At 40.9% G+C, this 144,179-nt stretch overlaps 1 protein-coding gene across 7 annotated transcripts; it reads right to left on the reverse strand.

The window, feature by feature from the left end:
* Positions 1–17,259: 17,259 nt before the first annotated feature.
* Positions 17,260–101,985, reverse strand: LOC140476196 (spermatogenesis-associated protein 7-like). Of its 7 annotated transcripts, none has more exons than XM_072568404.1 (11): positions 101,298–101,985; positions 67,256–67,348; positions 63,468–63,515; positions 60,909–61,033; positions 52,023–52,495; positions 41,674–41,734; positions 40,284–40,387; positions 34,929–34,982; positions 34,140–34,217; positions 29,771–29,828; positions 17,260–22,240 (listed from the first exon to the last, which is right to left on the reverse strand). In XM_072568404.1, the coding sequence occupies exons 1-11, from the start codon at positions 101,332–101,334 to the stop codon at positions 21,656–21,658; spliced, it is 1,716 nt and encodes a 571-aa protein (XP_072424505.1). In that variant the 5' UTR covers positions 101,335–101,985; the 3' UTR covers positions 17,260–21,655. The 7 variants fall into 7 exon arrangements, with proteins under 7 accessions (XP_072424505.1, XP_072424504.1, XP_072424506.1 ...); XM_072568403.1 differs by having other exon boundaries at positions 17,260–22,243; XM_072568405.1 differs by lacking the exon at positions 63,468–63,515 and having other exon boundaries at positions 17,260–22,243.
* Positions 101,986–144,179: the final 42,194 nt, after the last annotated feature.

Below are 144,179 nucleotides of genomic sequence, written 5' to 3' on the forward strand. Positions count from 1 at the left end.
CAAACAAATCATCTCTTACTCTTACAAACTCAAATGGATACAAGAGTCTAGATTAGAGTAGTGCTGGAAAAGATACTCGCCTAGCCAGTCAAACTTTTCTCATAAGCCAACTGTCCAGTCTAGATTTTAGTCTAGTAACCCTCCTCTAAAGTGCTTACGATGTGTTTATGTTCTTGCTTAAATAAGACTAATATTGTATAAGTACTCCAGATATGACTTCACCAATGCTCTGTGTAACTAAAGCATAACCTCATTTCTTTATTATTCAATTCCCTTACAATAAACGATAACATTCTATTTGCTTTCCTAATCACTTACTATTTTCTTTTTATTGGTGATTCACACACTAGGCCACCCAGATCACTCTAAATCTCAGAGTTATGGAATGTTATCTTTTCACTATTCTGTGTGTTTCTTTGCAACACTGGAACATAACCACATGCTTGAACCTTTTCTCCTATATTTATGCTGTGTCTGTTCTACTCAAATGAAAAACAAAAGAACTACAGATGCTGTAAATCAGAAACAAAACCAGAAGTCACTGGAAAAGCTCAGCAGGTCTGGCTGCATCTGTGAAGATAAATCAAAGTTAACGTTTCAAGCCCAGTGACCCTTCCTCAGAACTCCAGTTATGAACTCCGGACCCAAAACGTTAACTTTGATTTCTCTTCACAGATGCTGTCAGACCTGCTGAGCTATTCCAGCAACATTTGTTTTTGTTCTGCTCACATGCTTGACCACACATAACCTTAGTGAAGATTGATTCAACCGTTGTTTCTAAGCTATGTTGTTTCAAATCCTAACTAAGATCTATTAAACATTTATGTTAACAATTTATTTTCTTTCAAACATGACTGTGAGGTAGCAGAGAAAAAATAGTGAAACTTGCGGAATGCAGAAGGTCATTGAAATAACTCCACAAAGCTGGTACCCCGTCATCCAGTCACCCTTTATTTACATGTGGAAAGACCCTGACACTGATCCAGCAGCCTCAGAGCCAGAGTCTGACACTCCTGCTTTTTCTTTGTCAGCCAGGGCTACCTGATTAGACCAGATTAACAGCCTCAATCAGGGAACTCAATCTATGAGGTCTAACTGGCTGACCTCCTTACAATCACTACATCTCTCCCCCTCTGGGTATGAGGACATGGACCATTTCTTTTTCTTATGGCTCATCTTGGGGTGTTTTAGCACTAGGTCAGCTTGCTGTGACTCTGCCTTGGATACAAGCAGTATGTAACACATAGTAACTCATCTCTTGTGCTCAGGGTGTCTTGGAAGAAATTCATTCTCTTCGTCAGGCAGCAAATACATCAAGGTAGCAACATTCACCATGTCCATCTCAGATTCCAACATCTCTTCAATGCTTGGAGTGGGAGAATCCACCAGCCTTTCCAACTGTTCAGAGGAATCAGGCATGTTTTGCTCCCTCCTTGTTTGCAAGTTTGCAGCTTTCAAATGGTCCACATGCTTGTTCACAACCGTCGTACCTACCCTAACCTCATACGTCAGTAATCCTGACCTTGTGTTAACCATGTCTCTTACCCATGCAGGGCCATTCCCCTGGTTCCTGCACCAAACTTCATTCCCTGAAGTAAGCTTTCTCTCTCGCTTAGTGTAGCCTTGAGTCCAGCATTGGTGTTCCTTATGCCATTTGCCACCTCACCCACCCAAGCTTTCCAAGTAACAGCATGATGCCAGAAATGCTTACCCCAACTCAGAAGATGACTGTTGCAAGCAAATTTCTTCAGAAGTGTGCTTTGTTCTCGTTGCCATTGATATAAATTCACACAGAGGCTGGCACCCCGTCACCAAGTCACCCTTAATTTACATGTGGAAAGTCCTTAACACTGATCTAGCTCCCTCAGTCAGCTCTCAGAATGTCAGGATATCTGATGCTCTTGTTTTTATTTGTCAGCCAGGGTTCCCTGATTGGACCAGATTAACAGCCCCAACCAAGGAACTCATATTTTGAGGGGTCCACCTAGCTGACTTTGTCTCAGTCACTACAGTCATTAATCTGTTTGCGGCAATGTTGCACATTCTTATAGACCACTGATCTGGGCAGCAACCTTGGACCAGTCTGACATAATCTAGTGCTATGGTTACCCCGGAGTATCCCAGGGAAAAAAATAATGGTTCTTCTCTCCACCACCTCATCAAACAGGACCCCCAGGTCTTTAATGGCAAAATGGGGCGCGAATTTGTCTCTGTCAATAAAAAGCAACACACAGAAGGCCTATATTGTAGCATTAAATGGGTACAGAATGAGGTTTAGATGTGGTGCCCAAGTAGTGAATATCTGAAGGGTCTGGCATCAGCGAGTACTTGTGCTGGGCACAAGACTGCATGAGGATGGCATTATGGACGGAAGTTGTATACTTGATGATGTCAACAATGTCAACAACGAAATTCACCATGACTCATTAAGGGAAACCCTACATGAAATTTCCCAAATTGACACAGCCAAAATAAGGGAAAATGCAACCCTTGGTCACACAAGGCAGCAGAATCTTTTTGAACAGTGAAGTTTTCAACACAAACGATAAAAAGAATTTTTAAAAAATTGAGCTACTTACATATAGAACAGTTATAAAGATCTTTAAACACACAAAAGAACTTTCAACAAGTTTCCTGACAATATCCGTTAAGATATTCAAATCCATATAAATTAGTCATCTATATCAAATCTTTATGTTTAACAACTCATTCTCCCCAATTAGTGACCTGTGAACTATGGAATCTTCTTACATTCAAAGTGAGAATTTAAACTTCCTCAGCTTTTAACAAACTGCAGATTTCTAACCAAATATTTATATTCTGGAAGCTACAAACGCAACTCCTACTGAGATGACTGCTTTTCCTAAACTACTATTAAAAAAAATATTTTGTAGGAGAAAAAACAGACTCACTTTTGACTTGTGAGGTCATTTCTGTCCTGCCCTATAAACAATCAATCAATCTAAATTCAACTCAATCTCTGATTATCCAGATCTGAGAACAAGCTAATTGTCTCTATGTTTACCCCACCTATCACAAAACCCAGTGTAAACATCTTATTCCATTACTATTCCAGAGGTTTGCAGTCAACTGCTCTTTGACAATATTCTTCCAGAAGACTATCTGAATTAGTTTATTTAAAACGGTTTACAAAATAACCAACACGTGCTATTACTTTGAAATTCAAACTCCAAAAATGAAGTTAACATATGTAAAAATATATACCCTTCAACATTCTAGCTTTATCACTTTGAAATCTTCTTCTGTCCTCTTCATGACGTACTTTCCTACACGAATTAAAAGGCAAATTGGAGTCAATAATTAAAATAAATAATGCATAGACACAAATAGATTCTCCTCCTGCAGAATGTGGCAGATGAAAGACACTTCACATGTCTCTGCCGACTACATCTGCAGGAAGTGCACCCAACTCCAGCTTCTCAAAAACCGAGTAGGGAACTGGAGATGAAGCTGGATGAACTACGGATTATTCGGGAGGCTGAGGGGGAAATTGAGAGGATGTACAGGGAGGTGGTCACTCCCCAGACACAGGATAAGGCCAACTGGGTTACTGTCAGGGGGAGGAAAGGGAACCGACAGTCAGAGCAGGGATCCCCTGTGGCCATTCCCCTCAGCAATAATTTTGCAGGTTTGGATACTGCTGGTGGGGACAGCCTACCGGGGAAAGCCATAGTTGTCAGGTCTCTGGCACTGAGGCTCAGAAGGGAAGGGGGAAAATAGAATAGCACTAGTGGTCGGGGACTCAATAGTTAGATGGAGTGACAGGAAATTTTGTGGTCAGGAACAGGACTCCCGGAAGGTATGTTGCCTCCCTGGTGTCAGGGTCCAGGATGTCGCTGATCAGATTTACAAGATTCTGAAGGGGGAGGGTGAGCAGCCAAAAATCATGGTACATATTGGCACCAATGATATAGACAGGAAAGGGATTGAGGATCTGAAAAGTGACTACAGAGAGTTAGGTTGGAAGCTGAAGAGCAGGACGACTAGAGTAGTGATCTCAGGTTTGCTACTGGTTCCACGAGATGAGGAACAGTCAGCGAATGCAGCTTAACACGTGGCTGCGAGGCTGGTGCAGGAGGGAGGGTTTCAGATACCTAGACCGTTGGGATACCTTCTGGGGAAGGTGGGACCTGTACATGAACTGGAGGGGCACAAATGTCCTGGGTGAGAGATTTGCTCGTGTGATTTGAGAGGGTTTAAATTAGTTTGGCAGGGGGGTGGGAATCAGAGTCACATGTCTGAGTGGGGGTTCAGTTGCAGACAGGTCAGTGACAGGATACATTGAATCTATCAGGAAGGTTTCTCACGCGATGAAACAAATGGGTCAGTTAAAGTGTGTCTGCTTTAATGCAAGGAGTATCTGAAATAAGAGTGACGAACTTAGAGCATGGATCAGTACTTGGGGCTACAATGTTGTGGCCAAAACAGAGACGTGGGTTTCACAGGGACAGGAATGGTTGCTTGATGTTCCAGGATTTAGAACGTTTAAAAAGAATAGGGAGGGTAGAAAAAGAGGAGGGGGTGTAGCATTGCTAATCAAAGAGTGCATCACAGCTATAGAAACAAACGTTGTTGAGGAAGATTTGTCTACTGAGTCAGTATGGGTGGAAGTCAGGAACAGCAAGGGAACAGCCACCACATTGGGAGTTTTCTACAGACCACCTAGTAGTAGTAGAAATTGAAGATCTCATAGGTGAGCAGATTCTGGAAAAATGCACAAGTAGCAGGGTTGTTGTGGGTGATTTCAACTTTCCCGATATCGACTGGAACCTCCTAAATGCAGATGGTTTGGATGGAGCTGTTTTTGTCAGGTGTGTTCAGGAGGGTTTCCTTTCTCAGTATGTAGACAGACTGACGAGGGTAGAGGCCATTTTGGATTTGGTGCTTGGCAATGACCCAGGACAGGTGTCAGATCTCACGGTGGGAGAGCACTTTGGTGAAAGTGATCACAACTGCCTCACATTTAGCATAGCCTTGGAGAGTGAAAGGAGCAGTTACCTAAGGAAGATAATTAATTGGGGAATAGGAAATTATAATGCTATCAGACAGGAGTTGGGAAGTACAGACTGGGAGCAATTGTTCCATAGAAAGGGCACAGCAGACATGTGGAGACTATTTCACGAGCAGTTGCTGCGAGTGATGCACAAATTTGTTCCTCTGAGACAGGTAAGAAGGGGTATGATTAAGGAACCTTGGATGACGAGAACAGAGGAACTTCTCATCAAAAGGAAGAAGGCAGCGTACGTAAGGTGGAGGAAGCAAGGATCTAGCACAGCTTTTGAGGATTACAGGCTTGCTAGAAAGGCGCTCAGAAATGGACTGAGGAGAGCCAGGAGGTGGCACAAAAAAGGCTTGGCAAGAAGGATCAGGGAGAACCCCAAAGGCATTTGACTCATACGTGAGGAATAAGAGAATGATCAAGAAGAAGGTAGGGCCGATCAGGGATAGTGGAGGGAACTTGTGCGTGGAGTCTGAGCAGATAGTGGAAGCCCTAAATGAGCTATTTGCTTCGGTTTTCACCAAGAAAACGGAACTTGTTGTAAGTGAAAACTTAGAGGAGCTGGGATACAGTCTTGACCAGATCAAGATTGGTGAAGTTGATGTGTTAGAAAATTTGGAAAACATCAAGATTAATAAGTCCCCAGGGACAGACCAGATTTATCCTAGGCTGCTCCGGGAAGCGAGAAAGGAGGTTGCTAAGCCATTGGCGATGATATTTGTCTCCTCACTCTCCACAGGAGTTGTACTGGAGGATTGGAAGGAGGCAAATGTTGTTCCTCTTTTCAGGAAGGGTAATAGGGAAATCCCTGGCAATTACAAACCAGTCAGTCTCACGTCTGTGGTCAGCAAAGTTTTGGAAAGAATTCTGAGGGATGGGATTTATGACTATTTGGCAAAGCATAGTGTGATTAAAGCCAGTCAGCATGGCTTTGTGAGGGGCAGATCATGCCTCACAAATCTTATTGAGTTCTTTGAGGAGGTGTCAAGACACGTCGACGACGGTCAAGCAGTGGATATGGTGTCTATGGACTTCAGCAAGGCATTTGATAATGTTCCCCATGGTAGGCTCATTCATAAAGTCAGGAAGTATGGGATACAGGGAGATTTGGCTATCTGGGACAGTGTTGAGTGGGGTACCGCAGGGCTCTGTTCTTGGGCCTCTGCTCTTTGTAGTTTTTATAAATGACTTGGATGAGGAGGTTGAGGGGTGGGTTAGTAAATTTGCAGATGACACAAAGGTTGGAGGTGTCGTCGATAGTATAGAGGGCTACAGCAGGCTGCAGCGTGACATAGACAGGATGCAGAGCTGGGCTGAGAAATGGCAAATGGAGTTCAGCCTGGATAAATGCAAAGTGATACATTTTGGAAGGCCGAACTTGAATACTGAATATAGGATTAAAGACAGGATTCTTGGCAGTGCAGAGGAACAGAGGGATCTGGGTGTGCAAGTACATAGATCCCTCAAAGTTGCCACCCAAGTGGATAGGGCTGTTAAGAAAGCATATGGTGTTTTGGCTTTCATTAACAGGGGGATCAAGTTTAAGAGCCACGAGGTTTTGCTGCAGCTCTACAAGTCCCTGGTGAGACCACACTTGGCGTTCACCCTGTTCACCCTACTATAGGAAAGATACAGAGGCTTTAGAGAGGGTGCAAAGAAGGTTTACCAGGACTGGAGGGCTTGTCTTATGGAGAAAGGTTGAATAAGCTTGGACTTTTCTCTCTGGAGAGGAGGAGGAAGAGAGGAGACCTGATTGAGGTGTACAAAATTATGAGAAGAATAGATAGAGTCAATAGCCAGAGACATTTCCCCAGGGCAGGATTGACTGGTACGAGAAGCCATAGTTTGAAGATATTAGAAGGAAGTTGTAAAGGAGATATCAATGGTAGGTTCTTGATGCAGAGAGTTGTGAATGCATGGAATGCATTGCCAGCTGTGGTGGTGGAAGCAGAATCCTTGGGGACATTTAAGCGACTGCTAGACATGCACATGGATAGCAGTGAGTTGATGGGTGCATAGGTTAAGTTACTATATTTTACATTAGGATTAAATCTCGGCGCAACATCGTGGGCCAAAGGGCCTGTTCTGTGCTGTACTTTTCGATGTTCTATGTTAAAAAAGTGGCTCAGAACTCTACTAGGCCTCACTCTCCAACGGGAAGTCCTTGAAAACTCTTTCTTCACAAAGCATTTCAGCTCCTTTTCCGGATTTAGTTGGATCCTTATAGATGTATACGTTTGGATGATACATACGTGTTCTTTCTCACTTTAGAAAGTATGTAATAAAATACTGATTCCTATCATTTCAGTATGGAAATGTTTGGTCAGATATTGTACAATTTATTCAATTAGGTTGAAGTTTCAAGTAGATTTCAAAGTTTGAAGAAAGAATAGCCAACATAAGAAATATATATATATTTAATTACATAACTGTATTTATACACTGTCATATTCGATAATATCTTGACTGAAAGATCAAAAAATAATACTTAATGTTAGATTTAACAGTATCACCATTCATTATTGGGAAATTAGATAACTTGCCACCCTTGGATATACATCACAAGGGTTTGAATACAAAATAAGATATAATTTTTAAAAACTACATATAACAAACTTCAAACATCACTTGTTTGATTTCTGAAGAAATAATAAAAATGGATCACAAATCAAGGGTTTGATTAGTACTGTAAAACACATTTTTCATTTTTGTCACTTAAGGTCAGCATCGTACACTCTCAAGTTAATATTAAACTATCAGATTGACAAAAAATGTCTATTCTGAAAATCTGAAATAAAAATATAAAAACTGAAAATAGATCAGCATATTAAAATTAGAAAATACGATAAATCCCTATTATTTCTGCTTCAGATGTTGACAGTCCCCATTTCATGTTAAAAGGTAAACACTTGATGTTCCACTCAACCACCTCCATCACGACAGAACCAACCATCTTCTCTTGACACTCATGGTCATTATCATCTCTGAATTCACAAACTTCAATATTTTGAGGGTGAACAGAAACTAAATGGACCAGTCATTTAAATAATGTGGCAACAAAAGCATATCAGAGTCTGAACATTCTGTGAAGTGTAATTACTTCCTCACTCCTCAAAGCATGTTTACTATACACAAAACACAAAGTGGAAGCATGACAGAATACTTTCCACTTACCTGGATGAGTGCAGCTCTGATAACACTCAAGTAGACAACAACATCCAGGAGAAAGTGATTATGAAGGAGAGCCAGATCAGACTCAAAACAGTAACTGTTTCCCTCTCCACAGACGCTGTCATACCTGCTGCACACTCTATTTTTATTACATGACAATCTGCTTAATAGGCACCACACCACATCCACCAATGACTAGAATGCAGTGGGAGCAGTGTATAGTATCTAAAAGATCTACTGCAGCAACTAACTATGGTTCCTTTGACAATATCTTCCAAGTCTGTTACCTCTGCTACCTTGAAGGACGGGCAGCAGATGCATGGAATCATGATCATCTGCAAGTTCCCTTCAAAATCACATGCTGATGATCACATACTGATACGTATATTGATATGAGTTCCTTCGTTGTCGCTGGGGTAAAATCTGGAATATCCTTCCTAGAACACAGTGGATGCAATTATATCAGATTGATTACAGCGAATCAAAGCAGCAGCTCACCATCACAATCTCAACTACAATTAAGCATGGACAACAAACATGCTGAGCGACACTCACATCCTAGAAAGAAATGACAAAAACCTCACCACCTCAGAAGTGCATTTTGCTGTACCAATGCCAAATTTTGTACCTTCTGCATTGCCACAAAAAGTAAAGAATTGAAGAAAGATTTGTATATGTGCCCGTACTTGAGGAGCACAGTTGATATCGTAAACATAATATACTTATGATTGCTAGAGAGAGGTTTCCTCCCAAATGTATGGATTAGATTCAAATGCAGTCCCCCTATAATAAAACAATGTTACTAAAGTTTTATCTTTTTCTTTTCTTGATGTTTCTCGCTTTCAGGCAGATGACACAAAACTGGGAAGAATTGTAAATTGTGAGGTGAGCCATGCTCCAAAATGAAATTAGGAGAAAGTGAGGACTGCAGATGCTGGAGATCAGAGCTGAAAAATGTGTTGCTGGAAAAGCGCAGCAGGTCAGGCAGCATCCAAGGAGCAGGAGAATCGATATTTCGGGCATAAGTCCTTCTTCAGGAATGAGGAAGGTGTGCCAAGCAGGGTAAAATAAAAGGTAGGGAGGAGGAATTGGGGGAGGGGGCGCTAGGAATGCGATTGGTGGAAGGAGGTTAAGGTGAGGGTGATAGGCCGGAGAGGTCGGGAAGAAGATTGCAGGTCAAGAAGGCAATGCTGAGTCCGAGGGTTGGGACTGAGATAAGGTGGGGGGAGGGGAAATGAGGAAGCTGGAGAAATCTGCATTCATCCCTTGTGTTTGGAGGGATTCTTGGAGGAAGATGAGGCAAAAGAATTGGGAATATTGGATGGCGTTTTTACAGGGGGCAGGGTGGGAGGAGGTGTAATCTAGATAGCTGTGGGAGTCGGTCGGTTTATAGTAAATGTCCGTGTTGAGTCGGTCGCCCGAGATAGAAATGAAGAGGTCTAGGAAGGGGAGGGAGGAGTCTGAGGCGGTCCAGGTAAATTTGAGGTCTGGGTGGAAGATGTTAGTAAAGTTAATGAACTGTTCAACCTCCTCGTGGTAGCACGATGTAGCGCCGATACAGTCATCAATGTAGCGGAGGAAAAGGTGGGGGGTGGTGCCAGTGTAGCTGCGGAAGATGGACTGTTCCACATATCCGACGAAGAGGCTGGCATATCTGGGGCCCATGCGGGTGCCCCTGGCTACTCCTTTGGTTTGGAGGAAGTGGGAGGATTGGAAAGAGAAGTTGTTCAGAGTGAGGACCAGTTCAGTCAGTTGAAGGAGGGTGTCAGTGGAAGGGTACTGGTTGGTTCAGCGGGATAGGAAGAAGCAGAAGGCTTTGAGGCCTTCGTGATGGGGGATGGAGGTGTATAAGAACTGGATATCCATGGTGAAGTTAAGGCGTTGGGGGCTGGGGAAGTGAAAATAAGAACTGCCAAGTTGGTGGAGTAGACAGATGGATGGCAGATAAGGTCCAACGCAGAGAAGTGTGACATAATACACTTTGTTAGGAAGAACATTGAAAGATCTAGATGTATCTGTGTATAGATCATTGAAGGTGGCGGGATAGGTGGGACAGCATTTGATATATCATACAGTATCCTTGACTTTATTAATAGGTGTGTAGAGTACAAGAGAAAGGAGGTAAAGTTGAATTTGTATAAGACAGTTGTCAGACACCAGCTGGAGTATTGTGTATAGTTGTGGGCACAATATTATTGGAAAGATCTGAATGCATTGGAGAGAGAGCGGAAGAGATTTACAAGAATGGTTCCAGGAATGAGAAACTTCAGTTATGAGAATAGATTCAAGAAGTTGCAACTGTTCTACTTGGAGAGAAGACTGAGAGGAGATTTAGTAGAGGTTTTCAAAATCATTGAAGAGCTAGATAAAGTAGATAGGGTGAAATTGTTCCTGCTTGTAAAGGGAACAAGAACAAGAGGGCATAGATTTAAAGTGATGCACAATAGAAACAATGCAGTGTGAGAAAAATCTTTCCTACTCAACAAGTAGTTAAGATACAGAATGCACTTCAGCTAAGTGTGGTAGAGACAGGTTCAATTGAGGCATACAAGAGAGCATTGGATGATTATTTGATAGAAATAGTGCACAAGGGATATGTGGAAAAAGCAGGAGATTGATGGTTATTTGAAGAGCTGGTGCAAACATGATGGGCCAAATGGCATTCTTTTGTGCCGTAACAATGTTGATTCTTTTCAACTTTCAGAAAGATAGCTGAAATTGAGTCAAACAGAAACTGGAAAAAGACAACAACAATTTGTACATTCACCTGAATATCACTGTACAGTACGCCATTTGGCAGCGAGTTAGCCTCAGTGTTCCTTGCCCATAACCCTGTGCTTATTCCCTTTCAACTTTTTGAAAGTTAAGTGTAGGGGAGACGATGGCCTAGTGGTATTAACACTCGACTATTAATCCAGGAACCCAGAATAATGTTCTGGGGACCTGAGTTTGAATCCTGCCACAACAGATGGTGAAATTTTAATTCAATTTAAAAAGTCTGGAATTAAGGGTCAATTGATGACGATGAAACCATTGTCAGTTGTTGGAAAAAATCCATCTGGTTCACAGATGTCCTTTAGGGAAGGAAATCTGCCATCCTTATGTGACTCCAGAGCCACAGCAATGTGGTTGACTCTCAATTGCCCTCGGAAATAGCCTAGTAAGCCACTCAGTTGTGTCAATTGCTAGAAGTCACAACAAAGACATGAAACCAGACAGATCACCCAGCATCGACCTTGGAACCAGAAAAGACAATGACAAAAACACAAACAGTCCTGTCGACCATGCGAAGTCCTCCTTACCAACATCTGGGGGCTAGTGCTGAAATTAGGAAAGCTGTCTCACAGACTAGTCAAGCAACAGCCTGACATAGTCATTCTTACAGAATCATACCTTATAAATAATGCTTTAAACACCACCATTACCATCCCTGGATACGTCTGCCCCACTGGCAGGACAGACCCAGAAGGGGTGGCAGCATAGTGGTATACAGTCGGGATGGAGTTGTCTTGGGAGTCCTTGACATCGACTTTGGACTCTACGAAGTCTCATGGCTTCAGGTTAAATTTGGGCAAGGAAACCTCTTGCTGGTTACCATGTACCGTCCTCCATTGGCTGATGAATCAGTACTTCTCCATGGTGAACAACACCTGGATGAAGCACTGAAGGTGGCAAGGGCGCAAAATGTACTCTGGGTGGGGGATTTCAATAGCCACTCTCAAGAGTGCTTGGCAGCAGCATTACTAATCGAGTTGGTCAGGTCCTAAAGGATATAACTGCTAGACTGGGTCTGCGGCAGGTGGTGAAGGAACCAACAAGAGGAAAAAACATTCTTAACATCATCCTTACTAAACTGCCGACTGCAGAAGCATCTGTCCATGACCGTGTAGGTAAAAGTGATCACCGCACTGCCTTGTGGAGACAAAGTCCTGCTTTCACATTGAGAATAACCTCCATTGTGTTGTGTGGCACTATCACCATATGCTAAATGGGACCAGACTTCGAACAGGTTTAGCACCTCAAGACTGGGCATCCATGAGGCGCTGTGGGCTATGAGCAGCAGCAGAACTGTACTCCAGCACAATCTGCAAACTAAATGCTTAGCATGCCCCCCACCCCACACTCAACCATTACTATCAAGCTAGGGGATCAACCCTGGTTCAATGGAGGGTGCAGGAGGAGGTGTCAACCTTGTAAAGCTAACAGGGCTACTTGCATGCCAAATGGCATAAACAGCACACACCTTCAGTACTATTGCCAGAATGTTTTTAGATTAGATTACTTACAGTGTCGAAACAGGCCCTTCGGCCCAACAAATCCACACCGCCCCGCCGAAGCGCAACCCACCCATACCCCTTACCTAACACTACGGGCAATTTAGCATGGCCAATTCACCTAACCTGCACATTTTTGGACCTGCACATGTTGTTAGGGCTCATTGCCTTTGCAGTATCCAGTGCCTCCAGCTGTTTCTTCATATAGCTTGGAGTGAATTGAATTGGCTGGAGACTGGTATCTGTAAAGCTGGGGACCCTTGGAGGAGCCTGAGATGGATCATTCACTCGACACTTCTAACTGAAGATTGTTGTTAATGCATCAGCCTTATCTTTTGCACTGATGTGCTAGGCTCCTCCTTCATTGAAGATGGCGATATTTGTGGAGCCACCTCCTCCAGTGGAGTTGTTTAAATGTCCACCACCATTCACCATTGGATGTGGAAGAACTGCAGAGCTTAGATCTGATCCGTTGGTTGTGGGATTGCTTAGCTCCATCATTTGCTATTTATTCACTTGTCTGGATGGGTGCAGCTCCATCAACACTCAAGAAGCTTGACACCATCCAGGACAAAGCAATCCTTTTGATAGGCACCATATCAACAACCATTCAATCCCTCCACCATCGCTCAGTAGCAGCAGTGTGTACTATCTACAAGATGCACTACAGAAATTCCCCAAAGATCCTCAGACAGCACCTTCCAAACCCACAACCACTTGCAACTAGAAGGACAAGGGCAGCAAGTACTTGGGAACATCACCACCTGCAAGTTTCCCTCCAAATCACTCACCACCCTGACTTGAAAATATACCTCTGTTCTTTCAAAGTCGTTAGGTCAAAATGCTGGAACTCTCTCCTTACTGGCATTGTGGGTCAACCCGCAGAAGTGGAGGCAGCTCACCACCACCTTCCCAAGGACAAATAGGAATGGGCTATCAAGGCTAGCCAGCCAGAGATGCCCAAGTCCCCCAAATAAATAAAAAAAAAGCTACTATTGAATCTGCTTCCACCACGTTTTCATCCATTCCAGGTCATAACAACTTAGTGAATAAAAGGATTTCTCTTTATCTTTCCCCAACATTTTCATAATTGCAGTGTTTCTTTTTTCAAGAGATGTGAGAGGCTATGGCATTTATTGCTCATCTTTAATCACACTTGAGAAAGTGATGATGAGCCACATTCTTGAATTGCTGTAGCCCATTTGGCACAGGTGTACTCATAATGATGTTAGGATGACAGTTCCACACTTTTGACCCAGGGACACTAAACGAACAATTATATATTTCATATGGAAACAGGAATATAGAAATAAGAACATGCCATTCAGCCCATTGAGCCTTCCCTACCAAACAATTAAATTAAGACTGTTATAGTCATAGAGTCAAAGAGATATACTGCATGGAAATAGACCCTTCGGCCCCACTCGTCCATGCCGACCAGATATCCCAACTCAAACTAGTCCCACCTGCCAGCACCCAGCCTATATCCCTCCAGACCCTTCCTATTCATATACCCATCCAGATGCCTTTAAAATGTTGCAATTTTACTAGTCTCCATCACTTACTCTGGCAGCTCATTCCATACATGCACCACCCACTGCATGAAAATGTTGCCCCCTAGGTCTCTTTTATATTTTTCCCCTCTCACCCTAATCCTATGCCCTCTAGTTCTGGACTCACCCATCCCAGAGAAAAGACCTTGTCTATTTACCCTATCCATGTCCCTCATGATTTTATAAACCTCTATAAGGTCACCCTCAGCCTCCGACGCTCCAGGAAAAACAGCCCTAGCCTCTTCAACCTCTCCCTGTAGCTCAAAACCTCCAATCCTGGCAACATCTTTGTAAATCTTTTCTGAACCCTTTCAAGTTTCACAACTTCACTATAGGAAGGAGACCAGAACTGCATGCAATATTCCAAAAGTGGTCTAACTAATGTCCTGTACAGCTGTAGCATGTTCTTCTAACTCAATGCCATTTTCCTGCACTGTCTCCATGTCCCTTAATATCATTTGTCTCCAGAAATTCATTAATTTCTGTCATAAGCACAATCAATGATTATGCTCTCTGGGGTAGAGAATTCCAAAGATTCACCAGCCTCTAAATGAAGAAACTCCAATTCATCTCAGTCTTAAATGGCCTGTCCCTTATCCTGAGATTATATCACCTGATTCTAGAGTGCAGCCAGGGGAAACATCCTACCTATATACACCTTGTCATGCTCTAAGAATTTTACAAATTTCATTGAGGTCACCTCTCATTCTTTGAAACTCAAGGAAACACAGACCCGGTTTCTGCAATCTCTCCTCATATGACAAGCCCATCCAATCCAAGAATCAATCCGATGAATCTGCCTCTATGTCAAGTATATCCTTCCTTGTATTATGTGGCGCAATAGCAATGTCTGTTCCTCCGGGCAGAAGGTCAAGATTCAATTCCCACCTGACACAGATGTGTGTCATAACGTGTCCAATCACGTTGATTAAAATAATTATCCTTACCTAGATAGTGAGAGCAAAACTGCACACAATACTCCAGGTGTGGTCTCACCAAGGCACTATACAACTGCAACAAGAGATTTTTACTTTAGTACTCAAATTCTCTTGAAAGAATGCCAACGAATCTTTTGCCTTCGTAACTGCTCTAACCTTTAGTGACCCATAGACCAGGATACTCAGATCCCTTTGGACAGTTAGGTTAGGATGGTGTATGATTTGGAAGGATGTCGTAGGGGTGGGTTGGGGAACAATAATCTTACTGCACTTAAAATCCATCCATAGTCCTCCCTGTCACAGTACTCAATGTCCCACTGTATGAGGGACTCTATTAAACCGTCATTTGTGTGTGATACAAATGTTGACTGCTGACATTACTAAGCACCTGTTCCTGATATTTCCTAAACAAGTTCCTTGGAACTATGACCAATCGGTCTAACATTAGTAGAGATTATTGTCACTATAACCAAGGTGCTACAAAGGTGCACAGAAATTGAGAAGGAATATATGCACCCTGGAATCATACCAACCTCCAACAGTTGCCAAACATTCTCCAGGTCAAGATGTTGCAACTGAAGGTGCCCTCAGGATAGAAAGAAGGGATAGGAGACTCAGTGTATTGTCTTCGATGCAGTTTCTCTAGATGAGGTTCATTGCTGCCACAGACTGAGGATATCACAGGATGGTGTCACAGATCCATGGCAGCTGCTGAAGAGCTGGATGGCCACTCTGTCTTGATGGCATCAAGATGACAGCTGCACTAAATTTTTATGCAATTGGCTGCTTTATATGATCAACTGGGGACCTATGTAAGGTCGTTCAATCCTCAATATTTTTGCCAGAACAGTGGATAAAATGTCATAGTAGAGATTGCCAGTGAAAGAAGATTTTGTTAAAGAGGTACTTACGTGATAAAGATTAATACAGATAAAGAGGATTTGTGAAAAACATGTTGGATGCAAATAATTAATGTACATCAGAAGATTAATCATATATCCTGGAGTTTGATTGGTGTGAGGTTTGATGTTGGTGGTGATGGGGTGAAATGGAATGGATAAAATACAGGGAAAAACCCGCACAGCCTTCGTTAAGAGATTATGGATTGAATTTGAATTTTTAATAAAAGGGTGGGTTTGGTTGAATGGGGATTCAGGTTTCATGACTTGATTTCCTCATCGAAACCTGCCGATTCTGTCTTTACCCCAGAAACTTGGTTGGTAATTAACTTGATTCAGCAAAGTAGATTGCAACTTCACATATAATAAGGCTGTAAGCTACAAGTGTGAGGCCATGCTCAGTGCATCATGCAATAAACAGTTCTCAGTACAAATAGCATACAGTAACATTAAAAATATAGCACTTCGACAGCAGTGACATATTTGCCCATTATCCATAATATGAAAAAGAGCAGTTGTTCCTCATGTAGCAACATTTGTTGTAAAACCAACAGTTAACATAGTTGCTTACTTATTAAATAGCCACTTCCGATGAAAAGGAAGGCATTGATTAAGGGATGGATGACACAGTCACAGTTGGGTGTGTTTGTGGCAGTAGCAGCAAGTAAAATACATCTGACTGTTAGTCCATTGCTCACCCTGGTACCCAAAGTCACGGGAGGGGTTTGGAACTTAATCCTACTCCCTCCCTTACTTGAATTCAGCCACAAAGCTTTATGCAATTTCAAATATCATGCAGTATCATAAATATTAAATGATAGTGAGAGATTACAGAAATAGAGGTTGCATTCAATGGAAGTTAGTAGGTTAAGGTGTGATTTGATCAAAGATTTCAAAATATTAACAAGACAAAATATAACAGACACAGGAACAATTTCCAGTACTGCAGTTAGAGAATCTATCAGCATGGCAAATAGTCTAAAAGGTTAGAGCTAGACTTTTTGGGAATGAAATTGGAGAACAATTCTTCATGCTTAGGCTGGTAGAGGTTTAGATCCTGTGTTCTTATTTTCCTAAAATTGTGTAAGGTATGATTTGAATTTTTTAGAGACAAAAATAACTGAAATTGGCATTTAAATTTGCTTAACTATTCCTATACTGAGTAAGGTGCCTTGATCACTCCCTAGGAAATACAATGGTTCTTACAAACACTTTGAATGGTTTGTGAGGTGCATTCCACAAAACACAATGGCAGAAACAACTTATGGTATGTTATGGTTCGAGCTGATGGTACTAGTGGTCAAGTCAGAACCCAAAGTAAAACCAAATCAAATCTTTTGCTTTTGTTTAATTAATTAGCATGGCGATTAGTCACTGAAACATATTCACACTGGACTCCAGAGATTCTTTCACAACAGCACAGACGTTTATTACACAAAAGACAAAAGAACAAATGATATAAATATAGACGTTAGTTGAAATTATATTAAAACACGCAAAACAAATGTATTTCCAAACATGATGCAATATAGAGACTCAAAAAAATTACATCTCTATCTCAAATATAAGTTTCCACTGACTTATTATCGCTTCTTTGAAATGGACTGTGGAGACAATCTGATGAGACAGATTCCAAGTCTGCTAGGATGAACTTTTCAGAAATCTGAGAACCTAAACTTTCTCAGTTTCTAATAACCTGTAGATTTCTAACCAAACACTTCTAGTTCAGAAACTTCACAAATTAGCCCTTGCCTGAGGTAACTGGTTCCCTGATCTGCCCAGTACTCCTCCCACAGAGAAACTAAACTTGCTTCTGAACTCAACTCTGGTATTTTCTAAACTGAATTGAAAAGTTTGCTCTATCCTATATTCTTCTCAACTGAAAACAAAGCAAATGATCTCTAGCTAACACAAACCAACATGTTTCCATTAGTATCACAGGGGTCTGCAGTCATTACTTTTCTAACAAAGGCAGGTTTAGATCACTATTCTGAAAAGATTTTCTGACTTTTTAAAAAATCTGCATCTATTTTGAAACCAAATTCAAAAACTGCAATTAGTATATATAAATTACGCATTTTTATCACAAATGCCTTTGGCATACTAGACTATAATTCATGTTCTCTATCAGATGTTCCTACGAGATGTAATGTTTTGTGACCAGCAAAAACAGAATTTATAAAATCTAACATATTCTGGTACAAATAAGTTATAACTTTGAAGGGGCTCACTTTCAAGGTCGAAGCACATGAAAGGGTGCATTTTCCTCACTACTAAAACCTCTGACTTTACAAGTAATAGGTCAGGAAATCAATGAAATTATCTTTACAGGTTACTCCCAAAAAGAGTTAATTAAAAGTCAAGCCACAATTTGGTATTCAACGGGCTAAACTGAAGTTTTGCATGTATGGTGATTTTTACTTATAAAGACAGGAGAATTCTTTTAAGAATTCCAGGTTCACACATGTATCTTTATGACAGCAAAGGTAACAGCAAATTTTCACATACAAAAAAATTAAAACATTAATATAAAATTTGAATATGTTGATGCACAAAACTGAAATGCAGGTGATCAGGTTTACTTTATTTGAGATGCATATTTCCTATCATATTTTTGTCAAGAGATATTTATCATTATTTACTTTTGAGGAATTATATTGGTTATAAGTGTGTGAAGGACCAGTTCATAATTAAAAAGAGGAATGCCTACTTACTTCTTTTGAGATCTTAACTTAGAGAGAAACTATTATAAAAATAATTCAGCTGTCATCCAGCCTTCAAAGTCTGGAAATAGGATTAACATTATCATAACCAAGCATAAATATTTAATGAAATCTTATTCAGTTGTCATGTTGGGGCAGCATGGTGGCTTAGTGTTTAGCACTGCTGCCTCACAGCTCCAGGGACCTGGGTTTGAATTCCACCTAGGGTGACTGCTTGTTTGGAGTTTGCACATTCACCCAGTGTCTGTGTGGGTTTCCTCCAGATGCTCTGGTTTCCTCCCACAGTCCACTGGTTACAAAGGCACAACAATGTCTCTTCTTCCTCAGGCAGCTGTGGAAATTTGGCATGACAGCAAATACTCTTGCCAACCTTTATACTCTTGCCACCATTGAGAACATTCTGTCTGGATGTATCACTACCTGATATGACAACTGTACCATTCAAGATCGGAGACGGTTACAGAGAGTGCTGAACTCTGCCCGGACAATCACAAAGGCCAACCTCCCATCTATCGAATCCATCTACCAGGCCCACTGTCAAGGAAAGGCCACCAGCATTCTCAAAGATCCTTCCCACCCTGGCAATGTTTTTCTACAACCTCTACCATCAAGCAGAAGGTACAGAAGCCTGAACACACACACACACCAGCTGGTTTCGAAACAGTTTCTACCCTACTTTTGTTAGAATACTGAATGGACTCAAATTCTTAATATTCGCCTGTACCCATGTTTTTGTTTTTGCCGCTGCTTACCCATTTACTTATCTATGCTACTTAACTCTGTGATCTGCCTGTATTGCTCACAAGACAAAGCTTTTCATTGTACTTTGGTACACGTGACAATAAATTCAATTCAATTCATGTGTAGATTTGGTGGATTGGCCATGGTAAATTGCCCCAGAGTTTCCAGGGAAGTGCAAGCTATGTGGATTAGCTATGGGAAATGCATGGTTACAGGGGGATGGGCTACTCTTTGAAGGATCGGTGTGGACGATGGGCCGAATGGCCTGCGTTCACACTGTAGGGATTCTATGATGTCCTTGGATGTATTTTTCAGTGTGCAAAAAAGGAAAAAAGCAATGGTCATCCATCAAAACTTAACAGGTCTGATGTACAAGAATCAGATGAGTAAAGTATCTTTGTTTATTACAATAACAGGAAAGCAAACCTAAAACACCAGTGCAGTAATGTTCTATTTCTGACGTTAGCCTCTTTTGACTGATATTTCCAACTTATTTGTTGAATACAGACCACTTTTTGAACGGTACCCATTCTCAATAAGTACTAGATTGGTACTTCCCAAATACTTTAATATTAAAATAGTGAAAGTGTTCATCATATTTAGAGACTTAATATTTTGTGTTAAGGTCTAGAGATGTCTCATTCAGCATTAAAAGTGTTATTGCTTTAGTATCTTAGATTTTGATATTTTACATTTTCCTAGTATATGGCTTCATTGATCTGCTCAAGTTACAGGGGCCAACAAGTCATGTGAGAATACTACGGAAAATTTTCACGTTGGTACAAAATTAGAAAGTATTCCTCTTGTACAATGTAAACAATTTGGAGTATATTAAATTTGGGCAATATTAAAAAGGAATTACGTTGTTGAATTGCTGCATAATCAAAACTAAATACAACAAAATGCTTGTACAATTATTAACATCAATTAACAATTCCTTGTCACTCCTATTTTGATTCACAAATTTGAGTTTGCGACCTCCTAAAATAAATGCTCTCTGTAGAACTTCCTCCTCTGCAACATTAAAAACTTCGATCAGCTGTTATCATCAATGGAAAAGGTTCCCACTGGGATTTTTTAGGAAATCAGGGAATGATACAGTACAGAAGAAGGAGGCCATTCAGCCCATTGTGTCACACCAGTTCTTTCAAGGAACTCTCTAGTCAGTCCATACTCTTTACCCATATCCTGACAGTGTTGCTTTCTCATGTATTTATCCTATGCCCTTTGAATCCTACTACAGACTCAGCATCTATCACCCTTTCAAACTGTGCATTTCTAATTCCTAACTTCCGTACTTAGTGCATAGTAAACATTTATTTTGTCTCTGATTCTTTTGCTAATACTTTAAACTGTTCCATTTTACGACCTTTGAACAACTACAAACAGTTTGTCTTCATATAGCCTACCTAAACCAGACAAAATTTCTCCTTTCTCTGGTTTAAGGAATTTTTTGGCGTAAATTTAATCCCTTGGATCATTCCAGTAAATTTCTTCTCTACCCTTTCAAAACCTTACCAACTTTCCTGAAGTATAACATTGGGATGGAAATAGTATTCATGTTGTCATAGAAGAAACTCTACATGCTATTTGCTCCTAAGGTCGATTAAACCAAGAATTCTTCATCAAGAAATTGAGCAAAATAAAGGATTAATGGATACCAGTTGCTGTATGATTATCTCCCTTACTTGATTTAAGATTATAGGGAATTTCAGTCAAATGTATTCCCTTCTGAAAGAACAATAACTGGATTTGTAACAATTAACTTTCTATTATGACTGCATTGAAACAATTGTTTGACTTACCTCATTGTAAAGATTTGAAGTTAAATCTACTTAGTATACCAATATACTGTATCGCAGAATAGGACATTCTAGGTTTACATCTGGTTTCAGCAAGTCTGCATGACACAGTTGGAGATAATGAATGGCCTTCACATTCTTCTTGGCAGCTACTTATAGAGAAACAGTATTTGTAAAATTCTAATAAAAAATAAAACACAATCTGTGCAAGACTCAGGAAGATGTGAGAGGTAGCTTTTGTAATGCAGCAGTCACTTACAATGAACTTGGATTAACGACTCATTTAGTCAAGGTTAAAGTAATGCCTTAGTAACTGTAGTAAAATATATACTAGATCTCAGAAATGTAGCATAAAATATGCACAGTGCAGAGGAGCATTGATTTTTCAGGGAAAATACCCAAAAATGTTTCTGTTGCAAACCTTTGTTATAGTCAGTAACCGACTCAGCGACAAGTACAGGCTTACATCACAAAGATCAAGAATTCTGTTATGATCCATGAATGTTAGCTGTGTAATTGAGAGAATTGCAAGCACTACAAATTAATGCCATCATCAAAAGCTTTTTCTGAATCTTGACTTAATGTAGATCCACTTTGATCATATTCAAGTTCACAGCTTTCCTTAACGTCAACAGTATGAAGAGACACCACAAGATTATCAACCTCTGTCAAATCTGTTGTTCCATCAAGATCAGTGCAACAGTCGGTGGAATTGTATGGATGGTCCACAGACTGTAAATCATCAGGGTTTTCTTCACTATTTGAAAACAGGCAATGATCTTGTTCTGTGTGTAAAACATCCTGAATTTGCTCTCCATAAATTGCATCAAGATATGTGGTTCCAGCAATGCTACGGTCGTAACAAATACTTGCACTAGAATTCCCAAGCACTCTAAGATTCCATGATTCTTCATTTTCATTGTCAATTGAAAGGTTAACAATAGTACCAGTATCTTCCTTCCAATTCTGTGCAAACTTAGGATTTTCCAAAGAATCAGAGATTTTTAATTCTAACAGTTTAGTATTTGTTAATACTGGTTCACAACCACTGGTCTTCCAGTCTTTTTCTGGTTTAAAGCCCAAATCTTCTTTTAAAGCATCCAGCATATGACGTAATTTCTGCTGCAAAATTAAGACAAAGAAGTAGATTACCAATTTTAGTATTGAAAGATTTTAGATCTGTTTAATTTAGTAAAATAAACACATTAACACCTATATGAGGTGGGATTTTATTGGGATGGTGGTGGTCCTGACAAGCTAGAGTTAAAAAAAACAAAACAATTCCTAGCAATTTCTGCTTTTGAAGCTGGAGTTAACCCTGCCTCAGCTGTTTGGAAAGCACCAGTAACATTTTATATCCATTTTCCAGCTGAGTTGCTGTCAGATTCCTGACCTTCAAGAGCTGCAGGTCAATCAGAAGGCTAGCAGCTCTTCAGTCCTAGTTGTGTCGTTACAAGCAATGAAGCAAATGGAGTTTTAGGCCACTGTGCTCAGATAAAGAGGTCTCAGCAATGCTGTAGGATGTTTGGTGATGACAGGGAGTTGAGTTGCCATGGGGGCAGTATTTGCCACAGGAGATTTCTTGTGAGCCAGAAATCACAAATTAGGAGGCAATAGTCTTATTCCTAAACCCATAGGTAGGCTGCTAGATTTTAAAAGGCAGTTTACAAATGTGGCAGAGCACCCATCTGCCACAACAAAAATGCCAACAATGACAGGACAGATCCTTAAGTGGCCACAAACGCAATTGGTCACGAGGAAGGAATGCCATTCTTTATGTTCCATGCTGCTAACAGAATATTGGGGTAGCAGAAAATTAAGGAACATACAGACTTGCACCCTCTCCCAATTTTTGTGGTCTTTCCTCCCCCTATATTGCAGGTTTCATAAAAGTCAACCCACTGAATTAGCAGGTATAGGAATGTAATTAAGTGTGTTAAATGTTCCTTGACTAATTCCAGCAATTATAACTTCTAGATTATTACAAGATACTACTGGATGTAGGTTTGCTCGCTGAGCTGGAAGGTTCATTTCCAGATTTTTCATCACCCGAAATAACATCTTCAGTGCGCCTCCAGGCGAAGCACTGTTCATGATTCCTGCTTTCTATTTATATGTTTGGGTTTCTTTGGGTTGGTGATGTCATTTCCTGTAGTGATTTCATTACCTTTTTTTTCTCTGGGGTGGTAGATGGGGTCTAACTCGATGTGTTTGTAGATAGAGTTCCAGTTGGAATGCCATGCTTCTAGGAATTCTCATGCATGTCTCTGTTTGGCTTGACCTAGGATGGATGTGTTGTCCCAGTTGAAGTGGTGTCCTTCCTTATCTGAATGTAAGGATACTAGTGAGAGAGAGTCATGTCGTTTTATGACTAGTTGGTGTTCATGTATCCTGGTGGCTAGTTTTCTGCCTGTTTGTCCAATGTAGTGTTTGTTACAGTTCTTGCACGGTATTTTGTAAATGACATTAGTTTTGCTTGTTGTCTGTACAGGGTCATTCAAGTTCATTAGCTGCTGTTTTAGTGTGTTAGTGGATCTGTGGGTTACCATGATGCTAAGGGGTCCGAGTAGCATCTGGTAGGGTGATGAAACGTCTGGAAATGAACCTTCCAGCTCAGTGAGCAAACCTACATCCAGAACCTCAACCTGAGCTACAAATCTTCTCGAAACTTGACAAGATACTACTGCTCAGGAAGTAGCATTGTAATAAGTTAATTTTTCAATTTGTTTTCAAGAGGTATTACAAAGTGCTGTGAATAAACATCTTTATGAAAATTCAATCAAGAAAGTTTTTTTTAAAGAAAACAATTCTGAAGCTATAAAATTACATTCATATATTCAAAATGTAAGTTGGTTTCAATGTGGAGAAATAAAAAGAGAACACCATAAAACATCAGATACATGATCTTTGAATGTTGGCACTTGTAAGATATATGATGTAAATTTAGTTGTTGTAACAGCACGGTGGCTCAGTGGGTAGCACTGCTGCCTCTCAGCGCCAGGGACCCAAGCTCGATTCCACTCTCGGGCAACTGTCTGTGTGGAGATTGCATTTTCTCCCCATGTCCCCATTAGTTTCCTCTAGGTGGTCTTCTTTCCTCCCATAGTCCAACGATGTGCAGGTTAGGTGAATTGGCCATGTTAAGTTGCCCATAGAGTTCAGGGATATACAGACTACGTGGATTAGCCATGGGAAATACAGGGTTACAGGCATAGGGTAGGGAGATGGGTCTGGATAGGTGTGGACTCGATGGGCCGAATGGGCTGCTTCCACACAGTAGGGATTCTATGATAAACTTTGTCATTCAGTAATGGCTAAAGTTAGAAAAGTTTGCACCAGGGTTGGGTTACGTTAACAAATGAGCAATTGCATTGCATCAAATGTTTCATAGAATCAGCTTGGAACACTGACAAAATTCAAGCTTAACCTTAAGATCTGAATTTCCTTGATTTTTTGAACTAAAAATGGGAGTTAGGTCATTCTCATACCAGTCAAATAATGCAAATGCTCAGTAAATAAAAAAAGAACAAAGTAAAGCAATGGTATGACCAAAGTATATTGTGCATTGTGAAGAAATTATCTGATTTGCCCTCACATTCTGCTGTAAATGTAGTGATGGGCAATATTAACATTAGCTCCCTTAACATATGAACTAGATGTGGTTACAAAGCACTGAAAGATTTAAAAATTATTATTCCAGCTGTGGTATCTACACATATGTTGATATCACAGGCACTGCTGTGTCTAGGCTAGTACTGAGCAATCCAGTGACCAACAGTGTTGCATGTTTTCCTCGGCAGGAAAACATGCCCCCAGTGCAAAGGGGTCTGAGACCTTTATACCTTCTGGTCACATGTTATGATTGATATCAAGATCAAGTCTCTTAAAGGAATGTTCCATACTTGCTTGAGACGTGACCTTCTGTTATAAACAACTGATAGGGAATGCAGATGATTGGAAAACTGCTCATGTATATACCCTTCTTCAAAGTGTGAAGGAATCAAAAAAATGCGAACAAAAAGCCAGTTAGCTTAACATCCGGCATTGGGAAAATTATAAGGGATGCAATAGGTCTACATTTAGAAATACAAATTGTAATCAAGCAGAAGCAACATACCTGACAAATTTATTAGAACTCCTTGATGAAGTAACATGCAGGATAGATAAAGATGTAATATATTCAAAAGTCATTTGATAAAGTATTAGACAGAAAATTATTTAAGATAAGAAGGTATTGGAGGTCTTATATTGTCATGGATAAAGTACTTTTCAGAATGGAAACGTGTAAGTAGTAGAGTGCCTTAGGGATCAGTGCAGAGGCCACAAATATATGCAATATATACAGTAATGACTTCACACTGAAAGTGAACATAATGTATCCAAGTGTGTGGACAACATAAAAATAGGTTGGAAAGCAAGTAGTAAGGACGCCATAAAGAGTCTGCTGAGGAATTTAGACAGTGAGTGAGTGGGCAAAAGTCTGGCAGAGGAAATGTGGGAAAATGTGAGTTCATGCATTTGACAGGAAGAATAAAGAGGTGAATATTATTTAATGACGAAAGATTGCAGAAAACTGCAGCACATAGAGATTTGGTGTGTTCATACATGAATCATAAAATGCTAGTAAATACGTTTAGTAGGTAATAGGAAAGGCAAGTGGACTACTGGCTTTTATTTCAAAGGGAATTGAGCATAAAACGAGGAAGCTCTCGCTAAAATAAAAATCAGAATTGTGGATGCTGGAACTCTGAAACAAACAGATTGCTGGCAAAACTCAGCACATCTGACAGCATCTGTGGGGACAGTGGAGTTCACATCTTGGGTCCGGTGACTCTTCATCAAAATCTTACAAAAATTGTATAAGTATGGTTTTGATAAAGAGTCATCAGACCAAAGCTGTAAACTCCACTTTCTCCCCACAGATGGTGCCAGACCATACTTAGAATATTGTGAACAGTTTTGGTCCTTTTATCCAAAACAAAATTTATTGGTATCGGATGCAATCCAGAGAAGGATCATTAGATTGATTGTAGCTATGGGAGTTTTACTTATGAGGAGAGATTAAGTAGGCTGGATTTGGATGCAATGGAGTTTAGAAGAATGAGGGAAGATCTTAATAAAATACAGAAGGTTCTTAGGGACTTGACAAGGTAGAAGTGGAGAGGTTGTTTCTCCTTGAGGGACAGTCTAGGACCAGAGAGCATAATCTCAGATTAAGGGGTTGCCTGTTTAAAACAGATATGAGGAGAAATTTCTTTTTTCAGAAGGCAATCTGTGGAATTCAATATCGTATAGAGCTGGGAAAGTTAGTTTTTTAAAGTGTATTCAAGGCTGAGATGGACAGATTTTTAATCAGTATGGGTATCAAAGATTATGAGGACAAGTCAGATGTGGAGTCAAGGATCATCAGATCAACCATAATCTCACTGAATGACTCAATGGGCCTAACAGGTTATTTCTGCTCTGTCTCTTTTGGTCTTACGGTCCAGTACCTTTCTCTTTTCTAGATTTCTTCTTTCCTTAAACAGGACAAGCTTTTGATTTTGTGGGGATTGGTAGATTTTGTAATGAAATGTAATTATTAGCTACTTTGACATAGTGATACTTATTTCTCTAAATGGAAATACAGATAATTAAAAAAAGGGGTAGAAATTGGTTTCCTTTGCATCCTATCTTTGAGTTTCGAATGTACTCAAAGCACACCAGTTAAGCAGTGAGTGGCCTGTTACTGCTATTCCCAGGGATTGGTCTTAATACTAAAATTGCAGCACATAGTTTTCAGGTATTTAGTGTAAGTGTCTAAGGTAGTTACTAACATATTCAAAGAGCTCAAAGCCCATTCAAAAACAGCTTTTAGGTATTTTAGGCCTCTGGATTCTTCATTGGCAGCCAAATAAAGGTAAATCTTTTCTTTAAGAAATATCCAGCAGAATCAGGAGAACTCCCAACTTCATAGACATAAGAAAAATGCAACAAACATTACCCACTGCTATATACAGCTTTATTTTGACTTCACAAAAGCCTTTGACTCCAAACAGCAAAATCTTTGGAATATTTGCTTCAAATTTGGCTTTCAATAGTTTTTTTTTGCCATTCTCATCTTCTCCTTAATGTCTTGCAAGGCATGATCCTCACCAACAGGAACAGCACAGACCCGTCACAGTGAACTGAGCCTATTCTCCACAGTTTCTAAAAGTTAGAGGTGATCTCACTGAAACTTACAAAATTTGTACAGGGCTGAATAGAATAGATGTGTAATAAATCTTTCCCTTGGATGGTGAACCTAGAACTAGGTGTCCCACTTTAAAGATAAGGAAAGGCTATTTAAGATTGAGATGAGAAGGAATTTCTTCTGACGGGGCGGTGAACCTTTTGGAATTCTCTCCCTTAAAGACCTGTACAAGCCTAACCTTTGAGCATGCTCAAGGCAGAAATCAATAAGATTTCTGCATACTAATAACATTGAATAATTTCGGGATACAGAGGCTGAATGGATTACACCTGCTCCTATAACCTATGCTCTTTCTCAGAAAAAAATAAGAAAATGAACAAATTGCTGAGAAAACTATGGTCCTTTTTCAACTTACTCTCACAGCACAAAACCTCTCTATTGACCAACATCAATGATGAGATCTTGAAAAACAGACCATTTTCCATATATTGGGAGCTTCTTTTTAACAAAGGTGAATATGGTGAATATATACCCAGTAAATATATACCCTGTTTCTTCTCATATGACAACCCTGCCATCCCAGGAAACAGTCTGGAGAATCTTAGCTGCATTTCCTTTCCTTTCCTAGGTAGTACTACATACAATACTTCAGGTAGATGGAAAATAAATTCATTATCATCTCCAAAGTGCTCAGTCTTCAGCATTTGAGAGGTGTGAATTTCAAACTTTGAGACAGTCATCAAACCATAGAAAATAAATGTATGGTATATCCCACCATGGCTGATGGCATTGATCTCTAAGGTTACGGTTTACTCTGCACTCCTACATGGATAACTCAGGAGTATGAAAATTTCAGGAACGCAAATTTCAAAGGAATGAGAAATAAATTGACCGTAATAGTCTAGACTTAACTGTTAACTATAGAAAACTTTAGACAAACATTAGGATGTATTAAAAAAATGTTGTACCATTGCTACATACTAAGTATACGCTCCTAAAAAGCAAAGGGGACACTTGTAGTTCTGCAGCCATCATGGGCGGCACGGTGGCACAGTGGTTAGCACTGCTGCCTCACAGCGCCAGAGACCCGGGTTCAATTCCCGCCTCAGGCGACTGACTGTGTGGAGTTTGCACGTTCTCCCCGTGTCTGCGTGGGTTTCCTCCGGGTGCTCCGGTTTCCTCCCACACTCCAAAGATGTGCAGGTCAGGTGAATTGGCCATGCTAAATTGCCCGTAGTGTTAGGTAAGGGGTAGATGTAGATGTAGGGGTATGGGTGGGTTACGCTTCGGCGGGGCGGTGTGGACTTGTTGGGCCGAAGGGCCTGTTTCCACACTGTAAGTAATCTAATCTAATCTAATCATTAATAAATGAGGGAAGAGTCAGTAACAAGCTAAAATAACAATAAGTGTAAAAGAAAAGATGCGATCCAGTAGATTAGTGAAGCCATTAAAAAAACACAATGGAGGAGAAAATTAAGAAATAAGGTGCAGAAAAAGAACCAAACATAATTTGGTAACAAAGATAGCATGGTGGCTCAGCAGTGCTGCCTCAAAACACCAGGGACCCGAGTTTGATTCCACCCTCGAGCGACTGTTTGTGTGGAGTTTGCACGTTCTCCCCAAGTCTGCATGGGTTAGCCATGGGAAATGCAGGGTTACAGAGATCGGGTAGAGGAGGTAGATCTGGGTGAGATGCTCTTTGGAGGATTCAGTAGGCTGAATGACCTGTTTTTATATAGTAGGGATTATATGAATTCAGACTCTGGCCTTTCTAAATTCCCAGTCTAAATTGTGTGGAGACAGCCTAGGATAGTGCTCCTGGCACACATGTTCAAACCCCATCACAGTTGTTAAAACTTGAATTCATAGAACAATACAGCGATGTTGCGTCGACCTGTGAACTATTCTCAGCTCGTCCCCCTACACTATCCCCAAATCATCCAAGTGCTTATCTAAGGATTGTTTAAATCTCCCTAATGTGGCTGAGTTGACTACATTAGCAGGTAAGGCATTCCACGCTCTTACCACTCTCTGCGTAAAGAACCTGCCTCTGACATCTAACTTAAATCTATCAATTCATTAATTAAATCTGGAACTATCTGGGCATGGTGTAGAATCTTGCACTGAATAAAACAATGTTTTGCAGGCTTTGTAAAACCTCATACCACACATCACATGGAATTACCTCTTCCAGATCTCCTCCTAGACAGCTTGAATAGAATCAAGTTTTTTTAACTTGTAATGAAAACATAAGAGTTGAATAGCATGCTGACAAGTTGTCATGGATCACGTGTGTTTATTTCATTGAAATACAGTGAGTAACTAATAGCTTCTGTATCCTAGGACAGTCTTAATACTAATAGCTATAGAGGAGAAAGGAAAATAAACAAGCATATGAAATCTATAGTTTTTTTGCCCTTTTGATAAAACATCATTGTATGTTTTAAGAATGTTGACACCTGGAGGTATATACTCACTTCATTTAGTCGATGTCTATTTTCTTCAATGCGTCGTTCAAATATTCTTTCCAAAACACTGAATAAACAACGAAAACACCTTATGTTAATTAAGATCTGTGCTTTATCACCCCTGATTCAGTCTGAAATTATTAACAGCGTTTTAAGTTAAAAGGTGATTTTAACACCAAGTTTTATTTTAAAAATATTAAACTAGCTGAATTAGATGAAAAAAATCATTATTATCCTGTTTTAATATCAATGCTGAATTTTTTTCTTTATTCAATCACATGATATGGGTGTCGCTGGCAAGGCCATCCGTAATTGCCCAGAGGGCAGTTGCGAGTCAACCACATTGCTATAGGTCTGGAGTCACATGTATGCCAGACCAGGTTTCCTTCCCAACCGGATGGACTTTTCCTGACAACTGACAATGTCATGGTCATCATTAGGTGCTCAATTCCAGATTTTCATTGAATTCAAATTTCACCATGGCAGGATTCAAACCCAAGTTACCAAAACATTACCTGGGTCGCCTGATTAATAGTCTAGTGATAACATCACAAGGCCATTGCCTCCCCATTGTACACATTGGGACATTTTACAAGGAAGCTTCCAGAAATGCTATTGAAACAAAGCTACTTGTTATTAGTTTAGTGTTCATTTATCAATAGTGCAGTACTTTTCACTTGATTGATGTCAGAAATGCTGCAATTCATGAGAGTTGTTGTATCTCTTAGTCTTACTGCTACATTGGCATAGGCAATGTGGCTGGCTTCAAGTTAAAAGAATTCTATCACCAGGTATCCAAAGTGTCCATCTTATTCAGGCTATCTGCTTAGAAATTGAATTGTGGTCTTATGATTATTTTCCCTGTAAAATTTTACTGCTGTGTATAGCAGTCTTTCCAATACTTGGTACTTCAAATTTTTTTGTGTAGCTATGCATGTATAATACTTCTCATGAAACAAGTCTTGCATGGTAGCTTCCAGGCTTCTGCATGACTATGCTCATACACAGCTTAGCTAAGCCCTGCTTTTGATGCAACTTGGAGCACAATTCATGTTTTAGGCTTTAATCAGTTCCAGTAGCAATGGAAGAGAATAGGTCCTCTGAAGGCAAATACATTCTGGTTTTCCAGGAATCACAAAAATAATCTGGATTGCTGTCACTTAAGGAGCCTTGCCCTCCACCATCACAACAATCCAACCTCTTTTCTCATCCCTGTAACTTGCCTTCCAATTCTTGAAATGACAAACATAAATTACCTGGTTGTGTACCTATATCTTCCACTGTATTTAGCAATAAACTGAATCAGATGAACCTTGTTCACTATCAAATGTCTCAAATTTGTTATCTCCTCTTATGGCAGATACCCTTTATGTTTAAAAAAAATAGAATATTTGCTCCTTGTACTATTTTCCACATAGGCTATTTTATATATTTATCAACCTCTGCATGAACAGGTTATGCATCTACTTTACTGATGTCCTAGATCTTGTGTTAGTATTGTATATCTTTCTAGTAATTTATCAATTCCCTGCAATAACTCCAATACTTCAGTCGGATGTTCTCAGTTGCATTTTATCAAAATACAAATTCTGAGAATTGTTAAGCGTTTCCTCATGGTAGACATGACAATCCTACTTATTAACTTAATTATCCTTAGCCCTCCCTCTCAATGTCTCCTCCTGTAATACAGCACCTAAAATTGTACATTATACAATTTAGCTGACATTTCAATCCATACTGAGGAAGTGCTGCATAGTTAGTGTGTTTTTTCACCTTGGTTGTAAAATGGTCCTGTCAACTGAATGTTAAAGATGTCATTGCACTCATTTCAATCAATTTGAAGTATTATGATACATACAGAATGGGCTATGACATTCTTTTACACAGGAAGGGGAGATAATTGTGTTGTGGCGGTAACATTGGATTAGTATTCAAATAAAATTGAAATTGTAATGTAGTATCAGTAACAGTGACTATATCATCAATTATTGTAAAAGTCAGTCTATTCACTAATGCCCTTTACAGAATGAAAATGTTCTCTTTTTACCTGGTTTGGCCTATATGTAACTCTATATCCACATCGATGTGACTGACTGTTGACTGCCTAGCAAGCCATCAAATTCAAGAACAATTAGGGTTGGGCAATAAATGTTGGCTTTGCCACTAATATCTACGTTCAATGGTAGAATAAATTAAAAATAAGCTGTTAGACTGGACCTGAGGCATGTGGTGAATGAATAAACAAGAGGGGAATATACTTGCCCTTACCATCACCAACCTATCTGCTGAAGCCCCATCATCACATTGATGATACCCTCCATTGTGCTGTGTGGTACTAAGCTAAAGGTAAAATGCATAGGGCTGCTCTCTCACTAGAGAGAGACAATGGTGGTGGTTTAACCTGAGGGTTACCAGGCCTCAGACAAGGGGACTGGTTAATGGTAACCTCAGCTGGTACTGGAATCGAACCCAAGCTGTTGGTATCACTCTGTATCACAAACAAACCATCGAGCTAACTGAGCTAACCGAGCTAAATGGGATATATTGTGAACAGATCTCATAACTCAAGACTGGTCATCCATGAGAAGCTGTGGACCATCAGCATCAGCATTATTATACTTCAGTACAATCTGTAACCTGGAATTTGCCCCATTCTACCTTTACCATCAAGCCAAGAGATCAACACTGGTTTAATGAAGAATCCTGAAGCAGCACCAACCATTCTTAATAATGAGGAATCAGTCTGGTGATGCTACAACTCAGGACTACATACATATATAAAAGCATAAACAACAACTGATATATAGGGCTAAATGATTCCATATCATAGGATCAGATCCAAGCTATGCAATCATTCCACATCCAGTTGTAAGTGATGGTTGACAATTAAACAACTTACTGGAGAAGGAGGCTCCACAAATATTGCCATGCTTGATGACGGGGAGCCCAGCAGAAGTGCAAAAGATCAGGCTGACGCAGTTGCAACAATCTTCAGCCAGTAGTGCTGAGTGGATGATACAACTTGCTCTCCTCCTGAGGACCCCAGCATCACTGCATGATATCAAATGCTGAATGCACTGCACACTGTAAAGGCTAAGCCCTGACAACTTTTTAAAAAAAATATTCACTTGTGGGATGTGGATGTCGTTACCTGGTCATTTATTGCCCATCCCAACTGCTCTTGAGAAGGTAGTAGTGAGTGGCTTTCTTGAATTGCTATAGTCCCCAAGCTGTAGGTTGACCCACAATGCCCTCAGGGAGGGAATTCTAGATTTTTGACCGAGCGACAGAGAAGGAATAGCGATATACTTCCAGGTCAAGATGGTGAGTGACTTGGAGGGCATGTTGCAGGTGGTTGTGTTTCCTTGTATCTGCTGCCTTTGTCCTTCTAAATGGAAATGGTCATGATAAGAGTTGTCTAAGGATCTTTGGTGAATTTCTAAAGTGCATCTTGTGGTTTGTACACATTGCTACTACTGAGAGTGGAGGCTTAAGGATGTGGTGCCTGTCAAGTGGGCTGCTTTATCCTAAATGGTGCCAAGCATCTTGACTATCAACATCCTGGGGATTACCATTGACTAGAAACTCAACTGGATTTGCAGTATAAACATAGTAGCTTTCAGAGCAGGTCAGAAACTAGGAATACTGTGGCAAGTAACTCACCTCCTGACTCCAAAAAGCCTGTCGATCATCTACAAGGCACAAGTCAGGAGTGTGATGGAATACTTACATGGATGAGTGCAGCTCCAACAACACTCAAGAAGCTTTACATCATCTATGACAAAGCTACCAGTTTGATAAACACCACACCCACAAACATTCATTCCCTACATCATTAACACAAAGAAGCAGCAGAGTGTACTATCTACAAGATGCACCACACAACTCACTTAGGCTCCTTAGACAGCACCTTCCAAACCCCTGAGCACTGCCATCTAGAAGCACTAGGACAGCAGGTAAATAGGAACACCTCTCACAAATTCCTCTTCAAATCACTCATCATTCTGATAGAAATATATCACGTGCACTTCAGTGTCGCTGGGTTAAAATCCTGGAACTCCTTACCTAACAGCAATGTGGACATACCTGCATTGAATAAACAGCAGTTTTCAAGAAGGTGGCTCAACTCAAGGACAACCAGGGATGGGCAGTCAATGATGGCCCAACCAACGAAGCCCAAATTCTATGATGCATCTTATTTCTTTTATTTAGAGATCAAATGGAGCATCTAAATAAATGCAAATCTCTTCAAAATAGCTTTCAACTTAGTGACACTATCAATTTGAAACTACCTACGTTTACCTTTAAAATGATTTGAACCTACAGTGCTTTTGATAGAGAGTGAACCTACAAGCTAGCTAAATTATGATAGATTTACCTGTTTGAAAATAATCCTCGAGTCAATATTTCACTGGTAATATCAGAGATGAACTCAAGATACTTCAATTCCTCTTCTCTGCAGGGAAATGCATATGGCAGTAAGTAACCTGTAAGTACAATCTAGTATGACAGTTTTGGAAGACTAGAGGAACCAGTTAATTACTTATCATTCCAACTTACAAGATTTTGAGAGATTTCAAACTAAGGGGCTAGATACTGAGATCAGACATTATTATTTTTAGTATATTTCGCTCTGAATATTACCTATAAAATGTTAGATTAGATTACTTACAGTGTGGAAACAGGCCCTTGGCCCAACAAGTCCACCGAAGCGCAACCCACCCAGACCCATTCCCCTACATTTACCCCCTCACCTAACACTACGGGCAATTTAGCATGGCCAATTCACCTAACCTGCACATTTTTGGACCGAGGGAGGAAACCCACGCTGACACTGGGAGAATGTGCAAACTCCACACAATCAGTTGCCTGAGGCAGGAATTGAACCCGGGTCTCTGGCGCTGTGAGGCAGCAGTGCTAACCAATGTGCCACCGGTTTGCTAAAAAACTAGCACAGCTTTACAGTCCCAAAAAGTAGTGTCAACAACCCAAAGGAAAACAATGTAATTAATGCAGCATACATAGCAAGAACAACAAATATGAACGAAAAACAGAACTCTGACTATAACAGACAGAAAATCAGATGACTTCAAGAATTCTGAGAGTTCTCAGTTTGAATAACTTTGCCATTAATAACAACCATAATGAAATAAAGTACAGTACTTACTCAGCCTTAACTTTCTGCATAATTGATGACTTGATTTTATTTGAAGAAGATAACCTGAAAATAATTGGTTTGAATAGAAGATCATAGGGGTTACAATGTAAACAATGGATGTCAAAGTCAACCAAGCAACAAGCAAAATTTGATTACGCTTCTTGAAATATCTTGAATTGTAGCTGCTTGTGAAATTTCTTCATTCCATCACCATCAGTTCTCATTTAACTCATGTTTATTTTGCAAACCCACTCTTACAAGGTTTAAAGACTTAATATTGCAGATGTATACTTTCACCCAAGCAGTAATATCCACCATTGTACTTTACTGCATTCCTAGAAACAATCCTTTTGATCATGTGGAATAGAAATGACATTTTTTTCTATGGTGTTCCTGCACATTAAATTATCATTGCACAGAAGTTAAACCCAAACATTAGAGTTCTATACACAACACTAAAAAAAATCCTGCAACTTTTGCCTTTGCATACGAGTAAGCTAACACAATTTAGTGACGACTACTTGGAAATATTTCCAACTGCATCAGAAAACTGAGATTTGTTTTTATAATTATTGCTAGAGATTTATGAGCCATGTAATTCAAGATTTAATCAAAAAAACCATAAGACTTAGCATAAATATAGACATTTAGCCCCTCAAATTCTATGAGATTATGGCTGATCTAATAACCACAACTCCACTTTCCTATCTTTTCCCTATAATGCTCGATTTGCATACCGATTAAAAATCAGTCCATTTCAGAATTGAATAAATGTACTTAATGATCCAGTCTTGACAGCCCTATGTGGTAATGAATTCCACAGACTCCCCCTCTGAGAGAAAAAATTATCTTCATCTCTGTCTTAAGTGGGCAACCCCTTACTCTGAGATTATGCCATCTGGATTTAGACACTCCCTCAAGGGGAAATAACCTCTCCATATTTACGCTGTCATACTCCCTAAGAATTCCAGTTGCATCAATAAGGTCTCCTCTCATGCTTCTAAAATCCAATGAGTACAACTTCAGCCTACTCAATCTCCCCTAAGAAAATCCCTCCATACCTGGAATCAATCTAGTCAATCTTCTCTGGACTACCTCCAATATATCTTTCCTTAGACAAGTGGACCAAACTTTTTACAGTATTCCAGGTATGACATGAATAATGATTGATACAGTTTTATCAAGACTTTTCCCTATGAAATAAAGGTTAACACTCCATTTGCCTTCTCTATTACTTTGAACTTGGATGCAAGCTTTTTATAATTAATGTACAAGAACCTTTAAATCCCCCTGTGCCGCAGTTTTCTGCAGTCTTTCCACGCTTAAATAATATTTAACTTTTCTATTTTCCTGCCAAAATGCATGACCACACATTTTCCCACATTATATCCCACCTACCAAGTTTTGATCATTCACTTGACCTGTCTCTATCCCTCTGTAGAGCTTTCATCATTCTCACTATCTCTCTTCCCATGTATATCTCGGTATATCTGCAAACTTGGCGATAATACATTCACTCTGCCATTCAAACCATTAATAAGTACTGTAAATAATTATTGCCCCAGTAATGATACCTGGGGCATTAGTTCCAGGTTACCATCCTGAAAATGCCATCTTTACCTCAACTCTCTGTCTCCTATTAATTAGCTAATCCTTTATCCATGCTAATATACTACCCCCAACACGAGGGGCTCTTATTTTACTAAGTAGATTTATGTGAAGTACCTTATCAAATGTGTTTTGGAATCCAAATGAATTACATTTCTTGGTTCTCTTTATCTACTCAGTTTGTTACCTCCTCAAAGAACTGTAACAAATTTGTCAGGCATGACTTCCCCTTCCTGAAGCCATTCTGATCCTGCTCCGTCATATTTTGCATTCTAACCAATTTGCTATAATAGTCTTTATAATAGATTCTATCTTTTTGCCAATGACAAATGTTAGGCTAACTGACCTACAGATTCTTGTTTTTTTGTCAAGCTCCATTTTAGAACAAGAGTGTTAGGCGGACCTTCCATACTACTAGAGCTATTTAATAAAATAAGTAGAAGATAAATAATTAATTTGGATATGAAACCAAATAAGGGAAGAGGTATGTCATCGACAGATGGAAATTAATGTGCCTTAATCTTTTACTTAGAAATGGTGGTTTGTAACTAACATAGCTCTATTTATCAATTTGTTAATGCCATTGCCAAACTTCAGTCAATGTGTGTTCTTGTAAATATAATCACTAGTTTTAGCAATATTTTAAATTCCTAACAATATTGTAAATTCATTGTGATATTAAAATTCGAGAAAGCTTGATTGAAATATAAATATACCAGCCGGTCCAAGGCATGTGTTTCTATACAGTAGGCAGGCTGTAATTCCTATCTGGGAGGAACTATGCATTTATGTATCAAAAGGTCTTATTTTCAAAAGAATATTAACAAGAAAATTAAACGTGCAGATGAAATTCAACATAGCTAAAGAAACCTTGAGATGATGGACACAATGACTGATTACTTCCCATATTAAAGCATGTCACGTTCTTCGAAAATTTAACTTCTACGTACACCGAGTGATTTCTATTAGTTCACATGGTAACTGCCCATGTACTGTTTGCTTCAGAAAGTTGGCAGTCCATGATTATGATTGTGACAAAGCTATGGCTTTAAGGAGTGTGTTTTGCCCTATTTTTTAAAATGAAGTGTGATTGACTCAGAGGTTCCAAGCGTCTTGTTCCAAGCCAATAAAATAAACAGCTCGTGAGGTCTTGGGCTTTTTTCAAAAAGTTGGAAGAATAGAAGTGGCCTGAATGGGTGGGATCAAACTCCCACAATACCAGGATTTTTAGTTTAGCATTCAGCAGCAGTTGCTTGAGCCTTGAAGCTGGATGTAGAAGCTTTCTTTCCTCCCACTGTTACAACTAAAAGCTGTGATTCTCTTCCTAAATCTAGAATTCATATGAGACAATCTATTTTATTGACTTTGCCTTTGCCAAGGCTGTGCCTATGAAATGTTACTATATTGGAACAGTTAATGATTCGTTTATAATTTTAAGTATTTCGATGGAGTTACAGTTAAGCTAATTCTCTTCTTTTATTTTGTCTATATTTTAACTACAGTGTACGAATAAAGTGTTTTGCTCCAACCCTAGTAGTTTAACCAATTGAATTGCATCCAGAATGCAAAGCCTGGCACTTGTCTTTAAATTAAAAAAAAGTTAGAGTTTAGGCTCTCTCCTGGACATGTTTGGTGGGGGGGGGGGGGGGGGGTTGACTTGGTCCATAACAGTTGCAAATAGACTTCCACATGAGACTATCTTTCGTTGTTTACCTACAAATAGTCATGAAGTTGTTAATCACTGCTAAGTTAAAAGTTGTATACAACTTTGTACTAATGTCACATCTTTGCAGATTGCATTTTTCTTCTGCTCTTAATTATTTTTACTGTTCTACTCAATACCAACTTCAATTTTCTTGTCTAAATGCTCCTGTTCTTCTGATCATCCTGTTAGCATATTCTTGCAGTTTTGCACATTCCAGTGAACGATTTCCCTTTCTCCTGGCAATATTTGTACAGGTTAGACTTTTGCTTTGCCTAATTTTCAACTTGTTATTGATGCACATGGAATGTTGGTTTAATTGAGCTCTTGCACATACATTTATCGCACATGTTCAACAATATACCTTTAAATGTACTGCAGTTGTATTAAGCTAACATAATATTGATCAACTTTCCTCAATTTAGTTACTTTATTGGTTGCCTCATTCAATTAAATTTAATCCTTTTAGGTATACTTGGGTCCTGGTTTTGGATGTTCTTGTTTCCAAAATTATTTTTATGACTTTATTACTTTAATATCATTGTTCACTCAGCACAACTCTGACTTCCAGAACCTGCATGTTTTCTGAGTCTTTAAAAAAATGCATATTGAAATAAGAAAGCTGCAAGAGATACTACGCAAAGAAATAGTTAAGCTTTATATTCAGTAACACTGACACTAAACCATTTAGATTTTCCCAGTTTATCTTGGGTTGATTAAAATATTCCATTAAAATAACAGGCATTTCATATACTTTCATTACTTTTTAATTGATCAAACTCCCCAGCCTGCACTCCACTCCACTTCTTTGCTGACTGGGTGGTCAACAGAATAAACCTAGTGATAGCTTGGATTTTTTAGCATCTGATATCAAATTAGGGTAGTTAATTCTCAAGAAAATGAAGACTTTACAATTTCTAGCATTATTGACAACTTTAATCAGTTATGGTGATGTTTCTTTTTTCAATTGTGATATAGCCAGGTCTGAACATTAACAGTATTGTGGTTAAGCGAGGGGTTGAAAGATTATCAGGCTTGGCAAGAATGTGTATTTGAGTTAAATTAGCTCAGTTATGAAGTTAGTGAATTGTAGAGTAGGGTCAAAGGGTTGAATCACCTAATCCTGCTCCAAATTTTTTGTTTATACTTGCTACCAATCATGGATACTATGATTGGAACCTTATTTGAAATATGGCATGAACAGGGAAATTGTGCACTGGAGTCAAAGATGATGATAAATGCTAGCATAGGAAGAAGGATGAAGAGCTTTCAGCTAGGGACCTTATCCATCTAGAGAATTAGGATTTACAGGTAACAACTCTTACATTGCCACCTAAGCCAGTAGCACATGCATGTCATCTATACATTATGAAAGTGGTGCTCAGAGAATTCTGCCATCCCTTTAGGCCACAAGCTCAGTCTCAGAACACCCCAAGGAATCTAAAATGTAGAATTTTTATTTTGTGCTGTTGAAAGCATTTGATGATGGTTAGATTTTTAATGATATGGTTAAACATTACCATAATTTGTCCAATCATTTGCATATGCTCTCAGTAACCACATTTGCCAGCTATGATTCTGGACACCTTGGATGCTTGTTAGATTGAGAAAAGGGAAACAAAAACATAACTTTATGAATGGATTATTTTTGGACAGAAAAACTAATACATAATCAATGACCCAAAACACTGTTATGTGAACTCTAGGGAAAAGATCTGCTTTACGCGAAAGTGAGTACTGCTGGAAATTAGAGTCAAGAGTGTGGTGCTGTAAAAGCACACCAGGTCAGGCAGCATCCGAGGAGCAGGAAAATCTATGTTTCGGGCAAAAGCCCTTCATCAGGATCTGCTTTAGTCAAACATTTGGTGAGTGGTACTAATAATGACATTTATTTTGAAGTCGAGAAAGTTAGAGAGATAACTGAAACAGAAATGGAGAAGTAAAGGGAAAGAGAAAGAAATCAAAAACGGCAAATATGACAGCCTAGCCATAACAACAGGAAAGTATCAGAGAAAATATGTACAAGACATTTAGACTTTTATTTGTATACATACCTTTCTACATAGTAATCATAAGGGTGTTCAAAACTTTCTTGTAGCTCTTTGCAATGGGAATGGAGAGATAAAACATCCCTGTCCTCTCTCTCATCAGAGCGAATCTGTTTATTATAAACAGCCGACCAGAAAAACTTTATACACCTTATCGTTCTACTAAATATAACATGATATTTAAAATGTCACCATACTATTCTAATTGACCAGAACTCGATGAATTTACAACTAACATACATCAATATTAAAATTTACAATGATTATCATTTTTAAAATACTCATTCTGCAGATAGTGGCAACTTTTGGAAGGCCAATAGCTTGAAAAAATCATCCCTAGTTACCCTTGAAAAATGATATTGAGCCTTCTTCTCCAGCTATCACTGTACATAAGATGAAGATAATTCATCTGCTAGGTAGAGAAACCTAATGAGAATTAAGTAATGGCTATATATTTCCGAGTCAGGAGGACACTTGAGGGGAAACTTGGGACTGATGGTGTTTTCATGAACTTTTTGCTAGTGTCCTTCAGGTTATGGAAATTGCAGGTTTAGAAAGAGTTTTAAAAAACCTAGGTGAGTTGCTGTAGTGTATTCTGTACATAGTTGACACATAGGGGCTAGTGGTGGAAGAAGTCTACAGGTAAACTGATGGATGAGTTCCAAATCAGTGAAACTACTTTTCCCGTGAATAAAGTCTAGCTTCTTGAACATTGTTGTGCCTGCACCCATCCAGGAAAGAGAACAATATTTCACCATGCTCTTGACTTCTCTCTTGGAGGTGGTGGTAAGGTTTATGGATCTCAGGAAATGAACCATTGGTTCCAGGATTCTCAGTGGCTAACATACTAGTAGAGGCAAGATTTGATAGGAAATTCAGCAATATTAAACCACTGGAAATGATTGGGTAAACTTCACGTTGCACCTGTATGGAAATGACGACTAAAATCATGAATACTTCCAGATTCTTCAGCAATAAAGCCATGATACTGATGGAACTCACACCCTTTGTTGTAACCTGTGTATGCAGCTGTTTCTTTGGTGTTACATGAGGTTCATCAAAATTGCAATCTTTGATGATAAAGGGACCACAAGAAGTGATCACGAAGGATTATCTATCCTGAATTTATGTCTGAATACGATCCCAAGTGCTTCAGCTTCAGCTTTGGCAATCATACGTCACATTCCACAACTTATAGACATTAATTTACATTGTAATTTCTAAAACTAAAAATTTTAAAAGCATTTGGTCATATGAAGAACATTAATTTTATCATAGAATATGAATTATATTTTGTGTAAAGAATATTCAGTCTCTTTCATTACCACAATACAAAGATTAATCTTTTAGTATATTAGTTAAGATTGCCTACAGTAGAAGTGAATTATCACCTAACCTGTGATGAAGTAAACTGTGAACGATCCTTCTTGTTCTTCAGTGAAGGTGCATCTTGAGAGCTATAAATCATGAATATACATTTATGAAATATAGTTTTAATTCAACTGCTTGAATAACATGTTTCTAAGAAAAGGAAGAGAATGGTCCTTAATCCACACTTATAAAGTATTCATAATTTCTACAATTTTATATATTATATAAAATGTGCACAATAGTTTTACAGAATGAATTAAAACTCTTCAGTTGATCTTTGAAATTAAGATCTTAAAATCATTGTCACTAACTGACATGTTTCAAACTGAAGCTATGTCTAACAGACTTGCTTCAGATTACCTGCAGGCATAATCTTATATTTTAAACTCTAGGATACTTCAAGATTGCTGAAATTACCAATTAGAAACAAAGTTCAACAAAAGCATTTAGGCAGGAAACTAAAAGGAGTTATTTTGGTGAGATGGGTGATATGCTAATACCTTACAGGGATGAGAACAGTCAAACCTAAAAGAGAGCATGCATTCTGAGATACACAGTTAAGTTTGGAAATAAATGTCTAAAAGTTCCAAAATAGGGAATTCATGAGTTGATTGAGCAGTTGCTGTTAGGACTGTGTTTCAACATTAGTAATTTTGAAAAATGTAAATTTCTAAGCTAGTACAGGGAAAGAAAGAATCTATAGGCACAGGAGATTGAGCTGATTTGTGTACAGGGTGAAAAATTACTCCTTTAACTAATCTCCAGTTTATATAGTTAACTACACAAGAAATAGGATAAAATGCGTTCAACCAATTCAGAATAATAAAAGACTCCACGTATGGAGTCGGCTATTACGAGGGGGCATAGCTTTAAATTAAGGGGTGGTAGGTATAGGACAGATGTTAGGGGTAGATTCTTTACTCAGCGAGTCGTAAGTTCATGGAATGCCCTGCCAGTAGCAGTGGTGGACTCTCCCTCTTTATGGGCATTTAAACGGGCATTGGATAGGCATATGGAGGATAGTGGGCTAGTGTAGGTGAGGTGGGCTTGGATCGGCGCAACATCAAGGGCCAAAGGGCCTGTACTGCGCTGTATTTTTCTTCTATAAAGTGATTCTCTCAAATATTTAAGGTCAAGGCATGGCAGAACAAGTTGGCCAAGTGGAATGCTCATCCTGTGGCATTTGGGGAGACCTGGATGCTTCCCTTGATCAGAAGAGTCTATTTGCAGCAAGAATCACTAGCTGCACAAGCTTGAGCTTCAGTTTTCAAAGGTCAAGCACTAGTTACAGTCACCTGCTCATCCATGAAGCAGAGAATTACATGGATAGCATGTTCAGAGAGGTGGTCATACTGCAAGTTAGGGGCAAGCAGTAGATATGACTGCCAGGCAGTCCAAGAGAACTAGAAAGGTAGTAGAGGAGTCCCCAGAGCTCCAACTCACTAACCAGTTTTCCATTCCAGATATTGATGAGGATGATGGATCCTTGGAGAAGTGCAGAAACAGCCAACTCCATGGCATCACCAGTATTCCAGTTGTATGGGGGTGGGGGCTGAAAAGTGTGGAGGGACATTACTGATAGGGGATTCTTTAGTTACAGGACTGGGCAGGTTTTTTCTGCAGCCATCAAAGAGACTCCACAATAGCTTGTTGACTCCCTGATTCTAGGATTAAGATATCATAGATGGCTGCATGGCATTCTTCTGCAGGAGATCAAATGGCCAGAGGTTACGCTCCATTTTGATACAAATGACAGAAGTTAGAAAGATAATGTAATCCTGAAATTGGAATTTAGAAAACCAGGTAGAGAAATTAGAAAAAGTGACCTCTAAAATAGTAATTTTCAGATTATTCCCAGTGCCTCTTGCAAGTGACTACAGAAATAGGAAAATAATACGGGACTGGTAAGATGCTTGGGTTAGATTCATGGGACATTGTGATCTGGGTGTGCAAAGTGCTGGGAGAGGTACATAGCACTAAAATAGACAACAATAAGTTAATAGGATGAGTTGGAGTAAGGAGTACTCATTTCGAGTTGGAGTAATTAAAGCATCCCAAATCAGTGTTTTACTGCATGCATATGAATGCACACAGTCTTATTAATACAATTAGGGAGGTGCATGCACAGATTGTCTTGTGGAATTATGATGTATGGTGATAATAGAGACCTGGCTTAAGGAAAGGCAAGACTGCATGTTAAATATTCCTGCTAACCTGTTCAGACAAAATAGACAGGGACCAAAAAAATGAGGAGTGACATTTTCAGTTAAGGAGAACAGTGCAATACAGGAAAAAAAGAGCACATTCCCAAGGGATCAAGGACAGAATTGCTTACCTAGAGCTAAGGAATAAGGAAAGCGCAGTTACATTGCTAGGTGTAATCTACAGATCAACAGCTGGTGGGGAGGATATAGTGCAGTAAATCTACAAGGAAGTTAGAGCAAGGTGTTAACATCATAGAATAATAATAATGGAAATATTATTTATCCGTATAAGACTACGATAATCGTAGTGTGAAAGGCAATGAGGGAAAAGTGTTCCTAAACTGTATTCAGGAAAACTTTCTGCAGCAGTATGTGACCAATCCATAGCAAAAAAAGGAAATTTCAAAAGTCTTCTAAAAGCATAGTAATAGTATAAGGGTGTTAAAATGAGGAAAATGGCTAATTAGGAACCAAAACAGGAATTTACATATTGGGGCACGAGGCATGATGAGATGTTAAATTAGTAGTTTGCTACCTTTGCTAACAAGGCAGATTCAGCCCAGACCTTGGCGACAGGGGAGAAAACTCAGTCACTTGAACGGTTTAAATTTGAAAAAGGGATACTGAAAAAGCTGTTGATACGTAAACTTAATAAGGCACCAAGACTGGGTGAGATGGATATTGAAGAAAGTGAACAAACATTGCAGAGTCACTGGCTATAATCTTTACTCTTCCCTGAATTTGGGGCAGTGCTGGGAGATTGGAGATTTGCAAACATTACGCCCTTGTTCATTAAAAAAAAAGTTGTACAGAGAGGCCCATCAACTATAAACCTGTCAATTTAACTTTGGTGGTGGAGATACATCCAGAGACAATTATGTGACATAGAATTAATAGTCACACAGAAAAATCTGAGTTGATCCGGTAGTGTCAGAACAGATTTGCTAAGGGAAATTCGTGTCTAACTAACTTGAAGTTTTTTAAAGAGGTAACAGAGAGGATTGATGCGGGCAAGGCTGTTGATATGAAGAAGGCCAACAGGACATCTGACAGAGATTTTCAAAATCATGAACAGGCTGGATAGAGTAGATAGTCAGGGAACACAGTTTTAAAGTGTTTTGCAAAAGAAGCAAATGCAGGTGAGAAAAAAAACTTTTTTATACAGTGAGTGATTAGGGTCTGGGACATATTTTCTGGAAGCTTGGTGAAGCCTGGTTCAACTAAGTTATTCAAGAGGGCACTGGATGATTACTTAAATAGAAACAATGTGCAGAGTTACAGGGAAAAGGACAAAGATTAATATCAAGCAACTTCTCAATAACGGAGTCAGAAGGTTCGGGTTCATGGAGATGTGCCCAAACAAGCTGATCAAAACTATTCATTTCTAAAACCTCAAAGCACCTCTTCCACCATTTCATTATACACTGACATACAGACAACTTACAATATTTTATTATTCACAGGCAATATTCACACCCAAGGTGCATGTCAGAGGTCTTCCATCATGTGTGGTATCTCTCTCTCTCTCGCACATGCGCACAGAAAAGTATGCACATGTTCAACTTTCTTCTGTCACAACTCATTGGTTTTGTGTGCTGAAAATCAAGTCACACTACTTCTAGAGCCATCAGCAATCTGAAAAGATTTATTCAAAATATCCAAAGATGCCATTTACCTGACTGACAAACTCAGTTAAAAGTAAATACTCATCAGGTTTTTGTATTTGACAATAAAGTAACTATTTATTAAGTAAAAGGTAAAATTACTGTAGTTCTACAAACCATAGGCTGCTGTCTCATTAGAAAGATGACCGGAAGTGGTTTAACCTGAGGGTCATCTTGCTCAGGCTAGGGTAGAGACAGAGAAAGAAGGTCCTTCATGGTAACCTCAGCCGGTTTGGAAAATGAACCCATGCTGTTGGTCTCACTTTGTATTGCAAACCAGCTGTCCTGCCAATTAAGCTAACAAACATCCCCACTTATTATGAACAAATTGTCTTTACCCAATGGCAGAAAAGAAATACAAATTGATAACTTATAATTCTACAGCTTAAACTTTACCTTTTCTTAAATTCTCCCTTTACAAACTGACACACACAAAGAAAGCCAAGGACATTAAGACATAAGAATAAGGAACAGGGGTAGCTATTCAATACGATTATGGCTGATCCGCCCAAGGCCTCAACTTCTCAATTGTGCCAGCTCTTCAAAGATCTCAATTCCCCAATATTTAAAAAAATGTTTTTACCTCCTCTAAATACTTTCAGTGATCCAACCTAAATTACTCTCTGGGGTAGACAATACCAGACATTCACGACCATCTAGGAGAAGAAATTCCTTTGCATCTTAGTTACAGAATAAAGGGACACTTACGTAAAACTATGTTTCTTAATTTGATTTTCCCCCATAAATTGAAACGTGTCAACATTTGTCCTGTTAATCCCCCTGGATTGGGCAAGGTCAAAAATGACACGACACCAGGTTACAGTCCAACAGGTTTATTTGAAAACACAAGCTTTGGGAACTTTGCTCTTTCTTTAGGTGCTAGTCTGAAGAAGGAGCAAAGCTCCAAACCTTGTGTTTTCAAATAAATCTGTTGGACTATAAACTGGCATCGTGTGATTTTTAACCTCTCAACAAGGGAATTTATAGAGGAATAGGCAACAGTTGAATGTTACTGGAGACTTTTTTTTATACTTCCACTGAGGAAACAGACACACAAAGAGAGCTTTCTCTTTGCAGGCAAGGTATTTCTGCTGCACTGGCCTTACACATGCCATGGTTACCTGGGGAGATGCCAATCAAAATGTTGTTGTCAAGCAATTGTTTCCTAGTTCAGAATCTATTGGCTCTGTTTTGTTTGCGTTTGCTCTCTCAGTTCCAGAAAGAAGCAACATTATATACAGCTCACCATGTGCTCTAAGAAACATGACTTTTAAAACTAAAGCCATCTTTTTGTACAGTTTCCTTGGTTTAAAGCAGCATCTCCATTTTCTAGTCCACAGTCCAAAAATGAAAAGAAGAAAAATATGTAATTTTTATATTTTCTTTCAGGGCTAGTTAGCATCAGGACCAAACTGTAGAGGTCAGGCACACTACACTTCCATTGAAGAAGTATGATCAGAAGGGAAGTGGAAAACCCAGAGGCAGAACTAGAGAAATAAAGATACATGGTTCCTTCAGGTTTCTTACAGATGCACAATTATTTCTGATTCTAATCCACAAAGCTACATTTGTTCCCATGCTTCACATGCTCTCACCAGTTACGGCCGCCTATAGGTTTCAACCTTCAACTTCTAGCTTTATCATTATAAGCTCTCAGGAACAAAAAAATCCACTACACATACTTGGAATAAGAGCAAAATAAGCAATAGCCACCTTGTGCTCCCCAATTCGGAGAGTGAGGACAGCAAAAACAATGGATTATATAAGTAGCAACCAGTTTAGAAACTGGGACAATGCATAACTTACCAGCTAGATCAGAAAGAGTTTACAATGGTGGCATGGTGGCTCAGTGGTTAGCACTGCTGCCTCACAGCACCAGGGTTCCAGGTTCGATTCCAGCCTCAGGCAGACTGTCTATGTGGAGTTCACACATTCGCCTAGTGTCTGCATGGGTTTCCTCCGGGTGCTCTGGTTTCCTCCCACAGTCCAAAGATTGCATGCTAAATTGCCCATAGTGTTAGGTGCATTTGTCAGAGGTGTGGGTTACTCTTCGGAGGGTAAGTGTGGACTTGTTGGGCAATGAAAAGTTTACAAAGTTGCCACTTTTGGCAGCATCTTAGGGACAAAAGGTATCTCGGTATAAAACCTTAGGAATTCTTGATGATCTACAAGTGTTTGCACAAATGCTGCTTCTTGACGGTATAGATTGTTTTCCTCCAAGTTTAAATGAGAACTCATATAGGGCCATGAGCAAATAGCTCCCTGAGCATTGAAAATCCCACAATTCTGAAAAACCCCAATGCTCTCTGCCTCTTGTCTTCTCTGGAGATTCAGGTTTGAGATTCCTCAAAGGGTCAGAAATGCAGGTGCTCAGACAATCATGACAATAGTACATATGATCCATGGAAATTTCTAGTAATTGGCTCCGGTCAGGGATGGCGTGGTGGTGTGACATCAGGGCCAAACAACTGAGCCTGAAGATCGAAGGGGCCCACTCTTCTTGGGTTGGGTATCCGAGCTTCTGTAATTGGGTTGGGGATCGGGTCGGGAGCTGCACGGTGATTTCTGTGCATTAAATAGGAGCAAAACCATTATTGCACTCAAGATTTCACTTTGGCCACTTCAGAGGCTTTTTAAGCATCTAAAATATCTGGGCAAAACTGATATCAAAATATCATACTAGTGGTATTGAGATTAGGTGTATTTTGTGGCCAGGTAATAGAAAGTCTGGGTGCACAAAGAAGAAAAAAGTACCAATTTCCAGAACTAATATCTGCTCATCTAGGTGAACAAAAATGTCACCCAAATTACAATTTCCAACGAACCATGTCCACGCCCTTTGTGCATTTCAGTAGAAATTATCACTTCACAATTTGCAAAGGATCAGCAGGACAGCATGAGTTGGCTAGAGCTCTTTCTTTAGAAAAGACCAAACCAAATGATGCCCTGATAGAAATATTCTAAAATTACAGAAGAATATGATGTTTCCCCTTGTCAGTTAGACATCTTATTGCCATACGGATTGGACAAAGTGAATAACACAGACATACTTAAGACAAAGTTGGAATTAGCATATTAGGGAAAAAGGAATAGAAGGATTTGATAATGTGGTTAGATGAAGAAATGTGGAATGATATTGTTCTGGAGCATAAGCAAAGGCATGGATCTATTAGGCCAATTGACCTCTGCTGCAAATAATTTGTAAAAAAAGGAGTAATTTAAGCTGAAATATAATTCTAAATTAACGCAATACATAATTCAATTAAAATTAAAAAAAAGAAAATTCTTTAGAACTAAAACTTCAGTAACTAGATGTGCACAATATCTAAATCCAGTAAGACAATTTTTTAAAATGTTTGTGCTAACTTGAATACAAAGATATTGAGTACTGAATTTAAATATTTCTGGAGTTAATCAACCAAAGTATTGTTAAAAATAAAATCAGCATGAATTTATAATCTTTCTCTCAGTCCTTCATAGCTGTAAAATTGCATTTGAATTTATACTGAGGGGTATGACTTTTCACACACTCAGATGAACAACCATGGCCTGGAGTTTCTGAAGCCAGAGTCTTTTTTGTAGAGTAGATGGGAGTTTCACATTGGGACCCTATAGAAACTCCAGCATAGCAGACTCCAAGGGAGCAACCCAGGAAATTGAAGATACCACTGGGCAATTTCCCAATGGCTAAAACCCTCCAAAACTGAGTTTGAGAAGGGTTCCCCTGCAGTTAAGTAAATTTACTTAAGAAGGTAGATTATTAATAACTTAATCAAACGTTGTGAGAAGATTTGTAGCTCGGGTGCTCGTTGTTGTGGTTCTGTTCGACGAGCTGGGAATTTGTGTTGCAGACATTTTGTCCCCTGTCAAGGTGATATCCTCAGTGCTTGGGAGCCTCCTGTGATGCGCTTCTATGTTGTTTCCTCCGGCATTTATAGTGGTTTGATCTTTGCATTACAGCTTCTGCTATGAGTCCAGAGATGGGTGAGCCCATGGGTATGCCGTTGATTTGTTCATATATTTGGTTGTTGAATGTGAAGTGCGTTGTGAGGCACAGGTCCAGCAGTTTGAGTATGCAGTCTTCGTTGATAGGTTCCCCGTCTTGTTGTCTGTTCTGTATGTCCAGTAGGTTAGCTATTGTTTCTCTGGCAAGCGTTTTGTCGATAGAGGTGAACAGTGCCGTTACATCGAATGAGGCCATAGTTTCTTCCTTATCTATGTGTATATTTCTGATGGTGTCCAAGAATTCCTGTGTTGACTGCATAGAGTGTCTGGATCCGCTGATCAGGTGTTTCAGTTTCTGTTGTAGTTCTTTAGCCAGTTTGTGTGATGGTGTCCCTGGTAGCGATATGATGGGTCTGAGTGGGATGTCTGGTTTGTGCACTTTAGGTAGTCCGTAGAATCTGGGGGTGGTGTAGCTTTCAGGTTTCATTCTCTGTAGGTCAAACCTGGTTATCTGTCCATTTTTTTGCAGGTTCCTCAGTGTGTTGTTTATCAGATTGGCGAGCTGTGGGGTGGGGTCAAACTCCCTCTTTTGGTAGGTGTTGGTATCTGCAAGTAGTTGTTGCGCTTTCTGGATGTACTCTGCTTTGTCCAGGATGACCGTCATTCTGCCTTTGTCTGCTGGTAGTATGATTATGTTCTTATCATTTCTTAGTGGTTTTAGTGCTTCCCTCTCCTTGGTGTTAAGGTTGTGTGTTTGTCTTTTCCTTGTTATCAGGGGTACGATACTTTGTCTCACTGTTTGTTGTGTCTCTTCTGTCAGTCCATTGTTTCTGAGTGTGCATTCTAGTGCTGCTAGGAAGTCTGCTGTCTTGGCGTCCCTGTGGTTATAGTTGAGTCCCTTGGCCAGTATTGTTCCTTCCGTGTCTGTGAGCTGTCTGTGGGAGAGGTTTCTCACCCAGGTACCCTCTCTGTTGTGTGTTAGTTTGGCCATTTTTTCTTTTAGTGCTTCTTTTTGTAGTGTGTGGTCCTGTTCTGTCCCTTGGTGACGGCCTGTTCTATGTTCCGGGTCCATATGTGGCACTTAGGCAGTTGGCACAGGATTCCCATTTCCTGGCTTGTCTTAGCATCTCTCGCCCGTAGGTGTTCAAAGTTTGTGAGAAGATTTGTAGCTCGGGTGCTCATTGTTGTGGTTCTGTTCGCCGAGCTGGGAGTTTGTGTTGCAGACATTTCGTCCTCTGTCTAGGTGACAGCCTCAGTGCTTGGGAGCCTCCTGTGAAGCACTTCTGTGTTATTTCCTCCAGCATTTATAGTGGTTTGTTGCTATACCCTTTCCCCTCAGTCCTTCCAGTACCCCTTCCAGGACCTGAACCTCATGTCCTCCATTGTTGATGGACCTGCAAATCCCCACCTACCTCAATCCAATCTTCGCTCTGATCACGACACTGGATCTGACCCCGGCTTTCCCTGCACACAGACCCAATACCACCCCTTCTCCTGTAACCCAACCCAATAGTATCCCCGTTATCCTGGGGAGATGCCTGACTCAATATCCCCTATTCACCATGACCTAACCTAAAACTTCCATCGCATGCTATTGAACTGGCATCCTACTTGCACATACCTGGCATCATAACTACCTGGCACTCTATCCTCACGCTTATCTTATGTACTAACTTTTTCAAAAGAGCTGTCAAAGTAGTTGTCTGTGACGCTGGAGCTCTAAATCATAGATTACAGCAATTGATTGCATGAAAAAGGGAGCTTTGCTTGTCTTTGCATGGCTGTGCTTCACAATAAAGGATCTACCAGAATGAAAGTATGGCTCTGCATTCCTTAAGGGACTTTTCTCGCTGGAGTATAGGAGGCTGAGGAGTGACTTTACAGAGATTTATAAAATCATGACAGGCATACATTGGGTGAATAATCAAGGTCTTTTCTCCAGGGTAGGGAAGTCCAAAACGAGACGGCATAGGTTTAAAGTGAGAGGGGAAAGATTTAAAAGGGACCTGAGGGCAATGTTTTCACACAGAAATTGGTACATATATGGAACGAACTACCAGAGGAAGTGGTCAAGGAGAGTACAATTACAACATTTAAAAATTATTTGGACAGGTACATGAATAGGAAAGGTTTAGAGGGATATGGGGCAAATGCAGACAAATGAGATTAGTTCAGTCTGGGAAACCTGGTCAGAATGGACAAGTTGGACCGAAGAGTCTGTTTCTGTGCTCTATGACTCTATATGCCCTGACTAGAATCTCCTGTCAGAAATGAGAGACTCTTTTGTTTAATTAGAAAGGAGCATAGTGGCAATATGCATCTGATTGCCACTCCTTGGAAAATCCAGCCCTATATCTCAATGGAGAGCAGACTGTCAATTTTTGTTTGTTCTATTTAAAGATGCACTTTAGCTGAAAGTACTTCTCTCAAGAGAAGTCACCTCATTTATATCAGTATATTACAAATATAACTAAAATTTGGGCAGATAAAGTCATTGATATTCTACATAGCAATAATTCTGGAAACACAAAGCAAAAATACATTCTTGCAACTCAAAGTACCTGGTGAAATCAGTCTGTGTTTCCTGCGTCATGTGTTTCTTTTTTGAAAGTTTTTTCTTCTTCACAGGAGTATAATAATTGTAATGGATCAAGGAAGACTGTGCTTCTTTCTTTAGAATGCGAGGAGTGAATTGTTGCCCACCTGTAAAACAATGAGCATGTTTCTCCAAAATATCACCACTATATGTCTTCTGACGTGCATCCTGAAATAATTTGTAACAGTGTTGGCTATTTGCAAAGCTAGATGATGAACGGTAGAAAGATCTATAACATTGCCTGGGAGATATAGAAATCCTGGAGCTCAGATCTGAGTAGCAGCGACTGAAGCTTTTCTGAGTTGTTTCGTTATTAATGTCGGCAGCAGAAGTCAACACTGAAAATTTCCCTTTGGGAGTGATAAAAGTTTGCTCAGGAGTCATGGATCCATTTGCTAGCTGTCTGGGTTCCTTACTGTGTTCTAGCATGGAAGGATTCTGTTAACCAAAAATGAAAATGCAGTAAGTATGTAAAAATGTTATTTTTAAAGCATTGGAACAAGTCATCATACCAGAAACTATGTACAAATTCCTGATAAGGAGACACTGAAGAATAACGCTTTCTCATATACAGTTTTCCCTTAGAAAATGCATTCAGGAGAGATCACACATGAATGAGAGCATCTAAAAACCATTCATTCAAAAAGACAACATGCCAATAAAGTTTACTATGGGACAGGATTGCAGGATAATGTTTTCAGATGCCTGCACCACAAACATGAATTGAAGACTAAAGCTTCCAAAAATGACAAAGGAAATCAACCAGTTACACTTGGGTAGTAATTACTTAAGTAACTAGTTCATTAGGCACTAGCACTCATGAGACACCGAACAGATTTAATCAGAGAGCACCATGGGTATGTAAAACTTAATATCCACTGACAATGATTGAAAACCTTACCAAGAAAAATCTTTAATTGGAAAGGAATGCTTAATTAATGCCAAATGATTTAAATGTTGTGGTAGCTCAATAGTTTGAAAATTAAACAAGGTCAACCTGTACTATGTGGTGATAAGAGATGGAGACAACACTGATATCCTAAGTTTAAAGGAAAATTTCAGTCACTACTTATCAATGGTTTTTAGCAGGTATAAGAATCAGCATCATAGTTAACTCAAACATAAGGATTGTGGCCCATTACTCTGGCAACAGTAAAGGTCAACATTCCTTTATCTGAGGATTGATCTAGTTCTAACATCTGAAGGGCTTAGAACATTTAAATACTTCTTCAGCACTAGGTAACTTCAAAGAGCACAGTTTTAGCTAGTTACCTGATGTCCAGTCAAAAGTGCTCAAGACAAAAATGCAGTACTTTCAAAATAGTGTCAGAGGATTGAGGATTACCTTCCAGTGGTTTTGATATCAATTGTAACATTCTCAATGTCTGTAAACAAATTACTTATTGCTGAAGTTGTGGCAGGAAGAAATAGATACAGCAAACTTTGTTCTAACCGCCATGTTATCAAACAGCACTCTTAAAAAAATCAGCAAACATTATATACATTAAATACCGTGACCTACCATAATGTCTGAATATTTATGCTGTAAATTAAATATAGCAGTGATGTATATACTCGCTGAGTTACATTTCTATTACATTCTATGTGATTTTACATCAATTTTAGGAGATGTGTTGATGCTTTTAATTACATCTTTTGAGGGATCTTGATGTCTTGAAACTTCACTTCACTTGGTCAGGGTTTACTGCGAGAAAGTGAGGACTGCAGATGCTGGAGACCAGAGTTGAAAAGTGTGGTCTTGGAAAAGCGTAGCAGGCCAGGCAGCATCCAAGGAGCAGGAGAATCAACGTTTTGGACATAAGCCCTTTTTCAGGAATGAGGCTGGTGTGCCAAGCGGGCTGAGATAAAAGGTTGAGGGTGGGGGGGAATTTGGGGAGGGGTGCTGGGAATACGATAGGTGGAAGGAGGTGAGGGTGAGGGTGATAGGCTGGAGAGGTGAGGGGGCGGCGGTGGCGGAGAAGTCGGGAAGAAGATTGCAGGTCAAGAGGGCAGTGCTGAATCCGGGGAACGGGACTGAGATAAGGTGGGGGGAGGGGAAATGAGGAAGCTGGAGAAATCTACATTCATCCCATGTGGTTGGAGGGTTCCTAGGCGGAAGAAGGCGCTCTTCCTCCAGGCATTGTGTGGCCAGGATCTAGCGATGGAGGAGGCCAAGGATCTGCATGTCCTTGGCGGAGTGGGAAGGACAGTTAAAGTGTTCAGCCACGGGGTGGTTGGGTTGGTTGATGCGGGTGTCCCAGAGGTGTTCCCTGAAATGTTCCGCAAGTAGGCGGCCTGTCTCCCCAATGTACAGGAGATCACATCGGGTGCAGCGGATAAAGTAAATGATGTGTGTGGAGGTGCAGGTGAATTTACGACAGATACGGAAGGATCCATTGGGGCCTTGGAGGGAAGTGAGGGGGGAGGTGTGGGCGCAAGTTTTGCACTTCTTGCTGTTGCAGGGGTGGAGGTTGGGTTGGTGGGTTTACTGCAGTCAAGAGTGTGGTGCTGGAAAAGCACAGCAGATCAGGCAGCATCTGAGGAGCAGGATAGTCGACATTTTGGGCAAAAGCCCCTCATCAAGAATGAGGCTGTGAGCCAAGGGGGTGGTGGGATAAATGGGAGGAGGGTGGGGCTGGGGGTAAGGTAGCTGAGAGTGCGATAGGTAGATGGAGGTGGGGTAATGGTGATAGGTCACAGAGGGAAGGGTCGAGCTGATAGGTGGGAAGGAAGATGGGCAGGTAGAACAGGTCATGAGGGCGGTGCCGAGTTGGAAGGTTGCATCCATACCCCTCATGATTTTATAAACTTCTCTAAGGTCACTTCTCAGCCTCTGACACTCCAGGGAAAATAGCCCCAGCCTATTCAGCCTTTCACTATAGCTCAAACCCTACAACCCCGGCAACATCCTTGTAAATCTTACCTGCAACCTTTTAGGTTTAACAAATAAAATTTTCTAGGAATCTATGAGATCACCCTGTTATTCTTCTAAACTCCAATGAATATTGTCCTAACCGATCCTGTTCCTCTTCATACATCAGCCCTGCCATCTCACGAATCAATCTGACAAACCTTTCTTATACTCTGTTCACAGCCAGAAGATCTTTCCTCTGATAAGGTGACCAAATCTGCACACAATACTCCAGCTGTGGTTTCACCAAGGTACTGTACAATTGCAGCAAGATGTCCCTGCTTCTGTACTTGAATCCTTCATTATGAAAGCCAACATACTGTTTGCCTCCTTCACTACCTGCTGCACCTGCATGTTTACTTTCAATGACTGGCATTCAAAAACACACAGGTCTTGTTACACCACCCCTTTCCCTAGTCTATCATCATTCAGATAATTTGATTTCCTATTTTTCTACCAAAGTGTATAGCCTTATATTTATTCACATTATACTTCTTCTGACATTCATTTGCCCACTGATCCCTCTTGTCCAAATCACATGGAACCCTCTCTGCATCCTCCTCACAGTGCACCCTCTCACCCAGCTTTGTCATCTGCAAACTTGGTGATATTACATAGGCCAGCCATTGAGGGCTGTACTCAAATGGAGGATGGTGTTCATGCTCAGTAAATTGCCTCAGTGGAAAATGAGATGCTGTTTGTCCAGCTTGCCTTGTGCTTCACTGGAATATTTGCATGAGGGCAAGATGGTGCATTGAAATGGCAACAACTGAAAGGTCAGGGTTATTCTTACTGACAGAGAGTAGGTGGTCTGTAAAGCTGTTACTCAATCTGCAGTTGGTTTTACCACTTAATGAACAGCAAATACAGTAGGCTAGATTGAAAGTAGTACAACTAAATCAATGATTCACGTGGAAGGTGTGTTTTGGGCCTTAGACAGTGAAAATATAGGACAAGTGGTACACTTTCGGTGATTGCATGGGAAGATACCATAAGGAAGTGAAGAAGAGTTAGGGGTGATAGTGGAGTGGACCAGGATGTCTTGCAGAGAACAGTTCCTACAGAATACTAACAAGCAGGGGAAGATGAGTTTGGTGGCAGTATCTTGCTGGAGAATAAGTATCAAGGTTATTGCAGGAAGACAATGAATTTTTGTCTTCCCAGTATTGTGGAAATTGGAAGTCCTCCAAGATGGATGCTCTATTGGGTTTCTGGCAATAAAAGAGAATCAAGAAAAACAGTGCAGGAGTAGATCTGAATCCTGTCTAGATGAACGCACAGACTGGGTGTGAGAACAGGAAGAATGTAATTACATTTTAAATGGAACAAAACTTCAGATCTGCTGGATGATGCCAGAAGGGGTGCAGAAGGGATTCACCAGGATGTTACCTGGGTTGGAGCACTTTATTTGCGAAGTCAGGCTGAATAGGTTCAGACTGTTTTCTTTAGAGCAGAGAAGTCTTGTGGGGAGGGTGGAGCATGACACCTAACTGACATATAAAATTATGAGAGGCACGAGTGGCTGGATTGGAAGCTGCTTAGTTGACGGGTCAATAACAAAGATCCATAATTTTAATGTGAAGGGCAGTAGGCTCAGAGAGGATTTGAGGAAAATGTCCTTCACCCTGAGGGTGGTGGGAATCTTGAATGGATTACTTGGGAGGGTGGTATAAGTAGGAATCCTCATTACCTTTAAAAGGTACATGGATGAGCACTTGAAATGTCATAACATTCAAGGTTTTGGGTCAAGTGCTGTAAAGTATGACTACTGTAAGTACATCTGCACAGAGTTGATAGGCCGTTGGGCTATGCTGCATAAATCTATAAATCTATGACATTGTATATCATTCCCAATCACAGTTATTTTATAAGCTACCTCAGTTATTCTGTTCAATTTGGGCCGTTTGTGATTGTGCTCAGAGTATCACAGGATTCTGCCACGTTAAAGTAATAAAGCACAGAATATGATTCAGAATGTTGAACCTCCCTTGGAGTTACAGCAAGACGCTGGCACAATGGCCAAGTAGATTTGATTCCCATTTGGTTCAGTTCAAGAACACTGCTGAAAAATGAAGTACATTGCCTGAAAAAGAAAACTCACTGAATGTTTCAAGATTCCTACTTCTAAAAGAAAAAATCATTTTTATTGCTAATTGTAAATCCATTCTCAATTGCAGAACTTCCATATCACATCATAACACTGCTCCAACCAGCAAAGATCTTGCAGTGAATCTGAAACAACTATTAAATAACAACTTTTGCTCCAGAACAGATTTTTTAAAAATCACGTTCACTGCAAACAAATAACATTCAGTAGCTAGAAACATTAATTTTGCAGGATGTTTAAAAAAAATTGTTCATGGCATGAGCACTGGAAGGAAGGCTTGTATTTATTCCCAATTCTGAATTACAATTGGTTCTGAGATAATGCCATTGTTCTGTTCTTGTGCGATATTGTGTTATAAGAAAATCATGCAATAGCACGGCATTTAAGCTAATGGGGCTGGAATTGCATTATAGCGATTCAGTAAGAAAAGTTCATGTTCTGTAAATGACAGTTTAAATTCTTGAATCGCGTTAAAGCCAATTCACATTGAAGAAATATGCATTATAGCAGAACTGACTATACCTTCAAGAACGTGTTGGCGAACTGATTACTTCAACTGTTATAATGCATGCTGTGTAGATGTACCCAAAATGATATTAAAGAGTCGCAAGATTTTGAGCCAGTGACAATAAAGGAACAACAATATACTTCCAAGTCAGAATGGTTATGAGACTTGGAGGGAACTTGCAGATGATAGCATTCCTATGAACTGTTGTTCTTCCAGGCAATTAAAGTCAGAGGTTATGGAAGGCAATGCAGGACTGCACACTGCAGACAGGAACAGTGCAAACCATGGTATGCTGACGCTGGAGGGAGATGTGAATTTTTAAAGGTTGACGCTATTTTCCCTGGAGCGTCAGAGGCTGAGGGGTGACCTTACAGAGGTTTGTAAAATCATGAGGGGCATAGATAGGGTAAATAGATAAGGCCTTTTCACCGGGGTGGGGCAGTCAAAAACTAGAGGGCATAGGTTTAAGGTGACAGCCGGAAGATTTAAGGGGCAACATTTTCATGCAAAGTTTATATGTAATGAGTTGTCAGAGGAAGTAGTGGAGGCCTGGTACAATTACATTGAAAAGACATCTGGATGGGTTTACAAATAGAAAGGGTTTAAGAGGAATATGGGTCAAATACTGGCAAATGGGGCTAGATTTATTTAGCATATCTAGTTGGCATGGACGAGTTGGACCAAAGGGTCTGTTTTTGTGCTGTATATCTCTATTCTTATATGAGACTAGGCTGTTTTGTCCGAGATATTGCTGAACTTTTTACAGACGGTTGAATTTGCACTCAATCCAGCAACTAGATGATGTTCCATCACACTCCTGAGTTGCGCTTTATCGATACTTGAGGGGTTTTAGGGGGTCAGAAGGTGAATCATTTCCCATAGAACACCCAGCCTCTGACCTGCTGTTATTGCTATAGTATTTATGTGAATGGTGTAGGTCAGGTTTTGGTCAATGCTGACTACTCTACTATCCCAACCTCTCAAACTGTTGATGGTGGGGGAATTCAGTAATGAGAAGGTTGCTGTATATCATAGGAAAATAGTTGGACTTTAATTGCAGATGATCATTGTTTGGCATGTTGTAGTCTAAACGTTATTTGCCACTTGTCCAGGTCCTGAAGTATGCATGCATACACTTCATTTTCTGAGGAATTGTGAATAGAATCAAATACTATGCAATAATCAATGGATACCTCAAATTCTGACCTAATGTTAGGGGGAAGGTCATTGATAAAGGAGTTGAAGATGTTTGGGCCTAGGATACTGGCCTGACGAACAATGACATTTGTAAGACTGAAATGAATTGACCTCCAACTGGCATAAAATCTCATATTGTGCTATATAAAGTTCTTCCATGTGGCCAGCTTTCCCAAAGTTCAATTTTGCTGGCCTCTTATGCCATACCTGGTCGAATAGCAGTGAGTTGCATCTCAGTTCTGGAATTTTTTATTGCTCACTTTTGGACATTGTTCGGAGCTGAAAAGTCTTGGTGCAATGCAAGCAGAGCATTTGAGGGCAAGTAAGGAAGGACTGGCATTTACACCCATAAATCAAGCATGCCAACCCCACTGTGTCAATGTAAAACAGGGTGAGAGAGGTCAGGTCAGCCATCCAACATCATGCCAGTCTCCAAAATTATTGCAGTAGAGTGGGTGCAGAAATTGGCAGGCCATTTGTCATTTTAAAATTAGTTATTAACAAGATTGCTAATGATTTTTCACGTTCCACTTCATTTCTCGGGCATTGGATGTGAAGAACTTGGGAGTGTTTTACAGCAACTATGATGTAGTGGGAAGGTGGAGACAAAGAATGTATTGGAAAATTCTGATGGCAAAGGTAACAGCACATGTACGCTTTAAAAACTCACTTTCTCGCTTTCTGTGTGTTCAATGAAAAATAAAAACACAATCAAAGAGCATAAGGCCTTTAAAGCTGAGAATGACTTCCTGTTTGTGGCATGGATTGTCATTGTTAGCCATGATTATATTGAATGGCACAGCTGGTTTGAGGGTTATATGGTTCGTACAGTGTACTCCTGCTCCTATTTCTTATGGTTTAACATTCTGTAAGTGGAGAATGGATGCCTTCATCCTTGGTACCCTCCACAATCTGCACACCCTTGCTGTAAACTTGGTTCCTTTTCTCAGCCACTATCTTAGACTGAATGAAGTATTTACAAGCTTGGTCAATTTGGAGTTTTAAATTGCATGTCGTATCTATTACCAAAATAAATTACTTCGACTACACAACCTTGTTCATCTCAGCCCCTCTACTGCTAAACTTGTGCAAATCCAGAATTAATTTAAATAGCTTCTTCTTAACCTTTAACCTTCTTCAATGATAACTTACGTTTTCCTCAACAACTTAAACACAGAAAAAAGACAACAAACAACTACTGTGTTCATCAAACCTCAGATCGAGTCCTGTTTTCCTGAAATCAATTTTTCATTGAGGGCACGCAAAGCCTAAAATATGTGGCTATTAAAAATGGCAGTCGAGAGTGTGGTGCTGGAAATGCACACCTATCCTAGCTATCTTCCCCCCAGCCCCACCCCCCGCTCCCATTTATCTATTAGGCCCCCGGCCCACAAGCCTCATTCCTGATGAAGGGTTTATGCCCAAAATGTCAATTCTCCTGCTCCTTGGATGCTGCCTGTCCTGCTGTGCTTTTCCAGCACCACACTGTCGACTCTGATCTCCAGCACCTGCAGACCTCACTCGCCCTATCAAAAATGGCATTCAATTAACATCCTTCAAATACTTCCAAGACCTGCTCTACTCTAAGTATGCATCTTTTTCTAGTCGCTTATCTGCTCCCAAAAGTTTAACTCCTCTGAAACTAGCTTTAATGCATCCATCTCTACGCTGACTTCATTCCACCTCAAGGTCATGGCAATGAGAGTGTTTGTCTTACGTTCTGAAGGTTCCTCCCTCATCCATTCACTTTGAAGTCTCATCCTCCAATTTTAAAAGTATTCTTAAACCAAGTAAAACCATAAGTGGAGCTGAATATCATACCACCAGCACCAGAGTGTAGGAGGCTATGACACTTAGGCAGCTGGAGTTAAATAGCAGTATTGCAGAACTAGCAGGGATTGAAGAGATATGGTGGGATGAGGCTTTTGGACTATAGCACCACAGGCTATTTTAATTTTTACAAAATCTGTCTTCCAACTTCTAATTAAAAAATGCAAACAGATTTTGAGAGCTCAAGGAGAGTCAGTAATTGAATAAAGACTTTAAATTCTATAGTGATGTCTATTGAACCATAAGTAAAATGTTACATCTCTGAAGATGCATTCACATTTATCAAAAGTGAACATACCTGAATAGATTCTGTTACAGTTAACCTTCCACTGCTACCAGAGCTGGACCAAGATTCTGATCTTGTAGGAATGAATCCTTTTTTGTATTTAGTTTGTAGATTTTGCTTCTTCAGTTGGTCTTTATCTTAAGAACAAAAGAGCAATTTACCATCAGATTGGTGCTTTACTATATTTTCATATTCACTTCAAGATGTGAATTTAGAATAAGGTGTGAAGCACTAAGTCAGTCAAATTGCACTCCAACTTGCTTTTTCATTTTCTAGAGCGACTACCTATGTTTATCGGCATTAACTGTCCCAGTTATAGTATTGGTATGCCATCATATTTGTGCCAGTAAACAGAATTAAATCGGGCAGCCAAAATAAACAGGATTGGTTGGATGCTCTGGTTTTCTTTTGAAAGTCAAGATCTATATTAAATACAAAAGAGTAACTAGGGAGAGAATAGGGCCCCTTAAAGATCAGCAAAGCCACCTATGTGTGGAACCACAGCAGATAGGGGAGATACTAAACGAGTACTTTGCATCAGTGTTTACTGTGGAGAATGACATGGAAAGTAGAGAATATAGGGAAATAAATAGCAACATCTTGAAAAATGCCCATGTTACAGAGGAGGAGATGCTAGACATCTTAAAATACAAAAGGTGGATAAATCCCCAGGAACTGATCAGGGTACCCTAGAACTCTGTGGGAAGCCAAGAAAATGATTGCTGGGCCCCTTGCTGAGATATTTGCATCACAGATGGCCACAGATGAGGTGCCAGAAAACTGGAGGCTGGCTAATGTGGTGCCACTATTTAAGAAAGGTGGTAAAAAAAAACCATGGACTTATAGCCCAGTGAGCCTGACATCGGTGATGGGCAAGTTGTTGGAGGGAATCCTGAGGGGCAAGATTTACATGTATTTGGAAAGGCAAAGACTGATTAGGGATAGTCAACATGGCCTTGTGTGTGGGAAATCATTTCTCACTAGTTTAATTGAGCTTTTTCAGCAAGTAACAAAGAGAATTAATGAGGTCAAAGTGGTGGACGTGATCGATATGGTCTTCAGTAAGGTGTTTGACAAGGTTCCTCATGGCAAACTGGTTAGCAAGGTTAGATCACATGGAACACAGGCGGAACTACTCATTTGGATACAGAACTTGCTCGAAGGTAGAACGCACAGGGTGGTGGGGGAGGATTGTTTTTCAGACTGGAGGCCTGTGACCAGCAGTGTGCCACAAGGATCGGTGCTGGGTTCACTGCTTTTTGCCATTTATATAAATAATTTGGATATGAACATCAGTTCACATATGGTTAGTAAGGTTGCAGGTGACACCAAAATTAAAGGTATAGCACACAGCATAGAAGGTTACCTCAGAATATAACAGGACCTTGATCAGATGGGCCAATGAGTGGTGGATGAAGGTTAATTTAGAGAAATGTGAGATGCTGCATTTTGGAAAGGCAAATCAGGGCAGGACTTATTCACTTAATGGTAAGGTCCTGGGGAATGTTAATGAACAAAGACACCTTGGAATGCAGGTTCATAGTTCCTTGGAAGTAGAGACCCAGATAGACAGAATAGTGAAGAACACATTTGGTATGCTTGCCTTTATTGGTCAGTGCACTGAGTTTAGGAAGGATGTTGTGAAACTTGAAGGGGTTCAGGAAAGATTTACAAGTATGTTGCCAGGGTTGGACAGTTTGAGTTATCAAAAGAGGCTGAATAGGCTGGGGCTTTTCTCCCTGCAGCAGCGGAGGCTGAGGAGTGACCTAATAGAGGTTTATAAAATCATGAGGAGCATGGATAGGATAAATAGACAAGGTCATTTCCCTGGAGTGGGCGAGTCCAAAGCTAAACAGCATAGGTTTAAGGTGAGGAGGGAAAGATTTAAAAGGGACCTAAGAGGCAACTTTTGCACAAATTGGGTGGTGCGTGGATGAAATGAGCTGCCAGAAGAAGTTGTGAAGGCTGGTACAATTACAATATTTAAAAGGTATATGATTAAGAAGGGTTTAAGAGAGATATGGGCCAAATTCTGGCAAATGGGACTAGATTTATTTCGGATATCTGGTCAGCATGGACAAGTAGACCGAAAGGTTTGTTTCCGCGCTGTACATCTCTATATCCCTAAGTTATGCACAAAAGACAATTCCTGCACAAGTGAATTTGACAACAAATTCAAAAGAAATTTAAACATTGCTGACCAAGTGATATTGTCAGTGCAAGCGATCAATACTAGAAATTGGTCTTGGGAGTGGTGCAAATGAGCACTTTTATATATATTTTCTTAAATGGATTCTACTAATTGCACTACAGCTGAATATCTGATGCTGCATATAGGTGGGCAGATAGTTAGCTATCACTTTTTTTGTTGTATAACTAAAATCAAGTTTCAACACAATCTTGCTTAATGTTTTGCTATAAACTGCAACAGCATAACTTCTGCATATTCAAATTCCTAGAAAAAGTAGCCCAACATCTCTATCTTCCTCAAAATATTCAAACATTTCTAATTATCATAGATTCTATGCTATATGTTTCCCTGGCTTTACTTATTACAAATGAATTACTTACATTTTATGCTTAACAGCATGCTTTTTGGAACAGAACAATCCACTGAAGCTGAAAGGATAAAAAGTAGTTAACTTTTGAAAGGGATTGAATACTCTTTGAGAAGCAACATCTTAGAATTACACAGAGCCACCAAAAAAGATCATTTGCACAACTATTCTTTGTTGCCATTGATGCTTTATTTACATGAGCCTCCTTATTTAATTGGTGGCAGATTCTTTTATCCCACATGCGTTCATCTAGTTGCCCGTTCCCAAAGTAGTGATATCTGATTTGCTGAGTATTTCCAACTTTTTTTTATTTTGTATTTCCAGCATCAACATTATTTACTTTGAATTTGTGTGTAATTAGTGTTTTTCACAGATGCTACCAGATCTGCTGAGTTTCTCCAGCAATTTCTGTGTTTGTTTATTTTAATTCACTATCATTTCCATTCTGGGAATATTCTCTTTAAAGAAGAAGTTCTGCTCTTCTCGTACATAGCTTCAACAAAGCTCAGGAGAAGTTCAAGGGCTTCACCTTTTGATTAAATACTTCAGACCTTCCTGGATTCAATAATTTCAGAACCTGCCTCTCTAAGCATTACCAGTCCACAGGAATCTTATCAAACTGAAACATGCATTAACTGTGTATTAATTATGTGTAATTGTATATAAAGATAGCCAACATTAACTGGTGGTTCATCTGTGCTACTATAAATAGGAATGCACTGAAACTAAGGTTGTTGGGTGGAGAGGTGGATGGTTATAACGTTTGCCTCTACGAATAGAGTCATAGATATATATAGCAAGGAAACTTTGAAAAACATGTAGAGCTTAGGATCCACTTCCATCCTTCACCTGGCATTTTGAAGAACAACAACATTAACTTTGTTTCTTTATTTGCTGAACGCTACCACCTTCTCTTTAATATTTCGGATTTTCCACTAAATAGGAGTTCAAGCACCTTATCTGCCACAAAATATTGTGATGCTTGGAAGTATTCACTAATACCAGCAGAACATAATTTGGTCTCACTTAATTGCCAATAAAATTTCCTTTTAAATGTTGCAATTGACAAAATGGTTGGCAAAAATGCTCCTGTCATAATAACAACAGATTACAACTTCTGTGACTGCATTCTTGCATCTAAATGATAAGATGCAGTTAAGTATAAGTACAGAAACTGTATCTCCAAATCTGAATTCTGGGTTGGAGTCAAGTGAGACAACTCCTCCAATGGCATGGATGGTGCATCTTTATTGCATGAGTTTGAGATAGTCAATAAACCTTTGACTGTGTAACTAACCAACCTATTGGCTAGTTTAAAGATGATTACCAGCACGGAAGAAGAATTCATAAAAATATAGAAGATAGTAGCAGGATTAGGCTATTTGACTCCTTGAGCCTGCTCTGCCATTCAATATGATTGTACCTTCCTCCATATCTCTTGACTCCTTTAGGCACAAGAGCTACAGTTACCTCCCTACTGAAAACACAATTTTTCAGCATCAACCATTTTCTGTGATAGTGAATTCCACAGGTTCACTATTCTATGGTTGAAGATTTGTCTTCTCACCTCAGTCCTAAAAGGTTTAACACTTACTCTTAAACTACTATCGTCGACACTGGGCTCCCCCACCATCAGGAACATCTTTCCTGCAACTAACTGCCCAAACCTATTAGGATTTTATAGGTTTCTATGAGATTCCTCTCTCTTTCTTCTGAACTCCAGTGAATACAATCCTAACTGGGTCAACCTCTTCCTTAAACTTCAATTCTGTCATCCCAGGAATCAAATTGGTAAACCTTCACTGTACTCCCTAGATAGCAACAACATCCCTTCTCAGATAAGGAAACCATAGTGCACCCGATATTTCAGGAGTGGCCTCACCAATGTCCAGTATATTTGCAGCAAGACATCCCTGCTCCTGTACTTAAATCCTCTTGCTATGAAGGCCAACATACAACATTTCTTCTTAACTGCCTGCTGCACCTGGCACTTATAGAGTCATAGAGATGTACAGCACGGAAACAGACCCTTCAGTCCTACCCGTCCATACCGACCAGATATCTCAACCCAATCTAGTCCCACCTACCAGCACCCGGCCCATATCCCTGCAAACCCTTCCTATTTATATACGCATCCAGATGCCTTTTAAATTTTGCAAATGTACTTTCAGTCACTGGTGCACAAGGATACCCACGTTTTGTGAAACATACCCTCTCTCAATTTAAACTTAAACAGCCATTCAAATAATAATCTACCCTCTTATTTGTGTTACCAAAGTGGATAACCTCACAATTATCCACATTATACTGCATCTGCCAAGCATTTGCCCACTCATTAAACCTGTCCAAATCATGCTGCAACATCTCTGCATCCTCCTCACAGCTCAGTCTTCCAACCAGCTTTGTGTTTCCTGCAAATTTTCAGACATTGCATTTAGCTCCCTCACCTAAATCATTAACATAAGTTGTGAATAGCTGGAGTCCTAGCACCAATCTCTTATGCACCCCATGAGTCACTGCCTGCTATTCTGAAACAGATTTATTTCTACTCTTTGTTTCCTGTTTGCTGACCAATTTTCTACCCATCTCAAAACACTACCCCAATCCCATGCACTTTAACTTTACACTTACTCTCCTATGCTGGACTTTGTCAAAAGCCTTCTGAAAATTTAAATAAACCACATCCATTGGCTCCCTATGATCACCTCTACTAGTTACATTCCTGAAGAATTCCAGTAGATTATTCAAGCATTATTTCCCTTTTGTAAGTCTATACTAACGGTGCTTAATTCTACCACTGTATGCTAAGTGTTCTGCTATAAAATTCTTGATAATGGACTCAAGCATCTTCTATCAACATCAGACTCACTGGTCTATAATTCCATATTTTCTCTCTATCTACCTTTTTAAATAGTGGGGTTACATTAGCTATCCTCCAATTTATAGGAACCGTTCCACAGTCGAAAGGATCTTGGAAGAAGGCCACAAATTCATTCACTATTTCTAGGGCCACTTCCTTAAATACTATGGGATGTAGATCATCAGGCTCTGGGGATTTACAAACCCATCAATTTCTCCAATAAGATTTGCTTCAGCTCCTCTCTCTCACTAAACCCTGCGTTCCTCATCATTTCTGGTACATTATTTATGTCCTCATTTGTGAAGACTGAAGTGAAGCCAGAATTCAGTTCATCAGCTATTTCTTTGTTCGCTGTTGTAAATTATCCTGTTTCTCACCGTAAGGAATCTATATTAGTTTTCACCAATCTTCTTCTCTTTACAGACCTATAGAAACATTTACAGTGAGTTCTTATGTTCCCCACGAACTGACTGGCATACCTTATTTTCCCCTTCTTATTCAATCCTTTGGTCCTTCTTTACTAACTTCTAAACTTTTCCCTAATCCTCAGATTTATTGTTTTTTTTCTTGCCAATATGTCTGCCTCCTTTTTGCATCTAATACTATCTTTAACTTCCCTTGTAAGCCATGATTTGGCCACTTTACATGTTGTGGCTAATCAAACTGTTAATCATGCTGTGAATCCCTAAATCACTGCAAAGAGACCAAAGCAACAACTGCGACGGTAATCCCAAATATTATACAATTAAGATAACTTGTCCATTCCTCACAACAAGAAAATTACCTAATTCATTTTGCTTATACTAAATATTAGCAAAATTTTCTAAAAGACTGAAATGAAGTCAGAATTCAGTTCATCAGCCAAAGAAATTATAAGAATTCTAAGGGACTGAAACTCTTGATGGCCACATAGATATACAGAAAAGTACATCACACATTACCTTTGGCAGAGAGGATTCTATTGTAATGGGATGTCATATGATTCTGGGTTAGGTATGGGTCCATCAAATTCCTGGAATGACCTGCACTGTAAGCTGCAAGGACAAAGGTTGAATGCATTACACACAAAGACAAATAAGGGATGCTTTTAACATGAGGAATTATGATTACAAGGAAATTGGAGGCATCAACGATCAACATATCATTAAATATTAAATTTACATGAAGATTCATGACTAAGATTTTGTAGGTTTTCCATCCTAATTTCTTTCACAATAATAATTGTGTTTATATAGCAACTTTAATGTAGTAGAATGCCCAATGGCACTTCACAAGAGCAAGGTCAAATAACATTTCTCAGTGGTGATATTAAGGCAGACTAGCTGTCACGCAGGATGCATTTTGTTATTTTGAAGGAGGGGGTCAGTAGTTCCAAGCAGGTATTATATAAAAAAAAATCATCTCTGGTCCAGGAGGAGATAGATTTAAAAAGACATTAAGAGGCATTTATTTTACACAGAGAGTGGTTTGCATGTGGAATGAACTCCCTGAGGAAGTGGTAGATGTGGGTACAATTACACTGTTTAAAAGATATTTGGATGGATATACGAATAGGAAAGATTTGGAGAGATGTGGGCCCGGACTAGTTTGAGATTATGTTTGGCACGGACTTGTTGGACCAAAGGGTCTGTTTCCCTGCTGTGTGACTCTATGAAAAGCAGTTAAGCGATCAGTAGTATACTGAGAATAGAGTTTAGGAAACCAAGAGAATTAATTTGAAATTTGCTTGGCAGATTAGATGAATGGAGGAAAGTACCTGAGGCAGCTGAGCTACTGGCCCAATCTTAGTGACAAATAAGTCCTTTACTAGTTAGGGCTGATGATACAAGAGGTAAGACAAAAGAGATTTATGAAGATAGTTTATTGTGGAGAAGTTATAGCAAATGAGAGCAGAATCTAATAATTCTTTGCTTTGTCCAGCAAATGGCTAACATAACTCCCTAGACACTTCACAAATGGTATTATAGAACAAATATCGCACTAAACAATGAAAGTCAACATTAGAGATGTCCAAAGTCTCGGTCAAAGAGATGGGTTATAATGTACATCTTAAGGAAAGAAAGAGATACAGAGGTAAAGAGATTTACAGATAAGAGTTCCAGATCTTACAGCCTAGGTAATTGAAAGAATAGTTGTCAATGGTACAGTAATTAAAACTGGGATGCTTTAGAGGCCAAAATTAGTATGCATGTTAGAGGGGCTTGTAATTTTTTTTAAACATGAAAAGGGGCTGGAAGGGTGCTCTCTCAGATGCAAAAAAAAAGGATGAGAACTCTCCTATTGGATGCAGTAAAACATTGTGCAATCATTAAAAAACACACAGAATGGACCCATTTGGTCCATACTGTCTGTAATGGCTCTAAGTAAACTATTCAGTTAGTCTTATGTCCATGCTCTTTCTCATAACCCTGTTATTTTTTTCCAAGTATTTATGTAATTCCTTTCAGAAAATTATTCAATCTGCTACCATCACCTTATAGTCAGACAACTCCTGTTTGCCCTATATAAGAAGTAAAGTTTTCCTGTCTTCTCTGGTTTCTTTCCTAATTACCTGAAATATGTGTCCACTGATGACTGACCCTTCTGCGAATAGAAACAATTTCTTCAAACTTCCCCATCAAAACCCTCAGATTTTTAACTACTTCAATCAAATCTCCCCTTAACCTTCTCAATTCTAAAAAGAACTCTAGTCTATATCTAGTCTGTCATTCATCCACTGGTAACAAGTAATTCTCTAATAAGTTTCCTCTTATGCCTTGAAATCCTAACCAAAATATACAAAGTATTTTGTTTTAAATGAAAGAGCTGCATGACCCAAATACCTTTCACATTTTTACGATGTCCGAAAGTAGTTTACAGCCAATGAAGTACGTTTGAACTGTAGTTACTATTATGAGACATAATACTTCAGCTGTTGCCTGATAAGATAGTCACACATCTCTTAATCTTGTAAATTAACTGGGAGAGGAGAAAAGCTTGGTGCAATTTCTGTTCTGTAGAGAAAATATAACTAAATCAAGTAAAGTTTACAGCATACATGATGCTCTTGCTAAGAATTCAACTTCTCAGCACCCAGTTATTCAGCACTGCAAGTATTATTTTTCCTCCAAGTTGGTTACCTGGTATCCAACATTTTGCTTCTGAACAGGGGATAGTACAAGATCATAATGCACATACTTTACTACGTAAGCCATGTTGCCCTCCATTATGCTGAGAACACAGTGAGTGTACAGAAAGCATCCACCAAAGTATGCAGAATAACCAATTACTTGAGGCCAGAGCTGCCACTCTGGAACTGTGAAAGTTAATGTCTATGCTTAAAAAAAGTGTTCAGCAACTCATTGGTCTGATGCATTATTGCAGAAAATTTGGTGTTTTCCAAAGACTTTTAAAACTCCTTGTCTACAACGATTATATAAACATTACTTGCTTCATGGGTGCAACAGAATATGCTTCCTTTGTACTGCAGCGCAAATGAGCAGAGATGACACAAGGCAGGACAAGCTGCCAGGAGCAGGAAGAGCTGTAAGAGGAAGAAGAGCAGAAAGAAAAAAAAGGAAGAAGAGCTGAAAGAGAAATAAGAACTTGAAGAAGAAAAGGATAAATATCTGGACGAGAAAAAAGATGATAGTGTGAGGCTTGCATAAGACTAAGCTCTTGAGGATGAAGGAAGGCTATATTAGGTATGAAGTTAAAAATCGCACAACACCAGGTTATAGTCCAACAAGTTTAATTGGAAGCACACTAGCTTTCGGAGTGTCGCTCCTTCATCAGGTGGTCATCAGGTCCTTCATCAGCAATGCTCCGAAAGCTAGTGTGCTTCCAATTAAACGTGTTGAACTATAACCTGGTGTTGTGTGATTTTTAACTTTGTACACCCCAGTCCAACACCAGCATCTCCAAATCATGACTATATTAGGGATGAGTTATGATGAGTTGAGTTTATTTATTGGTGAGTGATCAATGTGGTGCATCGAGAAGTGAGTGATAGTAGTAGTGCAGTTGTTCAAAATTGGCTTTTGAAGTTACATTCATTGAACTTGCATACTCAGTCATAGAATCCTACAGTTCTATAGCACAGGCCCTTCAGCCGAAACTGATCCGTGCCAATCAAAATGTCCATCCACACTAATCCATTTCCCTACCCATAGCCTTCTAAACCTTTCCTATCCACGTATTTGTTCAAATGCCTTTTAAAAATTATTAATGTACCCGCCTCAACCACTTCCAATTGCGTACCACCCTCTGTGTAAAAAAAAAAGTTGCCCCTCAGCTTCCCTTTTCACCTTAAACTGAAACCCTCTAGTTTTCAATTCCCCAACTCTAGGGAAAAGAGTGCATTCACCTTATCTATGCCTCTCATGATCTTATACACTTGTATAAAGATTCCCCTCTCAGTCTACTACGCTGTAAAGAAAAAAGTCATAGCTCATCTAACCATTCCCTTTAATTCAGACTCGAGTCCTGGCAACATCCTTGTAAATTTCTTCTGCACTCTTTCCAATTTAATAACTTCGTTCCTATAGCAAGGTGACCAAAACTGAACACATACTCTTAAGTACAGCACAGTGGCTCAGTGGTTAGCACTGCTGCCTCACAGCACCAGGGACTTAGGTTCGATTTCTGCCTTGGGCGATTGTCTATATGGAGTTTGCACATTCTTCCAATGTCTGCGTGGGTTTCCTCCTACAATCCAAAGATGTGCAGGCCAGGTGAATTGGCCATGATAAATTGTCCATAGTGTTAGGTGCATTAGTCAGGGGTAAATATATGGTGGGTTACTCTTCAGAGGGTTGGTGTGAACTTGTTGGGTCGAAGGGCCAGTTCCCATACTGTACGGAATCTAATCTAAAACCAACGTCCAGTATAACTGCAAAATAACTTCTATACTCAATGCCCACACTGATGAAGGAGGTGTGCCAAAAGCCTTCTTCACTGCTGTCTACTTGTGTCTCCACTTTTAGGGAACTGTGCAGCTGAACTCCAAGGTCCCTCTCTTCCACTACACTCCTCCAGACCCTATCATTCACCATAAAACTCCTACCTTGATTTGACTTTCCAAAACACTGATATATTGTTGTGGTTCTGTTCGCCGAGCTGGGAATTTGTCTTGCAAACGTTTCGTCCCCTGTCTAGGTGACATCGTCAGTGCTTGGCAGCCTCCTGTGAAGCGCTTCTGTGCTGTTTCCTCCGGCATTTATAGTGGCCTGTCTCTGCCGCTTCCGGTTGTCAGTTCGAGCTGTCCACTGTAGTGGCCGGTATATTGGGTCCAGGTCGATGTGTTTGTTGATAGAGTCTGTGGATGAGTGCCATGCCTCTAGGAATTCCCTGGCTGTTCTCTGTTTGGCTTGCCCTATAATGGTAGTGTTGTCCCAGTCGAATTCATGTTGCTTGTCGTCTGTGTGTGTGGCTACTAAGGATAGCTGGTCGTGTCGTTTCGTAGCTAGTTGGTGTTCGTGTATACGGATCGTTAACTGTCTTCCTGTTTGTCCGATGTAGTGTTTTCTGCAGTCCTTGCATGGGATTTTGTACACTACATTAGTTTTGCTCATGTTGGGTATCGGGTCCTTTGTTCTGGTTAGTTGTTGTCTGAGCGTGGCTGTTGGTTTGTGTGCTGTTATGAGTCCTAGTGGTCACAGTAGTCTGGCTGTCAGTTCAGAAATGCTCCTGATGTATGGTAGTGTGGCTAGTCCTTTGGGTTGCGGCATGTCCTCGTTCCGTTGTCTCTCCCTTAGGCATCTGTTGATGAAATTGCGAGGGTATCCGTTTTTGGCGAATACTTTGTATAGGTGTTCCTCTTCCTCTTTTTGTAGTTCTGGTGTGCTGCAGTGTGTTGTGGCCCTTTTGAATAGTGTCCTGATGCAACTTCGTTTGTGTGTGTTGGGGTGGTTGCTTTCATAGTTTAGGACTTGGTCTGTGTGTGTGGCTTTCCTGTAAACCCAACACACACAAACGAAGTTGCATCAGGACACTATTCAAAAGGGCCACAACACACTGCAGCACACCAGAACTACAAAAAGAGGAAGAGGAACACCTATACAAAGTATTCGCCAAAAACGGATACCCTCGCAATTTCATCAACAGATGCCTAAGGGAGAGACAACGGAACGAGGACATGCCGCAACCCAAAGGACTAGCCACACTACCATACATCAGGAGCATTTCTGAACTGACAGCCAGACTACTGCGACCACTAGGACTCATAACAGCACACAAACCAACAGCCACGCTCAGACAACAACTCACCAGAACAAAGGACCCGATACCCAACATGAGCAAAACTAATGTAGTGTACAAAATCCCATGCAAGGACTGCAGAAAACACTACATCGGACAAACAGGAAGACAGTAACGATCCGTATACATGAACACCAACTAGCCACGAAACGACACGACCAGCTATCCTTAGTAGCCACACACACAGATGACAAGCAACATGAATTCTACTGGGACAACACTACCATTATAGGGCAAGCCAAACAGAGAACAGCCAGGGAATTCCTAGAGGCATGGCACTCATCCACAGACTCTATCAACAAACACATCGACCTGGACCCAATATACCGGCCACTACAGCGCACAGCTCAAACTGACAACCGGAAGCGGCAGAGACAGGCCACTATAAATGCCAGAGGAAACAGCACAGAAGCGCTTCACAGGAGGCTCCCAAGCACTGACGATGTCACCTAGACAGGGGACGAAACGTTTGCAAGACAAATTCCCAGCTCGGCGAACAGAACCACAATAACGAGCACCCGAGCTACAAATCTTCTACCAAACTTTGAACACTGATATATATTAAACTCTATTTGCCGTTTCTCGGCATACTTCCCCTGCTGCTGCAATTTCTGATAGCCTTTCTCGCTGTCCATGATACCGCCCTTTTTAGTGTCACTGCAAACTTACTAATTATGCCTTGTACATTCTCATCCAAATCATTGATACAAATAACAAACAGCAACAGGCTCAGCACTGACCCCTGTTGGACACAACTAGTCACAGGCCTACAATCTAACAAGCACCCACCTACAATTACCCTCTGCGTCCTACCATGAAGCCAATTGTGTTTCGCATTTGCCAGCTCTCCCTGGATTCCATACGATCTAACCTTTCAGAGCAGCCTACCATGTGGAAATTTATCAAAGGCCTTACTTAAGTCCGTACAGACTACACCTACCGCACTACCCTCATCAATCCTCCTGGTCACTTCATCAAACAACTCTAAAAAATTTGTGAGACATGACCTCCCATGCACAAAGTCAAACCATGGCTTTCCAAATGCATGTATATTTTATCCTTCAGAATCTTTTCAAGTAACTTACCTTGCACAGATATTAGGCTTACTGGTCTATAATTCCCAGGTTTTTCTTTGCAGCCTTTTTTGAATAAGGGCACATGAAATATCTCTGCACGTTTTATGGCACTGCATCCAAAGAACAAGCAAAATCACAGCAAGGAACAGGCCACTCAGCCCTCCAAGCCTGCACTGATTCAGATCCTCTATCTAACCCTATTGGCTATTTTCCAAGGATCTGTATCCCTCTGCTCCCTGCTCATTCATGTATCTGTATAGATACATCTTAAATGATGCTATCATGCCCGCCTCTACCAATTCCATTGGCACCCACCACCCTCTGAGTAAAGAACTTTCCAAGCATATCTCCCTTAAACGTTTCCCCTCTCACCTTGAATTTGTGACCCCTAGTAATTGAGACCCCACTCTGGGAAAAAGCTTCTTGCTATCCACCCTATCTATACCTTTCATGATTGAGGTTGACACAGTCAGATCCCCCTCAACTTCCATCTTTCTAATGAAACTAATCCTAATCTACTCAACCTCTCTTCATAGCTAGCGTCCTCCATACCAGGCAACATCCTGGTGAACCTCCTCCGCACCCTCTCCAAAGCATCCACATCCTTTTGGTAACATGGCAACCAGAACTGTAGGCAGTATTCCAAATGTGGCTAAACCAAAGTCCTATACAACTGTAACATGACCTGCCAACTCTTGTACTCAATACCCCGTCTGATGAAGGAAAGCATACCGCATGCCTTCTTGTCCACGCTATCGGCCTGCATTGCCACCTTCATGGTACAATGGACTTGAACACCCAGATCTCTCTGTACATCAATTTTCCCCAGGGCCATTCCATATAATTCACTCTTGAATTGGATCTTTCAAAATGCATCATCTCACATTTGCCCGGATGGAACTCCAGCTGCCATTTCTCTGCCCAACTCTCCAATCTATCTTATTTCTGCTGCATTCTCTGACAATCCCCTTCACTACCTGCTGCTCCACAAATCTTAGTGTCATCTGCAAATTTATTCGTCATGGCTATCTTTTGCCTTTGCAAAGTCTGAATCTTAAAAAAAAATACATTCATAGCTTCATCAACCAGAGCAGCATTTATCGCCCAGCTGTGGATGACCTTGAAATATTGATGGTGAGCTGTATTCATCAACTGTAGATAGTACATTCTGCTACTACTGTTCATTAATGGTAAGTAAATGTTTGTGCATATACTGCCAATTGAGATGGATACTTTGTCCTGGATGGTGTCAAGTTTGTTGAATTTTGTTACAGATAGACTCATCTTGGCAATTAGGAAGTCTTCCATCACACCTCTGACATGTACCTTGTAATTGAAAGAAGTTTTATTTTCTATTGTTCAATAGTTTAAGTCATCGTGAATATCTATTACTCAAAACATCAAAGCAGTTCGGTATGTTTACCATAAAGCCTGAAACAGCAGCAGTCCTTAAAGTCTACAATATAGCCTGCAAAAGAAAAAGCTCCTTTGTTTTCAACACTAATTTTGTTCAACATTTGTAAAATTATGCTGTACATTTTACTTAAGGGAATTACACCAAAGTGAGATTATCACATACTTTAGATATGTTTGTATCAGGTTTGGTTTTATGAATTTAAGAGTAAGAGGTTTTAAAAATTCAATCTTGAGATGTGAGTGTCTCTGGCAAAGCTAGCTTTTATTGCACATCCACTTGCCCTTGAGCCACTGGTGCTAATAAGCTGCCTTCTTGAACTGTTGTTTGCATACTCAGTGCTTTTAGGAAGGGACTTGCAGGTTTTTGAACAGCCGAATATCCCTTCAGGATAGTGTGGGGCTTGGAAGGAAACCTGCATGTTATGGTGTTCCCAATGACTGTCCTGCCTGTATCACGTGCACATGTGAGATGGGTATAAAAGGTTGTCATTGAGGACTGTGGGTCTGTACTTGACAAAGTTTAGATGGATGAAAGGAGATCACATTGAAACTTACAGAATACTGAGAGACCTGGATAGATATAACATGGAGAAGATGTTTCAACTAGTAGGATAGACCAGGACCCAAGGGTACAGCCTCAGAACAAAGTGACAATCCTTACAACTGAGATTAGGAATTTTGTCAGCCAGAGAGTGGCGAATCTATGGAATTCAAGGTTGGAAAATGGGTTTGAGAAACAATCAGCTGCATTGAATGATGGAGCAGACTCGAAGGGCTGAATGGCCCAATTCTCCTTCTATACTTTGTGGTTTTATGGGTGGTGGAGATAATGTTCAAGATGGTGGAAGAAATGCTAAACAATCAGGCTGTTTTGCCTTGTATGGGGAGACAGTTGGATTTTCCCTTGTTAGAGATGGTCATTGTCAGGCATTTATTAAATCAAGATCTGTGCGAAAAGGTTCAAGGTGGTGACACAAAAGTGAAGTCTTCAAATGTAAAGTTGACTGAACAATACACATGCCAAGAGGACAAATTAAGTATTGTTACAGCCCAGTGCAATGGGATAATTGAACATCGAAATTTGAGATCACTAACATTAAGGAAAATCTGCTCATGCTGGTTGAAGTAAATTGAAAGCTTAGACTACGAATCCTACATGTTGCATTGCCCATAATCGGCAGTGTTTGTAAATATTCAAATTCATGGGTGTTTTTACTGGTGGCAGTTGCTAGTTAAAAAAAAATATAAGTGCCAGATCTGCAGCATTTCATAGGCAACATTGACAGCATCAAGTAGATTGTGATCTTGAGCAGTTCATCAACTTCACAAACATCTTTCACCTTGACTCAAGTTCACCTGGACCATCTCAGACACCTCCCTCCCCTTCTTGGACCTCTCCATCTCCATTTCCATTTCTGGCGACCGACTCAACACAAACATCTACTTTAAACCCACAGACTCCCACAGCTACCTAGACTACAGCCCCTCCCACTCTGCCTCCTGTAAAAACTCTTAATCCCAATTCCTTCGGCACATCTACTCCCAGGAGGACGAATTCCACCATAAAACATTCCAGATGGCCTCCTTCTTCAAGGACTGCAACTTCCCTTCCCACATGGTCAATGATGTCCTTCTCCACCTCCTGCACCTCCACCCTTGAAACCCACCCCTCCAGGTGCAACAAGGAAAGAACCCACCCGCTCTTCACCTTCCACCCCACCAACCTCCGGATACAACGCATCATCCTCTGCCATTTCCGCCACCTACAAACAGACCCCACCACAGAGAGATATTTCCCTTCCCACCCTGATCTGCGTTCTGCACAGACCATTCCCACTGCAACTCTCTTGTTAGGTCCATGCCCCCACTAACTCTCCCTCCACTCCTGGCAACTTCCCTTGCCACTGCAAGATGTGTAAAGCCTGCACCCACATCTCCCCCCTCTCGTCCGTCCAAGGTCCCAAAAGATCCTTCCACATTCGACAGAAATTTTCCTGCACCTCCACACATGTCATCTACTGTGAAGTTGCTCTCGATGTGGTTGCCTCTACAGTGGGGAGACAGGATGCCAACTTATGGAACTTTTCACAGAACATCGCTGGGACACACGTACTAAACAACCCCACCGACCTGCAGCCAACTCTTCAACTCCCCCTCCCACTCTGTCAAGGTCATGCAAGTTCCATAGAATACAGGGAGAACTAGCCGTTTGGATACAGAACTGGCTTGAAGGCAGAAGACAGAGGGTAGTGGTGGAGGGTTGTTTTTCAGACTGGAGGTCTGTGACCAGTGGAGTGCTACAAGGATCAGTGCTGCGTCCACTATGTTTTGTCATTTATATAAATGATTTAGATGTGAGCATAAAAGGTAAAGTTAGTAAGTTTTCAGATGACACCAAAATTGGAGATGTAGTGGACGCCGAAGGTTACCCCAGATTATAATGGGATCTTGATCAGACGGGCCAATGGGCTGAAGAGTGACAGATGGAATCTAATTTAGATAAATGCGAAGTGCTGCATTTTGGAAAAGCAAATCTTAATAGGACTTAGACACTTAATGGTAAGGTCCTAGGGAGTGTTGCTGAACAAAGAGACCTTGGAGTGCAGGTTCATAGCTCCTTGAAAGTGGAGTCACAAGTAGATAGGATAGTGAAGAAGGTGTTTGTATGCTTTCCTTTATTGGTCAGAGTATTGAGTAAAGGAGTTGAGAGGTCATGTTGTGTTGTACAGGACATTAGTTGGGCCAGTTTTGGAATATTGTGTGCAACTCTGGTCTCCTTCCTATCGAAAGGATGTTGTGAAACTCGAAAAAGTTCAGAAAAGATTTACAAGAATGTTGCCACAGTTGGAGGATTTGAGGTTGAATAGGCTAGGGCTGTCTTCCCTGGAGCGTTGGAAGCTGAGGGGTGACCTTATAGAGGTTTACAAAATCATGAGGGACATGGATAGGATAAATAGTCAAAGTCTTTTCACTGGGGTGGGGGAGTTCAGAACTAGAGAGCATAGGTTTAGGGTAAGAGGTGAAAAATAAAAAAGAGACCTAAGGGGCAACTTTTTCACACAGAGGGTGATATGTGTATGGAATGAGCAGCCACAGGAAGTGGTAGAGGCCAGTACAATTGCAACATTTAAAAGGCATAGGAAGGGTTTGGAGGGATATGGGCCAGGTGCTTGCACGTGGGACGAGACTAGGTTGGGATATCTGTTCGGCATGGATGAGTTGGACCAAAGTCCTGGGCCTCCTCCACTGCCAAATTCTAGCCACCCAGTGCTTGGAGGAAGAACGCCTCATCTTCTGCCTTGGGATCCTCTAATCACACGGGATCAATGTTTATTTCACCAGTTTCCTAACCTCCCCTCCCTGACCTTATCCTAGATCCAACTCAGCACCATCCTCTTGAACTGTCCTACCTGTCCATCTTCCTCCCTACCTATCCCCTCCACCCTCTGCTCCGACCTGTGAGCGTCACCCTCCACCTTCATTTACCATCGCATTCCCGGTTACCTTCCTCCAGCCTCACCCCCTCCCATGATATCTCTCAGCCCCCTTACACCCGCCCCCAACTCCCCACATTCCTGACGAAGAGCTTATGCTCAAAATGTTGATTCTCCTACTCCTTGGATGCTGCCTGACCAGCCGTGCTTTTCCAGCACCGTACTTTTTGACTCTGATTTCCAGCATCTGTAGTCGTCGCTTTCTCCACAGTGAACCATATCACAACACTCATTGACTACAGAACGCAGATCAAAAGTAATGATCTCCTCACATGCACAGCATTCTGAACAACCGATAATCCCAGAGGTCCATTGTTCCTCAACAACTGAAGTGGATCAGCAAAAACACTAGTCATGTGAATTACGCTCACCAGAGAGGAAATATCACTCGAGTAATGAGCAAATAAAAAAAAGAGAAAGCAAACTACAATGCACATGTATATTATTAGGAAACTTGCACAATTTAAAGTCTATGATTACAATGCATGTGCAGAAACTAACAAAAATGGAATTGACCATTAAATTATTTTTTGTTAGAAATGATCATTTTCATTGTGACCATGGACATTGGGTCACTTGCATAACTTGTAGCTGCAAATATGTGCAGTCTGTTGAGGTGGGAGTCATTATCATTATTGTCACACTTGAAACAATGGCAAACAGTAGAAGTAGTAGTGCATATCTAACAAATCAGACCTAAGCTCTGCAGTCCTATCACATTCAGTTATGAACGATGATGAATAATTACTCAACATTCGGGGGAGGAAGCTCCACAAATATCCCCATCCTGAACAATAGTGCAAAACGTATGTGAAAAAGACAAAGGTGAATCATTTGCATCTATCGTCAGCCAGAGCTACCATGAGGACGATCCATCTTGGCCTTTTCCTAGGAAGGCCAGCATCACAGATGCCAGTTTTCCAGCAATTTAATTCACTTCCGATATCAAGAAATGGCTGAAGGCATTAGATACTGCAAAGGCGATGGGCCCTGACAACATTCTGTCTGCAGTACATAAGAGTGTGCTCCTGAACTAGCCATGTCACTGGCTAAAGTGCTGCATACTTGAACAATTATTCCACTATAATTAGCAGATATTAGTGTCGTAGCTCCACTGGATCAACTTGGCTACAGGACCAACTAATTCTGGAGCATGTTTTCTGGAGTTAAAGCTAAATTTTACAAGTGCCCAAGCCTACATCCTGGGCCAACAATGATGCCTCATTACAACATCTCTTACTTCATCTTTGTTACCAAGATTAAGTTTATCTGATATCTTTTACCAACACTACATCTGACAAACAACCCAAATTGTGCAGCTGTAATGATAGCAAGATAGTTATATTTGCAATTGTAAAGATTGTGAATGCTATCAGCAACTTTTGGCATCTGTACATAACCAATTAAAAGTAGAAATTGTCAATGATTCTTGTTGGAGCTGCCTGTTTTTAGAGCCACAAAATGGCCGGAATTTAAACGCCTGCTTCAATTGCATGTTTTTAAAGGGACACAAAAAATGGCTGGACTTTAAAAAAAGCTTGCTTCAGCAGAAGCAAAAACAAAACAATGGGCCTCTGAGGACGGAGTTATTCCAAGGCAAAAGAAAGCATTATCTGAATGGCAGGATTCCAAAGAATGCAAACAGAGCGATAAAGAGTCAAAACATCTTTGAAGACTTGCAACAAAATAAAATTGAAACTCAAACTTTGAAAAATTGCTACAATAAGTAATTAATTCTAGGCTCATTAAGGATGTTCTCAGCCATAATTACAGCAGCTAAATTAATCTTGCAGAAATTAGCTGGGTCTTTGAAATTATTTGCAATATTACTAAGTTCAAGTTAAAGATTCTTTAAAAAATTACAACACAATTATAAAACATTAAAGCAATGCCTAGCATATGTTGTCGGATTAGCTAAAAAATGTCAGCAATAGAAAAGGATTATAAAACTATTAAGAATATTACGAGTTTTTAATAACAGAATCAAGTTTTTTAATGGAATTTGATGAGATAGCCATTACAATGGACAACAAGAGTTCAAACAGTCCTTAGAGATAAGCAATGAGGGGCGTGAACAAGAAGAGGACAGTCAGTAACTTTGGGGTGAAATACAGAAAGACCCCAAGGCCTAGAGATTACAAAGTTTTTTTTCGGATGTTTAACAATTTAAGAACCTTGGGCTGTCCATACGAGTGTTCATCATTGACCAGGTGTTTTACAAGACTGGCCCTACAGAAGGGGACGATACAGTAACCACATTGTGTATGATCATTGTAATACAAAATGTATAAAAACACTGCTTTTTACTGTGAAATCAGAGTGTGTCATCTTCCAATCTGAACTGAAGATTAAGAAAACGATTGTGTTTTCACGTTGAAATCAGATTCGGGGAAGATCTTTTGACTCTGTCACTGCGTTAACCAGCTTTTGCTTGAATAAAAGTTCACTATGTACTTGTGTACTGTCTACCTCCCGAGCCTTTGTCCCCAGTTGGGGTAATTTCGCTCCTACAATTCTTTACATCGATAAAGTGAGGTGCTGAAGTCACTGGAGACAGAGATCTTTTTGAAATCATTATTTTCTCCATTTTATTGAAATACTGTCAGTAAAAATCTTTGTCATGATGGTTTTTAATGGCATAGTAAGGAGATGGTGAGGACTGCAGATGCTGGAGAATCAGAATATATAGAGTGTGGCGCTGAAAAAGCACAGCATCTGAGTAGCAGGGGAGTTGACGTTTCAGGCAGGACCCTTCATCAGGACTGGGGAAGGGGGAAGGGGACTGAGAAATAAATCGGAGGAGAAGGATGAGGCTGGGGGAAAGATAAGTGGGACAGCAATAGGTGAATGCAGGTAGGAAGTGAATTATGATAGGTCAGTGGGAAGGAAAGAGCGAATAGGTGGGAAGGAAAATGTCAGGTAAGTCAGGTCAAGAGGGTGGTGCCGACTCAGATGTTTGGATTTAGGATGGCGTAGAATGGTGGGGAGGTTTGGAAACTGGTGAATTCAATGTTAAGGCTGTATAGTTGTAGGATTCCGAGGCAGAATAAACCATACCTACTTACGAAGAGCCTCTCGCTTCCAGAAAACTGTACTTGTGGTAATTTCAATATTTTCTCACACAGTCAGTCACAGAGATGTACAGCATAGAAGCAGACCTCTCCATCCACTCGTCCATGACATCCAGATATCCTAAAAAAAAACCTAGCCCCATTTGCCAACATTTGGCCCATATCGCTCTAAACCCTTCCTAATAATACACCCATCCAGATGCCTTTTAAATATTGTAATTGCCCCAGCCTTTACCACTTTCTCTGGCAGCTCAGTCCATATACGCACCACCCTCTGCATGAAAAAGTTGCCCCTTAGGTCCCTTTTAAATCTTTCCCTTCTTATCTTAAAACTATGCCCTCTAGTTTCGTACTCCCAAACACCAAGGAAAATACCTTGTCTATTTACCCTACCCATGCCCTTCATGATTTTATAAACCTCTATAAGATCACCCTCAGTCTCCAACACTCCAGGGAAAACAGCCACAGCCTATTCAACCTCTCCCTGTAGCTCAAACCCTACAATCCTGACAACATCCTTGTAAATCTTTTCAGAACCCTTTCAAATTTCACAACATCCTTCCTAAAGCAGGGAGACCAGAATTGCATGCAGTATTCCAAAAGTGCCCTAACCAATGTCATGTACAGCCACAACATGATCACCAACTCCCGCACTCAGTGCACTGATCAATAAAGGAAAGCATACCAAACATCTTCACTATCTCATCTACCTAGAACTCCACTTCCAAGGAACTATGAACCTGTACTCCAAGGTCTTTGTTCAGCAACACTCCCCAGGATTTTACTATTAAGTGTATATGTCCTGCCCTGATTTGTCTTTCCAAAATGCAGCACCTCATATTTATACTCCATCTGCCACTCCTCAGCCTATTCAGCCATCTTATCAAGATTCCGTTGTAATCTGAGGTAACCTTCTTTGATGTCCAACATCTCCAATTTTGGTGTCAACTGCAAATGTACTAACCATACCTCTCATGATCACACCCAAATCATTTATATATATGATGAAAAGCAGTGGACCCAGCACCAATCCTTGTGCACCTCTGGTCACAAGCCTGCAGTCAGAAAAGCAACACTCCACAACCACCCTCTATCTTCTACCTATGAGCCAGTTTCTGCATCCAAATGGCTACCTTTTCTTATATTCCATGTGATCTAATCTTGCTAACCAGTCTGCCATGGGGAACCTTGTCAAACGCCTTACTGAAGACCACATAGATCACAATTAACATTCTGCTCTCATCAATCCTCTTCATTATTTCTTTAAAAAACTCAATTAAATTAGTGAGACATGATTTCTCACCCACAAAGCCATGTTGACTATCCATAATCAGTCCTTGCCTTTACAACTAGATATAAATCCTGTCCCTCAGGATTCCCTCCCACCACCGATGTCAGACTCACTGGTCTATAGTTCCTTGGATTTTCCGTACCACCTTTCTTAAATAGTGGCATCACGTTAGCCAACCTCCAGTCTTCTGGCACCTCACCTGTGACTATCGATGAAACAAATATCTCAGCAAAGGGCCCAGTAATCACTTCCCTAGCTTCTCTGATCGGATACACCTTTATGTCCTTTAAACTGCAGCATCTCCTCCTCTCTAATATAGATCTGTTTTCAATATGCTGCTATTTATTTCTCCACGTTCTATGTCTTCCATATCCTTCCCCACTGTAAACGCTGATGCAAAGTACTCGTTAGTATCTCCCCCATCTCCTGCAGGTCCGCATATAAGAGGCATTGCTGACCTTAAAGGCGCCCTATTCTCTCCCTAGTTACCCTTATGACCTTACAGTATTTAGAAACCCTTTGGATTTTCTTTAACCCCATTTGCCAAAGCTATCTCATGTCCCCTTTTTGCCCTCCTGATTTTCCTCTTAAGTAAACTCCTACTGTCTCTTCTCGGGATTCACTCAATTTCTACTGTCTATACCTGACATAGCCTTCCTTCTTTTTCTTGATCAAAATCTGAATTTCTCTAGTCTTCCAGCATTCCCTACACCTACCAGCCTTGCCCTTCACCCTAACAGGAACATGCTGTCTCTGGACTCTCGTTATCTCATTTTTGAAGGCTTCCCATTCTCCAGCCGTCCCTTTACCTGCAAACATCCACCCCCAATTAACTTTTGAAAGTTCTTGCCTAATACCGTCAAAATTGTCCTTCCTCCAACTTAGTATTTTAGCTTTTAGATCCAGTCTATCCTTCTCCATCACTATTTTAAAACTAACAGAATTATGGTCATTGGCACCAAAGTGCTTTCTCACTGGCATTTCAGTCACCTACCCTGCCTTATTTCCCAAGAGTAGGTCATGCTTTGCATCTTCTTTAGTAGGTACATGCACAATGGCAGTTCCAGTCTGTTTGCAAAATTAAAATCCCTTATCATAATCACCCTATCATTCTTAGAGCTAATTGAGATCTCCTTACAAATTAGTTTCTCAATTTGTGTGTGTGTGTGTGTGTGTGTGTGTGTGGTCTACAGTACAATCCCAATAAGATGATCATCCTTTCTTATTTCTCACTACCACCCAAATAACATCCCTGGATATATTCCTAGGAATATCCTCCCTAAGTACAGCCGTACCATTCACCCTAATCAAAAACACTACTCCCCGTCCTCTCTAGCTCCCCCATTCTATCCTTCCTATGGTATTTATGCTCTGGAGCATTAAGCTACCAGTTCTGTTCATCCCTGAGCCATATCAGTGTAATTGCTACAATATCCCAGTACCATATTCCCAACCATGCCCTGAATTCATCTGCCTTACCTGTGAGGTCTCTTGCATTGAGATTTTATCAGTTCTACCTCATTCTTTGCTTTGTTCCTGTCTACTTAAAATGTCTGACTTTTCCAACTATAACAGTATCAGACTTATCTCTTCCCTCAATGTCTCCCTGCTACCCCCACACACCCGGATTTCTTATATTCCCTCTTCAGAATTTCATCCTTTTCCTCTTCCTACGTTGTTAGCTCCAACGTGTACAAAGACCTCCTCTCTCCCTCTCCCCTTTGAGAATATTCAGTACCGTCTTCGAAATGTCCTTCATTCTGGCACCAAGGAGGCAAGACACCATCCTGGTATCTCGCTGTCGGCCACAGAAACGTCTGTCTGTTCTTCTGACTAGACAGGCCTGTATCACAATTGGTTGCTTGGAACCTAATAAACCCCTCATTACATTGCAGCCAGACTTGGTACCAGAAACCCGTTTCCCCTGAGAGTCCATCACCCCCTATATTTTCCAAAACAGCATACCTGTTGTTCGAGATGGGGATAGCATTGGAGACTTCTGCACAACCTGTCTCCCTCTCCTAGAGATAACTCATGTACCTGACTGTATCTTCAGTATATCTCCCTTCCTGCAATTGGCATCGATAACACCCCATAGCTCTTGTAAATTCCTCACTGCCTCTAATTGCTGCTCCAACTCATCCATGCAATTTGATAGGATTCGCAATGAAACACACTTCCTGCAGACAAAATGATCAGTAACATGGAAACTCTCTCTACTCTCCTATAACCGACAGGAAGAGCACATCACCCTACTAAAGGCCATCTTTGCACCTTAACAATCTGCAGACCCAGAAAGAGATATAGTATAAAAGGCAGTGATATTTCATCTATGCCTCTATCTCCCAAATCTTCCTTCTCTCAAACAATTATTTTTAAAAAGTGAAGGATAATCAGTGCATTATACTTCCTGGTTTGCTGTCCGTGTTTCACCATTTTTGGATGCTTAGAGGTCCTCTTGACTGAGGAGCAGACTCAAATTAACTTTGGAAAAAGTGAAATTCATGTCACTAAAATTGCTACATCTTTGACACCAGCTTTCTGTGAAGGTCAGTGGCAACTGCTATCCAAGCATATTTTCTACACCACTTTTAGAAGGAATCATGGTGATAGGTGTTAAAATCAAAAATAATGTTCCCCTCTCCTAAATGCTCTTTTTTGCACAATAGATACAAATCAAATTAAATCTAATATTTCCATGATTAACTAATTCGATTATAGAAGGAACATTGTGTAGATAAAATGGCATTCCAACGGTGATAACTGGTTGTCCAAAATTAATTTCTTGCAAATTTTTACTCTTGGAAAGTGTCATGTAATTTAAATCCATCATCATTAAATGAAATCATTTGAGAGATTCTAACTCCAAGTGATATAATCTAAACTTAATCACAACATGATTTGCTAAATCAAAGTGATGTTCCTTGTGAGCCTTCTGAACATCTTAGCACTGTGAGGAATATTGTTTTGATATAGTATTTTTAAAAACTGAATCTAATAGAATATTCAATAACAGTTATAATCACTGTTCACAAAGTCAACCTCACAATGATGCTATAAATCACCATTGTCGAATAAGTTTCTGCCACATTCCTTGCAGTAACTGCTGGGAATCCAGTGGAACCTACAAGAATGCAACACAAATACAATTGTGTCAATCATACCAATGTGAAAGAGGGTAATCACAAGGACTTTAAAGATTAAGGTTGGGGGCTGTTCAGAAGAGGTTAGTGAAGGTTCCGGAACAAGTAATAGGACAGAGAGTATAGCAGGGTCAGGAGTCTAATTTCAGGCAGAGTAGATAATGGGACAACTCTAAGAAGGGGAGCATTCTACAGAGAATTGAAGGTGTTGTACTTAAATGTCCGCAGCATACAAAACAAGATAAATGAACTTGTAGCACAGATTGAAATTGAAGGGTATGATGTTGTGGCCAACAGAGATGTGGCTGCCATAGAATCCGGACTGGGAACTAAATATCCAAGGATACACATCCTATCGAAAGGACGGGCAGACGGGCAAAAGTGGTAGCATTGCCTTGTTGGTAATAAATGACATTAATTCAATAGCACGAAGCAATATAGGTTGGAAGGCATGGAATCTGTGCAGGTAGAATTGTGAAATTGTGAAGGAAAAAAGACCCTGATGGGAGTTACGTATAGGCCTCCGAGCAGTAATTACGGTGTGGGGCAAAAAATAAATTGTGGATAGAAATGCATGTCAGAAAGGCAATGTTTGAATACAGGGAGAACTATACATTTGCATACTGAACAGGTTCGAAGGTAGAAGACAAAGGGTGGTGATGGAGTGTTGCCTTTCAGACTGGATGCCTATAACCAGTGGCAGTGCTGGGTCCATTGCTTTCCATCATCTATATAAATGATTTGGATGTGAACAATAGGAGGTATAACTAATAAGTTTGGAGATAACAACAAAATTAGTGTTGTAGTGAACAACAAAGAAGGCTACCTCAGAGTACAATGGTATCTTGTATAGATGGGCCAAGGAGTGGCAGAAGAAATTTAATTTAGATAACTATGAGGTGCTGCACTTTGGAAAGGCAATTCAGGGCAGGACTTATGCACTTAGTGGTAAGGTGCTAGGGAACGTTGCTGAACAAAGAGACCTCAGAGTACAAGTTCATAGCTCCTTGAAAGTGGAGTCGCAGATAGATAGGATAGTGAAGAAGGTTTGGTATGCTTTCTTTTATTGGTCAGAGTATGGAGTACAGGAGTTGGGAGGTCACGTTGCAGCTGTGCAAGACACTGGTTAGGCTATTTTTGGAATATTGCGTGCAATTCAGGTCTCCTTTCTATCGAATGTTGTGAAACTTGAAAGGGTTCAGAAATTATTTACAAGGATGTTGCCAGAATTGGATGATTTGAGCTATAGGGTGAGCCTGAACAGGCTGGAGCTGTTTTCCCTGGAGCGTCAGAGGCTGAGGAGTGACTTTATAGAGGTTTATAAAATCAGGAGGGGCATGGATAGAGTGAATAGATAAAATCTTTTCCTGGGGATGGGGGAGTCCAGAACTAGAGAGCATAGGCTTAGGGTGAGAGGAGAAAGATATAAAAGGGACCTAAAGTCAACATTTTCATGCAGAGGGTGGTGTGTGTATGAAATGAGCTACCAGAGGAAGTGGTGGAGGCTGGTACAATTGCAACATTTAAAAGGCATCTGGGATGGATATATGATCAGTGTTTTGCTCCCTGGAGCTCAAGATCCAGGAATGTTAATTTAATTTGCATTCTGGGAATCTAAGATGACTTTAAAAGAAAAATCCATTTGTAGGACAATGATGTTGGGCATTTTAGCTGAGCAAGGTTACCTAATGACCTTTTCCATATAGCTTAGACTAGTTCCTTGTTATGATGTACTGTTAAAAGGGAAGGCTATGTAGCCAAAGAAATTGACCATTCGGCCTGGCTTTATCAAAGTTCCCAATTCGATGTGCATGTTGCTTAATTAGTCAAGCGTACTCAGACCTGTCAATGAGTTTCTCTTCCTCTGCAAACTTTTACCATTTTATTGTTGCTTGCCTGAATTAAGGACATGTAGTGTTTTTGTAATTTTAACACCAATTTCTGTATAAAGACAGCTGGTTTGCGGCAATAAAGGGAGTAGCCTGAGAGAGCTCTTAGTGGTAAGAGCTGGCACCGCTACTCTGCTAATGGTTTTAGAACCTTAGCTCAAGCTTGGCTTATAGGTATCTATATTATAGTATAACATTTAAAGGTAACAATTTAAACTAAACTGTCAGTAAGAGTTTTATATTCCAGACTATCACAGAGTGCGATCACTGGGACGAACCAAGAGAGGCTTAAAGATAGAGTCCATTAGGGATTCTCTGAGCCATCTCAAATAGGTACTTTAACAATTTCGTGCTGTGAGCAGGATTCCAACAAGGGATAAGTGTGAGGGATACTGGAAAAGAGGAGCTTAGTCTAAAGATCGGACTTGAGACCAATGGGCCTACAAGGTAAGGTTATACCTTGGTTGCTCTCTGTCTGCATTTTTGTGTGCTGCTTCCCCCCATTTCACTTTCACGCACCCTGACAGAACCCCAAATTAGACCATTTAAATACGGACTAAAAATAGAGACCTCGTGAAGGTAAGAGACAACAGTAAGAATTTTGTGAAGGTATACAATAAATAGGATAAATATGGGTGTGACCCTAGGTAAGACAGAGGGCAAATGTCCCTTAACAGAGATAGTGAATATGTATCCTCATTATGTGAAACAATTAAAGGGAATATCAGGTGCAGCTGCCCGACAGAATAAGGACCGACCTCAGGGAGGCACACATGAACTAAATCTACTTCTGAAAGTTGAACAAGAGGTATGGAAAAAAGGTTGTGGGAGTAAAAAGAAAGAAATAATATATGTGGAAAAATATAGCTAAAGGAAAATGGGAAAAATTCATGCAGATATCATGGAGACAAACTGTATTAAAAGGGGTATCATTAACTGAGGAAGGATTTGAATTAGATTGGATAGACCTAAAACGCAAATGTGAAGCACATGATTTAGAAACAGAATTGGAGTTGGCCAAAGAAAAAAAATAGCAAAACATAAAGAAGGCAAAGAACCCACAACCTAATCTGAAATTTCAGGGGCCCCAAAGAAAAGGGAAACCAGTAAATAAAAATCAGGCAGCAGCTGTAGCCACACAGGACCAGACAGACAACAAGGACAACTCCTTCTATTCCAGCTATCCCAAAGACCCATTATTAGAGGACAATGATTCTCCTGCAAGTGAGGAATTTGAATCGGATTCAGAGGAGAAGATCTTTTATTATGCTCCCTTTCCTGTTAACTGACCTCTTCCAGTTCCCCAATAGGGACTTCCTCGAAACCCACCCATAGTACAACCAAAGCGAACACGCGCTACAAAACGAAAGCATCTGAACCTCCCCCCTTTCTATTCTGAGGACGAACGTGCCAACTAAGATTAAGGCATAAGGGAACCCGGAGAAAGCACCTTTGAGTGCCACTGCCCCACCACAAATGAGTCCTGAAGACATTGATGAATTACAATGAAAGTTTAGGGACCTTAATGTTAGTCCTCGCACTCACCCTGATATGAAATGGCCAAGGGGAAATGTCCTGCATAGAAGAATCCCTAATTCACTTGCCTAGAATCAGGGACAAAATCCATTTGTTAATCTTTAGCAACCTTGGAAGCCTCATGAATTCTCTATCATCATCAATAAGGCTCCAGACTATGGAAAAAAATCCCGAAGGATTTGTTAATTATATTAATAGGACTAAGGACATTTACAATGCAGCCTCCCAAGACTTGCTCCTGGAATATGCTCTTTCCCCAGAAAAATGGACTAAGCTCTTAGAAACTTTACAATGTAATAATCATATCCAACTCGCGCTTATGCATCCAGGTGAATCTAATAGGTCAGACTAGGTTATTACCTGCCTCCGACAAGCTGTGGGTCGTGCAATCGACGCGAGTAAAATCTTCACACTTAAACCTCGCTCAAGCGAAGGAGCTGAGGAGTTCCTTGTCTGCTTTAAAGACTGCTTTGGTGCTTACTCTGGTGAAAATCAGTACCCATAAGGACAATCACCCCAATTTAATGCCTTATTGTATGACCATCCTTCCTCACTAGGTACAGAAAGCTATTAAAACTCATAATATGCACTGTCAAGATGCCAAGTTTGAACAATTCAGCTGAGAAGTACGTTACTGCCGGGTACTTAGAATCCCTACAGTGTGGAAACAGGCCCTTTGGCCCAACAAGTCCACACCGACACTCCAAAGAGTAACCACCCAGATCTATTCCCTTACATCTCTACATTTCCCCTGACTCATGCACCTAACACTATAGGCAATTTAGCATGGCCAATCCACCTTACCTGCACATCTTTGGATTGTGGGAGGAAACCGGAGCACCCAGAGGAAACCCACGCAGACACGGGAGAATGTGCAAACTCCACACAGACGGTCGCCCGAGGCTGGGTCCCTGATGCTGTGAGGCCGCAGTGCTAACCACTGAGCCACCATGCCACCCCGAACTAAAGGATCTTGATAGTAAGGCCTCTACAGCTAAGGTCAAGACTGAATTTGCCCAAACTGCAAGGGCTAGACCTAAAATCAGAACTCCAACTAGACGTTCCTGTCGACAAGGCCAGTTAGGTTATTGAATGGAACCCTCATACTGTCATCCAGTATCTAGATTAGAGTGGTGCTGGAAAAGCACAGCAGGTCAGGCAACATCCGAGGAGCAGGAGAATCAACATTTCGGGCAAAAGCCTTTCGTCAGGAATGAAGGGCTTTTGCCCGAGACATCGATTTTCCTGCTCCTCGGATGCTGCCTGACCTGTTGCGCTTTTCCAGCACCACTCTAATCTAGACTCTGATTTCCAGCATCTGCAGTCCTTACTTCTGCTTGTCTTCCAGTATGGCAAAACAATAGGGCCGGTACTGTAAATCAACAACATCCTTATGGACCTTGGGGTCCTTCTCAATAGTCCATGATGCCTCTTACTCCCTATAAATCCTCTTACTATTCCTGTCCACCTCTCCCACCCCCTACAGCCCCCAAACAACTGTAATCAGCCAGGACATTGGTCCAAGAACTACCCTTCCTCAAGGCAGCCCTCTGTTGATCACCAGAATGGAAGAAGCCAGCAATCTTCTGATACCCCTCCCCAGGGACCCCAGCAGTTTGCCCCTCTTAGTGCACAGAACCCTTTCCGAACCTGACTCCCTGATGTAGGTCATCATCCTCCCTTGAATCTTCCCGTGGTTACCGCTAGCCCTGAGGATAAACCTATGCCAACCTTTAACATTAATGGTCGTGATACTGAATTCATGGTCAACATGGGAACCAGTTTCATCGCTTCCCACTAAGCTTGTAAATGACATTGACTTTCAAATCTCAGACAATGCTGAAGGCCCACAAGGTTTAGATGGTTTCTCTAATTTTTACGTAAATGCATGTCAGGATATGCGATTGTCACTTTGTTTCAAATGATAGAATCTTATTCCATCGATCCACCTTGTTCTGCCCAACAAGCTGAGCTCCTTGCTCTTATCCATGCCTGCATACTTGCTGAAGGGAAGTCAGCTAATATTTACACTGACTCTCACTACGCCCAAGGTTTTGGTCAATTCTGGCAACAGTGTGGCTTTCTTACCTAATCAGGAAAACCCCTATCCTCCATGCTGCCTGCGTTGCTAACCTCCTCTGTGCTAATCAACCTCCCTCTCAATTGGTAATTATCAAATGTTCCACTCACTCCTCTAATGCTTCTGATGTCACTAAAGGCAACCATGCTGCTGACGCAGCTGCTAAGAAGGTAGCTTTTGAACAAAGAGAAATGATCATTCAAATGACGAACAAGAAACCAAAGGTAGATCCTCCTTTTTCCTCTTCTGATACCCCGACCATGCCTGACCTAGCGCAAATATGGACCCATCGGGGGACGCCTCTGATGAGGAAAAGCAAGGGTGGATAAACATTGTTGTCATGTAATTAGTTATACTGGACTTTGAGTTACGCCGGTAGAACAGACATGTCTGTCAGATTTGCTTTTGCCTATTCTACATACGCCTACATATGCATGTAGGTAAGGAGGGAATGATGGACAGAATTCTCCAAACTTGGTGGAATCCCCACTAACAAGAAAAAGCAGAACAAGCTGCAACTTGCCTAACTTGTCAAAAACATAATTCCAGGAAAGGAGTAAAGTGTCCACCAGGTGCAACTCCCTTGCCAAGTGCACCTTCTGATACTATCCAGTTAGATTTTATAGAATTACCTAGATGCTATTGCTATAAGTATTGCTTAGTGATAACTGATGTATTTAGTAGATGGATTGAAGCTTATCCCTGTACTGACTGCACAGCAAAAACTACCTGTAAAATTCTAAGGGAAATTCTAGATTTGGAATACTAGTAATGGTCTCTTCCAATAATGGCCCCCACTTCTGTGCGAATCTCAGAGTCTGAATATGAATCAGAGATTCCATTGTCCCAAACATCCCCAAGCAGCAGAAATTGAAGAAAGAGCAAATCGTACTTTAAAAGGCCAGATAAGCAAGTTGGTAGAGGCAATGGGCCTTAATTGACTGCTAGTACTCTCAACTGCCCTTTTTAATTTGAGAACCATGACCCAAAGAAAACAGAATTCTCCGTGGCTGAACTAGTATATGGAAAGCCCCTAGGGACTCCCTGGCCTGCACCACTGATGGCCCATCATCTTGTTGAGGTGCATCTAATGGCAGAAAAAATCCACAGACACCTGATTAAGCTAACCAAAGTATTGCAGTCTTATCATCAATAGGTCAAAGAAGCCTTTTGGGTACCAGGGAAGAAAGAAGAAAGAGCTCCAACGTTTAAAGACATCAACCCTGGTGACTACATACTATCGAAAGACTTTAATAGGGAAAAAAATGGACCCTTGCTGGAAAGGTCCTTATCAAGTTCTTCTGACAACTGAAATTGCAATAAAAATAGAAGGACTTTGAACATGGGTCTACAAAGGATATTGCAAACTTGTATCACCCTCACAATCCTCGTATTAGTACGTGTGCAATCATCTGATGAAAACCCACGTACATGCGCCCAGATGCAATCTGCCCATCTGTAATATCTCTGAACTGGCTAAACCTCCAATGTTACTATATGAACGGAATTTGTGTCAATGCTAACGAATCAAATGGAGAAGCAACTAAGGTGGTATGTACGTTTGTTGGTATGAACAGTGTCACAGGAATTAATTTTATCGATCTAAACGATACTTCAGAGGATACCACATGCCGAAACAATGAGACCATCAGATGCCCATCAATGACTCTTCCCCTTACACTGACGACTATATCATCACCCACCACCATCACTATCACTGACGTCGTTACTACCACTCATGATAAGACAACCCTGATGACCACAAAACAGCAGAACAACACTCACTCCGCCAACCACTAGCTATTTTGCTACCCCTGTGATTCTGAACACTACCCTTGATACTATGAGAACACTAATGTGTCCCACTTGTCACCCCAATGCCACTTACAGAAACAAAACAAACAATTTAGGTGTAGAATGCCAATGTAATCACAGCTACACTGGCAATGGCATTGGTGCTTCGGGATGCTCTGATGACGAAGAATATATTATTTTCCCCACTGCTGCCCCTGAAGATAGAATTTGTCAACTCCATGAAACTTATACCAATACTGCTGAAAGCTATGAATGCAGCCGCCCAGCTGAAACTCATTTAAGCTATTCACATTGCACATCCGAACATCACTTTCGACATTACTGTCACCCTTACAACACATCAGTGCCAGTTGTCATGAGATGGCATGATTCCATAATTTCATCCACTCCATCATCCGAAAACTGTCACTTTGAAATGTTTGTCTGTTCCCCTCCCAAAAGGAACCATTCCAATTGCAGTATTGAACACATAGTGCCGAAATCAAGAAGGCTAAGGCATCTATTGCTCTGAGACAGTCAACCTATACCTTCTCAACAGAACCTTCTCCTACCTGACCTACACCTACTGGCAGAAATACCTTTATACAGCTTCTGCTATCAGAGCTACTGTAATTAGTAAGACAAGCTGAAAAGGTGAAGAAAGACCAAAAATACTATGCACCCCTAATCCTCCTTCTGTTGCAAATGGTTTCTTTATTCAAGCTAAACACTCCGATCTATGTGTCGACTGCTCACTCTTCCATCATTCTGATGCACAATGTATGAATAATACTCACCCACTTATGCAACCCCTCACCTGCGATGACAAAACCCATTCGGTAGAAAAAGCATGTCGCTGTGTAAAGTACACTAACAAACCTAAAGGATTCAACATTAACATTGGTCCACTGTTAGAATGGCGCATTGAAAGAACTTCCGGTACACATGACATGAGGCAAGTGAAGCAAGTACTGCTTAAAATTGTTATAAAAGACACTGGTCGTACTCCTACTCTCCATCCGCTAATACATTTGGATAAGCAAACTTTTGATAATACCCACTGTTTGCAAGATTCAGCCCTCGCTCTGAGTGCACTCATCATTCACTTGCAAAGGTGCACCCTCGGAACTCTGTTTAACTTTCACTGGCTATGTGAAAACAAGGCCTACCTATATTTACCCAAAGACTGGTATGGACGTTGTGCTTTTGTGCACACCTTATCACATTTTACCCTCCACCATAAAATAACTAAGTTCGATAATGAATGGAAAGCCCACCAATATGTGAATCGCTACGGATCAAAAATTAGAGGAAAAACAAAACAAGACTTGCATGACTTCTTCCATCAACAAGCCTGGTGGTCTAGGTTCAGGGGAGGTCTTATTCCTGGCCAGGGTGTTGAGATGACCCTAGATCAGATAGGTGACCTTGCATATGACGTTGAAAAACTTACCAACTCAACTGCCCATGTGTTGAAACTATTGAACAAAGAACTACAGGAGACCCGGATGATGACACTTCACAATCGATTAGTGCTAGATTTCCTCCTTGCTAAAGAAGGAAGCGCTTGCTCTGTCATTGGCCCACAATGTTGCACCTACATAAACGACTTCTCTAAAGACATTGTATAGGACACAGATGTCATCAATAAAATAGGTCAAGACACAGGGAAGATACATGCCCCACCATCATCCGATGTGGATGGATTCACTGTGTGGACAGTTCGTGTGGGATGCACTGATAATCCTTGGTCTCATCTGAGGAATGTACATTGTTGTCTGCTTATGCTTGAAATGGACCATGCATTGCTTTTCACCCAAGCTAAAGAAGAATCTTTTTGATCGACCAGTGTTCACTCCTGTACCTCCATGTGTGAACTTTTATGCCAAATCAGGTATCTTTCCGAAGAGGCGCCTGACTTGCTGAAAATACAAATGGACTGAATGGACTAATTGTACTTGTATATGCTGTATTGTTCTCAGGAAATGATAAATGGAGGGAATGAGAAAGCTGGTAGCCTTGCACATTGGCAAAGGAGATGCTGGAAAGCGTTTGACCAGAGGTGGGGGAGGGGGAGGGGGAGCATTTGTTCAGAAGAATTAAGGACATCTATTCTTAGTCTCAATGGACCAGTGTAAGAGTTTTATATTCCGGATGACCACAGACTATGATCGCCGGGACGAACCAAGAGAGGCTTACAGGCAGAGTCCATTAGGGATTCCCTGAGCCACCTCGAATATGTACTTTAACAACCCCAAGTCCTGTACTCAAAACTCCGACTAATAAAGGAAAGCATATCAAATGCCTTCTTCACTATTCTATCTACCTGGATTCTATTTTCAAGAAGCTATGAACCTGCACTCCAAAGTCTCTCTGTCCAGCAACAGTCCCTAGGACCTTACCATTAAATGTATAAGTCCTGCTCAGATTTGCTTTCCCAAAATCCCTAGCATTTATCTAAATTAAACTCCATTTGCCACTCCTCAGCCCATTGGCCCACCTGATCAAGATCCCATTGTAATCGGAGGTAACCTTCTTCACTGTCCACTACACCTCCAATTTTGGTGTCATCTGCAAATTTACTAACTATACATCCTATGCTCACATCCAAATCGTTTATATAAATGACGAAAAGTAGTGGACCCAGCACCGATCCTTGTGTCACTCCACTGGTCACAGGCATCCAGTCTGAAAAACAATCCTCCACCACCACCATCTGTCTTCTACCTTTGAGCCAGTTCTGTATCCAAATGACTAGTTCTCCCTGTATGCCATGAGATCTAACCTTGCTAACAGTCTCCCATGGGGAACCTTGTCGAATGCCTTACTGAAGTCCGTATACAGCAGGTCAACCACTCTGCCCTCATCAATCCTCTTTGTTACTTCTTCAAAAAACTCAATCAAGTTTGTAAGACATGATGTCCCATGCATAAAGCCATGTTGAATATCCCTAATTAGTCCTTGCCCTTCCAAATACATGTATATTCTGTCCCTCAGGATTCCCTCAAACAACTTGCCCACCACTGACGTCTGTAGTTTCCTGGCTTGTCCTTACCAACTTTCTTAAATAATGGTACCACATTAGCCAACCTCCAGTCTTCCAGCTCCACACCTGTGACTATCGATGATACAAATATCTCCACAAGGTGCCCAGCAATGACTTGTCTAGCTTCCTAGAGCTCTAGGGTACACCTGATCAGGTCCTGGGGATTTATCCACCTTTATGCATTTCAAGACATCCAGCACTTCATCCTCTGTAATATGGACATTTTTCAAAATGTCACCATCTATTTCCCCACATTCTATAGAGAGTCATAGAGAAGTACAGCATGGAACAGACTCTTCGGTCCAACCCATCCATGCCGACCACATATCCCAACCCAATCTAGTCCCACCTGCCAGCACCTGGCCCATATTCCTCCAAGCCCTTCCTATTCATATACCCATCCAAATGCATCTTAAATGTTGCAATTATACCAGCCTCCATCACTTCCTCTGGCAGCTCATTCCATACACATACTACCCTCTGCGTGAAAAAGTTGCCCCTTAGGTGTCTTTTATATCTTTCCCCTCTCACCCTAAACCTATGCCCTCTAGTTCTGAATTCCCAGACCCCAGGAAAAAAGACCTATCCATGCCCCTCATAATTTTGTAAACCTCCGCAAGGTCACCCCTCAGCCTCCAACACTCCAGGGAAAACAGCCCCAGCCTGTTCAGCCTCTCCCTATAGCTCAAATCCTCCAACCCTGGCAACATCCTTGTAAATCTTTTCTGCACCCTTTCATGTTTCACAACATCTTTCTGATAGGAAAGAGACCAGAATTGCATGCAATATTCCAACAGTGATCTAACCAATGCCCTGTACAGTCGCAACATGACCTCCCAACTCCTGTACTCTTTTTTTCTTTTTTTTTTCTTTTTTCTTTCTTTTTTTTTTTCCTGTACCCCCACACTACCGCCTAAGTGCGGTAGTGCTTATTTTGTCCCCAGCACCCATGGTGTGTGTGTGTGCAGGTGTGAGACACAGTGAGAGACACAAAGTGCATGAATCTTTATTCAATTTCCACCACCAGGAAGATAGGAAAAACACCCGAGTGGCCAGTGACAAGCACTGCCCTTCAAACCACAGGGCAATGCTGTGTGAACAAAAACAGTGAAGGGAAGGGTAGGGACTAAATCAAAATAGAGTTGGAGGGAGAAATGATGCACTCCACTCCCTGCGGCGCCCACCTCTCCCTGAACGACTCCAGGGTGTTGGTGGACACCGCGTGCTCCTTCTCCAAGGACACCCGGGCTCTAACGTAACCCCGGAAGAGGGGCAGGCAGTCGGCCCTAACGACCCCCTCCACGGCCCGCTGCCTGGACCTGTTGATGGCCAGTTTGGCCAGGCCCAGGAGCAGACCCACGAGGAGGTCCTCGGACCTGCCCTCCCTCCTCCGTACCGGGTGCCCGAAGATCAGGAGCGTTGGACTGAAGTGCAGCCAAAAGCAGAGGAGAAGGTTTCTGAGAAAATCAAAAAGGGAGTGCAAACGCCCACACCCAATACCAACTCCTGTACTCAATACTCTGACCAATAAAGGAAAGCATACCAAATGCCTTCTTCACTATCCTATCTACCTGCGACTCACTTTCAAGGAGGTTTGAACCTGCACTCCAAGGTCTCTTTGTTCAGCAACACTCCCTTGGACCTTACCATTAAGTGTATAAGTCCTGCTAAGATTTGCTTTCCCAAAATGCAGGACGTCACATTTATCTGAATTAAACTCCATCTGCCACTTCTCAGCCCAATGGCCCACCTGGTCAAGATCCTGAGGTAACCGTCTTCGCTGTCCACTACACCTCCAATTTTGGTGGCATCTGCAAACTTACTAACTGTACCTCTTATGCTCGCATCCAAATTATTTATGTAAATGACAAAAGGTAGAGGACCCAACACCGATCTTTGTGGCACTCCATTGGTCACAGGCCTCCAGTCTGAAAAACAACCCTCCACCACCACCCTCTGTCTTCTACCTTTGAGCCAGTTCTGTATCAAAATGGCTAGTTCGCCCTGCATTCCGTGAGATCTAACCTTGCTAATCAATGTCCCATGAGGAACCTTGTTGAACGCCTTACTGAAGTCCATATAGATCACATCTACAGCTCTGCCCTCATCAATCCTCTTTGTTACTTTCTCAAAAAACTCAATCAAGTTTGTGAGACATGATTTCCCATGCACAAAGCCATGTTGACTATCCCTAATCAGTCCTTGCCTTACAAATACATGTACATCCTGTCCTTCAGGATTCCCTCCAACAACTTGCCCACCACCGAGGTCAGGCTCACTGGTCTATAGTTCCCTGGCTTGTCCTTACCACCTTTCTTAAACTGTTCTCTAGCTTCCCACAGGGTACACCTGATCAGGTCCTGGGGATTTATCCACCTTTACCCTTTTCAAGACATCCAGCACTTCCTCTTCTGTAAGCTGGTCATTTTGCAAGATGTCATCATCTATTTCCCTCCAGTCTATATCTTCCATATCCTTTCCACAGTAAATACTGATGCAAAATACTCATTTAGTATCTCGCCAAATTTCTGTGGCTCCACATAAAGGTTGCCTTGCTGATCTTTGAGGGGCTCTATTCTCTCCCTAGTTACCCTTTTGTCCTTAATGTGTTTATGAAAACCCTTTGGATTCTCCCTAATTCTATTTGCCAAAGCTATCTCAAGTCCCCTTTTTGCCCTCCTGTTTTCCCTCTAAAGTATACTTCTACTTCCTTTATACTCTTCTAAGGATTCACTCGATTCTATCCTGTCAATACCTTACATAAGCTTCCTTCTTTTTCTTAACCAAACCCTCAATTTCTTTAGTCATCCAGCATTCCCTATACCTACCAGCCTTTCCTTTCACCCTGACAGGAATGTACTTTTTCTGAATTCTCGTTATCTCATTTCTGAAGGCTTCCCATTTTCGTGCCGTCCCTTTACTTGCGAACATCTGCGCCCAATCAGCTTTCTTGCCTAATACTGTCAAAATTGGCCTTTCTCCAATTTAGGACTTCAACTTTTCGATCTGGTCTATCCTTTCCCATCACTATTTAAAACTAATAGAATTATGGTTGCTGGCCCCAAAGTGCTCCCCCACTGACACCTCAGTCACCTGCCCTGCCTTATTTCCCAAGAGTAGGTCAAGGTTTGCACCTTCTCTAGTAGGTACATCCACATACTGAATCAGAAAATTGTCTTGTAGGCACTTGACTAATTCCTCTCCATTCTAAACCATTAACACTATGGCAGTCCCAGGCTATGTTTGGAAAGTTAAAATCCCCTACCATAATCACCCTATTATTCTTACAGATAGCTGAGATCTCCTTAGAAGTTTATTTCTCAATTTCCCTCTGACTATTAGGGGGTCTATAATACAATCCCAATAAGGTGATTATCCCTTCCTTATTTCTCAGTTCCACCAAATAACTTCCCTGAATGTATTTCTAGGAATATCCTCCCTAAATACAACTGTAATGCTATTTCTTATCAAAAACACCACTCCCCCTCCTCTTCTGCCTCCCTTTCTATCCTTGCTGTCGCATTTGTATCTTGCACCTTTAAGCTGCCAATCCCATGTTCCTAACCAAGCCCTGAATCCATCTGCCTTCCCTATACGGCCTTTTGCATTGAAATAAATGCAGTTTAATTTATCAGTCCTACCTTGATCTTTGCTTTGTCCCTGCCTGCCCTGACTGTTCAGAAAACAACATACACACTAAAGTTCCAGTTGAACTTTTCAGTAAACATATGATTGGTAACTTTTTCAAACAGTTTTTTTAAAATGTAGTGCTATCATTATGGGATCAACATTGTGTATTTACAGCCTAATAAATTAATACATCACATTAGGGGAAGTATCCTCAAAAATATTACTCTATTTGTATTGATTAAAGTATATGTATCAACAGATGTTTAGGGTCATTTATCTCAAGAATAAATTTTTCTAGGACTGCAGACATGAAACTTTCAGAACCTGGTTGGTTGACACAAGGTGCAGATTTTAGATAACAGTATAAGTGAAACCTACTCCAGTTTGGAGAGTACACAGCGCATAAGTGCACAGTAATGTCACAGCTGGACCTTTATGAATAAGACACAGATTGCAATCTTCTGCACGATTTGATGGTAATAGAGGTATTACTAGCCATTGCTGATACTTTCATAAGTATAATTTACACAGGCATTGTGACATCATCACACATTCTCATAATGCAAGAGCATTACTTCAGTGCTTTAAATCCAAAAAGAAAGTTTAAAATTTGAAGGTTTACTTTGTGTTAGTTAAAAAAACACTTGAAAGCAAATGATTTGTTTGTTCTGATTTTGTTTAAAAATACACTTATCCAACCAACCACATACACACATCTTATCGACTCTGAATATGTTACAATGCCATGCTAACAGTTCTAAGTATGTGATGACAAAGTTATTAAATTAAAATATATTTTGATTAAATTCAATATTTTGATTAGAAATACCAGAATTATTTTATTTTGAAAAGGTGGCATATGTTAAAATAATTTAAAAATACGAGGTGTTCACCGAGCGTCGTGGTCCTTCAACTTTTAAATCGCATCAATGTTTGGGTTGTAAAAATCCACTGTAGATTAGATAAATTTACCAGACATTAAAGATGTGTAAGCGAAAAGGGAAAAGTAGGGAGGAAGGAACAGCGATTCTCATGGCATTAAACCAGTTACAAGCCAAAATCCAAAGCAGAATTGCATGCATGTAATTCGAGAAGAAAACTGAAACATTTAAGATGAATGTTGAATGCTGTGTTGAGGGCAGATGTTTCTGTCTTGTGCCCATTTACACAGATGGAATAAAGTACAGTCTCAGTTTTCTCCATAATCGCCCGGTTTCAGATTAAAGCCTGACTCAGCACCACTCGCTGTCACCACACAAAGCTCAGCAGCCAGCACCTACCTTTCTTGTTGGCCATGTTAATAATGATCTTTCCCATGCTCTCTCTCGGGTATCACAGGGTCAGGTTTATTCTGAATTCTAGTGCGGGCACTGCCCAGGCCCATAACCGCCTCACCTCCGTCCAGCCGCCATTGCCGCCAACCCCAACCGCGATCATCAACCAATGGGCGAGCGGCGGGGCCCGGGGCCCCCGCGTCACCGTTACCTTGGAGACAGAGCCTCTTACGAAGGGGGAGGGGGAACAAGATGCAGTGAGGGAGTTGAGAGGCCGAAGGGGGCAGGGAGGGAAGAGAAAGGATGGAATCGGCGGATGGGAATAGGGGGCGGTGCAGAAGGAGTTTGGGGGAGAAAGGGTGGAGAGAGAGAGATGGAAGACAGTGGAAAGCAGAGAATGGGAAGAGAGAACAGGCGGGGGAGGGGAGAAGACAAACAGGGCGGTAACAGCGGTTAATGGGGGAGGGGAGAAGATAAGATGAGGAGGAAAGGCCTAGGGAGGAACCATGAAGAGAGAGAGGATTGGGGTAGAGAGGGGAGGCAAGGAGCGGACAGGGAAAGGGGGGACAGAGGAACAGAGAGACAGATGTGGGATAGGGGGGGTCAATGGAAAAATGAAAGAGGGAAGGGGAGAGAGGGGAGACTGGAAAAAAGAGGGAGGAGGACCAGAGGAGAACGGTGCGCTGGCTGGAAAGGTAGGGTCAGGAGGAAGGAGAGTGGCAAGAAGGAGGAGAGAGGGGGAAGAAGGGAGGGGTTGAGTGAATGAGGGAGAATAAGGAAGCAAAGGAGGGACCGAAGGAGTATAGTTAAAGGGACAATTGAGAGAGGGAGGAAAGAAAGGTAGAGAGGGAGCTGAAGTGAAAGATGAGCTCAGAAAGACAGTAAGTGGAAATGGAGGGTAAGGAATAAAGAGAGCTGGGTTATACAGGAGTATGGAAAGAGAGATGTTGAGAGAAGGAGAAGAAAGAAAGGACTGGATTAAGAGTTAAAAGAGAGAGGGGAGAAGAAGAGACAGAGAGAAGGAGGACAAGAAGGCAAGAGATGGAGGAGAGAAAGGCACACAGAGAAAAAGGAGAGGAAATAACAAATGAGATAAGAGCAAGAGTTAAGATAAGTGAGAAGAGAATTGAAACGGGGCCAGGAGAAGAGAGTAAAGAGACAAAACACAATGAAGAACATGAGTAAAATGAGAAACAGAGTGAAAAGCAGGAGAGAGGAATAAATAGTGGGAGAGAAGAAGAGACATAGAGCAGAGATGGAGAAAGAAGTAAGGGAGGAGAGAAGAAGGAGGAGGGAGAACACAGAGGAAGAAGGAGAGAGAAGAAAGACCACCAAAGAAGAAAATCCTTTTCACCCAGAGATTGATGGGAGGGAGGAGAGGCAAGGGAGATGGGCTCACTGCCTGGGAGGGTAAATGAGATGGGAAACCTTACAATCTTTAAAAAAATAGTTGGATGAACACCTGAAGTATCATAATATTCAGGGCTATCAGCCTCATGCAGAAGAGTGGGACTAATGTAGGCCCCTTCTGTCCTGTATAATTCTAAGAATCTACAAAGAAGAAAGATAGCAGAGAAAGAGTGAAATGAGAGAAGAATTGGAAGAGAGAGAGAAAGCAAGGGAATCAGAAAACATGGAGAGTGGGAGAAGGAAAGAAATGAGTGAAGAAGAGATGAAAGACAAATGAGGAAAGAGAAAGATGAGGAGAGTGCTTGTAGAGGCAGAGAGATGGAGGGAGGTGAAGAGGTGAAAGAGCGGAGAAAATAGAAAGGGAGAAGGAGACTAATATTAGAGAGAACAATGAGAAAAAGGACCTGTAAAAAAAGAGAAGGAACACAGAAGAAACAGAGAGGGGAAACAGTATAGTGAGAAGAAACAGGGAGATAACAGATAATGAGGAGAGAGATGTGAGAGAACAAACAGAGAAAGCAAGAAACAAGAAAAAAAGTGAGAAAAGATTGAAAAAGGAGAGAGGAAATAAGAGGAAGAAACAAGAGAGAAGCCAGAAGGAACAGTGAGAGTGAGCAATGAAAAAGGAGACAGTTGGAGATGAAACAAAGAGCAGAGAGCTGGAAGAGAACAGAGAAGAAGGTGCAGACATAGAAAGAGCAAGTAAAGAGATAGAGAGAAGAATCCGAAGAAAGAGAAGTGTGAGAAACAGAAGAATAGGAGAAAGAGAAGCGATAGATGAGAGAGAAGATTAAGAGTAAAGAAGAGAGAGAGATATGATAGAAGAGAGAGAGAGAACGTGACAGGGAATAGAAGAAGAGGCAATGAGAGGAGAGACTGAGAAAACAAAGTCAGTCAGAACAGAGAGTGGGAGATGAAGAGGAATGGAGTGTGGAAAGATGAAGAGAAGAGTCAATAACAAGAGGAAACAAAGTGGAAATTAGAGGAATGAAACAGAGAGAGAACAGGACGAGAGAACAAGAAGAGAGGGAGGAATGAGAGAGTAAAGGCGGAGGCAGAAGAAGAAGAGAGATAGATTGGAAGCAAAGGAAGACGTGAGAAAGCCCTTTCCAGAAGGCTGCACAGCTGAAAGCAAAATAAGACAAGAATCCATGGTGTTAAGGGTTAGGTGTTGGCATGGATAGAAAATTGGCTGACTGGCAGAAGGCTGAGAGTAGGAATAAAGGGGCCATTTTCTGGAGTTACACAGGGATCCGTATTGGCATCACAACTTTTCACGTTATACATTAATGATCTGGATGAAGGAACTGAGGGCATTATTGCTAAAAGATAGTTGGAGGGCTAGGTAATGTTGAGAAAGCAGGGAAGCTGCAGAAAGACTTGGGCAGGCTAGTAGAGTGGGCAACAAAGTGTCAGATGGAGTACAGTGTGGGCAAGTATGAGGTTATACACTGTAGAAAGAATATAGGTATAGCCAATTTTCTAAATATGGAAACACTTCAGAAATCTGAAGCATAAAGGGATTTGGGAATCCTGGTTTATCTTAAGGTTAACATGCAGGTTCAATTGGCAGTTAGGAAGGTAAATGTAATTTTAGCATTCATTTTGAGAGGACTAGAATACAAGAACAGAAATGTACTGTTGAAGCTACATAAGGCACAGGTAATGTGCCATTTGGAATATTGTGAGTACTTTTGGGCCAGAGGAACCCAAAACTTAAGGAAGGATGTGTTAGCATCAAAGGGGGTCCACAGTAAGTTTACAAGAAGGTGAACGGCTTGTCATTTGGGGAGGGGTTGATGACTGTGGGTCTGTACTCAGTGGTGTTTAGAAAGATGAGGAAGGATCTAATTGAACCTCACAGAATATAGAGAGACCTGGATAGAGTGGATGTGGAGAAGATGTTTTCACGAGTAGGAGAGACTAGGACACGAGCATGGCTTCAGTGAAACAACAATCCTTTAGAAATGATATAAGGAGGAATTTCTTCAGGCAGAGGGTGGTTAATCTGTGGAACTCATTGCCGCAGAGGGCTATGGAAGCCAAGTCATTGAGTGTACTGAAGACGGACGTAAATAGATTCTTGATTGGTGAGGGTTATGGGGAGAAGGCTGGAGAATGAGGTTGAGAAACATATCAGCAATGATTGAATGGGGGAGCAGACTTGATGGGCTGAATGGCATAATTCTGCCCCTATACCTTATGGAGAGAAGAGAAAGAAGAAAGATAAGTGATTTGCATGTGAACATAGGTATAATTAGTAAGTTTGCAGATGATACCAAAATTGGAGGTGTTGTGTACAGCAAAGAAGGTTACCTCAGAGTACAATGGGATCTTGATCAGATGGGCCAATGGGCCAAGAAATGGCAGATGGAGTTTAATTTAGATAAATGTGAGGTGCTGCATTTTGGAAAGGCAAATCAGGGCAGGACTTATACACTTAATGGTAAAGTCTTGGGGAGTATTGCTGAACAAAGCGACTTTGGAGCACAGGTTCATAGTTCCTTGAAAGTGAAGTCACAGGTGAATAGGATAGTGAAGAAGGCAATTGGTATGCTTTCCTTTATTGGTTAGAGTATTGAGTTTAGGACCTTGGGGGCCATGTTGCGGCTGTACAGGATATTGGTTAGGCCACTTTTGGCATATTGTGTGCAATTCTGATCTCCCTGCTATTGGAAGGGTGTTGTGAACCCTGAAAGGGTTCAGAAAAGACTTACAAGGATGTTGCCAAGGTTGGAGGATTTGAGCGATAGGGAGAGGCTGAATAGGCTCTGGCTGTTTTCTCTGAGCATCAGAGGCTGAAAGGTGACCTTATAGAAGTTTATAAAATCATGAGGGACAAGGTTTTTTTTCCCTGTGTGGGGGAATCCAGAACTAGAGGGGAAGGGTGAGAGGGGAAAGAAATAAAAGGGACTTAAAGGGCAACCTTTTCACATAGAGGGTGGTACGTGTATGGGATGAGCTGCCATAGGAAGTGATGGAGGCTGGTACAATTACAACATTTAAATGGCATCTGGATGGGTATCTAAACAGGAAGGGTATAGACTGGTATGATCCAAGTGCTGGCAAATGGGACTAGATTCGTTTAGGATATGTAGTTGGCATGGACGAGTTGGACCGTTTCTGTGCTGTACATCTTTATGAGTGAGGGGGTGAAGCAACAGAAAAAAAACAGAGAGAGAAGGAGAAAAAAGACAGAAGGAGGGATAGAAAAGGAGAGTGAAGGAGAGACAGAGAGGAAGAAGCAGGAAAGAGAAGATAATTAGGGACCAAGAGAGTGGCAGAGAGAAAGAGAAGAGTTGGAGGGAAAAGAGCAATGAAGCATGAAAGCAGCAAGAAGAGAAGTAGGGAGAATGAGAAGAATGAAAGAAGGTGATGAAGTGAAAGATGAAAGAGGAGAAACTGAGAAAACAAGCAGCAAAACAGAGAGAGAGAGAGAGAGACAACAAAGAGGGAGAAAGAAGAAACAATGATAGAACAAGAAGAAATAGGATAGAAGGAAGAGAGAAGGAAGAGAACAAGAAAAAAAAAGCAAGAGAGAACAGAAAGAGTGGGAAATTAAGCAAAGAGAAGAAAGAGGCACAACAGAGAGCATGAAGCATAAGTATGGGTCAGAAGCAAAGAGACAGAGCAGGGAAAGAGCAAGTGGGAGAGACGGGAGAGTCAGAGAGAGAAAAACAAAAGCTTGAGAGAAGGGAGAAGAGAGAGAACAAAAAGGCAGCAGCAGGAGAGTGAAGAATGAAAAAATGTGAGATAAGTAGAGAGAGAAGAAGAACTCAGACTAGAAAAGGGGAGAGAAGCGTAAGAAGAGACTGAGAGAAGAACAAGCAAATAGAAGAGAGTGAGGAGTTAGAGTTGAAAGAATGGGAAGCATAAGGGAAGAGCAAAAAGGAGACAACAGAAAGAGGGAGAAGCAGCAGAATGAAAGACAGAGAAAAAGTAGAAGATGGGACATGAGAATAAGAGAAAAGACAGGAGAAATAAAAAGAGGAGAACAGAGACTGAGAAAAGAGTAAGAAGGGAGTGAAGAAGCGGAGAAGAAAAAGATGAGAAAGAAGAGACATCAAGAAAAAAAGTGAGCAAAAGAGAGAAAACAAGGAAAGAGACTTGAGGTAGTGAGAATGACAAAAAAAGAGAGAACAAAAAGAAACAAACAAAGTGAGAGAAAGAGGAGTGAAATGAAGAAGGAAGAGGAAGAGAGAGAAGAGACAGAGTGAGAACAAAGAAACAGAAGAATCAATAACAAAAGGATACCGTTCTAAAGTGAAAGGAGAAGGTTTAGAGGGGGTTTGAGGAAAAACCTTTTCATCTGCAGAGTGGTGGGGGCCTGGACTGTGATACCTGAGTGAGTAGTTGAGGCAGGAAACCTGGAAAAATGAAGATTTAGAGGCAGAAAGAGACAGGGAACAGAAGAAGAGAATACAAGGAATACAAGAAAGAGATGAGGGAGGAGAGACAGGAAGAAAATACACAGAAAGCAAAGACAAGAAGAAGACGTGAGAAATGGAGAGTGTAGGAAGTAACAAAAGAGAGAGAGGCTTATAAGGTGAATGTGTGTATAGAAGAGGAAAAAAGAGGTAGATGGAAGAGTCAGAGAGTGGAGAGAAAGGCAAGGATGAAAGTCTGAGGTGAGGAGTGAAAAGAAAAAAATAACAGAAAGGGGAGGAAGCAGAAGAATGAGAATACGAGAAATGAAAGACAACAGAGTAAGAGAAAGAAGCAAATGGGGAGAGAGAAGGAGAACAGAGATAGAGATGTGAGAAAAAACACAAGACCCAACAAGAGAGAAAAGAAACAAGGAAGAAGGAACAAAGACAGAGACAGATAGGTGAAAAAGATGACAAAAGAAGGGAGAGCGGCAAAACTGAAAAACAGTGCAGAAGAGAGAAGAATAAGAGGTAGAAGAAAGGTATGCAGGTGGAGAGAAAAGAAACCATGAGAAAACATGAAGAAACAGGAGAGAAGTGGGTAGAGAAAGAGGAAACATAAGAGGAAGAGAGAATGAGGAAAGTGAATGAGAATAAAGATTTAGAAGAGTCAATAGCCAAGACTGCACAATTTTAAAGTGAAAGGCAGGAGATTTAGAAGGAATTTGGGGAAAAATCTTTTCGCCCAGAGCAGAGTGGATGCCAACACTGCACTGTTTGGGTGGTAGTTCAGGCAGAAAACCTCACAACTTTTAAGAAGAACGTAGATGAACACTTGGTGTCATAATATTCAAGACCAAGTGGAGGAACATGGGACCTCTTGTAGGTAATAATATATTTTTGGCAGTACAGACTTGATGAACTGAAATGTCTCTTTTGTACAGTATAATTCTAAGATTCTTTAGAGAAAAGAGATATTAGAGAGGTTGTAGTGACAGAGAAGAATCACAGGGAAGAGAGGAAAGAAGAAGAGACGGAGAGAAGGGAGATTGAGAGAAATGAGAAAGTGAAAAAAAATAGATATGGAGAATGAAGAGTGATGCAGGAAGAGACCGAAGAGGAAGAGAGAGTGAATAACAGAATAGATGAAGTGAGTGAGGGGGGAGAGAGAGAAGAGGAGTAAACAGGAGAGACAACAGAAAGATGGAGAAGCAGAAGAGTTAGAGAAAGAGAAGATATTTAGATTAGATTACTTACAGTGTGGAAACAGGCCCTTGGGCTCAATAAGTCCACACCGACCCACCAAAGCGCAACCCACCCAGACCCATTCCCCTACACTTAACACTATGGTCATTTTAGCATGGTCAATTCACCTAACCTGCACATTTTTGGACTGTGGGAGGAAGCCCACGCAGACACAGGGAGAATGGGCAAACTCCACACAGTCAGTTGCCTGAGGCAGGAATTGAACCCGGGTTTCTGGCGCTGTGAGGCAGCAGTGCTAGCCACCGTGCCGCCCAAGATATTAGATTACTTACAGTGTGGAAACAGGCCCTTTGGCCCAACAAGTCCACACCGACCCGCAACCCACCCATTCCCGTACATTTACCCCTTTACCTAACACTACAGGCAATTTAGTATGGCCAATTCACCTGACGTGCACATCTTTGGACTGTGGGAGGAAACCGGAGCACCCGGAGGAAACCCACGCAGACACGGGGAGAATGTGCAAACTCCACACAATCAGTCGGGAATTGAACCCAGGTTTCTGGCGCTGTGAGGCAGCAGTGCTAACCACTGTGCCACCGTGCCGCCCGTCATTGGGGACATTTAAGAGAACTCCTCGACATGCATATGGTCACAGAAATTTGGGGGAATCTGATTGAAGTTTATAAAATAATGAGAGGTGTAGATCCAGTTAATGGTAGTTGTCTTTTCCCTAGGTTGGGGATTTCAAGATGAGGGGGCACATTTTTAAGGTGAGAGGAGAAAGGCTTTAAAAACACATGAGGGCAAATCTTTTACACAGAGGGCGGTTTGCATGTGGATTGAATTTCCCGAGAAACTGATGGATGTGGGTAGAATTACAACATTTAAAAGACATTTGGATAAGTACATGAATAGGAAAGGTTTGGAGGGATTTAGGACTGGTTTAATTTGCGATTTGAAATATGAGAGAGAAGAATAAAAAAAACAAGAGGAGAAAAGATAAAAGGGAAAGAAGGATAACAGACAGATGTGAGAGAAGAAACAAGAAGGAGAAAGAGACAGAAGAAAGTAGTAAGAAAACAGACAACTAAAAAAAGAAAAAATGAGAGAAACAGCAGAAAGATGGAGAAGGAGAGAGAAGAAACACTGAGAGAACAAGAAGAAACAACAGAAATGTGAAAGATTTGATTTATTGTTGTCACATGTACCTAAGTATAAAGAAAAGTTTTGTGAGCAGTACGGGTAGATCAGAGATAACAAGGACGTATAGATCATAGGGTGCTTAGACAGAGAGAAGCATACACGGTTACAACTGGATACAAGGTGCACAAAAATAAGGTCAACATCAAATTTGAAATTAGAGTGGTCCATTCAGCAGTGCGATAACAGCAGGAAAGAAGCTGTTCTTGAATCTGTTGGTGCATGTGGTCAAGCTTCTATATCTTCTGCCTGACAGAAGAGATTGGAAGAGTATTACTGGGGTGGGAGTGATCTTTGATGATGTTGGCAGCCTTTCTGCAGCAACAAGAAGTGTAAATAGAGTCCATAGATGGAAGATTGGTGTCCGTGATAGCCTGGGCTGTGCAAACAACTTGCTGTAGTTTTTCACAGTCCTGGGCAGAGCAGTTGCCATACCAAGTCATTACGCACTCAGATAAGAATGCTTTATAAAGTTCATCTTTAAACGTTAGTGAGGATCCCCAAGGACAAGCCAAATTTCCTAAGCCTCCTGAGGAAGGCACACTGTGCCTTCTTGACTGTCACATCTACGTGGGAGGCCCATGACAGATTGTTGGTTATCGTCATTTGTAGCAACTTGATTCTCTGTACCCTTTCCACCTCAGTGCTATTGATGTAGTTAGGGGTGTGTCCTCCTCTTATTCCTGAAGTCAATGATCAGTTCTTTTGGGTTGCTGACATTGAGAGAGAGATTGTTATCATTGCATCACTACACCAGGCACTCTATCTCCTTCCTGCATTCTGATTTATCATTGTTTAAGATCTGGCCTGCATTGGGGGTATCAAGAGCAAACTTGTAGATGGCGTTCATATGAAATTTGGCTACACATTCATGGATGTACAGGGAGTGCAGTAAGGGGTTGAGTATGCATCATTGTGAGGTGCCATGGTTGAGGATTATTGTGGAGGAGGTGCTGTTGTCTGTTTTCACTGATTGTGGCCTGTGGGTCAGGAAACTCAGGATCCAGATGCAGAGGATGGAGCTGAGATGTAGGTCTCGGAGTTTTGAGATTAGTCTGGTAGAGATTATGGTGTTGAATGCCTGATGTAGGTGACCTTGTTGTCCAGATGTTCCAGGGATGAGTGTAGGACTAGTGAAATGGCATCCGCCGAGGAACTGTTTCACTGTTAGGCAAATTGCATGGGATCGAAACAGGCTGGGAGACTAGAGTTGATGTAGGCCATAACTAAGCTCTCAAAGCACTTCATGTTTATGGAGGTCAGAGCCACTGGGCAGTAGTCATACATTGCATAATACATGATGTAGGTGACCCAATTTGTGGTACTGGGATGATGGTAGTCTTCGTGAAGCAGGTGGGGCTTTGGCTTGTAGGAGGGAGAGTCTGAAGATATCAGTGAATACTTCCACCAGCTGGTCTGAACAAGGACTCCGTCTGGGCCTGGATAGGCTGGAACCTTTTTCACTGGAGCATAGGAAGTTGAGAGGCAATCTGATTGAAGTTTATAAAATAATGAGAGGTGTAGATCCAGTTAATGGTAGTTGTCTTTTCCCTAGGTTGGGGATTTCAAGATGAGGGGGCACATTTTTAAGGTGAGAGGAGAGAGGCTTTAAAAACACATGAGGGCAAATCTTTTACACAGAGGGCGGTTTGCATGTGGATTGAATTTCCCGAGAAACTGATGGATGTGGGTAGAATTACAACATTTAAAAGACATTTGGATAAGTACATGTATAGGAAAGGTTTGGAGAGATTTAGTACTGGTTTAATTTGCGATTATGTTCAGCATGGACTGGTTGGACTGAAGGATCTGTTTCTGTGCTGTACGACTGTAAGAAGACCAATCTGACGTCTGCAGTGGTGACAGAGGGAAGAGGTGCATCAGGGGCTGTCGGGGCAGGTGGCACCACACCATTGGCAGTCTGCTCGAACCAAGCATAGGAAGCATTGAGCGTATCAGAGAGGGATGTGTTTTTGTCTGCTATTTTGTTCTGCTTCATTTTGTATCCCATTATGTTATGTAGGCCTTGCCACAGACAGCAGTGTCTGTGTGATTAGTTTGGGCCTCTAGCTTGGTCCGGTACTGCCTCTTGGCATCTCTGATGGCCTTGTGGAGGTCATACCTGGATTTGCTCTTTAATCTGGGTCGTCCGCTTTGAATGCTGCATGCCTGGACTTTAGTTCAACCAAGGTTTCTGGGGATAAAAACATGATTTGGCTTCTTTGGCACGGTCCTCTACGCACTTACTAATGAAGTCCAGAATGGTGGTGGCATACTCGTCCAGGTTGTCCAGTGAATTCTTGAATATGGTCCAGTCCACCGATTCAAAACAGTCCCTACGAAGCTCTTCCATTGCTTCAGACTAGCATTGTACTAGTTTCTGAGAAGAATCTTCTCATTTCAACTTATGCTTGTAAGCTGTGAGGAGAAACATAGCGTTGTGATCTGATTTTCCAACCTGCAGGCAGGGTATAGAGTGGTCGATGTTTTTGATGGTTATGTATCGGTGGTCAAGGGTGTTTGGTTCTCTGGTAGGGCAGGAGACATATTGCTGATATTTTGGTAGCACCCTGTTGAGGTTGAGAGTGTGTTACTGGAAAAGCGCCGCAGGTCAGACAGCATTCAAGTAGCAGAAAAATCAACATTTCGGGCTGGAGCCCTTTATCAGGAATGAGGCTGGGAGCCTCAAGGGTGGAGAGATAAATGGAAGGGGGGGTGGGGGTAGTGGGGCTGGGGAGAAGGTAGTTGAGAGTGCAATAGGTGGATGGAGGTAATGATCATAGGTCAGAGAGGAGGGTGGAGCAGATAGGTGGGAAGGAAGATTGATAGGTGGGAAGGTCATGAGGGCGGTGCTGAGGCTGCAAGGTTGGAACTGGGTTAAGGTGGGGGGTGGGGAAATGAGGAAACTGGTGAAGTCCACATTGATGACCTGGGGTTGAAGGGTCCCAAGGCAGAAGATAAGGCGATTTTCCTCCAGGAGTTTGGCCATGTTGAAGTCTCCAGCCATGATGAATAGGACCTTGGAGAATTTCATCTCCAGAACATTTGTCGCACTGTAAGTTTCATCCAGTGTCTTCTTCACCTCTGCCTGGGATGGTGTGTAGACTGCTGTCAGGATGATGGAGGTGAACCTACACAGTAGGAAATAGGGTCGGCATTTCATTGTAAGATATTCTAGGTCCAGAGAGCAGTAGCTTGCCAGATTAGCCATGTCTGAGCGCCAGGAGGTGTTGATTAAGAGGCAGGATTCGAGGAGAAGAGGGAAGAAGCAAGCGAGAACAGAGAATATGGGAGATAATGGATGAGAGCATAGGAGATGAAGGAGAGAAGAGAGAGAGGCAAAACAAATGAGAGAAAAAGGAGATGAACAGAGAGAGGAGAAGCAAAAGGAGTGGAGAGAGAACAAATGAAGAAGGAGAGAAAGTGGAAGACAGAGTGCAGAGACAGAAAGAAGAATCAGATGGAGAATAAGAAGTAAGCACAAGAAGAGAAAACAGGAGGGATAAAATACAGGGGGAATCCGAAAAATGAAGGAAAGAGAAGATAAAGGTGAGCGAGGGGTAAGGGGAAATAAACAGACAACAGAGAGATGACAGAGACAGAAAGAGGGAGAAGTAGAAGGAGAGAACAGGAGAGACAGAATGAGAAAGAAAGTGGTAGCAAGAGAGTTGAAGGGACGAAAAGAAGAGTCAGTGCTTGAAAAAATGTAGCAAGAGAGGAGAGAAGATAGAAATGAGAAGCAGAATTATGAAAAAGTGAAAGGTGAGTAAAATAAAGGGAAAAAAGCTGAAAAGAAGAGAGAGAAGGACAGAGAGTGATGTGAGAGAAAGAGAGAAGAGAGGTAGAAGCAGGAAGATGGAAGAAGGAGACAGAAAGGGAAAGAGAGTGGTAAAGAGAAAGGGAAAGCGAGTAGCAGAAAGGAGCATGAGAGAAGACTGAAAAAGAGCAAGAACAATAAGAGGAGAAAGCAGAAGAATTAGACATGGCAAAGACATGAGAGAAGCTTACAAGAAACCAGATAAGAAAAGAAGAGAATGAGAGGGGAGAGAGAGCAAAGAAACAGAAGAGACAGGGTGAAGAAGAAGCGATAACAAGGAAGAGAAAACTGATGAGAGAGGGGAAACAGTGAGAAAGCAGGCACAGAGCAAAAGAAAGATGAGAGAGAGAGACAACAAAGAGGGAGAAGGGGAAGAAACAATGAGAGAACAAGAAGAAATAGGATAGAAGTGAGAGAAGAACAAGCAAGAGAGAACAGTGAGTTGGAAATGAAGAAGGAAACAAAAGAAGGAAGGAGGCAAATCAGAGAATAGATAGCCAGATGAAGGAGAATAGAGAGAGGGTGAAGCATAAAAATGAATCTGAAGCAAGGAGACAGAAAGAGCGAGTGGAAGAGAATGTGAAGAGACAAGAGGAGAGTCAGAGAAGAAGGAAGAGAAGCATGAGAGAAGATGAGAAAGGAGAGAGAACAGAAAGGAGGAGCAGTAGATGAATGCCAGAAAGACATGAGAGAAGAACAAGAAATGAGAGGGAGAAAGAAGGAGAACCGAGATAGAGATATAAGAGAAGAAGAAAAATGAGCAAGAAGGTAGAGAAGACATGGAAAAGGAGAGTGGGAGAGAGACAAAATGGACAGTGAGCAAAGAGGAGAAGAAAAATGAGAGACAACAAAGGTAGGGAGAACGAGAGAGGAGAAATAATGAGAGAATGGGACAAAACGGGAGAGAAATAAAAGTGAAGTAGAAGAGAGAAGCGAAGGAGGTGAGAGCATAGGAGATGGAGAAAAGAGAGGGAGGCAAAACAGATGAGAGAATAGGGAGCTGAACAGAGAGAGGTGAAGCAAAAGGAGGGAAGAAAGTGGAAGACAGAGTGCAGAGACAGAAAGAAGAGTCAGACGGAGAATAAGCAAGCACAAGGAGAGAAAACGGATAAAAAAAGAGGGGGAATCGGAAAAATGAAGGAAAGGAAGAAGTGAAAGGTGAGAGAAGAATGAGAAACTAGAAGGGAAGGAGAACAGAGATAGGGATGTGAGAGAAGAGAGAGAGAGAAGAAACGGTGACAGAGAAGAGAAACGAATATAAGTGAGTGAGATGAGAGAGGAGACAGAAAGCAAACAGGGAAAACAAAACTGAAGAAAAACACGTGTGAAAGAGGAGAAAGAAGAAGTGAGAGTAATCAATGGGAGATGAAGATGGAGAGAAAAGACAGAGGGAAACATAACAGAAAGATCAAACAAAGGGGGAAGCAGATGGGGAAGAGAGAGAGAGAGAGAGAGTGTGAAGAGCCAGGGAGAAAAAATAAAAAGGAGAGGAGAGTGAACAGAAAGAGGCAGAAGCAGAAAAATGAAAGAAGAAGTGAAAAGTTAAGAGAGAATAATAAAGAAAAAAGAGAGAAGAACAAAGAGAAGAAATAGAAGAAGGAAAAGAGACCAAATGAAGAAGAGATAACAAGGCAAACGAGAGAGAGAGGAGACAATAAGTAAACAGAAAGCAAAAGAAGAAAGGATAGATCAGAGAGAGGAAGAAGGAGAGAGTAGAAGAAATGAGAGAACAGAAAGAGACAGGAGAAAAGTATGAGAGCGAGAAGGCAAGAGAAGAAAAAGTGAGAGAACAGCAAGAATAGAGGGTAAAGGTTTGATTTATTATTATCACATGTATCAAGATACAATGAAAAGCATGCTATGCAAGGTCCATTCAAAGGTCTGACAACAGTGTGGAAGAAGCTATTCTTGAATCTGTTAATGTGTTTTTTTCAAACTTTTGTATTTTCGCCTGACAGCAGAGGGTAGAAGAGAATATAACTGGAATGGGAGGGGTATTTGATTATGTTGGCTGCTTTGCTGAAGCAGCGGGAAGTGTAAATGGAGTCAATGGAAGGAAGGCTGCACTGGGCTACATTCACAACTCTCTGTAGTTTCTTCCAGTCTTGGGCAGAGAAGATGCCATACCAAGCTGTGACGCATCTGGATTGGATGCTTTCTATGATACATCAATAAAAATTTGTAAGAGTCATTGTGGCCATGCTAAATTTCTTTAGCCTTCTGAGGAAGTTGAGGCACTAGTGTGCTTTCTTAACCATAGCATCAGTGTGGATGGATCAGGGCAGCTTGTGGGTGATCTTTATTCCTAGGAACCTGAAGATCTTGACCATCTACACCTCAACACCATTAATACAGGCAGGGATGTATTCTCCCACTCTGCTTCCTGAAGCCAATGACCAATACCGTCATTTTGTTGACATTGAGGGAGAGATTATTTTCTTTACACCAAGCCACTAAGCTCTCTATCTCTCTCCTGTACCCTGTCTCTTTGTCATTTAAGATCTGAACCACAACAGTGATATCATCAGCAAACTTGTAAATGGAGTTAGAACTGAATTTGGTCACACTGTTATGAGTATATAAGGAATATAGTAAGCAGCTAAGTGCATGGCCTTGTACAGCACTGATATTGAGGATTCTCGTGAAAGATATGTTATCACCTGTCCTTACTGATGAGTGAGAGAGGAAGGAGGAAAGGGAATAGGGATAATCTTGGGAATTACATAGCCAGTCAGTCTTATGTCAGTGGTAGGCAAAGTATTGGAGACAATTCTGAGAGACAGGATTTATGACTATTTGGAAAACTATAGTTTAATTAGAGATAGTCACATGGCTTTGTGAAGACAAGGTCATATTTCACAAACCTTATTGAATTATTTGGGGATATGACAAAACATGTTGATGAAGGTAAAGCAGTGGATGAGGTGTACATGGATTTAAACAAGGCGTTCGCTAAGGTTCCCCACGGTAGGCTCATTTGGAAAGTAAGGATGCATGGGTACAGGGAAATCTGGCTGTCTGGATACAGAATTGGCTGGCCCATAGAAGACAGAAGGTAGTGATAGATGGAAAGTATTCAATCTGAAGCTTGGTGATCAGTGGTGTTATGCAGGGATTGTTTCTGGGACCTCTGCTCTTTGTGATTTTATAAATGACTTGGATGAGGAAGTGGAAGGGTGGATTAGTAAGTTTGCCCATGATACAAAGTTTGGTGGAATTGTGGATGGTGTAGAGGGCTGTTGTAGGTTGCAACAGGACATTGACAGGATGCAGAGCTGGGCTGATAAGTGGCGGATGGAGTTCAACCTGGAAAAGTGTGAAGTCATTCACTTTGGAAGGTCGAATTTGAATGCAGGTTTAAAGGCAGGATTCTTGGTAATGTGGAGGAGCAGAGAGAGGAGTAGAGTCCATGTCCATAGATCCCCTCAAAGTAACCACCCAAGTTGATAAGGTTGTTAAGAAGGCATATGGTGTGTTGGTTTTCATTAGTGGGAGATTGAACACAAGGTTATGCTGCAGCTCTGTAGAGCCCTGGTTAGATCACACTTGGAACATTGTGTTCAGTTCTGGTTGCCTCATTATAAGAAAGATGTGGAAGCATTAGAGACAGTGCAGAGGAGATTTACCAGGATGCTGCCTGTACTCCAGGGCATGGCTTATGAAGAAAGGTTGAAGGAGCTAGAGCTTTTCTTATTGGAGCGAAGAAGGATGAGAGGTTACTTGATGGAGGTTATACAAGAGGCATAGAGAGGGTGGATAGCCAGAGCCTTTTTCCCATGACAGAAATGTCTATCACAAGGGAGCATAATTTTAAGGTAATTGGAGGAAGGTCCTTTACACAGAGTGGTGGGTACGTGGCAGTAGAGTCAGATATATTAGGGACATTTAAGTGACTCTTGGATAGGCATACGGAAGATAGTACAATGAAGGGTACATAGGTTAATCTGGTCTTAGAGCAGGATAAAAGGCTGACAACATTGAGAGCTGAAAGCCCTGTACTGTACTATGTTGAACTCTCTGAACAGCGAGAGCAAGAGATGGAGAAGAAGACTGATAACGTCAAAGATAGAGAGTGAAGAGACAATGAGAAGATTCAGAAAGCGAAGGGAGAGAACTCCTTGGGAGAAGTAGAGGGAGGGTGATGAAAGAGAGAGGAGGAGGTGGAGAAGAGAGAAACGAAGAGATAGAAGATACTGGAGAGTGCAAGTGAAAGAGTGATGACCACAGAGAGAAGAGGAGCGAAAAGGAGACAGAAGGAAGGAGAAGCAGAGAAATGAAATACAGAGAAAAAGTGAAAGACGAGGCAAGAATAAGAGAACAGACAGAAGAAGAGGAGAACAGAGAGAGAGGTGAGAAATGAGCAAAAAGGGAGTGAAGAAGCAGAGAGGAATGAGAACAGAGGAAAAGGCGATAAGGCAAAGAGGAGAGATGAGAAGAAAGAAACAGAGACAACAGAGATGGTGAGAGATGGAAAGGGAAAATGAGAGTATGGAAGAAAAGCTTCAGACTGAAAAAGAAAAAGTGAAAAGGAGAGAGAACAGAAAGAGGAAGAAACAGAAGAATGAGAGAAAGGAAAATAGAAAATGAGAGACAGGACAACTGCAATAGTAATGTGAAAAAGAAACAGAAGAGATAGGTAGGAGAAGAAGATTTAACAAGGAAGAAAGAGGACAGACAATGAGAAAACACAGCAAAGGAGAGAAGAAAGAGAGTGACAGAGAGAAAAGAAACATTCAGTGAACAGGGAAAAAAAAAGGAAAGAAATGAGTATAGAAGGAACAGGAAAAAGACGAAGAGATAGTGAAGAAACAGAATGAGACAGAAGAGTCAATAACAAGAGAGCACAATTTTAAAGTGAAAGGCAGGAGGGTTAGAGGACATTTAAAGACAAAACCTTTCACCCAGAGGATAGAGAGGACCTGCACTGAATTGCCTGGATGGGTAGTTCATGCAGGAAAGCACAGCCTTCAAAAATTATTTGGATGAGCTCTTTACGTTTCATACATTCAAGGCTATTGGCATAGTGCAGGAATGTAAGATTCGGGATGATGCGGTAGCTCAGTGTTTAGTACTGATGCCTCATAGTGTCAGGGATCTGGGTTTGATTCCAGCCACTGGTTACTGTCTGTAGGTTTTTGCACATTCTCCCTGTGCCTGCATGGATTTGCTCCAGTTTCCTTCCAAAGTCCAAAGATATGCAGGTTAGGTGGGTTGACTGTGCTAAATTGCCCATAGTATCCAGGGATGTGCAAGCTAGGTCATTTAGTCATGGGAATGCAGGGTTACAGGGATAGGGTAGGGAGTATGCCTGGGTGGGATGCACAGGGTTGGTATGGACTTGAGGGGCCGAATGGCCTACTTCCACACTGTAGGGATTTTATGATAGAGTGGTAGTAGTTTATTTTTGGCAGAACAGACTTGATGAGTGGAAGGGCCTCTGATACTATATAATTTTAAGGTTCTGTAGAGAAGAAAGGGAGCAGGGTGGGGAAGAGAGCAGAATCAGCGAGAGAGAGGAGGCAAAGAAGAGGAGGAAGGAGAGAGGTGAAAGAGTGCAGAATAATACATGATGAGACTTAAGAGAGGCAAAACAATTGGGGACAATGGGGAAAGTGGAAGAGAGTCAACAGAGAACAACTGACAAAAAAAGAGAGAACAGTGTGTGGAGACTAATGAGAGAAAGAGAATGCAAAGATAGAAAAGAGAAAAGGAGAGAAGAGTTACAGAAGAAGGAAAAAGACAGAGGAAACCGAGACACACAAAAATGACAAGAGACAGACAAAAGAAGAAATAACGAGAAAAATAGTGAGATTAGAGAAAAGAGAAGGATAATAGAGATAGAGATGTGAAAGACAAACAGAAGTAGAAAGAGAGAAGAGAAGGAGAAGATTGAGGAGGGACAGGAAAAAAGATGAAAAAGTAGTGAAAAGAATAGGGAGACGAGAATAATAAGCAAGAAATCAGATACATCGAGAGAGAGAGAGAGAGACAGAAGAAAAAGGGAGATGAAGAGAGAAGAAACAATGACAGAACAGGAAGAAAATGAAAAGCAGGAGAGAAGAAGCAAGAGAGAATAGGGGAAATGGGAAATGAATGAGGAGAGAAGGAGATAAAACAGACAACAGGCAGATAAAGGAGACAGAGAGAGAATCAGAAGGAGAGACAAGAGGAGAAAGAGAAAATGGAAGTGAGGGTGTGAAGAGACAGAGAAAAAAGTCATAGATATACTGCATGGAAACTGGTCCATGCTGACCAGATATTCGAAATAAATCTAGTCGCATTTGCCAGCATTTGGCCCATACCCCTCTAAACCCTTCCCATTCATATACCCATCCAGATGCCTTTTAAATATTGTAATTTGACCAGTCTCTATCACTTCCTCTGGCAGCTCATTCTATACACCCCCCATCCTCTGCGTGAAAAAAATGCCACTTAGAGCCAGTTTAAATCTTTCCCCTCTCACGTTAAACCTATGTTTTGGACTCACCCACCCCAGGGAAAAGAGGGAGAAAAGAGAAAAAACAATGAGAGAATTAGAAGAAACAGGATAGAAGTAAGAGAGAAGGAAAGAAGAAGCAAGAAAAAACAGAAAGAGTGGGAAAGCAAGGAGATAGATGAAGGAGAATAGAGAGAGCAAAGCGTAAGTATGGGTCAGAAGCAAAGAGAAAAGGGGAAGGAGCAAGTGGAAGAGAGAGAGTGAAGAGATAGAGGAGAGTCAGAGAGAAAAACAAAGAGAAGCATGGGAGAAGAGAACAGAATAGAGGGAGCAGCAGGAGAAAGCGAAGAATGGAAAGCTGTGATAATAAGAGAAGAAGAACTCAGAATGGAGAAGAAGACGGAGGGAGAAGAGACTGAGAGAAGATGGAGTGAAAAGAGACAGAAGGAGAAAGAGAATGGAAGAGTGATGAGTCAGAGGCAGAAGAAGGGGAAGCATAAGAAGAGGGAAAAGGAGACAAAACAGAATGATGGAGAAGCAGAACAATGAAAACAAAAGGTGAAAGATGAGAGACAAAGATAAGAGAAAAGACAAGAAAAAAAGTAGAACAGAGAGAGAGAAAGAGACGTGAGAAAAGAGTAAGAAGAGATGAAGAAAAGAAGAATGGGAGGAGACAGGGAGAAGAAAAAGGCAAAGAAAAGAAGAAAAAGACAAAGAAGAGTCAGAGATAAAACAAAGTGGGCAAAAGAGAGAATACAGAGAAAGAGACTTCAGATATAGTGAGAAAGACAAAGAAGGAACAATGAGCGAACAGTATGAATCAGAAGCAAAATGAAAGACGAGGAGAGAAAAGAAGAGAAAGTGAGAATGAGGGAACGGTGAGAATGAAGAGACATAGAGAACAGTTAATAACAATAAGACGCAATTCTAAAGTGAAAGGAGGTTTAGAGGGGATTTTAGGAAAGACCCCTCCATCCACAGGGTGTGAAGGCCTGGACTGTTATACCTGAGCTGGTAGTTGAGGCAGGAAACCTGTAGAAGTGAAAGATGAGAAAAGAATAGCATGAGAGAAGGAATTGAGACAGAAAAGAGACAGAGAGGAAAAGAAGAATTGAATATAAGGATTACAAGAAAAAGAAGAGACAGAGAGAAAACAGAAAGGAAAGAGAAGAAATCAGGAATGAGAGAGAGAAGAAAAGTGAGAGATTCGAAGAGATTAGGAGATGAAGGAGAGAGGGAAGAGACTAATAAGGTGAATGAGTGTGTAGCAGAGGGAGTAAAGAGAGAATGAAAAGTCAGAAGAAGAAAAGGAAATGCAACAATTGAAGATTGAGGTGAGGAGTAAAAAGAAGACAAAACAGAAAGAGAAAGCAGAAGAATGAAAGAAAGAAAAGAGAAAAACAAAGAATGAGAGAATGTAGAGAGTAGGAGAGAGAGAAGGAGAACAGAGATAGAGATGTGAGAAAAGAAACAGAAAAAGGAGAAGAAACAAAGGGAAGAGACAGGTAGGAGAAAAAGACTTAACAAGGAAAACAAGAAAAGAGAAGAAACAGTGAAAAACAGACTGTGTAAAAGACAGAAGAAAACAAAAAAGTGCTGGTGAAAGAGACCTTGGAGTACAGCTTCCTATTTCCTTGAAAATGGAGTCAAAGGTAGATAGAATAGTGAAGAAGGTGTTTGGTATGCTTGCCTTTAATGGTCAGTGCATTAAGTACAGAAGTTGGGAGGTCATGTTGCGACTGTACAGGATATTGGTTGGGTCACTGTTGGAATACTGCATGCAATTCTGGTCACAAAGAATGTTGTGAAGCTTGAAAGTGTTCAGAAAAGATTTACAAGGATCTTGGCCGGAGTTGGAGGGTTTGCGCTATAGGGAGAGGCTAAATAAATGAGGGCTATTTTCCCTGGAGAATCGGAGGCTGGGAGGGTGACCATATAGAAGTTTATAATCGCAGATGATTTTATAAAATACTTTGACTGTTTGTCCTGAGGGCACAGATTTAAGGTGAGAGGGGAAAAATTTAAAAGGGAGCAAAGGGTTAACATTTTCATGCAGAACGTTGTGTGTGTATAGAATTAGCTACCAGAAGAAGTGGTGGAGGTTCATATATTTACAACATTAAAGACATCTGGATGGGTATATGAATGTGGAGGGTTTAGAGGGGTATGGGCCAAATGCTGGCAAATGAGACTAGATCGATTTAGGATTTCTGGTTGACATGGATGAGTTGGACTGCATGATCTTTTCTCTACACTGTATATCTCTGACACTATGACTGATCTCAGCAGGTCAAGCAGCATCCATGGAGAGAAAGCTTTCTCTCCAGAATGCTGCCTGACCCATTGTGATCTCCAGCATTTTTGATGCGGTTAAAGAGCAAGAGCGAAAAGCCAGATAAGAGGTGGAGTGAGAAGAAGTGAGAGAAGAGAGAGAAGAGGAACAAACAGGAGAACAGAAAGAGGGAGAAGCAGATGAATAAGAGATGTGAAAGATGAAAGAGAAGATTAAGAGAAAAGAGAGGCAAAAACAGGGAGAGACTGAAAAAAGTCAGAGAGAGAAGGAACACAGAGAACAGGAAGAAACAAGCAAAAAAAGGAAAGAAGGATGAGAGAAGAAGCAAGAGAACAGAGAAAATGGAGGATAAAGGAAGAAAGGCAGAACAAGGAGAGACAGAATGAGAAAGAGTGTATGTGAGGGAGTGAAGAGTAGAGTCAGTGAAGAAAATGACACAAGAGGAGAGCAGCAAAAAGGAGAGAGGATAAAAAGCAGAAATATGAAACAAAAAGATGAGAAAAGTGTAAGAAAAAAGGAGAACAAAGGTGATGTGAGAGCAAAAAGAGGGAAGACAAAGTTGGAAGCAAAAAGGGGGAAGAGGAGACAGAAGGAGAAAGTGTGAAAGAATGAAGAGACAGGGAAAGAGTCTGACAGAGAAGCAGAAAAAAAATTATGAGAAGCAAAAAGATCAAGAACAGGAAGAAGAAGTAGCTGAAGAATTAGAGACAGCAAAGAATTGCAAGACATGAGAGAACCTGGGACCTTACCATTAAGTGTATAAGTCCTGCTAAGATTTGCTTTTCCAAAATGCACGGCTCGCATTTATCTGAATTAAACTCCATCTGCCACTCCTCAGCCCATTGACCCATCTGATCAAGATCCCATTATAATCTAAGGTAACCTTCTTCGCTGTCCACTACACCTCCAATTTTGGTATCATCTGCAAACTAAGAGAAAATTAGAGCAAAGACAAAAAGGAGAGGGGAGACCAAGTATAGGTGGAGTCAATGGAAGTAAGGCTGATTAACATGATGAACTGAGCTATGTTCACGACTCTCCGTAACTTCCTGTGGTCTTGAGCAGAGCAGTTGCCATACAAAGCTGTGATGCATCCGGGTACGATATTCACTATGATACATCTATAAAAAATAGTTAGAGTCATTGTGGACATGCTGAGTTACTGTGAGGATGTAGAAGGATTGGTGTGCTTTCTTAACCGTAGTGTTGACATGGATGGACTAAGACAGATTGTTGGTGATCTTTACTCCTAGGAATTTGAAGCTTTCGACGATCTCCACCTCAACAGCATTGATTTAGACAGGAGAGTATTCCTCCTCCTGCTTCTGGAAGTCAATGAGCAGTACCTTAATTCTGTTGACATTGAGAGGGAAATTGAAGTCTTTACACCATTGCACTCCGCTCGCTATCTCTTTCCTGTCCTCCATCTCATCATTGTTTAAAATCCAACTCACAAAGATGGTGTCACCAAACTTGTAAATGAAGTTAGAGCAGAGTTTGGCCACACAGTTGTGAGCGTACAAGGGGCTGAGTACATAGCCTTATGGGACACCAGTATTGATGTTTACCATGGAAAAGATGTTGTCACTTATCCTTACTATTGAGGGCTGAGGGTCAGAAAGTTAAGGATCCATTTGCAGAGGGAGGAGCAGAGTCCTAAGTCTTGGGGTTCAGAGATTAGTTTACTTGGAATTATGGTATTGAAGGTGGAGCTAAAGTGAATAAATAGGAATCTGAGATGAGAAAAAAAAAGTGGAAGAGAAAAGGAGCGAAAAGGATAGAAAACAGAGAAGAGCAGAATGAAAACTAAAAATGAGAAATGGGAGGGAGGTTAAGAGAAAAGGAAGAAGAAGGAGATCTGAGATAGCAATGTAACAGGCGAGAAGAGTGAAAACAGAGAAGGCAAAGAGAAAAGAGGAGAAGTGAAGAATTGAGAGAAAGGGAACAAGTAGAGATATAAGAGAAAATCAAGATGAGAGGGAACAGATGAAAGAAAAGGTAATGAGAAAAAGGAAGATGAGAAGAAGGGTCAGTAAGAGAAAGCAGGCAGAAAAAGAGAGCAGAAACAGAGGGAGAGAGAAGAAACAATGAGAGAACTGAAAGAAACAGGACAAAAATGAGAGAGAGAAGGAAAGAGATGCCAAAGATGCATGAAAAAATTGCCCCTTAGAACCCTTTTATATCTTTCCCCTCTCACCCTAAACCTATGCCCTCTAGTTCTGCCCCCTCCCCCACACCATGGAAAAGACTTTTTCTATTTATCGTATCCATGCCCCTCATGATTTTATAAACCTCTATGAGTTCACCCTTCAGCCTTCGAGTCTCCAGGGAAAACAGCCTCAGCCCATTCAGCCTCTCCCAGTAGCTCAAATCCTCCAACCCTGGCAACATCCTTGTAAATCTTTTCTGAACCCTTTAATGTTTCACAACATGCTTCTGATAGGAAGGAGACCAGAACTGCATGCAATATTCCAACAGTGGCCTAACCAATGTCCTGTACAGCTGCAACATGACCTCCAAACTCCTATACTCAATTCTCTGACCAATAAAGGAAAGCAGACCAAACGCCTTCTTCACTATCCTATCCATCTGCAACACTACTTTAAAGGAGCTATGAGCCTGCACTCCAAGGACTCTTTGTTCAGCAACACTCCCTGGGACCTTACCATTAAGTGTATAAGTCCTGCTAAGATTTGCTTTTCCAAAATGCACGGCTCGCATTTATCTGAATTAAACTCCATCTGCCACTCCTCAGCCCATTGACCCATCTGATCAAGATCCCATTATAATCTAAGGTAACCTTCTTCGCTGTCCACTACACCTCCAATTTTGGTATCATCTGCAAACTATACTAACTATACCTTCTTTGTTCATATGCAAGTCATTTATATAAATGACAAAAAGTAGTGGACCCAGCACCGATCCTTGTGGCACTCCACTGGTCACAGGCCTCCAGTCTGAAAAACAACCCTTCACCACCACCCTCTGTTTTCTACCTTTGAGCCAGTTCTGTACCCAAATGGCTAGTTCTTCCTGTATGCCATGAGATCTAACCTTGCTAACCAGTCTCCCATGAGGAACCTTGTCGAACGCCTAACTGAAGTCCGTACAGATCACGTCCACTGGTCTGCCCTCATCAATCCTCTTTGTTACTTTTTCAAAAAACTCAATCAAGTTTGTGAGACATGATTTCCTACGCACAAAGCCATGTTGACTATTCCAAATCAGTCCTTGCCTTTCCAAATATGTGTAAATCCTGTCCCTCAGATTTCCCTCCAACAATTTTCCCGCCACGACGTCAGGCTCACCGGTCTATAATTCCCTGGCTTGTCCTTACCACCTTTCTTAAATACTGGTAACACATTAGCCAACCTCCAATCTTCTGGCACCTCACCTGTAACTATCGATGATACAAATATCTCAGCAAGGGGCCGTGCAATTACTTTCCTAGCTTCCCACAGAGTTCTAGAGTAAACCTGATCAGGTTCTGGGAATTGATCCACTTTTATGCGTTTCAAGACACCCAGCACTTCCTCCTCTGTAATATGGACATTTTTTCAAGATGTCACCATCTATTTCCCCACATTCTATATCTTCCATGTCCTTCTCCACAGTAAACACTGATGCAAAATACTCGTTTAGTATCTCTTCCATTTCTTGCGGCTCCACGCAAAGACTGTCTTGCTGATTTTTGAGGGGTCCTATTTGCTCCCTAGTTACCTTTTGTCCTTAATGTATTTGTAAAAAGCCTTTGGATTCTCCTTAACCCTATTTGCCAAAGCTATGTCATGTCCCATTTTTGTCCTCCCGATTTCCCTAAGTATACTCATACTGCCTTTATACTCTTCTAAGGATTCACTCAATCTATCCTATTTATATCTGACATATGCTTCCTTCTTTTTCTTGACCAAAATCTCAATTTTTCTAGTCATCCAGCATTACCTACACCTAGCAGCCTTTTCTTTCACCCTAACAGAAATATAATGTCTCTGGACTCTCGTTATCTCATTTCTGAAGGCTTCCCATTTTCCAGCCGCCCCGTTACCTGCGAACATCTGCACCCAATCAGCTTTTGAAAGGTCTTGCCTAATACCGTCAAAATTGTCCTTCCTCCAATTTAGAACTTCAACCTTTAGATCTGGTCTATCCTTTTTCATCACTATTTTAAGCTAATAGAATTGTGGTCTCTAGCCCCAAAGTGCCCCCCTCTGACAACTCAGACACCTGCCCTGTCTTATTTCCCAAGAGTAGGTCAAGTTTTGTATCTTCTCCAATAAGTACATCCACATAATGAATCAGAAAATTTTCTTGTCCACACTTAAATTCCTCTCCATCTAAACCTTTAACAATATGGCAGTCCCAGTTTATGTTTGGAAAGTTAAACTCCACTGTCATAACCACCCTGTTATCCTTACAGATAGCTGAGATCTCCTTACAAGTCTGTTTCTCAATTCCCCTCTTGTTTCTCAATTTCCCTCTGACTAATTGGGTCTTCCATGTCCTTCTCCACAGTAAACACTGATGCAAAATACTTGTTTTATGTCTCCCCCATCTCCTGCGGCTTCACACAAAGCTGCCTTGCTGATCCTTGAGGGGCCCTATTCTCCCCCAAGTTAACCTTTGTCCTTAATGTATTTGTAAAAGCCCTTTGGATTCTCCTTAATCCTATTTGCCAAAGTTATCTCATGTCTCATTGTTGCCCTCCTAATTTCCCTCTTAAGTATACTCCTACTGCATTTATACTCTAAGGATTCACTCAATCTATCCTGTCTATACCTGACATAAGCTTCCTTCTTTGTTTTAACCAAAGGCCTCAATTTCTCTCATCATCCAGTATTCCCTATACCTCCAGCCTTTCCTTTCACCCTCACAGGAATATACTGTCTCTGAACTCTCATTATCTCATTTCTGAAGGCTTTCCATTTTCGAGCCGTCCCTTTACCTGCGAGCATCTGCTCCCAATCAGCTTTTGAAAGTTCTTGCCTGATACCATCAAAATTAGCCTTTGTGCAATTTAGAATTTCAACTTTTAGATCTAGTCTATCCTTTTCCATCACTATTTTAAAACTAACAGAATTATGGTTGCTGGCCCCAAAGTGCTCCCCCTCCCACTGACACTTCTGTCACCTGTTCTGCCTTATTTCCCAAGAGTAGGTCAAGTTTTGCACCTTCTCTAGTAGGTACATCCATATACTGAACCAGAACTTTTTCTTGTACACACTTAACAAATTCCTCTTTATTTAAACCCTTTAACAGTATGGCAGTCCCAGTTTCTGTTTGGAAAGTTAGAATGCCCCACCATAACCACCCTATTATTCTTACAGATAACAGAAATCTCCTTAAAAATTTGTTTCTCAATTTCCCTTTGACTATTTGGGGGTCTATAATACAATCCCAATAAGTGATCATCCCTTTCTTATTTCTCAGTTCCACCCAAATAACTTCCCTGGATGTATTTCCAGAAATATCCTCCCTCAGTACAGCTGTAGTGCTATCCCTTATCAAAAACCCCACTCCCCCTCCTTCCTTGCCTCCCTTTCTGTCATTCGTGTAGCATTTGTATCCTGGAACATTAAGCTGCCAGTCCTGTCCATCCCCAAGCCACTTTTCAGTAAATGTTATGATATCCCAGTCCCATGTTCCTAACCGTGCCCTGTGCTCATCTGCCTTCCCTGTTGGTCTCTTGCATTGAAATAAATGCAGTTTAACTTATCAGTCCTACCTTGTTTTCTCTGCTTTGTTCCTGTCTGCCCTGACTGTTTGACTCGATTCTTTGCTCAACTGTACCAACGACATATAGAAGAACAGAGAAAGGGAGAAGCAGAAGGGAGAAAGAAGAGGCAGAAAAGGAGAAAGAGATTGTAAAGAGACAGAAGAGTTAGAGAGAATAAAACAGTGTGAGAGAAGAGGAATAGGAAGATTAATTAAAAAGATAAAGAACAAAGAAGAATGAGAGAACAAAGAACTGAAAGATAAGAGAATAATAAGTGAAGAGAGCTGAAAAGTAGAAGAGGGAGGAGAACAGAGATCGAGATGTGAGAGATGTGGAGAGAAGAGCAAAAAGGATGAAGAAACAGAAGGAGAAAAGAAGAACAGAGAAAAGGAGAAGATATAATGAGGAAAAGAAGAGTGAGATGAGGGAAGAGACTGTAAGGAAACAGAAAGAGATTTTTAAAAAGAAAGTGACAACAGAGAGAGGAGAAACAATGAGAGAACAGGAAGAAACAGGAGATAAGTGAAAGATGGAAAAGAAGAATGAGACGGTGAGACAAAACAGACAGATGAGACAAGAAGGAGGAGAAGAGAGAAAAGAGACAATTCAGAGAAGACTGAGGAAGAATAAGTCTGAGATGCTAGGAAGGATAAGAATGAGACAGAAAGAAAACACAGAATGGAGCAGAGGGAGAAGAGACAGAACAGAGAGAGAAGAAAGAAGGGAGTAGAGAAAGAAAGAAAGAGGTTGAGAAGAAGAGAAATGAGAGGGAGAAGAAGAAGAAGAAGATAAGAAAGAAGAAACAGAGATGAAAACAAAAGCGAATGAAGTGGAAGAACCATGATTCTTTTTTAAATTAATAAGCTATGGATATAAATGAGCAAGAGATGTTTTAAAAATCATTGTTTGAAAGAGTGTTACAGTTTTGAAAGTAACCTGGCAACCCTGCCAAGCATTATTTTTTTAAACAAGCAAGTGATTGAAATTAAGTTGCAAATGATTTGGAACTGAAAGGGAATACTAACGTACTGAGAAGAGACTAGGAATACAAGAAGTAGGAGAAAAGAGAAATAGAGAAAGGAGTCATGAGGAACAGAGTGACAGGAGAAGTGAGAAGAAAAGCATTAAAAGAAAGAGGAACAAGGGGAAGAGAGAGAGAGAAGACTGAGGGAGAGAGGTGAAGTGATGAGGGAGAGGAGACAGAGGGATACTAGAGAGATGGGAGAGATAGAGACGGGAGAGGAGAGGTAGAAGGAGGAGAGAAGGGATTAGAAGGTGAGAGAAGAGGCAAGAGAGATAAAAGAGTGAGAGAGGATAAGAATGTACAGAAAAAAGAGTGGACGGGAAAAGAGAAGCAATTGAAGAAGAGACAAGGAAGAAAAGAAGAATAGAGAACAGAGCGATGATGGAGGAGGAAAGAGAAGAGAACAAAACAAAAAAAAAGAAATGAAGAGAGGGAGAGAAAATCAGAGACAAGGGAAGAGGAAGAAAGGAGCAGCTAGAGAAGAGAAATGAGAGGTGAGGGAGAAGAGAGAAAGACAAATAAGATGACACAGAAAGAACAAAGAAGGAGAGAAAAGAGAGGAAGGACAGGTGGAGAAGAATGGAAGATTAGAGAAAGAAAAGAGAGAGGGGAAGAAGAATGCTGAGAAAGAGGAGAGAAGAAAGAGAGAATGAGAAAGAAAAAGGGATAGAGAAGAGGGAGAAAAAGGCCAAACAAAGGGAAGAAGGAAAGAGAAATGGGAACAGTGTGGAGGGGGGAAGAGAGAGTGCCTGAGGGGGAGAAAGAGAGAAAGCAGAAGAAAGAAGAGGCAGGAAGAAGAGAGATGAGTCACAAAAGAGAGTGTGAAGAAGAATAAGAAAGAAAGAAATTATAGAGAAATGAGGAGACTGAGAAGATACAGAGAGAGGAGAAAGAAAAAAAGAAAAGAGAAAGTCTCTTGTAGTTGGCTTTCACACTCATCCCCTGAGATCTGAGGTGATGACCATAGTATTCTGCAGATGAGGAGAATGAGGGAAAATATAATTAATAACTGCAAATAAAACTTGAGTGGCAAATGGAATATTCCTTTAACAACACACACCTTACTAGTAGATAAACAAAGAACAAAGAAAATTTACAGCCCAGGAACAGGCCCTTCGGCTGTCCAAGCCTGAGCTGATCCAAATGTCCTGTCTAAACCTGTCGTCCAATTCTGAAGCATCTGTATCCTTCTACTCCCCACCTACTCATGCATTTATCCAGACGCATCTTAAATGAACCTACCATGCCTGCCTGTACCACCTCTGCTGGCAACATGTTCCAAACGTCCACTACCTTCTGTGTGAAGTACTTGTCCTCACTTCACTCCATTTTCTCTCCTTGCTGCTCTGTCAAAATGGAGGCCCGACTTCCGAGGTAAGTCCCTTTTTAAATGGGCAAACTTACCTTTCCCGCGAGCCCTCGCTTCACTCGACTTTCTCTCCTTGCCGCTCTGTCAAAATGGAGGCCCGACTCCCAAGGTTAGTCCCTTTTTAAGTGGGAAAACTTACCTTTCCCGGCACTGCTCTCTTCACTCCATCTTCTCTCCTTGCCGCTCTGACAAAATGGAGGCCCGACTCCCAAGACAAGTCCCTTTTTAAGTGGATATGGGAGGTGTATCCACAGTGTTGAAGTGGACACCACTATGTCCGCGTTCCACACATTGACAGCCAGAGTCTTGACAAACATGAATGTTGTCTTCAATTGGAAAACATTTTCTCGCTGATCTCGTCAATTGGTTAACTTTGCATACCTTGAAAAAAAAACGTAATATTTGCTATAACTCCACAAATAGCACGACTTGATTTATGGTGCACTACCCCAGTATGGCACTGCTCAGGTCGAGGGGCATCATCAGAGTTCTGCTTCCAGAATGCTGTCCAGAAATCTCAACTAAATTTGAAAGGTCAGAAGTCACACAACACCAAGCTATAATCCAACAGGTTTATTTAAAATCACAAGCTTTCAGAGCGCTGCTCCTTCATCAGGTGAAGTGAAAAGAAACTCACAGGCACAGAATTTTTTGGGCAGAGAGATGAAAAGATTGTACAAATGGTGTGAGTGGGGTGTCAACAGGCTTAATAACATGTTTCTGCAGGTGATCAAAAGGGTCAGATGGTGTGAGTAAAATATCAACAGCTGAATAGTAAGTGAAGGGATGACCTAATTATTTGAGACAGACATAATTACAAAACGATGTAAAATAAGGTGGTTGCGATGGGGGGCTATGCAGGGGAGATGTAAGAGAAATAAAGAAAGGTGGTTGACAGAGAAGGTTTGGATGAAAATGGGTGAAAAATGACAGGAGAGGAAAGAACAGCAAGTGTTAGGGGAGGGAAATGGAAATGTATAAGGGTTGGAGGAAAAACAAATAGGAAGAGAGCAGTGATATATTGGAAAGGAAGAGATAGGAAAAGATTGAAACAGCTTTTTAATCTGGGAGATTTAGATACAAGTTTGCAAATCCATTTCATATTTAAAATTTTTCAAAATTTCATTTATATTATGATTCTTTTGGATTTCCTTTTTTAGTCTGTTTTTGCCAAAGGGCAGATTCATAAATTTTCCTTTAGGGGGCCCTGTCATGTTACATTAAATAACTCTATGCTGTCACTAAATAGTGTTGTGTCTACAGATACTGGCACCTACTCACTAATTTTAATATAAAGTATTGATCCCAACATATTTGGAAAATCCAACGCAAATATAAACAACAAATGTTTTGCACTTTTGTTATTCATTAAATTTTACCAACAGAGCACAATGAAAAATCAGTGCAATGATACAGAAATTAGAGAATTTGTTGGTAAGTTGTTTGGAACTGCAGACAGGTTGAAACACAGGATCAGGAGGATTTTTACCCAGAAGCTTGGAAAAAGAGCTGGAAGGGATAGCACGAAAATAGGAAAAGAATAATTTGGGCTATCTCCTCACTATGTTCCCATCTCCTTACACTTTCACCAAAGACATCTCCAAAACTGTGACAGCAACCAGAATATCAGTGGTGGGAAACAGTTATGGAAGCTGATAGTGGGCATGTTTGGAAGGTTGTTGTATTTTTTATGATGCACACAGCACCCTTGCTTTGTCTGCACACAGGAACAGTGAGTACAGCAGGACATTGGGATGCTATGAGATTCATATATGATGGCCACTTGAAAAGTGACAATCATCAGGACATCCACAAGCAAACATTTTGCAGAGGGTTCCACCAGGTAATTCTCTGGACTAAAGGTAATTCTGATGCCATCAGCAAAATGACACCTCCATCTTGTGCCACCCTTCTCTAATCCCTGGCCCACCGCCACCCTGGTTCTATATGATCCAGCCAGGGAAGCAACATTTCAGAACCTGATACGTAGAGAATAATCTCACGCGTCCAGACATGATGAGTAAAATCAGTGCCATTGCTTAGTGGTTGTCATTGACACAAAGACAGTCCATTTGAGAAAATCAGTCAGTGTGATATGGGCCAGAAAGTGAATGACTGCTGAGTTTAGGGAGCTCACGTAGTTGCCCTGAAATTAAAATAATGTATTAGTTTGTAGTTTGTTTTGAATGACTTGGGGAGAGACACAAAATAAAAGGAAAAAAACATCAAGTGTCTGCAGTTCACCAATTTGCTGTGACCACACCCATGAGATGGTTGGTAAATGTCCACTATCTTTGCAGGAGCTACTTAGCACTTATTCTGTAGCACTTAACCTATGTGTCACCTTAGGTAACAGCATGAACATCCAAACATGGTAAAGAATACCAGCTGTATACATTACTCATGACTTGTTTCCTCTACCTGAACAAAAGATGAGAGGCATGCAGCAAACAGGGCCTATAAGAAAGGAATGGCAGTCAGTGTGGGCATCTTGGTCTACCAAACCTTTCTAAGTAAGATAAAGGATGATGGAAGATGGAGTATTGGTAATTTCACTTGACCACTAATGCAGAGCATAGGTTAATGCTGTGGGGATGTGGGACCTAATCCCATCATGGTAGCTGGTCAAACTAAAATTTAAGGGCTGTTGTAGTACAATGGTAGAATCCCTAACTCTGAGCGAGGACTTCATGGTTAAATTCACATTTGCCCCAGTGGTATGTTACAAAATATTTAAACTAAAAATAAAATAACAAGATAATACTGATCAGATTGTGTTTTAACTTTACCTTCCTGCTGCTCACAAGCCTCAGCCTGCTTGTCGATAAAAATCTGTATAACACAGTCTTCAATATATTCAGCACCCCATTGCTTTCTGAGGTAGACAATTCTAAACATTGGACAACCTTCTGAGAGAGGAAGTTTCTCTTCATCCTTATTCTGAAAGTGTGCCTTCCAGGTCAAGATCTCTCCATGAAGGTAATCATCTTCTTGACATATAAGTTGTCAATCTCCTATAGAATTTTGTGTTTCAAGATGATTATCTTTCATTCTTCTGAACTACAATGAGTATAGGCCCAACCGAGTAAACCTTTCTTCACAAGACAGCTCTTTTAACCTCGGAATCAACCTACTGAACCTTCAATCCAAAACTGTTCACAGTCCTTTAGGTGCAGTCTTGCCAATGCCCTGTACAGCTGTGTCAAGACCACTATTTTTGTAATCCATTCTCCTTACAATAAAAGCTAATATTCCATTTGTTTTCCTAATTACTTGTCATACCTATATGCTGCCTTTGTGATTCAAGTATGAAGACATCCAATCCCTCTGCACTGCAGCCTCCCTCTGTTTAAGCTTTTCTATTTTTCCTTCCAAAGCAGACAATCTCAAATTTCCAACATCATACTTTTGTTCACTGTGTATACTCACAATTTGCTTTCTCACTCCTTTTTTATTAACCTACTTTTATAATCAACCTGTTCAGAGATGTTATTACATGTCTCTGGAGCAGGTGTGACTTGAACCCAGGCCTGTCAGTCCAAGGGTGGGAACACTACCACTGTGCCACAAGACGGCCCTTATGGTCAGCAACTTTGGCTCCAATTCAGATCATCCTTTCATCTAAGTCGTCTTTATATATATCATAAGTAGTTGATACACCAACTCTGATCCCTGTGGCATTCCACTAATTACACTTTGCAATTCTGAAAATTACCCATTTGTCCTGACTGTTTCCCATAGACTAGCTAGTCCTGTGTCCATTCTGAGGAAGGATCAACAAACCCGAAATGTTAACTCTGATTTTTCTCCACGGATACTTTCAGACCTGCTGAGCTATTCCAGCAATTTTTGCATCTGTCCATGCTGATCTTCCCAACACCAGATGTATACTGGATCCTGGACTTTATAAATAGAGACATTGAGTGCAAAGCAAGACAGTCACAGAAAGTCCGATTGATGAATCTATATAAAATACAATCTGCATCACTGGCTTATTGTGCCCGGTTCTTGGCACTACACTTGAGGAAGGATGTAAAAAACTTAGAACAGAAAAGAATCACAATATAGTTTCAGGAACAAGGAATTTAATGTGTTTTATAGGACATGAAGGGAGAAAAATTCAAATGCAGACTTGTGTCAAATCTGTAAGGACAGGCAGGCTATTGGACTGCTATGGTCCATGCTGCCTGCCACAGTGAATTCTGCATTGTACCACTGGAAGCAAATGATTTCTTGCCCATAAGTTTCCAGCCTCACACAGCTGCTGAGATGGAGAGGGTGAATTTCATACAATGAGTTACATTGAGTTTACATAAATGAAGAAAGGTTTGTTTGTTTTGGTGGCCTGGACAGATATCTTAGGAGCTTCCTGTCTAAGCTCCATGGATAGTCCATTGGAGGAGTTCTTTATATAAATCCCAACCAAAGCATGTGTCATTTACACTTCTGCATGACCATTAAAACTTACACACATTTGGACTTTGAGCCTTGCAAACATAAGGCTTCAGCATAATTCATAAAACTGGTTCAGCCATATTGTGACACCAAAAGTAATGAATTCTCAGCTCTTTTGCAAGTTACCTGATAATGTGCCAGTTCTACTGTTTTTGGCAGTCAGAAATTATCTCATGCCATGAAAATTATGTGGTGGTTAACTTAATTCATAACCATAGAGCAGTGCAGACAGATGAACCTGACTCAAAAATCATTATGTAGTAGGTGTTGAAACTTTTGCTGTTCATGAAAATCACTCTTCTCATACACATCTTAGTTGCAGTCTTCAAATGATTTCACCTGCAGTCACATTTAAGTACATATTCTCTACATCCGGCTTAGTAACTCCCTGACACTATTTTACTCCAGCCCTTACTGTGCTTTCTTTTTATAAGAAAGAACAAAAATATCTTGCAATTTATAGCACTTTTCACCTTGTTTCAAAAACTTTACAACCAGTGAACTACACTATGTTGTCACTGTTGTAATTTAGATATGCACCAGCCAATTTCTGCACAGTATACTTCCACATTCAGCAATGCAATATTGACAAAATAGTCTGGTTTTATGGGACATTCATTTAGAAATGGATATTGACCAGGACAAAGGATATAACCCCCCAGCTTTTCCTTTAACTGATGCCTTTGTATTTGCCTAGATGAGGCTTCGGTTTCACTTCTCAATTGAAAGACAGCATGTCAGAGTACATTATTCTTCAGCATTGTATTCGAACGTCAGGCTATGTATAGGATAGAAATGTAATAGTACACAAATGTGCCTCCTGGCTTGCTGTAGTCTTGTGACCTCTACTATGAAGCACCAGCGTCTACCTAATTGAATAAAGCTGTAAAAGCTGGACTGTTTGTATTGTGCACATTTAACTGTCATGGTGATAATATTGGTCTAACAAACACTCCTCAGGGATTGATTATGGTTAAGTTTAATTGAAATAGTAAAACGTATCATCAGTAGTAAAATAGGCACTATAGCAGACCAGGCAGCGTCCAAGGAGCAGGAAATTCGACGTTTCGGGCATGAGCCCTTCTTCCTGAAGAAGGGCTCATACCCAAAACATCGATCCTCCTGCTCCTTGGATGCTGCCTGACCTGCTGCGCTTTTCCAGCAACACATTTTCAGCTCTGATCTCCAGCATCTGCAGTCCTCACTTTCTCCCTCTATAGCAGACCAGCTGGTTTTAATGTGTGCTGCTGCACAGAACTGGTAGGTGGAGTTGCAACCTTAGTTATGCACAACACTTGGGATCTTTAAAATTGACATCTTTTAAAGGCAAAAGATACCTCTATGACATTCTGTCCTTTCCAAAGGAAATTTTAACTACAATAATTGAATCTGTGTCATGTAGGTAGTTTGCTGATATGTAGAGATTGGTTTTCTTTGAAGCCTGCATCTCTTCAACGCGCCTTCTTCAATAATTGTTCAGTTTCTATGACCCACTTGAATTCTCACTACAGCATCATTGTTGGCATTTATTTCTGAAATTCCTGTCTCACTAATGGTTTGCATCTCCTCATTATGAGCACTGTACATCTCCACCCATTTTTTGCATTTCCTCCACCCTTATTTTGTGTTCAAGCCAACGTTCTCTATCTGTTCATTCCAAACCCAATTTATTTTATATGTGAGATGCTCCAGGTCTTCCTGTGGAGTGGCTACCTTTTCATTAAATTGGCAATACATGGCTGTGTTCATCCCACTTCCTTTGTTGCTCTTTTAACTCTTCATTCATCATTTTGGAATAGAGACATCCCTTAAAGACTTCTCTGAGATGGTATTCTCAGATGTGGATTCATCCTGAGCTAGTTGTTCAGCCTTTTGCTCTTAAAGTTTCATTTTTCTCTTCACAGCTAAGAGTTTAACTCTGCTAATTTGGAAGAAAGAAAGGTGCTCTATTTTCTTTTCACAGTCAATTAAACAAGTATTTCATAAATACTTTGCAGCAGGTTCTGTTCCATCTCAGAAGCCTGACTTATTCTTTTGATTGTGATTACTGCAAGGTCATGGCACACTTACATACAGCACCTGCAATGACTGGTCCAGCTATGACTATAATACAGAACGTTGTGACATCCAGGTAGACAGATTGTACTTGCACTTCAGTCCTGTCTTCCTACATATGGAATTGGTGAACAATATCATGCTGCACACATTTTACATCATCGATTTCACCAAGGCTATTCATATCTCTAGGTACATGATTCTTAGAATTATAGGGATAATATTTTGGTACTTGCATCTATGTTGATTTTAGCTGATAACAAATGACAGTTTTCTCAGAAAATGAAGTTTTGAAATTTTACAAACATTTTGAATGGGTTTGATGTTTTCCACAAGTTTGATGAAATGTATTTCACATTGTCAATCATTGTCACGTTCTGGGTATTGTCAGCTACTGGATTGTGAAACAGTTCATGTATGAGCCCGTAGCAGGATACCAGATGGTCTGTATTATAGAGTGGAGGTCCTCCTTGTGAGAATAATATGAGAAATCCAGCAAGGCCTATTTCAATATTGAGAACAACTGGCTGCAGCTTTTAGCTAAGTTCCAGGTGTTGGGGTAAGATTCTCACTAGGCAGTGACAAGTTGCCTGTTCACAGGACTAATCTTTTTTTCATATTTTTAAATGCAAATCTTTCCTCATTAAAATGCAACTTTCTATTGTTCCATTCACATGAGCGAAATAGGCACCAAGAATTCTTGACATTGAAGTCACAGCTGGTACCTGGCACCTTCAGCCCACTGCTTGACCCAAAAGCCTCCATGTTTGCACTAACATTTCAGGGCATAGTCCATGGTCTCCAGCAACACCCACATCCCATTTTCACAGATATTGGCATCTGATATGTGCCAACCTCCAAGAATCCTCATAGCACATCTCCAAACTATGTACATTATGTCTCTGCATTTCAATGATGCACAATGGGCAACCTCTGATACCAGTCCAGGGACTTAGAAACATAAGCTACTCAGGGCAATCAGAGTCAGGATTCTGTCCACGTAAAAAATCAGCAGCTGAATGTTGGGCAACCCACCAATCATCATAACTCTTTCCTACTGTGGTCTTCTTACCTCCTGGAATGAGAGTGATGCAGGTGTTAAGGGAGATGAAAGTGGGTGACACAGGTGATTCTTTTGTTGTGGATGGGGTGGTGGCCTGAGTGTGTGATTAAGGATCGCAGAGGGCATGCAGGGTTAGTGATATCAAGGTTGAGGTTGGTGAGAGCAACTGAGTGAAGATGTTGTGAGCAATAATGAAAGTGCTAGAACAAGAGCCTTGGTGAAAAATGGGTACAATGGCTGAGATAGAGAGTGTGTGAGTTATTGGAGGAAGATGGTGGCATTTACACTTGTGGAGTAGAGAAGGTCATTGACAGTCTTCCTCTATTAGTGCGCATTCCTCTAGATGGCTAATAATTAACTGATCTGGATGGCAACCACAGAATAGCCTAACAGTTTTGAATCTTATGGACCCCCTCTTCTGGTCCTGAAGGAAGAGCATGTCCTGCTTCTACATCATACTAGCCACCAGGATCTCTAGGTCTCTGCTTGAAAATTGAGGTGCAAATCTTTGCTTGGCTGCCATATTATCCGATTTCATCCAAACTCCACCTACCAGTTCACTGACGACACCAACATTGTAGGCTGGATATCAAACAATGATAAGACAAATGCACAAAAGAGATTGAATGCTTGGTGATGTGTTGTAAAGATAATAATCTCTCCCTCAATGTCAGCAAAACTGAAGAGCTGATCATCAACTTCAGGAAGCAAGGTGGAAGGCACGCCCCTATCTACATCAATGGAACCATGGTGGAGTTGGTTTGCAGAGCAGTGTGATGCCAATAGTGTGGGTTCAATTCCCATCACCAGTTTGAGGTTACCATGAAGGACTCTCCTTCTCAACCTCTTCCCTTGCCTGAGGTATGATGGCCCTCAAGTTAAATCACCACCAGTCGCTTCACTCTAATGAGAGAGCAGCCCCTATGGTCTGATAAGTCTATGGCAACACAACATATAGACCAACATGTTTATTTGGAGGTGCTAGCTTTCAGAGCGCTGCTCCTTCATCGGGGTGGGGGGGCGGTGTGGAGGCAGAATCAGAAGACACAGAATTTATAGCAAAAGATCAGTGTCATGCAATTAAAAATATATCGAACAAACCTAGATTGTTGTAAAGTCTGTCATCTTTTAGGGTGAATTGCAGGTTTTGGTTCATTAATATCTAAATCCCAGAACTTCTTTTAGGTCACATTCTCGAGATAACAAGATTTTATTTATAAAAGGTGGCATCTCAGCTCAAACAATGTATTAAACGTGTGAGGTTAGAGTCTTGTCTGTATCCCAATCACAAGTCAGACTGATTCTATTTCCAAAGTAAGAATTTATAAAATGTTATATGGATTGACTGCCTGCAGGTTTTGTGCTTTTTGAGCAAACTTACTATCCATTGACTCCATTTATACTTCCCAATGCCTCAGAAAGGCAGCCAACATCATCAAAGACCACTCTCACCCTGGTTATAATCTCTTTCAACCTCTTCCGCCAGGTAGAAGATACAAAAGCTTAAACACATGTACTAACAGGTTCAAGAACAGCTTTTTCCCCACTGTTATGGGCCTCTCAAATTTCAAATCTAATGTTGATCTCATTTTTTGTGCACCTTCTTTGCAACTGTAACTTTGTATTCCTCACTCTGTTCAATCCCCCAATAATCTTTGTGTCTTTGCGTTTTATGATCTGCCTGTACTAGATGCAAAATAAAACTTTTCACTGTACCTAGGTACATGTCACACTAATGTATCAAATCAAATCAAATCAAATGTCTAGGACCAATGTCAGGAACCATGTAGATTCCAAGTTTGGGCTAACATTGCAATTTCAAGTGCACAACAGCTATCTAGAGATACCACTGGTGCCAGGACGCTGGTCATTCTGGGATTTTGCTATAGTGGAGAGTTGTTCCCGGTGCACAAGTGGTAGAATGGAGCTCAAATTAGATTTGAGGGTGCCAGTACGGCAGGATATGTAATTAATTAAGAGAATTTGAAAAATTGTTGAGCGGTCTCTCTAGGCCCCAGGGAGAGAAACCCTCCACAAAACTGAGACTTAATGAAAAAAAATACATGATACAGCCCATGGAACCAGAAGTGAAGCTGAGATTACAAGAAACAAGAATATGGCTACTCAATCTTTGAACTGTTCTGCCTTTCAATAATATCATGGCTAATCTGATTTTAATTTAACTCTACATTCCTGCATGTCCCAAGTAATCTTTCATCCATTTGGCCATCAAGAATCTATCTACTCATGCTTTGAAAATATATAAAGACTGATTGTTGAAGAACTGCAGAAGGAATGCTTAGACTTCTGAAAGTCACTATAAAAGAACAAAAAAGCAAGCCACAGCTGAAGCTCTGGGTACGATACAATGACTGGAGCATTTCTTCTCTTAGCACCTGCCAAAATGAAAACTGTTATGGAACAGAACTAGCACTTTTTCTCCATGTGCAATGACAAAAATATAAAATTGTGATGAATTTTATTAATAGACCAGGGCAGCCAAGTTATAGAGTCATAGAGATGTATAGTACGGAAACAGACCTTTCAGTCCAACTCATCCACGCCAACCAGATACCCGAACCTAATCTAGACCCATTTTCCAGCACTTGGCCCATATCCGTTTAAGCCCTTCAAATACCCATCCAGATGCCTTTTAAATGTTGCAATTGTACTGGTCCCCACCACTTCCTCTGGCAGCTTCTTCCATACAGGCACTACCCTCTCTGTGAAAAAGTTGCCTTTTATATCTTCCTCCTCTCACCCTACACCTATGCCCTCTACTTCTGGACTCCCCCACCCCAGAGAAAAGAGTTTGTCTATTTATCCTATCCATGCCGCCTCATGATTTTGTAAACCTCTATAAGGTCACCCCTCAACTTCCAATGCTCCAGGGAAAACAGCCCCAGTCTGTTAAGCCTCTCCCTATAGCTCAAATCCTCCAACTCTGGCAACATCCTTGTAAATCTTTTATGAACCTTTTCAAGTTTCACAACATAGGAAGGAGACCAAAATTGCACGCAATATTCTAAAAATGTCCTGTACAGCTGCAACATGACCCACCAACTGCTATACTCAATGCTCTGACCAGTAAAGGAAAGCATACCAAATGCCTTTTTCTGCGATTCTACTTTCAAGGAGCTATGAACCAGCTTTCTAAGGTCTCTTTGTTCAGCAACACTCCCTAGGACCTTACTATTAAGTGTATAAGTCCTGCTAAGATTTGCTTTCCCAAAATGCAGCACCTCGAATTTATCTAAATTAAACTCCATCTGCCACTCCTCAGCCCCTTGGCTCATCTGATCAAGATCCTGTTGTATTCGGAGATAACCTTCTTCACTGTCCACTACACCTCCAATTTTGGTGTCATCTGCAAACTTACTAACTATTCCTCCAATGTTCATATCCAAATCAATTATATAAGTGACGAAAAATAGTGGACCCAGCACCGATCCTTGTGGCACTCCACTGGTCACAGGCCTCCAGTCTGTAAAACAACCCTCCACCACCACCCTCTGTCTTCTACCTTTGAGCCAGTTCTGTATCCAAATGGCTAGTTCTCTCTGTATTCCATGAGATTTAACCTTGCTAAATAGTGTCCCATGGGGAACCTTGTTGAACACCTTACTGAAGTCCATATAGATCACATCTGACGCTCTGTCCTCATTAATCCCGTTTGTTATTTTTTCAAAAAACTCAATTAAGTTTGTCAGACATAATTTCCCATTCACAAAGCCATGTTGACTATCCCTAATCAGTCCTTACTATTCCAAACACATGTCAGTCCTGTCCCTCAGGATTCTGTCCAACAACTTGCCCAACACCGATGTCAGCTCACCGGCCAATAGTTCCCTGGCTTGTCCTTACCACCTTTCTTAAATAATGGTACCACGTTAGCCAACCTCCAGTCTTCCGGCACCTCACCTGTGACTATCGATGATACAAATATCTCCGCAAGGGGCCGAGCAATTATTTTCCTAGTTTCCCACAGAATAGACCTGATCAGGTCCTGGGAATGTATCCACCTTTATGCATTTCAAAACATCCAGCACTTCCTCCTCTGTAATATGGACATTTTTGAAGATGTCACCATCTATTTCCCCACATTCTGTACCTTCCATGTCCTTCTCCACAGTAAACACTGATACAAAATACTCATTTAGTATCTCCCCCATCTCCTGCGGCTCCACACAAAGGCTGCCTTGCTGATCTTTGAGGGGCCCTATTCTCTCCCTGGTTACCCTTTTGTCCTTAATGTATTTGTAAAAACCCTTTGGATTCTTCTTAACCCTATTTGCTAAAGCTATCTCATGTCTCCTTTTTGCCCTCCTGATTTCCCTCTTAAATATACTCCTACTGCATTTATACTCTTCTGAGGATTCACTCAATCTCTCCTGTCTATACCTGACATATGCTTCCTTCTTTTTCTTAACCAAACCCTCAAATTCTCTAGTCATCCAGCATTCCCTACACTTAGCAGCCTTTCCTTTCACCCTAACAGAAATATAATGTCTCCGGACCCTTGTTATCTCATTTCTGAAGGCTTCCCAATTTCCAGCTGCGAACCCAATCTATTTTTGAACGTTCTTGCGTAATACTGTCAAAATGGATAGCTATACTTTTATAATTGTTTTAGAGAAACTTTTTCAAAGTTTATTCCACCTTAAATTGCTCCAAATAGCAGGAAAAAAAGAAGTGGACTTGAGAACGTTTAAAGGTCTTGAAGGCATATTTTAAGCGTGTTCAATATTAGGGTGCAACATGAAATAGAGACAATTGGTAAGTATGTGACTGCATTAAAACAGCTCACTGAATTCTGTGAATTTATGAAATTAAAGGATGATCTAATTAAGGATAGGATTGAATGATGTGTAAGAGCTCTGACAAAGAGAACAGACCTCCTGAGAGAGGAGAAGCTTATTCTCAGGAAATCAATGTATATTTTGAAAAAGTGCTGAGGTTGTAAACCAGCAAGTAGAGCATATTCATGACAGAACAGAACAAGCCTTGCAATACGCAGACAGAAATTACATGCCAAGGGGCTAAATAATCATGGACAAAGGGCAAATTGCAAATTATTGTAGAAAACATTAAACAAGGGAAATGAAGGCATGCCCTGTTTACAAGAAGCCAAATCATTTTTCACATGACTGTATGGATAGAAGAAAGCACAACAAACAAGTACAGAAAGCATCTCGAGCAATAGGAGCTGAATGTTCTGACAAATCACTCGACACCATAAAATAGGTTGGTTCTGTCAGGCGCTAAATGATTTGTGACTTTGAAATAATGACTGTTAACATAAAGTGTCAGATAGACACTGGTGCATCATTTTTCCTTTATTCACTTGTAAGATATGATGTATCTGGCTGACCAACATTTATTGCCCACTCTAGTTACCTTTGAGAAAGTGGTGGTGAGCTGCATTCTTGAACCATTACCGACAATTGCTGTAGGTAGGCCCACAATGCTGTTAGGGAGGGAATTCCAGGATTTTGATCCAGCGACAGTGAAGGAACAGCAAGATACCATGTCACAATGGTAAGTGATTTGGAGGGGATATGGCAGGTGCTGCTGCCTTTGCCTTTCTTGATTGAAGTGGTCATAGTTATGGAAGGTGCTGTCTAAGGATCTTTGGTGAATTTCTGCAATATATCTGCAGAAGGCAGTATGCACTGCTACTACTGAGTATTGATGTTGGATGGAGTGGATGTTTGTGTAGATAATACAACATTTGCAAAATGTATCAATGTGATCATCCCAAAAGTATATTTGAATCTATACGATGGCACCATACTCTTTCCAAAAGTGGAAAGTATTCTGAGAGCCAAATGCAGTAACAAGATCTGGATTTCCAGATCATAGACCAAGATCGATCTTACTCAAGATATATCAGACAAAAACCGCTCACCTCATCTGGAACAAGGCTAGAAACATTGAAAATGAGAAAAGGAATAGGCCACTCAAATCTTTGAGCCTGTCCTATGACTCAATATGATCAAGGCTGATCATTCAACTGAGTACCCCATTCCTCCTATACCCTTTGAAGAACTATATCTAACTCCTTCTCAAGAATTCCATAGGCTCACATCTCTCTGAGTGAAGTGATTTATTCTTATCTCAGTCTAAATAGCCCACTCATATCATTAAAATGTGACCTCTGGTTCTGGACTGTCACCTTCCTGTGTTTACCCTGTCTGGTCCTGTCAGAATTTTTCTGTGTGATCCCCCTCATTCTTCTAAATTCCAATAAATAGAGTTTTAACCAATTCAGTATCTTTATACATCAGTTCTGCCATCCCAGGAATCTTTCTAGTAAACCTTCATTGCTCCCCCTCCATAACCAGAAAAGCCTTCCTCAGATAAGGAGACCGAAGCGGCTCGCAACTGTGTATTGTGATGACAGTAAGACAGCACTTGGATCAGCCCTAGTCATCAAGGTCAAGTGGTTGTATTTGCAACCAAGGCATGAACACAAAT

This window comes from Chiloscyllium punctatum, chromosome 4 (assembly GCF_047496795.1).
Source record: "Chiloscyllium punctatum isolate Juve2018m chromosome 4, sChiPun1.3, whole genome shotgun sequence".
NCBI lineage: Eukaryota > Metazoa > Chordata > Chondrichthyes > Orectolobiformes > Hemiscylliidae > Chiloscyllium > Chiloscyllium punctatum.

Excerpts from the sequence above, each read along its gene's own strand:
- LOC140476196 (XM_072568403.1), bottom strand. The coding sequence starts at position 101,334 with ATGGGAAAGATCATTATTAACATGGCCAACAAGAAAG. Across the intron at positions 63,516-67,255 it reads TAGAATCCTCTCTGCCAAAG|CTTCAGTGGATTGTTCTGTT; the intron begins GTAATGTGTGAT and ends TTATCCTTTCAG. Across the intron at positions 61,034-63,467 it reads CATGCTGTTAAGCATAAAAT|ATAAAGACCAACTGAAGAAG; the intron begins GTAAGTAATTCA and ends TTTGTTCTTAAG.